General features: G+C 34.1%; 1 protein-coding gene and 1 pseudogene across 1 annotated transcript in view; one reads left to right on the top strand and one right to left on the bottom strand.

Annotated features, from left to right (window-relative positions):
* The window catches only part of ERBB4 (erb-b2 receptor tyrosine kinase 4), a 671,873-nt gene extending 651,868 nt beyond the window's left edge, over nt 1-20,005 (bottom strand). The window contains exon 1 of the mRNA XM_029224991.1: nt 19,832-20,005. Within this exon, the coding sequence (XP_029080824.1) occupies nt 19,832-20,005 (174 nt within the window). The remainder of the gene's footprint in view (nt 1-19,831) is intronic.
* A 24,264-nt stretch (nt 20,006-44,269) lies between these two features.
* On the top strand, nt 44,270-99,586 carry LOC114896548 (annotated as a pseudogene).
* The last annotated feature ends 44,593 nt before the right edge of the window (nt 99,587-144,179 follow it).

Below are 144,179 nucleotides of genomic sequence, written 5' to 3'. Positions count from 1 at the left end.
ATGTTATGTCTCTCCCTCTGTCTCTGTCTCTCTATCCATTCATCCATCTGCCAGCCCATTCACCCACCCACCCATCCATCCATTTATTCACCCATCCACCCACCCATTTATTTCAATATATGATATATAGAACTTGCCAGTCTGCTTCTCTTCCAGAAACTTTACCCACACTGAATACTCAATTCCTTTCAGTTATCTGAAATTGCCTAGCTTTCTTCTTGCCTTCAAGCTTTACACACTCTGTTACTTTTGCCTCAGAAGTTCATTACTCTATTCTTCACTTTCAGGTAAGCTGAAAGGGCAATCATATTGAGAAGAATTTCTTCTCCTTCTAGACCAGCATTGTCCAATGTATGTAATGTGAGTCAAAACTCCAAGCTGCATACGAAATTTAAAATTTTCTCCTACCTATATTTAAATAAGTAAAAAGAAACAGGTAAAATTAATTTTAATAATATATATGATTTTAATACAATATATAAAAATTATCTCTCAAATATGCAATTGATATAAAATTATTAATGAGATATTTTATATTATTTTTTAATAAGTCTTCAAAATTCTGTGCATATTTTTAAATTCTGGCATATCTGGATTTTGACCAACAGGCTTCTCTCTTTTGTAATAAAAAGATAAAAATAATTCTGAGTGGATATACGCCACACTTGAAAGGTATTTCTGAGGTGCATAAGGAATAAAGTGGTTGTTACATAGAGGGAGGGAAGACTACTTTTCCTGTGTTTCACAACTTGATGTTTCTTTTTTTTTTTCAATGCATCTCTTCTACTTCTTAAGTTAAAGAGACATTTCCATTTGAAAATAATAATTACATGATTTAAAGGGGAAACTTTGCAAAAGGTAAAGACTTATGGACTATTATAGATTCAGTGTCATTTGTGAATAAATTTTATATTTTTAAAGAGTACATGTTGCTCTCTCTGTACAACACAAAAAAGAGCTGGATAATTATGCTTAAAGGCAAGTCATGGTTCATTTTCCAGCACTGAGTGATTCTTAAGAATTGGTAAGGAATTAGCCAATCAAAAACAGTTAAAGAGTGATTTCCTTTGATCTAGAAATGCAATATATGGAGGACTATACTATCGCTTATTACACGGTCAGACTTGTGGATCTTTCCTAGCCCTATTTCATGCTTCCAAGACACTTCATTCACACCTCTATACAGTTAGTATCATATCACATTATAACAACTTGATTGATTTCTGTTTCCCTCCTTGCACTGTGAGCTCTCAAGTTCAAAGAACTGTTCATCTTGGTAACCCTACCACCTAACACAATGTCTGGAACATAACAGGATATATTGTTCAAAATCAACCTAATTTGGTGTATGTGTCCATGTGGTATGTTTTTACTAACTTTGAAAATAAGCAATACAATTTATCAGTACTGCTGTATACATGTTCAAGTAATAAAATAAATTATTGTACTTCACCATTCACCTGGATTTCCCTATTAGATGTTTGTTATTAAAATATAATACATGCATATAGAAACATGTATAGAGAATAACTGCTTAGCACTGTAGATTCATAATGATCTATGTTTGAGATAAGGTTAAAAATGAAAAATGTCCATTCTTTTAATAACCTGAGAAAACAGTAAAGAATAAAGAATATTCTTGACTTTGGTTGATTTTGTTTTTGTTTGATGTAAACTTTGATTTACATTTTCATCCCTGAAAGTGACAGAATCATATACTGGATGAAACATGTCCTCCGCCATGAGGGTTGAAATTTTACTTTATTAAACATGTTTTAAATTAGGGGTAAATATATATGTTCTTCCTCATTACTCTATGATATTCTTAAGGCTGGGAAACACATATAAAGTAAGACATACTTATAGTTTCATATTTTAGTAGTATAAAAATATCAAGTTACTAGTCTTAATCAAAGGGACAGACTGATTCCCAGAGCTTGTCTGACCATCAACCTGCAGAATTATGTAATCCTGCTTTGCTCAAGGAAAATAAAGATGCTGACACACAGTCTTTTCATCTTTCCTCTCCTCATCAGGCTCTTCTCCAGGAAGAAAAGATCCAAGATAACTTGATATGTGGGCAATTTGTTTTGTAGCTTCTGGAGTTTTCAAAGAAACAGAGAGAATTTACACATTCTCTAACACTTATTGCTGAAGACCAGTAGAGCTGACAGCGTCTTCAGGTTCTAATTGTCCACCGAGGTGCACAACTGAGACCTGTGTAGATCTATCTCCCTTGACACTGGTGGATGCTGTAGTGGATTGCTGGAGAAGAGTTTCCCCACCACTTCCCCTATGTCCAGGCAACAAAGAGCGCAACTCGGAGCTGCTGACAAAGACCTTAGAAGTTTGCAAACTTTAACTGCAGAGACCCTCTTTCCAAATAAAACCTTATTTAGAAAACTCTAACACATAAGACAGATAAAAGTAGAGTCACTCTGGGTAAAGAGCAGCATGACATAGCCTGCTGGATCATGATTGCCGTTATCTCCTCTCTGTCAAAAGCACCATGGAAAATCATGTGGGGGACCTCTATTGCCTGGCCTGCCTATCTTCACTTCCCTTCCCATGTTTTTCCCATTTTTCTTTCCCCTTTTCCTTCCCCCTTTTTCTTTTCCATTTCACCTCTTATTTTTTCTCTCAATTCTTTCTTCCATCTATCTGTCCTTTCATCTTTTCTCTAATGACAAAAATATAAAAAATGTGCTTATTGAACAAGAAAGTTGGAGACTTGAATTACAAAGAAACCTGAGCATTAACTATGTTTCTTGGTTATTTTGCTTTAAAAATATCAGAGAAAAATTAAATATGTCAAGGTTACTATGTTGAAAATTATCTATCAACAGTCCATACTCTAGAATTCTTTACAAAATAACATGGTAAATAAGAATTTACCAAATAATTTATGTGATTTCTTATTAGAATTATATATAGAGAGAATAGAATATATAAAGAGAATAGAAATGTATGAGGCATGCTAAATATAAATTTCATTTGGAGAACAACAGTTTTTGGTTAAAAATGTAACCAAATTTAAGCAAAATACTGATCATATCAGTATTCTATTTGCCAAAACCCAAAAGATTAAAGGGTCTAATTAAATGATTGCCTTGTTTTATTTAAGAATATACATAGAGTTTAAGAGAATGGTGAATCAATTTTTTTTAAAGGAAAGCTGGGTTTTTTTGGTTTGTTTAAACATTCTCATTTTATTCATTTAATTACTTACTTATTTATTTATTCTTTTGGCCATGCAGCACGGCATATGGGAACTTAGTTCCCCAACCAGGAATCCAACCTGTGCCCCCTGTAGTGGAAGCACAGTCTTAACCACTGGAAGTCCGGAATCAATATTTTTTTAATCTTAGTGAAAATACCAATTGAAAACATATGAATATTAACCTTTTTTATATTCCATGCCTGCGTACCAAAGATTGGTATGCAGTGCTAACTCAGTAAAGAGCTTGTTTAGGGATTCTTTTCTTTTCTTTCCTTTTCTTTTTGTGCTTTTTAATGTTCTGATATTTTAACTTTAAAGCAACTTTTGTTTGTCCACTAGAAAGATAATAAGTCAATGAAATATTTCTTGGAAATATTTTTTCTCTAAAATTTATTTTACTTTTTAAAACGTCATTAGAGATCTTAATCATTAAACATTTATGCAGTGCTCAATACATGACTGTTAATGTTCTTAACACTTTGCTTGTATTAACTCATTTAAAACTCATTACAACCCAAAAGATAGGTGCTATTAAATTTCATTTTTCAGATGAAGTTAGATATTTTGCCCAAGTTCAATGGGCCCATAAATGAGGCCTCAAACCATGCTGCTGACTCTGTAACTTAACCACAACACTATAACCACAACACTATAAGGCATATCTAATGTCACACACATTCTATATGATAACAAGATATTTAAAAAGCAGAAATCAAGTGGAACTGCACTTTGCTAGAAAATTTTGACTTCAAAGTTAGGTAAAGAATTATATTTTTGAAATTCTGTTATATGCCAGGAAGTATGGTAGATTCTCTACATTTTAGCACGGCATTTGTCGCCCCTGTGGATGTTGGCATTCTTATTGCAAGAAGAAACTGAGGATAAAAAAGGTTAAGGAATTTGTTCAAGATCAAATAAGTAGAATTTATCAGACACCAAAATCCTCTGTGTTCCAAAAAGATAATATTTCTCAAAATACCTTGGAACTAGAGTACTCCATTAGAAATTCCCTAAGAAATACAATTTAGATGACTTCTGGTAATGCCACTGGCCCCAAAATATCTCCTCCTCCTCCAGTAGAATCCAGTAAACTTAAAGTTCATGGGGAAAATCCAATATGAAAAAATTCACTCCCTTGTTGGAGCCTCGTTATAAATTAGTTTGCCAGATCATGCTCTCTCCAAGCTTAGAGACCATGTGCATTTGAGTCCAATGTTTCCCAAAGTGTGGTAAACAAGATAATTTCAGGTACACAGAGTCCATTAAATAGCACTGAATCACATTGTGTGAAAATTCTTCCTTCTTATTACATCAAAGAAAAAGTCCCAGTGTGGTGTCTCTGTATCTTTAACAAATCTCTAACTCTTGGCTATTGTCTTTTCCTAAAGGAGAGAAAAAGAAATCCTCAGGCTCTGAGCCTTTGTCAGTCATGTTTTTTCTTGCATTAATGTTTTATTATTTTACATTATTGTTGAAGATATTGGAGTTTCATTTTTAGTAGTAATATTTAACTTAATTTTAAAATATATTTATGTAGAAAAATGATTCAATGAAAAATTAAAAGAAAGTAAGTACAGTTTCAGGTGGGTAGGACAAAAATTATGAAGACATTTTAATATGACTAAAGCTGTAAAATACTGTCTTAATCTAATATTTTCATTTTACAAAAGAGAAATAGGAAACTCAGAGTTAAATAATTTGCACTGGATTACATCATTAGAGAGTTTAGAATCTAGGTTTTCTGTTTGTCCATTAACTGTTTGAAATAAGCACTGTGGCAGAAGTGAATCATGAATATATAAGTTTTAAGCAGGAAAGAATAAAGGCACAGCAAGAGCAAGAGTGACATGAGACTTACATGGAGGGTACCCAAAAGCAGCTCCGGGGGTAGATCTAGATGCTTTCTGAGTCATCATTCAACCAGGAAAACTGCTAGTCAAGAATGATCCATGAAATGTGAACCAACTCTAGTCAAGATGAAATCTATAGCTGAGATGGTAGCTAATAAGTTTTAACCCTCCCAAGACAAACCACCCAAGCCAAGCATCTTAGCATTTTAATAAAGGCTCTGAGAAGTGAAAAGCATTTAAAACCAAAGGAATGAAATTTTAGAGAAAGATAAGTAGTGTGTTCAGGGGCCATGCTAGTATTTTCTACACCATACTATAACACTCTTCAAGTCCCTGTTGGTTGGAACCTAAGTAAAAATAAATTATAAAGGAAAATCAGTAGACGATTTCGGATAAAGCTATGATTCTAGAATCACATCAGCAATGCACAAACACCTTGCGCTAAATCTATCACTGGAAGGTTAGAAATGTTACTATCTGCCTTTTGAGAAGTCAAAGTATAATTGAACAGCACAGAGTATCTTCTGGGGAAGTAGCATCACTCTCCAAGAAAATGGAAGATTCAAAAAAAAAAAAAAACCTACAACGTGTTTTCTACCAACTTCCTACCCAATGCACAAAACCCTGTCCCTCCTTTCCTGAACAATCTTGACTGAATATCCTCCACGGAAAAGGCAGAATTTTATGATGGAGACAGTGTTTTACAGTTGAATGGATGTGAGATTTGGAGACAGAGATCTGGATTCATGTCTTGGCTACATCCCTCTTTTTGCTGTGTTTGACTTTGATAGACTCTGTCCTTCTCTGCAAAATGTTGATAATAATGGCAATGTCATTGTATTAACATGAATATAAAGTAAGAAACACTCAGGGAAGGTAAGAGAATTACATAACATTCACTGGGTGCCTACAATATGCCAGGCTCTTTAAATTCATCTTCTCTTTTTTGCTGCTGTATGGTACCAATGGCCCAGTGCCTGGAATATACAAGGTGTTAAATTAAAAGTTCTGTCTATTTTCCCCATCTAACAAAGCAGCCCATTATATTGTTAGAATGCTCTAATTGTTAGCAAAATTTTTATTTTAAGCTAAAATCTGTCTCCTTTTAACTTCTGCCTAATTCTGTCTTCTGGAACAACTCAAAACTAAGCCACTCCCCTTTCTGTGAGAGCCCTTCAAATATCTGAAAACAATTACCATGTTTTTCTTTCATCCTTTCCTCACCAGGGTCAACACACCCACTTCTTTCAACTGTTACTTTTGAGGCATGGCTTTCTGGAAACATACTGTCCCAAATGCCTATTATAGACACGATCTAAACCAGTCAATTATATCCTTAAACTTAGGGCCTTTATCTGAACATAATAGTCCAAATGCAGTTTAAAAAAATGTTGTTGAATCTGTGCTGAGCAGCTTACTGACCAATGAATTAGATTATCCTTTTAGCAGTATTTATGCTAGCAGGATACGTATTTTTTTTTTCTCTCTCACATGTATACTGAGGGAGGGCACTAAAGCACATGACATGGTTAAACAATTAAATATCATAAAGACTAGATCTATTTTTGTTGGAGAACATATTGTGACAATTCGTTTCGAAGTTTCCTTTTCAGTTAGCCACAGATATAGTTATGAGTTCTATGATGAAAATGTAGAAGACATTAATGGGGCTTAATTATCTATAAAGGTAAACTTTGTTATGAGTTCTTAAGTGATTCTCTTCAGAATGTTCTGAGTTTAAGGTCTGTCAGCTACTGATGCATGACCTGAACAAGTCAGTTAACCTTTCTGTGTCTCAGTGCCCTCATCAGTAGAACGGAAGTGTCCTGCTATTTCACAGGGGCAGTGAGAACCACTCAATTCAAAAGACACATTGTGCATAAACACGAAGATACCAAGGCAAAAAGTGCCTTATAAATCTTGAATAGAGGAGTCAATGTTTTTTAAGGTGAAGCTCTCCCACTCAAAATATTAAAAATCTAAGCAATTTGGAAAGCACAGTGGAGTCCATTTAACACATGCTTTACTTATTAGTATATTCCTGTACTTCTGGCTTCCTCTCAGCTCACCAAAATCCACCCTGTCCCCAGACTTTTATTTATTGCTTACTCCTCTTTTCTTCTAAGCTTTTTAATATGGTCTATCCCTTTGTAAAGAACACAACTTCTTTCCTTGTACCGTATTCCTCTCTATTTGCATCACACGTTAGTTAACTTGTTCCCTCTGCTTCCTTAGGAAGGACATTTGATTGCTGACCCCATGAGTGCTCACACCTTCCCTACATCCTGCTTCATGGGGAATAATAAAGCAGATGCTGTTGCAACTGTCTCACTGAAACATAAGAACTGAGGACAAAATGCCCAACTAAGTCACACTCCATTGACATCTGATTGTCCTTTAACTGATAAGAAGGAAAATCAAAATGGGACTTTTCCAGAGCAGAGTTATCTGTGAATTTTGTCACCAGGAATGCTTTCAAATTAGTTCCTGAAATAAAAATGCAGCTTCCCATCTTGATTCTAAATGTGCTATAATTACATTCAACAAACACAAGGTTAAGCCAAGCACTTAACAACTAGGTTATTGTCCCCAAAGGCTTAAGTGCAACTAATCATTTGGTGAGCTTAACTTCTTATTTGCTGAACCTAATTGCAGAGTTTGAAATAAATGCAGCAGTCACCTAGTCTTTGCAAATGAAAGTTTTCTTGATAAATGCTTTACTAACACTTCCATTCTCTGGCTATTCTCCTAGCCGACATTTGACTGAGTCCTGACAGTGTACCTTAGTTGGGATGCAAAGCACATTTCCATTGAGAAAGTCTTCCTGAAAAACTGATAGAAATTCAAGAAAGCTGCCACCAGATATCTTTGGCAACAACAACTGGCTCTCCTTCCTTTGTCCCTGTTACATCCAGGACAATACATTTGCCTAAGTACCTAAATTTGAGATCTCAGGGTCTTTTTGTATACTTCTCACCCACAACCTCTATATTCAGTTAGTCATTAAGTCCTATTAAATCTATCTTCACAATGATTATTGAATGTATCTCATGCTTTCAACTGTCACAGCAACCAACTGGTTCCAGGCTCTCATCAACCTAATAATCAAAACTTCAGATATCGAAATAACTCCATACTGCCACAAGATTGAGTTCCCCAAATAATGCTTTCATGTTAATAACTGGTCTTGTCTTTTTTTCGGGCCTCTCACTGTTGTGGCCTCTCCCGTTGCGGAGCACAGGGTCCGGACGCACAGACTCAGAGGCCATGGCTCACGGGCCCAGCCGCTCCGCAGCATGTGGGATCTTCCCGGACCGGGGCACGAACCCATGTCCCCTGAATCGGCAGGCGGACTCTTAATCACTGCGCCACCAGGGAAGCCCCAACTGGCCTTGTCTTAAAGGCTCACCACAATTTGATCCTGTCTCCCTTTCCTACCTTAACATCCTACCACCTCCATATTTCTGTTGCATCTCAACTCCTTCCTCTGTGCACAAAATAATTCTTCTTTTTGTCTTTTTTAGCCTCCACATTTGTATACTGAATTAAAAAATGGAGGAAATTTTCCAAGTAAAAGTACATCTAGAATTCTTTCTCCATTTCCTCTATTCTTTTATAACTCTTTATAACTCTTATTATTTTTTCACAACTAACAAGTTTTATTTCCTCTACGAATTTTTTAAAAGACTCTATGTGCTATTTTCTGTCTGAAGTTTAGGTTTACAACAAAAATGAGCAGGAGACAGAGATTTCTTATATATCCCTTGCCTCCACACATGCATAACTTTCTCCACTATCAATATTACTCACAGAATGCTTTTTTTTCTTTTTTTTAAACCAAGGATGAACCTACAGCATCCCACATAATCTTCCAAAGTTCATAATTTACCTTAGGGTTGACTGTTGGTGTTTCATATTCCATGTGTTTGGACAAAGATATAATGACATAATTATAAAAGTATATAAAAGTATACAAAAGTACAATACTCATCATTATAGTATCATACAGAGTGTTTTCACTGTCCTCAAAATCCCCTGTGATCTGCCCATTCATCTCTCCCTACCTCTCCTGGTTGCACTAGCAACCACTGATTTATTTATTATCTCCACAGTTTTGCCTTTTTCAAAATGTCATGTAGTTGGAATCATATAGCCGTCTCACAGTCCCTGGATAGTTTGCTCTGTATTTTCAGTCTTTGTCCTCCTTGCTTTTCAGTCTTTGAGGATTCTGCTGACATATCCTCTAACTACTCAGAGATTGTTTCCTCAGCCATGCCCAGTCTACTAATAAGCCCATCAAAGGCAATCTTCAGTTCAGTCACATTGTTCTTTGTTTGTTTGTTTGTTGATCTCTAGCATCTCTTTTTGCTTCTTTCATTTTTTTTAATATTGATTTATTTTATTTATTTATTTTGGCCATGCCAGGTTTTAGTTGCGACCCGCAGGATCTTTAGTTGCAGCATGCGTACTCAGTTGCGGCATGCAAACTCTTAGTTGTAGTATACAAACTCTTAGTTGCAGCATGCACGTGGGATCTAGTTCCCTGACCAGGGATCAAACCCAGGCCCCCTGCATTGGGAACGCAGAGTCTTATCCACTGGACCACCAGGGAAGTCCCTGGTTCTTTCTTAATATTTCCATCTCTCTGCTTACTGTGACCATCTGTTCTTGTATTCTGTCTACTTTATCTACTAGAGCACATAGCGTATTAATCACAGTTGTTTTAAACTCCTGGTCTGATAATACTTGCCATGTCTGGTTCTGATGCTTGTTCTGCATCTTCAAAATGTGTTTTTTGCCTTTTGGTATGCTTTGGAATTTTTTCTTGACAGTCAGGCATGGTGTGTTAGATATATAAAAGGAGGTGGGGTAAGTAGGCCTTTAGTAATGTGGTGAGGAGACAGGAAGTGTTCTATAGTCCTATGATTAGATCTCAGTCTTTTAGTGAGCCTATGCCTCTCAACTGCCAACTCCACAAGTGTTTCTCAGTTTTTTATCTCCCCCTTTTGGTGGGACAGGATGGCTAGAGTGGGGTGGAGTTGGGTATTTCCCTTCCTGGGGTCAGTAACGCTCTGATAATAGGTAGCAGGTTAGGCTCTAGTTAACTAATTTCCCCTGAGGGCAGGCCTTTTAAGAAGCATGACCTGCATTTCAAAATAGTTCCTTTTCCCCTCTCTCTGCCAGAAGCCTAAGGGGATTTTTCTCCCACATTTACTGTGGAAATTCATTGAACTTCTGGAGGTAAATCCCACAGTATTATGGAGGCTCACTCTGGAGGTTGACCCTGAAGAGTTGTTGAATTTTCAGTCTCTTCAGCATTTTTATTTATTGTTAGGACAGAGTGGTGACTTCCAAGCTCCTTATATGTGGAACAGGAAACCAATTCTATGAATCTTTTTGTGACACCTGCCCCAAACACATCTAAATACATAATATTCAATCATCCATTATTTATCTTATTCATTTTTGTGTGTGTGCCAGGCAGGGTGCTAGGTGCCGGAAACATAAAGAAGGACAAAATGTAGTCCTTGATCTTATGGGGGCTAGAGTCCATTCTGGGAATGTCTGTGACATTTACTACCTGTACTACTTTTTCAGCATTTATAAGGTTTGGGCTAGGAACTGTTAACTTATAGTTCTATACTTCTTTGTAAAACACAGTACAACAACTTAGTAAGAATTGGCAGTCAATAAAGATGTGCTAAGTGAATATTTTTTATTATAAAATCTAAATAGTGAAGTAGATAAATTTGTCTCAAAACATTTTTGTAGGGCTTTCCTCATTCCATCAGCTACCTGCACCAAGTAAGACTGGGTCCGTTCAGGGTCCCCAACCACAGTGGCTCTCCCAAGGCCCATCTTCTGCCACAATCAATCTAGTTCTGAAATTTAAAACAAAACTTTTTTTTCTATAAAAATCTATTTCCCTTGTTTCAAGTTTTCTAAAAACCTGTTCTCTCTAAGTAACAGCTTTGGTAAATAGTGGGCAGTAGCAAGACAAGGTGCAAATGTCTGAACGCTGAGGTGAAAGAACTGGGTCAAAATTCTGGCTTAGCTGTGCGGTCCTGAAAAAGTCACTACATTTCATCACTTACAAAAGGAGAAAGGCCTTCCCTTGTGGCGCAGTGGTTGAGAGTCCGCCTGCCAATTCAGGGGACATGGGTTCGTGCCCCGGTCCAGGGAAGATCCCACATGTCCGCGGAGCGGCTGGGCCCGTGAGCCATGGCCGCTGAGCCAGCGCGTCCGGAGCCTGTGCTGCGCAATGGGAGAGGCCGCAACAGTGAGAGGCCCGCGTACCGCAAAAAAAAAAAAAAAAAAAGAATTGGAGAAAAATAAAGCTAATGAAAATGTACATAATTATGAATTTCTTTTAAAAAGGTTTTATTTGATTATATTCCAGTGTTTGGAAATTAGAATTAAAAGGTAGCCCACTGCCAAAACGCTCCTAGTTAGTTTTAAAAACTCACATAAATATCATTTGTTCTCTCTCTTTGAACCAAGGTCTTTGCTACTTATAAATAAAAAAGGTGAAGAAATAACCTTTATACACTCAATTCCCCTGAGCAAAGAGTATCTAAGAATCATAGAGTGAGATGGGTTTGTTATTTGCATTTTTCTCTAATTAAGGTTGAGACAAGCCTGTAAATTAATTATACTCACCATTTAAGCCAAATTTAAATACCACAACCTCCAAAAATATTTTAAAAACCTCTGTATTTGTTCAGCATCTTAATAAATTCATTTTTAATTTAAGTATATTTGCAACAAGGGCATTTTTTTTCCTGGAAAATGCATTACAATGTAGGGACTTTAAAAAAAATCTTTTATTAAGCAGTTTCATTTTGAATAATATTCTCTTAGAAACATTATATAGGGCTAGTATTTTACACTAATTTGACTCAGTCTTAGAAAATAATGGCTCATTAATATTTATATATATGTATGAATTGTCACTAATTTATATTTATAATATATATGCTTGTATATGTAACAATTATAAATTATACTGTTCTATCTCTTATTTCTATTTTCCCATACTCCTTCAAATATTCAGTTTCTACTAAATGTACATTTTTTAATAGATACTATGGAATTTATTTTGTTTTTAATATTTTTAAGATATAGAGAAAACTGTCAAATATATGTATTATTTAATATTTCACTTAAATGATTAAGAAAAAAGTTTCAAAAATATGCTTATATAACAGCCAAAGTGAGAATATAGACACATTTCATCTTCTGATTTTTCATGCAGAACTGCTGAAATGCATCAGGGTTTTGAATCAGTGTATATTTTCAGATTAAATAGTATTTAACCTCTGAGAAAAAAGATATATTTTTCCAGGCCAAGTGTAAATTGCACAGCTTTTTCAATTGCAATACAAGTTCTATGATTAGATTTAGTACAAAATCAAGTTTCAATTTAAGAGCCAGCTGTAAATATATGTGTATAAAATTGCATATGTAGTATGTTTAACAGTCCTAGAAATAGCTTTCAGAAACTATCAAAGATTTGAAAATTTCATTTAACCCAGAATGTCTGCTTTGGCCCAAAAAACATCTTAAAATACTATTCTCTCAACTTCATTTTTAGTATTCTCTATCTCACCCAGCTAAGATTTCATCAACTAAAGACAGCAAATATGTTATATTTTACCACAAATGTAGTTTTACACAAAATTCAAACAGAAAGAGAAATTAAGAAGTTATAACACCGTATCTTACTTCACTGCTTGTTTAGCTAACATGTATTTCTTGAAGGTGCAATTTCTTTGAACCTCATGATAGTTAGTTCTAAGTATTCTGAATGTTGTGCTTCATAGTTTTTTCTTGCCCTCTGTCCCAAGTAGGGACACAGAAAACAAAACAAAACAATATTTTGTTAAATGAGAAAATAGTTATAGGATACAAATACTTGATATAGGAATCTTACTTATTTGTCCACCATTTAATGGAGTTACAAATATCTCACTCATTTATCTTACAAAGCTATTCAGGAAAACTTAAATTCAGGCTTGTTCTGCCTTTCTATATAATCCAATTAAAATACGTGTACAATTGAAATAGATATGCTGATTTAGAAAATGTTGCCCTCATATTTTAGGTAAATGTGAATATAATACATGTGGACCCACCTTTACTATGCCATAGATGTTTCATTTAAATGGTGTTTTCCTCTTCAATTTTTAATGATTCTAGAATATCACTACTTTTCTCATCTTGATTCCAATCAATCTTTCCAACACAATCTCACACAAGTCATTCTATCTGGTACGTAATGATCTAAAAACAAACATGGATAGGCAGTGATAGCTACCACTTTTTCTTTTTTTTATAGCCACACCCTATAAAAAAGAATCTGTGCCCTCGGCAGTGAAAGCACGGAGTCCTAACCACTGGACCACCAGGGAATTCCCGATAGCTACTATTTAAGCAAACTATTCAATAAAGCATTTTCTAACCCAAAGGAATAAAGTATTTTGTAAGCTATCTATTTTAAGAATGAATTTTTCAGTGTAGGGTTTTGCTAAATCATACTGCACAGCAGAAAGTTTAGCGCAGGCAGAGTTCAATGTGAGTGCGTAGGATATTGAAACAACACAAAACAAATACAAACCTCCACCATACACTGTTGGATTTCATTTTAGTCATCTGCTTTGAACTGCCAGAGGAGAATAAAAGGTAGGTCCTGAAGCTAGAAGTGGGCTGAAATGTAAATATTTCAGGATTTTATATTGAGCATGACTAGTTGTTCATTCTTACTGGAAACAGCTATGAAATAGGCAAAAGCAGGGTTGCTTGTTGCAACCTGAAACTCATTATTGCCAAGCATCATCCTTGATTCACTGTAACAAAACCATGCTGATGAAGCCAAAGTCTTAGATTCCAGTGAGCCAGTCTGCATCTTGCAGTCTCTTATTTGCAGATTTATCTGCCTTTCTGCAAATATTTGTCCTTAGAAGAGTAACTATGCGTAAGTATGAAAATGAAGTAATGTATAATAGGTCCATTACCAGCACGGGGAAAATGATGCAAGTTTCATGTCCTATGGAGAGTGGTTGCAAAAGCAACATCCTCATACATGAAAAAAAAAAAATATATATATATATATACACACATATATATAATATATATAAAATAAAAGAGGATTATAAGTCCATAGTATTATAAAATATTATTAACTAAAAGACAAAGATAATATTTGAATTTAAGAATAGGACTTTTCTTTAGTAAAGAAAAAATGAACTATTTATATGATTTCTATAAAGGAATAACACGTTTTATTTTTCAAAAATAGAGTGTTAGATGGCACTGTTTCTCATATACTCAAAAAACTCCAAATATACAATAAAAGAAGACTTGTTTTTTTCAAAATTTGTTGCATTCCCATTGCAACATGTGTTATTCATTACCTGAGAGTAGATACTTTTAAAAGATTTTTGCTTTAAAACACTATACTTTCTGACTCTTTCAAAGTCATTGCCTTTTGCTACCAATAACAGAATATTAATGCTGCTCTTTGAAAAGATATCTTAATGTATCAATTTATTTTATCTATTTTTCAGTAATAAAAGACATGTTTAATCATTAAGATTTAAGGTTTCTAGACTGCAGCACACAGAAGTCCAATGAATTACTGGCATTGTAGTATTCCAGGTCAATGGATCAACTGTTAAATAAATGTATCTCTTCATCTCTTCTTAACATACACTTTTTCAAAAACAATTTGCAAACAACTAAATTCAAGCCACAGATTAAAAGTGATTACCTATTATAACGATGGTTGAAGATAGGTATTAACATTCCTTATATGTACTCTACATTGTACATCACACTGCTTTACACTTATTTGGCACTTAAAAATTATTTGCTTAAAGTGAATATATAAAACAGAGAAAATAAATTTAAAGTACAAAAGCTAGCAGGTCAGGCACCTTGTTAGAAGCTCTGAGTTACTGAATGCCAGCAGTAGCAATGAAGACCAATGGGATGACAAAGGAGAGAAACCCTCAAGAATTTTAATGAGGGTAAAAGGTACAATGGTTCATTCCCATTACTTGCTATATTTCATCTTGTTTTAGAGAGTTCACAAAGTGTAAGACAATAGTGCAAAATCTGTGATTTTTATGCCTTGCTGTTTTCTATTATAAGTCTTAACCTTGTGACGGTGATAAAGTACATAGTAAGTAAGTTTTAGGGCCTTTTTCTAGCCAACTATACAGTGTCTCAGGGGTCTAAATTTAAGTGCTATTAACTAGATTTTTTTTTTCCCAAAAAAGCAATATAAAAACTTGAGGTTACAACAAAGCTGGGTTAAAAGGTGTATACAGAGATAAGCATCAAGTTTGATATAATAAAACCATCTTGAAAGAAGGCATTTCAAAGTATTTTAATAACATATATCTAACAAAGATTAAGAAAGTATCTACAAAACATTACAGGGTTGTTGGGTTTTTTTGATTATATATAAGCACATCTTCAATCCAATTTCAAAGGCCCACTTCTGCTGTGTTCTTGAGATCGTGGGAGATATACTAGATAAGATATTTTAGTATCAGTGAAAGAAAACAAACCTATCTAGTTTAAGGAAAAAAAGGGAAATAACTTCAAGGCTACTATCAAGTTCCAAGAGTATCCTATTGACCCAATGGCTGTAATGCAACCAATCTTCAGAAGCAGACTGGAACCTGGAAATGAATGGCTTCCTCATTATTAATTTGGGGTGAACGATCTCTTTCTCTGGTCTCTATGTCATTTTCAGTGTGTTGGCTCCATTCTGCTGTTTTCACAGCTCTCTCTGACACTCAAACAATGAGGAAAAAACAGCTGTGTTCTGGTACCCAAGTGGTCAAGAAGCTAACTAATATACAAACTGAATGGTCTTAGTCAAAATTCCAAATCCTCATGGGAATCGATTTTGCTTGACCCAGACTGTGTCTTATGCCCACACATGTGACCTGTGGAGCTGTCACACTGAAATAACATGAGGAGGGTCCCACATATTTATCTAGGGAACATGCCACATATAAAACAGCGATTTATAATTAAGTATTATTAAATATTAAGAATAACACATTTGTCCATTAAACAAAGACAATGAAAACCTACTATATTTTAGGCACCATTCTAGACATTGACTATTCAGATAGTAAAAGAGGTAAATAGAGCATATGGTTAAACTGCTCTCGTGAATCACAGAAACTAGAGTGGTTTCTTACAAAGCGAACAACAAAAAAACACTATGACCTTGCTAGTAGAGACGAAAATAAGGATGGAAAATATTTTTAAAACAAAAACAATTTCTTAAAGACAGAAATAAATTCCAAAATGAAATGTAAAATCCCTATCTATGATGTCTTTCTAAACACCTTATAGATATGGGTCATTCTTAGAGGAAGGGAAATTGCACATCTCTATAAAAAGTGGCTCAATGAATTACAGTTCTATAAATATATGTGAGGGCTATGTAATCCATAGGATAAGTTAATGAAAGTTTACTATTCACTCATACAATTCAAAATTTATCATAAATGATAGCATAATGCAACATAACTAGATTTCCTTTATACGGGCTCTATTTATCGCAATGTGTCAATATCGAACAGATTATGTACTTTGGAAGGAAGCTACTAAAAACACAAATGAACCATAATGTAGTTATCAGAAGGAATTAAATTTTATATTAAACAGAGAGCTTTTAGCATATTCTAAGGTATAGTTAGAAATAATGGCTCATCCAGTGCAGTAGAAGGAAGATTTCAGCTAATAGTCCTAACTTTCAGGGACTCACCAAAAAACAGAGAATGGGAATCCAGAGAGTTCTGCCCTAAGACCACTTCTTGGACTAACACTTGTCAATCTCCCTTGACTATTTCATCTTATCCCCAAATGCTAATTTGTCATTTGGGTGCTGAGGTTTCCTAGATATTTATCTATATTATAAGGGTCTCTATCTCTCCAATTTAATATTTTATTCCATCCCCCAATTTATCTTCATACACACTATACTATAAGTTCCATGAGAGGAAGAACCCTGTTTGATTCATTTGAACGCATGTGTCCAGTATCTAAAGCAATAACACTAGGTACACATTTATTAACTCTGACTTAGGGCCTTCTTTCTAAGCCTTAACTTATATTACTCCCATTGGAATGCCCTCCCACCCACTCACTTTGTGAGCCTCTATTCATTTTCTCATGACTCAATCTAAGCATGTTTCTGATGAAATCTTTCCTGAATCCTTCAGAATTACCCATTCCTTTCTTTGCCCAGCACCCACACTTACCATTAACACAAGACCATGCTTTCATTCTGATTCTGGCTTCTTATTTCAGTCTTGGCAACTAAACAATTTTGTATGTGCATATATATGTATACATGCACACACACTCATACATGCAGTAATTATTTATTACACATCTGTAACCCTCTACAAGACTGCAAGATTGTTGAAACCAAGAACAATAGATTACTTGCTATTGTATCCTTGGGCTAAGACCATTTGCTGAGTAAATGAATACATGTCACTATTAGAAATGATTATTTTCCAAAGGAACAAAGTATACACTCTTATTAGTAAGTCAAAAATAAAAAGAAAACCTATTATAGTTATCATTAAACAAACATTAAAATTGAGATATGCGCATGAGTTAGTACAAAGTTTATATGAATTTTTAGAGATGCTTCTTAGGAGCCAATAATTACTTTTTTAAAGAAATAACTTATTTCTTGCTCCAAGTACAAATCTTGGCCCTCCTTATTTTATTCTTTCCCAAATCTGTTCATTCTATTAACTTATTTTTTTTTTTACTTCAGAATAGTTCCTAAAAATGTAGAATATCCAATGGTATAGACCATGATGCCCAAAGATTTATATGCTACTTTCATATTTCTAAGATTAAAATTGACTAAAGTCAATTTTTGATCATTCTGTTACCTTATAAGAGATTAAGAATGATGAAATAATAAAATATGTAATAAGACAATTTTATGTTATTTATTTTAAAGACTGTCATAGTACTCATGCTATTTTTTGTTAAGCCAGTGAAATCTAGAGCAAACAAAGCAAGGAAAGAATAAGAAGAAAAACTAACATCTTAGATTGCCTTTTAAAATTTTCTCATATTATTCTGTTCTAATAGACCATTTAACCCATTTCCTCTGTTTTAGAATTCAGCTCTTACTTTTCCTTTTCTACAACATCATTGAGTTTCTTGGCATTTCTAACTAAATCTACAAATCAGCTCATATACCATCAAGTTTTTATTTTGATTTTGAAGAATAAATTCTATCTGAAAATAATCAAGACATGTTAGAATCTTGCAAACAAATTTTAATAACTAATACTCAGATGCACTGCTATGAAGAGGTTGTTCTAGGATAGCTTGTATGTGTTCATTTCTTGAAACGGTAGTCCAAAATAGAAAAAAAAAAAAAGTGCTAAGTTCTTTTTAGGTCTTCTCACTCAAGGCTTCAGATAAATTTTTACTATCTGCTCTTGATAAACAAAGATGTCATAATTAAACACCATAGCTAATACAAGCTACATAACCTGTAGAATTAGAGTTCTATCAACCGAACAATACTATATGGAAACACCTTGATATGGAAATTCTCTATATCAATACTAGTATGATAGTCATTTTAAAAGCAGATATCATGTCTCATAGTGTTATTTAAGTTTTGAGGTGGTACATTTTCTGAGGTTGTTATCACTTCTAGACATTTTTATTACATTCAAAGTATTTCAAAAATGACTGTTTTTTACTTCTTATCTAAGTATGGAATGATTAAAAGTATCATAGTTCTCTAATTTACTATCTACTAAATAGTTTACTGTATCAGTATTCAAAACATTATTTACATCTTTATTTATATAAGACAGTGCTCCTGAGAAGTCTGTAAATAATATTGAAAATAAGATTGAATATATTCTAGGGATGCTATTATTTAAAATAATCTTATTAATTCTTTTATGAAGAATAAATTATTAGTTATACAAAACACTGCATCCTCATCTCACTTCGTCAAAGTCTCTTTGAAGTTCAGATTTTCCTATACCTGTTCCGGATGAAGCAAAACTTAAGAAACTGTAGGCATTAAGTACTAATAACAGGTTTAACAGAATAAGGATAAATGAGAGCCCCAAAAATGAGTCTGTAAAAGGACTCGTCTCTGGATAACTTCATATATGCACGTGTGCGTTTATATGCATGCATATGTCAACTTATATAAGTACTTGTGATTTCCTATGACTCAATAATTTGTTGGTTTTCAAAAACTGATGTCATTTTTCTTCTAAAGTTAACAGTATTACTCTCATTATGGTAATATGAAATAGTTTAAAATTTCCAAAGTGACAGAATGGGGCAGAAAAGGAGATTACTAGCTAAAGTTACCAATTCTTATCTGATTGGTCCTCTGATGCTCCTAGCCCACAGCCTAAAGTTTTCCTCTTGCCCTCCATTCAGAAAAAGACACACTTGCTAGAAGTCATGTCCTACACCCCGACAGAATCTTCTATCAATTTTAGGGCAACAGTAACTGTTCTAAACTAGGGTGTCAATCATGATGCCATTGGTACTCTTTTTCTTTTCCTGGGTGTGCCTTGGCATCTCTTCTCTTCTACATGTCTACAGTCATGAACACTGCCAGGCAGGGCAGACGAACATAACCATCAGGTACAAGAAGCTGGTCTGTCTTTTGCATTGTGACACCACTGTGCATTTACAAAGAAAGAAGAGAAAGAGACAGCTTTACCCTCAGAAAAGAGAGGTCCCGGTTGTGCTCGATGCTGGTTATCTCCAGGTTGCCCATGACTACCTCACAGTTCTCATAGTATTTGCGCAAGGCTCGGTACTGCTGTTCCAGGTCAGAGAGAGAGCTCAACTTATTCTCTGTTCCTGCGCACACTGCCAAGACAAGAAAAAACATGGGAAGTTATGTAAACTTTATATGACATGCACCATGACAATATTTCCCTCAACTCTCTTCCACAACAATCTACTCCAATTCCCTGAATTAAAATATTTTGAATGTTATTAAGACCCATAACCCAAACACTGATAAATATCTTCACTTTTATTTTTTCCAGCTTTACTGAATTATAATTGACATATAACATTATGTAAGTTTAAGGTGTACACATGCGGTATTGATACATTTATATATTGCAAAATGATTACCACCATAGCATTAGCGAACATCACCTGACTACCATTGTTGTGTGTGTGTGTGTGTGTGTGTGTGTGTGTGTGTGTGTGTGTGGTGAGAACATTTAAGATTTACTCTCCCAGCAACTTTCAAGTATATAATACAGTATTGTTAACTATAATCACCGTGCTACACCCAAACTTATTCATCTTTTAACTGGACGTTAGTACTTTTTGACAAAAATCTCCTCATTTCCTCACTCCCAAGTCCCTGGTAACCACCATTCTTCTCTTTGTTTCTATGAGTTCAGCTTCCTTAGATTCCACATATAAGTGACATCATACATTTACATTCATAAAATGTATGTACTAACCACAGAGAGTAAGAAAGCATGGGTTCCACAGAAACATATAGGAAGGAGATAAACTTAAAATAATCACATTTGCTGTGGGCATATAAAGCATGTAAATACATTTAATTTCACTCAAACAAGATTTTCTTTCAAATTTATAATTTACTCTATTTTCTACATATGGAAGTAAATCAAAATCAAAAGATGATAAAAGTAACAATTTTATTTAAAAAATATTTTTGTATTGCAAAGTAATCTGATCTTAGTAAATTTTCTACAGAATTAAAACTTATGCTTTAAGCCCTCAAAAATGTTACCTTTTAAAATAAAAATATTAAACAACTTAGACTGAAACATTTATAAAGATACACTACAAACAATATGTACTGAATTATAAACTTTTATCAATATCAACTGTGTCGTTGTGTATTCATTAGTGTTCTGAGGTAAAATAGACTGTTAATAAATGTTCTCAATCTGCCATCTTTGGGGGATGGATTTTGAATGTTTATATATAAGCTCATGAGTATACACACATCTGTGTTTTTTAGGTTGTGTGTGTATGTATCTTTCCTCTCCTCCAGAAGTCAGAGTTTTAGTTATTACTTCTCATGGTTTGCATAGCTACCTGAACAATTTAATGCACCAACTCTACCATTTAATGCACCAATTCTAATCTTCAATAGACTGAAAAAACTCTATTATGATAAATGTGTAAAGTTAAAAAATGAATTGTGAATGAACATCTTTGAGTACGTTACATGGTATACACCAAACTTAAGACAAGATACATGCAGTAAACACTGAAGACACTAGAAAAAGAGCTTAGTAATGATGTCAAATATACATTTGTGTGTCATCTCCACAGGAATGACAAAGAAGACATGAGGCTTGATGTGGTGCTCAAGGGGATAAGTTTCAATACAGAAAGGAAAAAAATCTAGATTGGTATATTCTACATAATTAGGGTCACCATAAAGCCTGTTTTTGCCTATTGACACATCAAAAATAACAAAAATCTGGATCTAAAAGTCTTGAAGAATAACATAGACCTCTAACCATAGTGGAATTTCATTATAAAAAACAAAATAAAACACAAATGTTTCTTGTCTGGATTTCTAAACCTCATCAAACAGTATATTTTCTAGAAATACTCTTTTATAAGTGGAATTGTATCCCTCTAAGAGATATACTGAAGTCCTAACCCCTGGCACCTGTGAATGTGACCTTGTTTGGAAATATGGTTTATGAAATTAAGGTAGGATGAGTATGTTAGAATAGGCTCTAACCCAATATATTCAATGTCCTTCTAAGAGGAAAACACCCTGTGAACATCAAGACACACAGGGGGAAGGCCATGTGACCACAGAGGCAAAGATGGGAGTGATGCAGCTGCAAAACAAGGGATGCCAGCAACTGATGGCCAACATCAGAAGCTAGGAAGAGGCAAAGGAAGATTCTACCATGAGTCTCAGAGGGAGCTTGACCTTACTGACACCCTGATAGTAGACTTCTAGCCTCCAGAACTGTGAAAGAAAAAATTATTATTGTTTTAAGCCATCTAGACTGTGGTACTTTGTTAAAGACGCCCTAGGATATACAATCTTCAGACTATTTCTACCTGAAATCTCACATTTAAAGAAACATTAAAAATCACTTCCATACTCCAGGGTTCCATTAGTTTATCACCTTGAAGTTACTCTCCCCATTCTCCCTTCTGAATGTCAGAGTCCTCATACACCATGCTGGAACTCATTTGTTGCCCTTGAGAATGTACTTTTTGTAGTGATAAGGATGGATACAAAGACTTCTAGAATCCTCAATATCCATTCTCTTCTTCCTTCACAGTAACAGACTGCACAGTTTTAGCTGGGCTTGTGGCCACCCCAAATAAAGATTACATTTCTCTGCTCCTCTTGGAGGTAAACTTTGCAGGGGACTAAGTTCTAACATGTTGTATGACACTTTCCCAGAACTTTATTTAAAACATGTTTGGAGCCTAACTTTGACTCCTTTCTTTCCCACACCTTCCTCCAATCTGCTGCCTGGAATGGAGATGCGATGGTTAAAACTTGAACCACCATCTTGGAGCATAAGAATGAGGCACACACTAGAGACTGGCTGAGAAATGAGCTAAAGGAACCAGAATTTTCAAACAAACCTGTTTGCATGTTTATTAATCATGTTTATTATCATTAACATCAAGATAATAGTGAAAAAAAAAGATAATAGTGAATTTTGGTCCTGGCTGCTAAAATATTATACGTAGGAAGGATTAAATTCAAATTAAGTTATATGCTTCTGACCTTAAGTAATTTTAACTATTCTGTCTTGTTGTTTAACTGAATTTATTCCGATCATAATAAAACTACCAAATCATTCTTGATCATCTGAAAATTTTACTGGTTCTGTGGAAGTTTCCCTTATTACTAAAACTAACAAACATTATGAAAAAAATAAACTTCTATTGATAAGTACAGTAATATTCAACATAAGCGGGAGAACAAGAAGCAATTGATTCCAGTATATGATCCTTCTCCATCAAGGTCAAAATCCCACTTTTTTTTTTCAATAAACTGTAGAGACTCTAAAAAACACTCCTGAGCCACAATCTTTATTTTTATTGCTCACAGCAGCTTTATAACTTGTAAAATGTCTTCTGAGAAAAGGTATAATTATATGGGTTTATGAAATATAGATTTCAATTATTTTAAATTCCAAGGAGGACAAGCTTATATTTTAATGCAACTACCGATGGGGGTAATTAAGCATCGATTAAGAAACTTGCTCACCATTTCTAAAATGTATATAATGCCACATTGCAATTTATGTATCGTTTATGTTGTACAAGTTTCTTTCAGTCGGAAATAAAACCCACACTTCAATATCACTATATAAAAATCAATATGTAAACATCTAAATGAAAAGATTTCTAAAATATTTAGTGTATTCTGACCTTTTCTATAAAAGCTTAAACAAATTTTGGGAGAAAATCTATCAATATAACTGTAATGCCTATGCATTTTTTCATGCTTCTCATTCTGCATATATGAAAAGAATATATAATAGTAAATTGTTATTATTAATTATTATTACAATAATCTGTTATATAGGAGACCTACAAAGGCTGTAAACTCTTTGAAGACAGATGCAATATATTAATCATTATTTTGTATCTGCTGAGCTGTATAGCATAGTACTTTGCAAGAAAGTTTTCTTTTTTTTTTACATGTATAAATATATTTTATTGCATGCATTTAGTTTCACATTTTGGGGGTAATTCAATTTTTATGTGGAAAGCTTAAAGGAAATTTGAACAAAGTGAATAATTTAACTTTCACCCATAGGTGACTGCCCATTTCACAGAGGACTTCTCACTGAATTCTGCAATTTCTCAGCTGATGGGACTCAGTGATGCTCTCTCAGTAAGTGGCCCATCTGTACTCATTTGCTGGTAGCCAAGGAGGGGGCGTGGTTTCCAGTCACGTGGTGAGGTGGCCTGCAGCTCCTAGAGGGCAGAGACCATGACTTTCTCTCTAAAGTCTGGTGCATAGTAGGTGCTCCATAAAGTGAATGGGTGTGACTGAGTTAACTGATTAGCCACGCCTCTGGAAGACACTGAGTGTTTGCAGGAACTGGCAAAGAATAGGGACTCCTGAGATCCCAGAGAGGGGTAAGAGGACCCCTGTCCGGGAGGTTCCACATTGCAGAACCTTTGAGCAAGTATCTGCATTTCCCACTGGTTCTGCGCACACAGGAACTTAGCTGAGTTGTTATGAATTAGGACTGACCCGGATTCTAATCTAGTCTCCACCTTTTGGTTAACCGTGTACCCAGGGACAGATGACTCTCCCTCTCTAACCCTTAGCTACTTCATCTTTCAAATGGGGTAACAATACTGCCCTCGAAGGGTAGTAAGAACCAAATGAGTTATTTAATAATGTTAATTGCCATAAAAACAATTATAACTTGTATTCAGAAAATAACCCTCAATTCAGAAAAGTACCCATGTTCAATAAATGATCAGCTGTATTTTTACATACCATATGAAAAGAGAAAATTGGAATAAGTATATTTAAAAATATCTTTTAGTAACAACAAAAAATCATACAGTAAACAAATTCTAAATAATCAGAATACTTTATTCTCCAAACATTCTGAATTTTGGAGTTTTTACTATACATGGTTCCAGTTAGGAAATATTTTTGTCTCAGTGAGACTTTCCTTTATATTTATGTTTGAGTCAATCTATCTATAACGAGTATAATACTCCTCATAACTTTCATCTTGAAAGACGGACTTGATTTTAAAAGAACTAGTTTTGATAGGTGCATAAAAATCATTTGTATTTCTCTTCATGAAGCCTTCACTGAATGCCTCGCAACTTCCATTTGTCAATCGATTGTACAATCAGGCAATGTATACAAGACAATGCTTAAACCATCAAGTTTCATTGATTTCACAAAGCTGTTTATCAGACAGAATTGAAAAACCTTCCTCACCAGCCAAAACAAGTTTAACAAAATTCAGCCCCCTTTGCCAACACTATTATAAAGTCCTTAAACTAAAAGCTTACAATAATCAAGCTTCAGAAATCCCGAATTTACATGTACTCCCTAGAGTTTTCATTTCAACAGTGACTCCAGGAGTAAAGCTATATGTGAGGCCTTAATAAAATCACCAATTATTCTATTTGGTATTGATTCCATCACAAATGCAGCTATAGTTGCAAACATGGGCTTTTTAGTCTTAAGATTTACATCCAACAGTGAGTGAACTACATGATCCTCATTCAGTAAAAAATTAAGACCATAATTAGGAGTTTGTAGCAATATAAAAAGGTTGGTTAACAAAATTATTCATTTATTCATGGGGCAAATATATTAGAAGCACAAAGAAGAAACATTAGCAATATCAATATTAATACTAAAAATCAATTATTGCCTCAACGCTTACGGCTGTAGAAACCAGCACTCCATTTGCTTACTCAAGATGAAAAGAGGGGAAAAAAATTAAATCAAAATATTGCCTGACTTTCGAATCAAATGCCTATGTGAGATATTAAGAAATGAATAATTATTTATTTAGCATCTACTGTTGACCTAGTATCATGAAAAAAATGTATATTGATTAAAATGCCCAAGGTCTTTTGTAAGGGCTCATGAAGTTGTACATGGCACCTAGTAAGGAAAGCAGCAAGCAGTGTATGTAAGTTATGTATATATTGTGTATGCACCATTCAGGGACTGTCTGCATAAAAAATATTTGGTAACCTGATAAAAGTTCTCCATTTTTTTTTATCTGATTTAACACTAAGTACTTTCTCTTTCAGAAATGTTACCATAATAAATATGCTTTAGTTTAATGTACATTGTTGGGCATTTAAAAATCATTAAAAAATATAAAATAAAGAGAATATCAGAAGTAGCATACATTTTCAGTGTCTATTGAGTGCTATTATAGTTACACAAAGAAGTTTTGCAGCTCTATGTTCAATATATATACTGAAATGGGGCCAAATTTGCTACTTCCTCTACTATAGCCATTTAATCCAAGCCATCAAGGCTATCTACCCTGGACTTTGAAAGCAGCCTCTTAACTAACTTCTTACTTTCCCTACTTGCCCCTGTTAATTCTTTGCACAGAGGCCAGAGTGATCTTTTTAAAAACATGAATCATTCACATCACTCCATCACTGAAAACAACCCTTGGCTTCTAATCACATTTCTTATAAAATCCAAACTTCTTACCATAGCCTGTAGAACGTATATTCAGGTCTTTGCTCAAATGTCACTCTTTCAGAAAAGCCTTCTCTGACAATCTTATCTAAAATAGATACCAGGTTCCCATTCATCATGCTCTGTCTTCTTTGCCTTCTTTATTTTTGTTTTACTGCTATCTGAAATTATACACTTGCTTGTTTACTTGTTTATTATATGTCTCTACATTAGAATGCAAGCTCCGTCGTCAGAGGCCCTTTCTCTGCTCAACACCTAAAGAGAAGACACATAGCAGACTCTCAGTCAATACCTGTTGAATAAATAAAATGGACCTTGGAGAAATAATTAAGCCAGTATCAAATGCTGGTCCTTCTATTTTTAAGAGCTGAATGAACTTGAGCAAGTCACTTTGTTACTTGGAGTTATGTGGAATGAGCACTGGGCAAGGGCAGTGAAGGTCAGGATGCCATTGCTCCAACATTTCCTAGCTGTGTAAATTGGGACAATTATCTTCTTCTCATTGGGTCCAATTTTCTCTTTTATGTTTCCTTCCAGCTCGAAAATTCTGTGATTGAATTTATTTCTAAAATACTTATTTAAAACCTACTCTACACTGTTGGGAATGTAAATTGGTACAGCCACTATGGAGAACAGTATGGAGGTTCCTTAAGAAACTAAAAACAGAGCTAACATATGAACTAGCAATCCCAGTCCTGGGCATATAGCCAGAGAAAAACATGGTCTGAAAGGATACAGGCACCCCAGTGTCCATTGCAGTGCTGTTTTCAATAGTCAAGACATGGAAGTAACCTAAATGTCCATTGACAGAATGACTGGATAAAGAAGATGTGGTACATATATACAATGGAATATTACTGAACCATTAAAAATGAAATAATGCCATTTGCAGTAACATGGATGGACCTGGAGATTATCATACTAAATGAAGTCAGACAGAGAAAGACAAATATCATATGACATCACTTATATGTGGAATCTAAGGAAAAAAATGATGCAAATGAACTTATTTACAAAACAGAAACAGACTCACAGACTTAGAAAACAAACATAGTTATCGGGGGGAAGGGTGGGGGACGAGGGATAGATTGGGGTTTGGGACTGACATGTACACATCGCTATATTTAAAATAGATAAACAACAAGGACCTACTGTATAGCACAGGGAACGCTGCTCAATATTCTATAATAACCTAAATGGGAAGAGAATTTGAAAAACAATAGATACATGTATATGTATAACTGAATCATTTTGCTGTACACCTGAAGCTAACACAACATTGCTAATCAACTGTGCTCCAATATAAAATAAAATTTTTTAAAATGATAAAAAATAAAATAAAATAAAACCTACTCTACACTAAGTAATGAGTTGCATTCAGTGGGTGCTTTCAAGGAGGTCACACTGTGGCAACATCATATAAAGTTATAAAGTTAAACACTTATCAAATTATCCAGCAATCCCATTTATAAGTACATCCCTAGATAAATGAAAATTATGTTCACATAAAAATGTGTACATGAGAGTTTAACAGAGCTCCACTCAAATTCACCAAAAATTGGAAACAACACAAATGTCCTTCAATGACTGAATGCTAACAAACTATGGTATATCTATTTCATGAATATCTAGTCAGCAATAAAAGTGGACAGATGGTTGCTATAGCAACATGGAAAATTCCCAAAGGCATTATGCTGACTGAAAGAAGCAGGCTCAAAAGGCTACATACTATACGATTCCATTGGTATGACATTTTGGAGAAAGACAAAACTACAAAGGATGGAGAACAAATCAGTGGTTGCCAGAAGATGGGTATCTGAGAGAGAGGGTTTGACTGAAAGATCATGAGGGGAATTTAGGAGATGGCAGAATTCTTCTGCATACTGACTGTGGTGGTGATTACATAGTATACATGGGTTAAAACTCAGAGAAATGTACACCAAAAAAAGTCAGTTTTACTGTATGTAAAATAAAACACACACACACTCAGGTTGGCTTGTATGTTTAACAGTTAAAAATGCCCCTTTATATAAATCATAAAACATTCTTAATATATTTGTTCTTAGGCATTTTATACTTGTCATCTTTGAATAATTTTAGTTACATTTTTGAACTGCTTATATTATTACATATTTTTAAAACTCTTGATAACTCTGGTATTTTTTTTCCCCCTCAAAACTTGGCTACATTGCTAAATCCTTGTAATTTCTAATTAGTTTTCTTCATTGAGGTTCTTGATTTATCTAGTCTTCAATCATGTTATTTTATTTTGTTTTTTTGGCTGGTACTACTTAGACTTTCTAGATAATTTTTTTCAATTAATAAGCATAGTTGTCAATTCTATCTCTGTTCTGATCTTTACAGAAATGTTTTCCTTGGCTCGGCATATATTTTGTTATGTTATATGTTCCAGGGTCTGGCTTTACCAGGTTTTTATTTTAGATTCGAATGTTGAGTGTTGCTATTTTTTGCTATCAATTAATGCTAATTAAATGTGCACTAATTTTGAAATTATTAATGAGTTCCAAATACTGAACCATTCTTATATTCCTGGAATGAACCACACTTAGTAATCATGCATTATAACATTAATATACTTCTAGATTTATTGTTTTTATTTGTACTGTTATTTTAATATTAAAAAATATCTATCAATGATTTAGAAATATTTGTACCAGATGTCATCACACACAAAGTGATAAATAATGGAAGTGGGTTTATATTTTATAAAATTTGCACTCTATATAATTAACTCTAAAAGTAGTAAAGAAAAAATTCCTACATCAAGTAGGAAATTTGGTTTATAATTTACATTACATAAAACTGTAGATAAAATATTTTCAATCTAAAAATCAGTATCTTTTTTAAAAAAATAAGTGACCCTATAGTATATTCTCTGAATCTTTATCTTCTACCACTCTTTTATTGACTCCCAAAGTGACAAAACAGGAATCTGCTGAAATCAACTAAATCACTTTCTAAAGGATTCTTGAGCCAAATGAAAAGGGCATTTGGCATCATAGGCCTTCACTAATAGAGTTGTAGCTAGGGAAGACATAGGCATTCTATAATACAGGCTGATGAAAGGCAAGTCCATAGACTATATATACTGCTATATGCTGCTCCATCTAAAATTTAATTGAGCTGTATTTTACCTCTGTTGTTTACTTACAACAGTCCCTAAATGCCCTCAAAGATGCTTAAACGCTAAATTATATTGCAAAGGGAAAAAAGCTCATCATTGTAGACTACCAAAAAATGATAGATGTAAATATCGCACATGATTATCTCCTGTTCATCAATGATATGTTTTGTGAGTGGTCTATTCTAATCTAGTCTTCCCAATATAATAGGTTATACTTGTATTGTTTATTTAGTATTTCAAAGATAAGCTTAGTAAAATTAAAATAATTAAAAATTATTTTAAATGCATTATATGGGTCATCAAAAACTGACTTGTAACTGCTTGAATATAAATTTTAGTTCCTGTTCTTTATTGTTTTTCTGCCTTTACATATTTTATATTTTCTTAAATTACATCTCAAAAAATTCCTATGTTGAAAGCTGAAAAACATAATAGAAAGAATTTACAGATTTAGAAATTACATTTCTGTCATCTATTCTTAGATGAAATAATATTCCCCTTACCACTATCTTGTCATAATTCCCTCCCTGCCCTTTTTGTCATTCTTCACACCCTCTTCCCTTTCCCCACACAAAGAGTCCTTCTTATTTACTTTGTAGTATTTCCTTTTCTGTGGAAGTGCTAGGTCCTTAAGTTTAATGTAGGTACTGGACTTGACAAGCAATTAAAGCAAACAATTTCCACTCATCAAGACTTGCCAAATTAGTCATCTGCCATCTGCCCCATCATCTGGTTCTCCTTGAGGTCTTGCTGTGTATCTGGATGCACTCGCTCAGATTAAGAGGGACAGTGCCAACCTCCAACCTGGTAAAATGCCAGTGGGAGCTAAGTACGTAAACATTAGCGACCATCTTTCTTCCCTAGATTATCATGCTTTCAACCACCACTTTGCATGTAATAAAGACCAGTCTGTTTGTAATGGCTTATCACTGTGAGACATTTACCATTCACTGTAATTAAAGTGGCAGTCTGTGGGATTTTTTTTCCACTTAGAAGTATTTTAAAAAAGATGGACATCACTTGTGAGAAACAATTTCCTGGGAGGGCTGTAACAGTAGTAAATGATATTACTAATATACCCAGTAGCAACTACACTTGAAGAAACACCACACCTTACAAATATTTTATTCAGTCAGCCTGGTTTCTGCATATCTCTGCCTAGGTCCTCATTCACTTGTCAAAGAGGGCAAAGAGTAATTGTTCTGACACAGACAAGATAGACATATTTTTGATAACTAAAATATATTCCTTTTAAGCCTGATGACTTAATTACTCTATGACTGAACATGTGGGTTTTTAATTTTTTTCTTTCATTTTATTTATTTAAGGTATTTGTTACCATAGTTTTGAGATATTACCAAGACATTACACTACTAATATTACTAGCAACTTCCCTACTCATTCCATGATCTCATGGGTTAGTTAACAGGGCATCAGATACTACATAGACAGTCATTTAATTTGGAATGTTTTCCCATGAAAGTTTCACTAATCTTTGGATTTAAAGATCTGATATCCTTTGAGATCCTATTTTCATTTCCTTTGGATATTTACCCCAAAGTAGGATTGCTGGATCACACGGTAGTTCTATTTTTAAGTTTTTGAGAAATTTCCATATTGTTTTCTGAAACAGAGAGTCTTGGTTACCAGGGTCTCAGGGGTGAGAGAAATGGGGAGATGTTGATAAAATGATACAAATCTCCAGTTATAAAATGAATAAATTCTGGGGGTCTAATGTACAGCATGATGATTATAAGTAACAATACTCTATTACATACTTGACAGTTCTTAACAGAATAGACCTTCAATGTTCTCACCACCAGAAAGAAATTATAATCATGTGATGTGACGGTGGTGCTAGCTAACATTATAGTGGTAATCACTTTGCAGTATATAAGTGTATAAAAGTCACACATTGTACACCTTAAATTTATCCAATATTATATGCCATTATATCTCAATAGAGTTGGAAAAATAAAAGTTTTTAAAAAGATCTGATATCCTATTTGGAGGCTTTATTATAATGAAGCAGCAGTTAAAATCTTTAATAAGAAATTGAATGTAAAAGTTCAACTTTCTAATGGAATATGCATCATTCAATATAACATCTAAAAACCAAGGTGATGTTTAACAACTTTTTTATTATTAAAGGACATGACTTTAGAAACGTCTTTTACATTTAAGAGAAATACTTAAAAATACATATAAGGGGGCTTCCCTGGTGGCGCAGTGGTTAAGAATCCACCTGCCAACGCAGATTTGAGCCCTGGTCCGGGAAGATCCCACATGCTGCGGAGCAACTAAGCCCGTGTGCCACAACTACTGAGCCTGCACTCTAGAGCCCGCCTGCCACAACTACTGAAGCTTGTGCACTTAGAGCCTGTGCTCCGCAACAAGAGAAGCCACTGCAATGAGAAGCCCGCGCACCACAACAGAGTAGCCCCCGCTCACCGCAACTAGAGAAAGCCCGCGCACAGCAACGAAGACCCAACACAGCCAAAAATTAAATAAATAAATTTATTTAAAAAATATATATATATATATATATAAGGATACAATATTTACTACATAGTGGTAACATATTTGAACTTTTCCTTGTTATGGTTTTGTCAAAAGTTTTAGGTAATGATAACGAAGGAATAAATGCCAAAATGTGTTACAAGTTCCTTAGTTTACTTTACCTAAGACAATTCAGTAATACAGGTATCAAAAACAACACATTCAACGCTAAGCCATAGGAGTTCTATAGCATCAGGTTCAATTTTAAAAGTAAAGAATAATCTATGATTTCCTTTGATAATATAAAATAGGCTGGTAACAAGAAAAAAAAGACTTGAATTAAAGGTTTAAAATCATTTAATACTTGCATTGTCATTTTAGTTCAATGTGAATTTTTGAGAGCCTGTGCAAATAAACATAATTTCTCTATATTATAAAAATAAAAGTATTTATATTCGTATCTGGCAAGGTTCATATGTACAAAAAAATTATCTAGAAGATAAATTAAAAATTTAAACTAAATTACTGTTTACTTAGAGATACAGGTGGAATGGGAATAAATACTACTATTTTTAATCCTAACACAGCACAGCACAAATTTGATAAATTTTTAAAATTTGAAGAATGCCTTTTCTGAACATGATTCATTTTTAATTCCTGACACAAAAATAATATGTATTTTAGGGTAAGTTTTAGAAACAAGTATCTTTTATTACAGACTTCAGATTTCTATTGACACTTTCTGCCAGGATAAAATAGAATAGATTCTCTGTTACATTCTTTGCAAATGTTCAGTTTTCAAATATATTTGCCACCTGACTAGACCTTGTAAGGAAAACAATGCAAATCAAATAATAACTATAGAATTTGATTTTAAAATGCATTACTTTTTTGAGGGACAGTCTCATGTAATTGTATAATTTTTATTGTTATGATTTCAAAAAGATAAAATAAAATCCCTCAATAAAATCAATTATTTTTCAAAGATACTTTTTAAGAATATATGGGAGTATGTATATGCTTATGTGTATAAACATATTCATTGGGAAGGAAATAAAATATGGTAAAAATGTTTTCTCTCTGACTAGAAGATTCCCAGATGACACCTATTTTCCTTTTTTGTTTACCTGTAATTTCTAAATTTATAAATTCTATAAAGCATTTTTGTATGTAGAAGGTGAATTTTATTTCAGGAAGGATATATACATATTTAATTTTTAAAAAGATAAGATATTTACTCTATGCTTTGCCATTGTTTTTATGGGAATGTGTATACTAATTCCAGTTACTATTAACACTTTTGATAATCTTGGAATTTTATAAAACATTAGCATTTTATATAAAAACATTATCTTGATTTTAATATAAACTCTTGAGAAATTGTATTTTAAATCATCTGAAAGAAAAGTAGAAAAAAATATTATTCTAAAGATAGAATATAAGAGTTACCTGGAAAAACTAAAAATAGAGCTACCATGTGATCCAGCAATCCCACTCCTGGGCATATATCCAGAGAAAACCATAATTTGAAAAGATACATGCACCCCAATGTTCATTGCAGCACTGTTTACAACAGCCAGCACATGGAAGCAACCTGTGTCCATCGACAGAGGAATGGATAAAGAAGATGTGGTACATATATACAATAGAATATTATTCAGCCATAAAAAAGAATGAAATAATGCCATTTGCATCAGCATGGATGGACCTAGAGATTCTCATACTGAGTGAAGTAAGTCAGACAGAGAAAGACAAATATCATATTGCTTATATGTAGGATCTAAAAAAAGGCTACAAATGAACTTATCTACAAAACTGAAATAGAGTTACAGATGTAGAAAATAAACTTATGGTTATCAAGGGTAAGGCGGGGGGGAGGGATAAATTGGAAGATTCGGATTGACTCATACACAGTACTATATATAAAATAGATAACTAATAAGGACCTACTGTATAGCACAGGAAACTCTACTTAATACTCTGTAATGGCCTATATGGGAAAAAAATCTAAAAAAGAGTGGATATATGTATATGTATAACAGATTCACTTTGCTGTACACCTGAAACTAATACAACATTTTTAATCAATTATATCCCAATAAAAATTTTTAAAAAAAGAAAGAAATCAAACTTATGATTGCCAAGGGGGAAGGGAGGGGAGGAGGGATAAATTGGGAGATTGGGATTGACATAGACACACTACTATATATAAAATAGGTAACTAATAAGAACCTACTGTATAGCACAGGGAACTCTACTCATTACTGTGTAATGACCTATACGGGAAAAGAATCTAAAAAAGAGTCAATATATGTATGTGTATAACTGATTCACTTTGATGTACAGCAGAAACTAACGTAACATTGTAAATCAACTTTACGCGAATAAAAATTAATTTAAAAAAAAGAATTACCTAGTGATCTATAAAGGAAAGTCCAATGGTAAACCAATTTTCCATCTGAGTTGAATAGGAAATATGATTGTGTGTGTGTGTGTGTATGAGTGTGCATGTGTATGTATGTGTATATAGCTATATCTACATGTGTCTTTATGTACATTATATATATATATATATACACACACATATATATTCATTCTAGTTTCTACATATGCTCTAGGCTTTCTAGTTCATACAATTTGATATTATACATAATTTTGTAATATTGCTTCTGATAATTTATCTCTTCTAATATTATTTTTAAAGTATATTACTATGAAATTATTAATATGAAATACATTATTATTACTATTAATAGTCTGTTCCATCTGCATATTAGTAGTACCAGAAATTATTTAAAGTGCTTTATATAACATTATCATTTACTCCACATACAATCACATTAAATATCTATTATTATCATCGTCATAATCATCATCTCTTTTTTTACAGAAGAGGAAACTAAGACCCAGAAAGTTAAATAATATACCCAGAAAATTAACTAGTGGGAGAGCTAGGAGTCAAAATCAGTTCCAATTTCATAAGTAGTTATCATTCAGAAACATATTACTAGTTAGTTGATGTCTACAAATACTTGTTTCAAATTATTTGTATTTAGCATTAGTACAAACAAAAATGTACAATAAATAAGCTGAAATGTTTATATGCTGAGGACACATTATCTTCTATAAATTTAGAATGACAGTTATACTATTACTAGTTATGCATTATACTAGAAGTCCATGGTAGGTGCTATAGGTGATAGCCTACATGCACTTACTTGAAAGTCTACTCTAACACTTTTACTTTTAATACCAAATCTTTTATTTTCTTTTAACTAGAAAGGGTTAGAAGGCTTATCCACTTCCACCCTCTAACTTCCTTCAACTCCATCTACTTATCTTAATAAATGGTTCTCCTTTCACCCAGTTACTGGGGTAAAAATCTAGTCAGCTGACCCCTTTCTTGTCTTAAACCACTAAGGAAGTCACACACACACACACACACACACACACACACACACACACAAACACACACATCTTCAGGTCAGCTCTACCTGCAGAATGTCTGTGGGCTCCACTTGACACTCTATCAGCCCCACCTGACTGACTGTCCCTACTTCATGAAAGGCGGTCTCTATCTGAATATTGCAATAGGCTCTCATTTGATGCCCCTGCCTTTCTCCTTGTCTCCTTAGATCTAGTTTATTGTATATCATATATAAAAGATTTTTATATTTTTAACCCTTAAATCAGATCATTTATCTCCTGTGTTCAAATATCTCCAATGGTTTCTCATGTCAATCAGAATAAAGGTCCTTATCCTGACCTACAAGGCCCTGATGTAATTTGAACCCCTGCCATTTTTCTGATATTGTCTTTCATGATGTTTCACTTCCTCACTAAGATCTGACCAGGACTATCTTACTTGTCTTTGAACATTTCTATAAAATGTTCTAAATAGTTATTATCAATTTATTAATTTATCCTGTGGTGCAGCAACAGACCGGCATTGGTCTACATATGGCACTTTGAGTAGCACTGTTCTAAATCATTACACTTCATATCACTTATCACCACCCGCCATGTTATATCTTTATCTAGAATGTAAGCTCTGTGAGGGCAAGGGCTGTATTTTGTTCACTGCTATATTTATAGCATTTACAAGTGTCTGACCCATAGTAGGCACCCAATAAATATTTAATGATTGGATGAATGGATGAATGGATAAGTGGTTGTTGAAGTGTTAAAATTTGTCCCAAATTCCCAGCTTACATGTAACCTACATGTTATTTTTAATGACCAGAATGTAAGAACCACAAAGATCTTTAGAGATCATCAAGCCCAGTTTATACATATAGATGAGAAAACAGACTGATAAGTCAAAGTGCTCAACAGAGATCAAACAGCTAATCAGGAGCAGAAATAGAATAGGACTCTCCATTCACAGGCTATATGCAAATGGCACAGTGCCTCATGTTACATAGAAGCCTTCATGAAACTGTCTAGCTTTATGGAAAGGATTCCCAAGCATAATGCTCTGTGGCCAGTAAGAAAACTATAGCATGAAACTTGGCATGGGTACTTAAGAACATTTGGCTAAACAGTCGATTATATAATTGGACAGTAGATCCTGAGAAATATCTTATTTTTTTTTTCAAGTTCTGGTTAAATGGAGTTAAATGTAGCTACTTAAAAAGAAAATCTGCTTTTTTAAGAGTTTGGTTCTCCTGTTTCTCCAATGGCCCAAGGGCGTAGCCCATATGTGCTTCCTAGTGTGTCCCCACTAGGGGGCCCCGTTCCTGCTGCCTTTCTCATAAAGGAGGTCTGATGGAAGCCTGCAGTTTCATGTAGCTTCACATCATCCTGGCATCTTGATATTATTGCTTGAGTTAGCTCTGGCCAATATCTCCAGCTTTCAGCCTAAAAATTTAGCTGAGGTAAAGAAATAATTATTCATTCTAGTGCCAGTTATATTTTTAGACTGGGCTCCTTAATGACCATTAATGCACACCATGTCTGTTAGTTATCCTGAACAGTCACGGGCTGGGAACTGCTTTGCTCTTTTTTATTCAATTCTCTGCCTTCTGTTGCTCCCTGTTTTCAACCTCAACATTAAATAAATAGCCAACACACGAGTGCCAAAAATTGTTGACAAGAGAACTCTAGAAGCATATGGTACTAAGTACAAAAAAACAATTCTTAGCTAAGTAATGATTCTTCGTTTGAAAATATGCACTATTCCTTCTTCTTTTTGAAAAGTCAGCACACTTGAGGGCCAAGTGTCGCCTGGGGACTTTAACTTGCATAAAGCACTGTGTTGGCTCTGAAGTAGTGAAATTCCACAGCAATGCCAGCAACACTTAAACTTCTCAAGGACCCCTACGTTATTTATCTCTGAACAGCTAGGGGGCTTTTTGCAGAGAGGTCCCTAACTACTGCAGGCATTCACTCTATTTAATGTTTTTAAATTAACAACACACAAACACCAATTCTGTGTGTGCAGTGAAGTCTGTGAACTTCCCCAGATTTGCTTTCTGAATAGTTTTGGAATTGCAGCTGCAGAATAGTGCCAGACTTCCCTTCTCCACCCCAACTCTCCCTCAAAACCCGAGGATCCCTAGTCAAGAGGACATTGGTTAAAATAGGATAAAACTAATACAGGTACATGATAAAGGGAAGGGATATCTAGGAAAAAAAATTAGTCGGTACAGAAAAGCCCTGTTTGTTGTTGTTTGCACACTTTTAAAACAATAATTATAATTATGAAATAATTGGATTTCTCCATAATACAATATGTGGAATTAGAAAACCTAGAGTCATTTAAGAGTTAGAGATAAGATGATCTCTAAGGTCACTGCCAGTTCTAAAATTCTATGTTCAAAATCATCTAGAGAGCCTCTAAATAGCACTCAGCCGTGGGACGTCAAATGAGAATTATTATTCCTAAAGCACACAGGATAAAACTCAAAGAATGCAGTTCAGAGATTAAAATAAATGAAGAATCCACAAACTACTCTCTAACTTCCAAAGTACAGAACTCTAAAAATCTCTCTTTAAACATCGGAGAAAGAAAGAAAAGAAGCATCTTCTCAAGCAGAATTAAATAAATTGGGGATTATGTACCGAAAATCTCCTTCAGGATATAAGACTTCTCAGAAGAAAAATCACATCCACTAAAATAAAATCCTGTTACTTTGAAAAATGTTGTAAAGTTTGCTCTCATCTTCTGCTTGGAGCTCACTAGTAACCCTCAATTGGAGAAACTGCAGTGACACAAAGTTTCTTCACATTTGCAGTGGTGAGGAGGTGGCATCCTTAATCATCTCAGGCTAATTGTCTTTATTCTTGTTTATTGAATTACATTGTTTTTTGCAGACTCAGTGTCAGAATTTGCTTTTATTAATGAAGAATACATATTATTAAACTCATTTAAAGGTTCTAGTCTATTACTCTGTGCATCACCAGGGGGCAGCACAATTCCCAAAGAACATTCCTTTGACTTAAAGAAAAGTTACAGTGGCATAATTGGTCCCAAACTCTGTCGCAGCTTTAGGCATACACAGCTTTATTCCAATTTTTTCCCTGCAATGAATGTAGACTAAAACTAGCTGGATTCAGGGAATTATACCTACAAAGAGGAATACACATATGAGCCTCCAGCGCACCTAGTATAACCCAAAAGGGGAGGAAGTATCAATAGAGGTGTGTGTATTTGTGTATCATCTTTGTGAGGTACAAGAACAATCAAGTTATTATCATTTTCAGAATTCCCTCACAGTTTGAAAATAAATGTGAGAGAAAAACATATGAAATGGTATCATTTTCTCTTGATAACAGGAGAAGGAATCATAAGAAATATAATCTACTATGTACTTTGCAAAGTCCTGGAGATGAAGGAGGGCTGGACAGGTGAAGAAAAGAGGAGACATCAAAGATAAAGAAAACATGCTTGCTTTTTTAACAGAATTTATAGATCAAACACACCACAAATTGATAAATAACAATTAACCTATTATATTTTACCTTTACTTTTGATTTGCCAAATTCATGCAAATGATACATGGAAAGGGTAATTTATCTTTTCACACCTTACCTGTTGGTAAAACCTCTAACAGCTGCTTGAAGTATCATCTTCACATACCTTCACACAGAACTTTCAAACCATCAGGATCATTATAGGAATTCTTTTTCTTGTAAAAATATTTATTGTTTTTATGGATTCATAAAATGAAATGGGTCATAAAAAGTTAAAAGGTGCTGTAAATTTTACGAGACAATAAACAACTTATAAAAGCCAATAATATTCGAAGACAACAAAGTCTACAAGAGGAGGAAAAACGTTTTGCTAACTTACAGGAAAATAGAAACAGCAGCGCAGTAGTATATACCATTGAAGATGTTTCACGTGTCCTATTCTTAATGGTCAGAGATACCAAGATGTTCTTATATTTAAAGAAATAAAACATGTACACACACACACACACACACACACACACCCTTCCATTATCCCTGCTTCATCATTAAACAATAAAATGTCTATTTTCTTTTACCCCCAAAAGGAATTCATTCATTCATTCATTTTTTTTTTCATTCAGTAAGAATTTATTTTTTTAGCACTTATTAGGCCCCTGCCCTTAAGATTTCACTATTGTGTTGAGGAGACAGACATGGCAACAAATTATTCCAATACAATTTAACAGCTGTTCCAGTATAACATGAAGTACCATGGAAATAGGAACATCAAAGGCGTACACAATAAACTCTTGCATGGCAGAGACTGTGTTTATCTTGTTCAGCCATGTTTCCTTTGGTAGCTAAAGAAATACTATCCAAGCAGAAAGCAACTAATATGTGTTCATGTATAAAATACCCAAATTTGCCCATAATCAGAGGTGAGGATGGAACTTGCAAAACTAGTGAATTAGTTTCCTAGTGCTACCGTAATAAAGTACCTCAAATTGAGTGGCTTAGAAAAACAGAAACTGATCGTCTCAGGTCTGAAAGCTAGAATTTCAAAATCAAGGGGTCGGCAGGGCTAGACCCTATGAAAGATTCTATGAAAGGATTCTTCCTTGATTCTTTCCGCTTCCTGCCCCAGGCATTCCTTGGCTTGTGGCAGCATGACTCTACTTTCCACCTCCATCTTCACATGATCTTTCTGTGTCGCTGTCTTTACATGACTGTATTTTTATAAGGACACTACTCATATTGGCTTAGTTGTCTATTTGTCCAATAGGACCTCATTTTAACTTATTACATTTGCAATGACCTACTTTCAAATAAGGTCACATTCAGAGGTATTAGGAATTAGGACTTTAATATATCTCTTTAGGGGGACACAATTCTACCCATGACAACTAGTAACAGTAATTTTCTCCTCTTCCACACTTTCACTTTTTCTTCCTCAATCCTCCTTTGTCTACCTTTTTCCTCTAAGAAGAGCTCATTTTGAGACTCTACTGAAGAACACAGACTCCCCTCACACCTCTCACCTCCTGAGAGTACCCATTATTTTGCTAGATTCATTCTGCTCGTGCTTGGCTTGGCTGTGCTAAACTCATACAAATTACCATCATTTACAAGAGCTGCTTACATTCATGCATAATTATCACGCAGTAGAATAACAATTATGCATATCATTAAATTCATGTGAGATAACCTTCAATGTAAGTTTTATTTGATTATGGCACTAAACTCTGTTCATGCATGCTTGGCCTTCATAGCAGGTTGTTCAGGAAGAATGGTTGTCTTTGCCACTTAAAAATAATGGCAGTAATATTGACCATAACCCTAACTTTCTCCAACTGAAATATCAGTTCCATAAGTTGGTACCCACCCTGTGGAAGGTTAGCACAACCAAGTCTGGATTAAATAAAATAAACAGTTCATCTATCACATATGAAAGAAAATGAAATATTGTATTCAACATTTTTAAGCTTTCTAATTTGCATCTGTTTTCCAGAATGACAAGGTACATGGTTTCAGAGTATAAAGCATAGTTTCCTCTATAAAAGGGAGTTAATATACTCTAGAGTTTCTATGATGATTAACTAAAATAATCCACATAGTTGGCATAAATAGTGTTTAGCACATCCTAGGGCTCAGATAATTGGTAGCTGTCATTAATCAGGTTTACAGAATATATTGCTTTCTCCTGCCCTCATCTGTTTACTATCCTTGTTTTCTTATTTCTCTCTGGACTTTCCTTGCAGTCTTCCTTGCAAGTGACTCTTCCTTCATCTGCCATTTAAATAGTTTCCTGTGGAACTTAGACCCTCTTCTCTTATTCTATATTCTCTCTATTCTCTCCCTGAACAATCTCATCTATGCCTGTGGCCTTCATTATTATCCATATACTAGTGGTGCCCATATTTCTATCTTTAGCCCACATCACTCTTTTGAGCTTTTACCCATACATCTAACTGCCTCATGCACACTTCCATTCAAACGTCTAAAGACACTTCAAAACCAAAATGTCCCAAACTAAAAGTGTCATTTTGTCAAAATGAGCTTCTCTCCTTCTTATGATTCCTCATTCGGTGAATGACCACTAATAGCCCTTTGCTACTCTAGGCTGAATGCTGAGTTATTTTCCCCTCAGCATTCTCCCTGCCTCACAGCACATGTGTTAACAAGTCACTGTGATTCCATATCTAAAATAGCTTTTCTTGTCCTCATTCCTCTGCAGCCCGAATAGTACTACCCCAGACTATACCCCTGTCATCTATTGTCCAGATTGTGCTACGGCATCCATCTAAACAGAATTCATCCAAAGCATTTTGCATACTGCCATAAAACTTCTTTTAAAAACATGATTAAAAACAAAAACATAAATCTTATCATGCAGCACCTTGTACTTAAAATCTGTCAATAGTTTCCCTGAGCTTTGATGATGAAAGACTTTAAAGGCCATGCATCATCTAGCCTCTCTACCTGTCCAGCCTTACAACTCAGCATCACCTACCCCCAAATCCTACCAACTCTTCACTCCTGCCATCCTGAATTTCTCCCAGTTTCTCTCACCTTCAGGCCTTTACACTCTTCTCACTGCAGGGGCACTATTATTTCCAACCTTTCTTCACTAAACTAACTTCTTACTCAATCTTCAAGTCTCAGTTAATGATCAAATCATTTTAAAAAAGCAAATCCATTGTTATAGTTCCTGACTTCCACTGAGCACGCTAAATGCCACATTATAATTAGCTGCACAGAAAAATGTTTTGAAGAACAACGATATATTTTAAACTCAGTAGAATGAATGAGCTCCACTGTCCACATTCCACATGAATTATATATGTATGTGTATGTGTGTATATAAATATCTTTTCAAAGTCAGAGTTACCTGGCAAGTTGGAGTTTGTAGAAGAAAGTACCAGGTGTGAAAAAAGCACATATTGATTTGAAAAAGGAGATGCATGATGACATGTTTCAACACATAACACCACTTTGTGAAAACAGGCATAGGCCTATTTTTTAGTCTGCACCATAGTAAGAACTACAGAAAACAGCTATCTCTTCAACAGATAAATATTTTAGGGAGCTGTCCCTAGTAACTAAGTTTCCATCTAACATCTGGTAGCTTCTTAATTATCATTTCTCCCAAACCACGAATAATTTAAATTATTTTTTCTCTACCCCTGGAATATCTTAACTGTATAAATATGCTCTATGTGACAATTTCATTCCTACCAGTGATAATAAATACGTAGATTATTACCAAGTTTATTTTTCTTAAAAGTAAGCATTAAAAGGGAGATTTCAACATTCTAACACTGATATTAAGAAACTCATCTTCTTTTCTTTAGCTTTTTGGGCCCCCAAAATCTTAGAACAAATGTAGTATTTGTAGTCTCTAACCTTCCTGCACGTGATCCTGCGGGTTTTTATGGTCACGCACTTTGCTCTCCAGGAGAGTGAAGAAAGCACAGTTCAGCCAACCACATTCCACACTTCCCACTTCCAGATTCCTGACTCCCCTTGTCTTGGTAAATTAGGCTATTGGCAGTTGTGGATTGCACTTTTGTTCTCAACTCCTCCCTCCTGACACCCAGCTGTCTCCTGTCCCTTCCTGGGGGTCAGGGTGGGGGGCGATTCATGCCCCTTTGTTAAGTGACTTTGCACTGTCTCTCACTGTATATAGGTAGAGTGCACTTCCCCACCCAACTAAAACTGGGTTTGGCCTTGTGACAGAATCTGGCCAACAGAATATGTGCAGAAGAAAGAGTGTGCTAATTCTAAGCCCGCGCATTAAGAGGCACTGCATGTTCCGTGGCCCCATATTTTACTTCTATCATCCTTATGGGAAGAACAGCTCTCAAGGTGGACGAGAGACACTTGGGGAAAATGTACAACTTGAAGGCAGGCTCCGACTAGATCAGCTAATCCACAGACATATGATTGGGAATGAAAGTTTTGTTATTTTAAGCCACTAAGTTTTGAGATTGTTTGTTATGCAGCATTACTGTGGAAAATATTAACTGAGTAGGCTACTGAAATTATTAAAGTTCATTTACCTCTTTTCTAAAAATAAATCTCGGCAAAAGTTTATTTTTTTTCTTTCTTCGGTTCTCTGTACATTAAGCCCATATTAGATTTCCAGAGTTAAAACCCCCTCTGCCAAAAGTTGGAGGCACCTGCTTCCCAAAATAAGAGAAAAATAGAGGCTGCCAGTAGGACAAAGGCCTCCTACAAGCTTGCTGAACAGAAACCCCAGAAACATCCTTCAGTGGCTACTTACTGACCTTCAATAAAATCCATGTTCTTTGATAGGCATAGAATCTATGAAGAAGTAGGACACAATTTCTGATTTAGAGTACCGTAAATCCTATGAAAAGGAAAATACAATGTGCTATGGCCAACAGCATGCTATATTTTTATTCCTTTTAAATTCAACTATCATAATTTATGCACATATTCATATTAAATTATATCACACAGAGCTCCCATCTCCTTTGTACTAATACCATATATTTTTGTGGTACATTTCAGTTCATAAAGCATTATCATTCCCATTGCTGTATATGAAACCTTGCAGTTTTCCTAAAGGTAGGATAAACAGATATTAATCTATAAACATTTTACTGATAAAGAAAATAAAAGTCAAAATACTTTTTAAGTGGTAACAGTAGGTAACATTTGTTGAGTTCTTAGAGGTGTCCAGCTCTTTGCTGAGCACCTTATAGAAATTATTCTATTTAATCATTACAACCCAAAGTAGAAAAGTACTATTATTATTCCCAATTTTCAGATGAGGAAACTGAGCTCAAGTAACTTGCATAGATCACATTACCAGTAAGTGTTGCAGGCAAGTTTTGTGTCATTCATATATTCACATACATTTATGCGATAAATATTTAATAAGTCCTTATAATATGACAAGTAGTGAAATCCAAAGCCCAGACTTTTACAACCAAACTGTGCTACCGGTAAAGGAAGCTGAGACTTTTTTGTAACCTCCAAAGTGGTTCTCAAAACCAGTACATAAAAGTATCACCTCAAATGTGTATTGAAAAGACAATGATTCATTGGATCTTGAAGAAATCTGGGGATTTGTGTATTTAGTAGCCTCTAAGTTATTCGGATGGATGCAGTCGACTGAGACCACAGTGGCTCCCAAATGTATATTCCCTAAAAGCACTGGGAAGTAAAAAAATAAAGACAATGTAGTTAATTTTTCATAGAGCCATTTTTTTAATTTTGCAAAAGAAAATATGAGTGATCTTATATTAGTCACACAATATAGAGGTAGAGAGATTGGTCAAAGAAATCCCTAAAACTGGGAATTTTTGATTTGAGGTTTCTGTCTGCTGTAGATTTCACCTACAAGTACTGATTGTGTGTGTGTGTGGGGGGGTGTCTCTTGGAATACAATTTACTTCAAATATAAAAATGGGGGCTTCCCTGGTGGTGCAGTGGTTGAGAATCTGCCTGCTAATGCAGGGGACACGGGTTCGAGCCCTGGTCTGGGAAGATCCCACATGCCGTGGAGCAACTAGGCCCGTGAGCCACAACTACTGAGCCTGTGTGTCTGGAGCTTGTGCTCCGCAACAAGAGAGGCCACGCCAGTGAGAGGCCCGCGCACCGCGATGAAGGGTGGCCCCCGCTTGCCACAACTAGAGAAAGCCCTTGCACAGAAACAAAGACCCAACACAGCCAAAAATAAAAATTACAAAAGAAGCGTCAACATTAAAAAAAAAAAAAAGTACATGCATAGAGTTCTGTATATATTACTCACATAAGCCTATGTATTAATAGTCTATCAGTTTAAAAGCCTATAAGTTAAAATAGCATAAGGGAGCTAGTTACAGCTGAGTGGCACTTAGTGTGGATTTACCCACTGCAAACCATCCTTGATATGCTGCCTGTTTCTTCCTGGTAAATGGCAGTGAAGGTCAGTGAATCTAATTTGACAATAATGAGGCTATTCTGCAACGTGTTGTAATATTGTTCCCCTACTGCTTTTTTTTTTTTTTTTTTTAAGGTACCAGCCAATCAAAAAGGCTGTTCAACGACACTAGGGAAACCCCAGGAGAGATGGGGAGAGTCAAAGAACAGTACTCTCTTATTTTTCTTTTCCAATAATGGAGATGGCAGAGGTTATGAACATGTTCAGTATGCATTAAAACAAAACACATCCTGATAGGAATGTTTTAATTAATAGCAATTATCTTCTGCAGCATTGTGATTCAAGCCAGGTCTCTGAGCATGAAGGAGAAACTTGACACTTGTGCTTCTTTGTGGACAGAGGGATTTTAAGCAAAGTTAATGGAAACTCAGCAGACGAATGGTGCTGCAGTTCAAATGTACTGTAAAATTACTGAAATGATTTCAATGTCACATGACTTCACTGCATTGCATTTATGATTATTACCCCTCGCTATGCTTTATTTTGTTAGATAACCTAAAGATTGTCTTTTAAAAAATCATATTGTTCACAGAATTATTATGCAACAAATAATAATCATTATTATTTCTATAATAATTTATATATATTTTATACATATCCAAAATATCCTATATGTAGTTTTTCTATATAACAATTTTATAATAACAGCAAATAATAATTATTATTATAGAGAAGATACAAAAGCTGGAATGTTGACACAGGGTGATGACCTACCAATAGCTATATGCCATCCCAATGTCTTTATAAATATTATTCTATATCTTAAGCTTTTATTTCTTGAAGGATAATTCTGGAACCTGATACATGAAAATCACATTGAATAGATGTTTAAAATATATGTTCTTCGTCCCCACCCCAGACATTCTAAGTCACCATCTCCTGGGAAGGGACCCATAAATCTGTGTTTTAACAAGCTCTCCAGATAATTCTCACACACATTAAAACTTGAGTAACACTGTCCTACACCAGAGGTTTTTAAACTGTCGGCCACAGAATTCAGGGCTCCATGAACTTGTGGTGGGAAAGAAAAAATGCTTCTTAATTTTTTCTGAACTCTAACTGAAATTTAACATTTCCTACAATTACAGATGTAGTCAACAAATCACAGTATTGAATAGTTTAAAGTGTCTGTCAGTTGTCATCAATAAAAGTCAGAGATATTGCCCTATTATATTGCAGTTGTTATAGATTTCTCAAAATACTATTGACATTACTACTTTGAAATTATATTAGTTATTAGACTCACTGCTAGAGCTCTTAATTTAATGAATTATGAAATGAGTATATATATACATATTACTATATCAGTAAAATTTTAAATACTATTTTGATAACCAGTTCAATATAACTGGTATGCTTTGTAATCCTATATATTTTATGTGATGTATTTAAAATCATTTTTCTGAACAGAGTGCCCAGGCTTCATAAGACTAGCACAAGTGTCCATGATACACACAAAGTCAAGAAGCTCGGTCCTAGCTCTCCTCGGCCTCGTATTTATGCAGAGGGAGGAGGAAAGTGTGAAGAGAGCTAAATGTAAGCTGTTGCTCTGGCCCAAACAAACCCTCCCTGGCATTTCCTCTTAACGGACATAGATGTGGGAGCATAAAGGAAGGTGTCTCATAAATTCCAATGTGTTTAAGAGTGGGGGAAAAAAAAGCAAAAGAAAGCAGGAACGCCTGTCAGTCATGAATGGCTTATTGGCTGAGTTCACCAGCAGGGGAGCTGAATTTGATCAGTTCTGCCATGATTAGCGTCACTACAGTCAAGTGTAAATTCTGTATAAATAGAAGTGGTGGATAGGAAAATAATTCAGTCCATCCCTCTAAATTGTCTCAGTCAGCACAGACATCAAGAACTGTCAGCAAGAGGAAGGGAATGCACACATGCCCAACCAAGCCTATTATTGTATTCAGTATTCAAATAGTTCAAACTACAGAATATTATTTTCAACATAAGACCAAAGAAAAATCAATGTTGATTGTACAGCTTATCTAATTGTGAAAACAGCATTTGTTTATTTTTCATTGTCTCCTTGGTAAAGTAAGCAAATAAGTTTTTTTGTATTTTATCACTTTTCACTAGTAGGATAATTTTGTCTAAAAATATGCCTCTCTTCTAATTCCTTAGCTTAATGAATGATACCTCCTTCCAATCAATTGTCCAAGACAAAGACTTGAAGGAATCCTTTCCTTCCTTCACCAAGTGGACCACTATCTCCCTAATATCTCTGAAACTAATCCACTTTTGTTAGGCCCATTGTTACTAGGTTATTAGTTCAGACGATCTTTTTTTTTTTTTTTTTTGGTATGCGGGGCCTCTCACGGTTGTGGCCTCTCCCCTTGCGGAGCACAGGCTCTGGACGCGCAGGCTCAGCGGCCATGGCTCACGGGCCCAGCCGCTCTGCGGCATGTGGAATCTTCCCGGACTGGGGCACGAACCCGTGTCCCCTGCATCGGCAGGCGGACTCTCAACCACTGCGCCACCAGGGAAGCCCCAGACCATCATTATTTTAACTACAATTACAGTCGACTCCTAACTGATCTCCTTGGCTTTAACCCTTCTTGTTGCTAATCTTTCCTTCATATGTTCACCAGAATAATAGTGTTAAAATGCAAGTCTTGATGTCATTTCCCTGCAAAAACACACCATGAAATCTCACTGATCTCAGGGAACATGTCATACTTCTTATCATGGCACATCAGGTCCTTCATGATCTGGTCCCAGGCTTACATTTGTAGTCTTAATACTCACCCTTGATACTACTGTCTTGGAACATCAGTGTAGGAGAAAACAACAGACCAGGACTATATCACTGTTTGCTCATTTGATATAAATGATGCTCCTAATGATGACGTTGCATGATCAATGAATCTTGGTGAATTGTTGTCAATATAGTATTTTTGAAGAGGCAGGAAGGAAGAATGCACCTTTCTAACATGATTAGACCCAATATTGTCATTTAAGAGTATCAATTATCCAGAAAATTAAGTATTATCTGGTGACTTTTATATAGATGAGATCTGTTTGCAAACATGCACATAGAGAAACACTTTTCAAAGAGCAGGCAGTTGGGGGATGTTAGCTCTATCTCAAATGTCTCTGCGTCTTTGCACAAATCATTTTTCACTGGGCCTTGAGTTTCTCATATGTGAAATACATGGAGGAAATGCATATCTATCTTTAAAATTCAAAGTCCATGTGGTAGTTTAAACAATATATCCACAAGTTATTTAACATTTCTGCCTTTAAGAGGTATAGCTCGATTTCCGTCCATTTAAATGTGGGTTGGACTTAGTGACTCATTTTAAATGAACAGAATATGGTAGAAACGATGATATGTTACCTCTGTGGTTAGAATGTAAAAGGTTTGAGGCATCAGGCTCCCATTTTGGATGCTCTTGCACTCTCTGTCTCTCTCTCATGCTTTCTTTTTTCTCAGGTAGCCTATGGAGATGTCCAAATAATGAGAAAAATATATCTCCAGCCAACAGCTGACAAGAAACTGATGCCTGTGAACAGTGTGAGTGAGCTTGGAGGTGACCACAGCCCCAGCCAAGAGCTTGACTGCCACCTCCGCAGAGACACTGAGTTAGACTGACGGCTACACCACTCTCCTAATCTCTCAATCTGTGAGATAACACGTGTTTGCTTTTTTAAAGTGCTAAATCTTGGGGTAACTTTTTACGCAAAATAGATAACTCACACAGATCTGAATCCCATATATTATGTAATTCTATAACATTATCTTTCAAGTACTTCCTTATTCTTGAGCCTTACACTCTTCTCAATATCTAAAATGGCAAACTAATTGCTACCGTAGATTTACTTCTTAACTAAAATCACTGAGGTTAGAAAACACATGTATATTTGCACAACGTAGATTTACACATGCATTACTTATACTCTTTAAAGGATTAGAGTTAATATATTTTCAATGAAAAGGAACTCATCTAAATGCCAGCCGAGTTGCATAATGTGGACCCCATGCTGTGGGATTTGCTGCTTTCCCAAGTTGTGTATGACAGGCTAGTTACAATTACATCAATAAATTGTTTTCTATCATCCTCACTGGTGCTTTAATGAAAGGTTGCACAATTAAAGAAAAGATCACTGCATAAGGAAGGCAGGGCAACCAGGTTAAACAAGTAGATGGAATTAAAATCATTTTACTAGCACTATTTTCCAATCCAGTAATTGCTGGAACTACTCTGAAATGCTGTGTACATCCATATTCAATATGGAACATACTCAGAGCCAAATTTCCAAACTTATCATTAAAAATGGAAAAGAGGTCTTCCCTGGTGGTCCAGTGGTTAGGATGCCGTGATTCTACTGCAGGAGACACGGGTTCGATTCCTAGTCCGGGAACTAAGATCCCACAGACCGTGCCCATCAATCAATCAATCAAGAAACAGTTAGCTAATACAATTTCAATTATTCTATCAAACTGGCAAACTGAAAATTTACTAAATAATGGAAAGGCATTATTTTTAGGGTTACTCTATGTCCAAAGCTTTAACTCAGATTCTTTCCTTTAACACAGGCTTCCAATAACAAATCCATGTTAGGTCCAACTGCATTGTCTTTATAGTTCTCCATTTCTCCTCTTTTCATTATTCATCCTTTTATCTAGCTGAACCTCTACTCTTGATTTTAGCACCTCCCTTTCCTCAGCAGGGTGGATAATTCTTATACACTTTGGGTTCAACTTATTCAAATGAGCCAAGGACCAGTTAGTGTCACGCCAAGCATAATGAGCACTGGGCTGGTAGCTTAAGGCTCATGTGCATACTTTCACAAACCTGTGTGATAGCTATAAGCCCAGGGAGGGGCACACTGGGGAAGATGGAGGTGGCCAACTCTTATTCAAAATTAATAATAATCAAAAAAATTGATTTATAATCAAGTGGCCCATAATTGTGCCCCCTTTTTATTCCCTAGTAAAGAAGTGATACTTTTTACCCACATGAGTCCCCTATAGTCAAATGAAACATTTTTTTTAAATCTGTATTTATCACACACAAAAAGTATTATAAATGTATACGGATGTGAACAAAAACCTGAAAGATAAAGTAATTTTTCTGTGCCACTTTAGCGTTAAAGTTCACAATTTTGTTACATTATAATCATGGTGTGGTTACACGTTGGCATTCTGTATCTTCCTCTTAAGGGAAAAGAGATGTGCATCAAATCCCAAATTCTACTGGAAATTCATGGGTCTAGGCCTAAGGATTTTTCTTTCTTCAGAGAATTAGAGAGACTTTTCATGGATTTTCTTAATCAAAAGTTGCTCAAGGGCTTCCCTGGTGGCGCAGTGGTTGAGAGTCTGCCTGCCGATTCAGGGAACACGGGTTCGTGCCCCGGTCCGGGAAGATCCCACATGCCGCGGAGCGGCTGGGCCCATGAGCCATGGCCACTGAGCCTGCGCGTCCGGAGCCTGTGCTCCACAACGGGAGAGGCCACAACAGTGAGAGGCCCGCGTACCGCAAAAAAAAAAAAAAAAAGTTACTCAAGTATTTTCTACTGAAGCCTAAGACCTTCTGACATCCTGCTGACCTCTTTTTAACTGATACCTCGACCTTTATGAGACATCACCACAAACTTAGCTCTAACTTGGATTCGGTTAGGGAGGAAGAAGCACTTGATTTCAAAAGCAATTGCCACTAGATGTATATTTGAAAATACAAACTCAAAAGACAGGTAACAACATTCCAAAGAGGCACTGAAAATGCTTACAAAGCCGAGAGTGAAATAAAATTGAAAAGAGGAAAAACAGGCATTACAGAAAAGTAATATTTAATGTCCTATAATTATTCATATATATGTCACATCCAGAAGATTGTAACACCAGAGTTTTAGCATTAAGAGATTGAATACTGCTTAAAATAAAAACCAAAATAATAACTAAAAACGTCTTTAATCTTCATCTGCTATATAATCAAGATCACATTGAAATATATCTTTAGAATCTCCTTCATTCACCTACCTTTATATTTATTATTCACTGAGTATAAAAGGATAGTTTTGATGATATTTTATTTAATACTTCCCCATGAAAAATCTTTAACTAAAATAATTAACTTTACTGGAAATTACTACCACACTTATCTGCCTGAATTTTCAGTTATCTTTGCTTCTAAATAGGAGTAGCCACCTTGTGAAATACCATCAGGATAATTCCTCTATAACCATAATGCCTCCTTTTCTCCCACAGTTTGATGTAAATATGAATGATAAAAGAATTAAAACTAGGAAAATGTTCTGCCAAATTCTAAACTATTTTTTATGAGGAGTTGTATCTGTAATTGAGCATTTCTACCTCTATGGTTTCATATTGGTGAAAATCTACAGTTCTTAGAGGATCACCTTCTTAATCTTTTTGTTTTATCTACTGATAAAGGAAAAACATACACATCTTTAGATAAGAAGGAAAAACCTTATACATTTAAAGTAAATTTTGAATGAAAAAACAAAAGAAGTGCTTATTTTTAATCCAGCCATAGTGCTCTATGGCCATTTATATGGCCATAAATGATTTAGAAATGCATAACAGATGAATAAAATCACCACTAAACCTTAACACTGAATAAGCAGTGCAATCTAGTGGTAAAAATATTCCATTATGAATTAGACCTAGTTCTCACAGTAACTAATATATGACTTAAGATTTTCTCATTAGTTTATGCTTCCATTTTCCATCATTGCATAAATAACAATACTAAATGTTGGTGAAAATACAGAGCTACTAGTTTTGTTTGTGGGAATGTGATATGGTACAATCAGTTTGGAAGATAAAAGTCTAGCGATTTCATATAAAATTCAAACATTACATCTACTCTATGACCCAACAATTCTACTCCTAGGTATCTACCAAGAAAATGAAAACCTATGTTCATAAAAAGACTATAAAGTATACTTATAGCAGTTTACTCATAATAACACAGCTTTTCATCAAAAGGAAAAATCAATAAATGAAATATAGTGTATTCATATAATAGAATACTACTCTGCAATGAAAAAGAGCAATTAATTCATACATGCAGCAACATGAATAATTTTTAAAAACATTATCCTGAACAGAAGCCTTACACAAGAGAATATAGTGTATTATTTGAATTCAAATGAAATTCTAGAAGATGCAAAACTAATTTGTGGTGGAAGGAAATAAGGACAGTGCTTATCTCTGGAGGTAGGAGGTGGGATACACCGGAAAGGGTCACGAGGGAATGTTTCAGAGTAATGGTAATGTTTGTATCTTGAAAGAGGTTTGCATTTCACAGCTGTATGTATCTGATAAAATACAATGAGTGTATACTTAAGATTCATACAATTCATTGCATATAAATTTTACTGAAAAATTTAAAAATAATGTAAACAAATACTACGCTACATTAAAAGTATATACTCTAATGTGTTTAGATAGAGGTGTCTTGATTTCTGCAATTCATTTTGAAATGTAATGGACAGAAACATGATAACACAAGTATACTAAAATGTTAATGCTAAAATCTAGGTTGGGGCTATATTTCAAACTTGCTCTGTTTGATAATGTTCATAATAAAATGTTAGGAAAAATAGCAATGTCACTTCTCTTCTAATCATATAACGCATTAAGGAAATGATACTTTTTTAAACTACAGTTAAAACATTTTTATGGTAACAACAACACAATAACTCTCTTTGGTATTTCCCTTGGTTTCTCCAAATATGTGTTTCCTTGCCATAGCATTTGAGGGCAGGGATGCCAAAACTTTTTACTGACATCAGCATTCTTCTGTAAACAATTTGCAAAATAGGCTATAATTCAGTTTATCTCCTTCTGTTGGAATCTCAGAACAAGAATCTCTTATCTTCGAGAAAGAACTAAAACCATTTTTATGGAATGTTTTCTGCTTTATTTCCTCTTTTCCTACAAATTTAACATCAGCATGCTGAGAAATAAATTTAGGCTTCATATATACTAGTATATGCTGTACGTATACTAATATTTCATGTTAATTCTCTTTCTCTCTTAGTTACTCCACCACCCCATAACTATGTTTTCCAGTTTATATGACAATCAAAGAAAAAAGGATAAATGATATAAAGGCACTGTTCATTAAAAAAGAGAAAAGCTAAACAAGACATCGTTTTCCACTAATTTACTTGGTAATTGCTACAAAGCCTAGAGTCTTTTGCTGGTGTTTCTAAAGATGTCTGGAATTCAACTCGATCTACTACATGGATAAGATACTGAATATTATTTTTAAAAATCTTAAAACAAGCGATGAAAATTTTCACTCAGAATTTTTCTGATCAGACTACAATAAACTGATGATGGCCCAACGAATAATAGTTTCAACTGAGTTATATGGGCTAATATAATTTGATATGGTTCATTAAAAAAATCCACAGAATCAGCATCTTGCCTATTTTTTCACTGGATTTCTACCATTAAAAGACAGTCATAAAAAGATATATTGTGCTTATAGAACATGAGGCTCTCCAGCTTAGTATTAATGCCATATTTTTAGGAAAAATATTTTGTATATGATAAACTGAACAATTTTTATACCAAATAGACTAACATTAGACATGCACCAAGGGTAAAAGCTGGATGTACATAGAGATGCACTGCCCAATACAGCAGACACTAGCCACATGTAACTGCTGAGTATTTGGCACATGGTTTGTCTGACTTGATATGCATTGTTAAGTGTAAAATACACACTGAATTTTGAAGCCATAATATGTAAAACAAACAAAAAATCCCATTAATTACTTTGTATATTGAAGTGATACTATTTGGGGTATATTAATTAAATAAAGTAGGTTATTGAATTATTTTCACCTCTGTATTATTTTTTTTAATATGCCTACTGTAAAATTTGAAATTATTTGTGACTAAGATTTCTCATGAAAATGCTGATGTAGAGGTGTGGCACTTGGCAGAAATAATTTTATATTTAAGTATGACTAGGCAATATCTTGATATTGAAATAGTGTACAAGGAAAAAAAGAGGGGAGAGAAATAAGATGTGATGCAACATGAGTCACTGAAGCACCAAAAATATTGTCCTGGACCCATATTTATCAATATTTAATTTTATATGTAGCTTTGAGCCTTGTTTCCTAATTCTTAGAAAATAAGAGTTTTTCTCTTAGAGGAAAACCAGTCAAAATCAATCAATCCTATCTATTACCTTATTTAAAGCTTTTATCCGTCCATCAGAGGGGTCTGATACAATTATTCTTCCTGTTTTTGTTTTTTAGTTAAATAATTCTTCCATTATCCTGACCAATTGGAGGAATGATTATAACGGTTTTATGTCTATTGCTGATCTCTTCTAATTACTTTAAAGAAGAATAAAACTTACAGATTTTAACTTCAATTTTATTTTATTTTTAAATTTAATTTTATTTATTTTTTTATACAGCAGGTTCTTATTAATTATTTATTTTATACATATTGTTGTGTATATGTCAATCCTAATCACCTAATTCATCCCACCACCACCTCCCAGGCACTTTCCCACCCGTGCTGTCCATACGTTTGTTCTCTACATCTGTGTCTCTATTTCTGCCTTGCAGACTAGTTCATCGGTACTATTTTCCTAGATTTCACATATATGCATTAATATACGACATTTGTTTTTCTCTTTCTGACTTATTTCACTCTGTATGACAGTCTCTAGGTCCATCCACGTCTCTACAAATGACCCAATTTCATTCCTTTCCATGGCTGAGTAATATTCCATTGTATATATGTAGCACATCTTCTTTATCCATTCGTCTCTCGATGGGCATTCAGGTTGCTTCCATGACGTGGCTATTGTAAATAGTGCTGCAATGAACATTGGGGTGTATGTGTCATTTTGAATTATAGTTTTCTCTGTGTATATGCCCAGTAGTGGGATTGCTGGGTCATATGGTAATTCTATTTTTACTTTTTTAAGGAACCTCCATACTGTTCTATAGTGGCTGTATCAATTTACATTCCCACCAACAGGGCAAGAAGGTTCCCTTTTCTCCACACCCTCTCCAGCATTTGTTGTTTGTAGATTTTCTGATGATGCCCATTCTGACTGGTGTGAGGTGATACCTCATTGTAGTTTTGATTTGCATTTCTCTAATAATTAGTGATGCTGAGCAGCTTTTAACATGCTTCTTGGCCATCTGTATGTCTTCTTTGGAGAAATATCTATTTAGGTCTTCTGCCCATTTTTTGATTGCATTGTTTGTTTTTTAATATTGAGCTGCATGAGCTGTTTATATATTTTGGAGATTAATCCTTTGTCCTTTGATTCATTTGCAAATATTTTCCCCCATTCTAAGGGTTGTCTTTTCATCTTATTTATGGTTTCCTTTGCTGTGCAAAAGCTTTTAAGTTTCATTAGGTCTCATTTGTTTATTTTTAGCTTTATTTCCATTTTTCTAGGAGGTGGGTCAAAAGAGATCTTGCTGTGATTTATGTCAAAGGGTGTTCTTCCTATGTTTTCCTCTAAGAGTTTTATAGTGTCCAGTCTTATATTTAGGTCTTTAATCCATTTTGAGTTTATGTTTGTGTATGGTGTTTGGGAGTGTTCTAGTGTCATTCTTTTATGTGTATCTGTCCATTTTTCCCAGCACCACATATTGAAGAGACGATCTTTTCTCCATTGACTATCCTTGCCTCCTTTGTCATAGTTTAGTTGACCATAAGTCTGTGGGTTTACCTCTGGGATTTCTATTCCAGCCATTGACCCATTGATCTATATTGATCTATATTTCTGTTTTTGTGCAAGTACCATATTGTCTTGATTACTGTAGCTTTGTAGTATAGTCTGAAGTCAGGGAGTCTGATTCCTCCAGCTCCGTTTTTTTCCCTCAAGATTGCTTTGGCTCTTCAGGGTCTTCTGTGTCTGCATACAAATTTGAAGATTTTTTGTTCTAGTTCTGTGAAAAATGCCATTGGTAGTTTGATACGGATTGCATTGAATTTGTAGATTGCTTTGAGTAGTATACTCATTTTCACAATGTTGATTCTTCTGATCCAAGAACATGGTATATCTCTCCATCTGTTTGTGTCATCTTTGATTTCTTTCATCGCTGTCTTATAGTTTTCTGAGTACAGGTCTTTAACCTCATTAGGTAGGTTTATTCCTAGGTATTTTATTCTTTTTGTTGCAGTAGTGAATGGGATTGTTTCCTTCATTTCTCCTTCTGATCTTTTGTTGTTAGTGTATAGAAATGCAAGAGATTGCTGTGCATCAATTTTGTATCCTGCAACTTTACCAAATTCATTGATTAGCTCTAGTAGTTTTCTGGTAGCATCTTTAGGATTCTCTATGTATAGTATCATGTCATCTGCAAAGAGTGACAGCTTTACTTCTTTTCCAGTTTGGATTCCTTTTATTTCTTTTTCTTCTCTGATTGCCATGGCTAGGATTTACAAAGCTATGTTGAATAACAGTGGTGAGAGTCGACATCCTTGTCTTGGTCCTGACCTGAGAGGAAATGCTTTCAGTATTCACCACTGAGAATGATGTTTGCTGTGAGTTTGTCATATATGGCCTTTATTATGTTGAGGTAGGTTCTCTTTATGCCCACTTTCTGGAGACTTTTTATCATTAATGCATGTTGAATTTTGTCAGAAGTTTTTTCTGCATCTATTGAGATGATCATATGGTTTTTATTCTTCAATTTGTTAATATGGTATATCACATTGATTGATTTGTGTATATTGAAAAATCCTTGCATCCCTGGGATAAATCCCACTTGATCATGGTGTATGATGCTTTTAATGTGTTGTTGGATTCTGTTTGCTAGTATTTTGTTGAGGATTTTTTCATCTATATTCATCAGTGATATTGGTCTGTAAGTTTCTTTTCTTGTAGTATCTTTGTTTGCTTTTGGTATCAGGGTGATGGTGGCCTTGTAGAATGAGTTGGGGACTGTTCCTTCCTCTGCAATTTTTTGTAAGAGTTTGAGAAGGATGGGTGTTACCTCTCCTCTAAATATTTGATAAAATTCACCTGTGAAGACATCTGGTCTTGGACTTTTGTTTGTTGGAAGATTTTCAATTTCAATTTCATTACTTGTGATAGGTCTGTTCATATTTTCTATTTCTTCCTGGTTCAGTCTTGGAAGGTCATACCTTTCTAAGAATTTATCCATTTCTTCCATTTTATTGGCATAGAGTTGCTTCTGGTAGTCTCTTAGGATGTTTTGTATTGCTGCAGTGTCTGTTGTAACTTCTCCTTTTTCATTTCTAATTTTATTGACTTGAGTCCTCTCCCTCTTTTTCTTCAGGAGTCTGGCTAATAGTTTATCAATTTTGTTTATCTTCTCAAAGAACCAGCTTCTAATTTTACTTATCTTTGCTATCGTTTTCTTTGTTTCTATTTCATTTATTTCCACTCTGATGTTTATTATTTCTTTCCTTCTATTAATTTTGGGTTTTGCTTATTCTTTTCTCTAGTTCCTTTAGGTGTAAGGTTAGATTGGTTGAGATTGTTGTTTCTTGAAGTAGGATTGTATTGCTATAGACTTCCCTCTTAGAACTGGTTTTGCTGCATCCCCTAGGTTGAGGATTGTCGTGTTTTCATTGTCATTTGTCTCTAGGTATCTTTTGATTTCCTCTTTGATTTCTTCAGTGATCTCTTGGTTATTTAGTAACAAATTGTTTAGCCTCCATGTGTTTGTGTTTTTTCGTATTTCTCCCCTGTAGTTAACTTCTAACCTCATAACGTTGTGGTCAGAAAAGATACTAGATATGATTTCAATTGTCTTAAACTTACCAAGGTTTGATTTGTGACCCAAAATGTGATCTATCCTGGAGAATGTTCTGTGCGCACTTGAGAAGAAAGTGTAATCTGCTACTTTCAGATAGAATGTCCTATAAATATCAGTTAAATCTGTCTGGTCTATTGTGTCATTTATAGCTTGTCTTTCCTTATTAATTTTCTGTCTGGATGATCTGTCCATTGGTGTAAGTGAGATGTTAAAGTCCCCCACTATTATTGTGTTACTGTGGATTTCCTCTTTTATAGTTGTTAACCTTTGCTTTGTTATTGAGGTGTGCCTATGTTGGGTACATATATATTTATAATTGTTATATATTCTTCTTGGATTGATCCCTTGCTCATTATGTAGTGTCCTTCCTTGTCTCTTGTAACATTCTTTATTTTAAAGTCTATTTTATCTGATAGGACTATTGCTACTCCAGCTTTCTTTTGATTTCCATTTGCATGGAATATCTTTTTCCACCCCTCACTTTCAGTCTGTATGTGTCCCTAGGTCTGAGGTATGTCTCTTGTAGACAGCATATAAATGGGTCTTGTTTTTGTATCCATTTAGCGAGCCTCTGTCTTTTGGTCAGAGCACTTAATCCATTCACATTTAAGGTAATTATCAACATGTATATTCCTATTACCATTTTCTCAATTGTTTTGGGTTTGTTTTTGTAGGTCCTTTTCTCCTCTTGTGTTTTCCACTTAGAGAATTTCCTTTAGCATTTGTTGTAGAGCTGGTTTGGTGGTGCTGAATTCTCTTAGCTTTTGCTTGTCTGTAAAGCTTTTGATTTCTCCATCGAGTCTGAATGAGATCCTTGCTGGGTAGAGTAATCTTGGTTGTAGCTTCTTCTCTTTCATCACTTTAAGTATATCATGCCTCTCCCTTCTGGCTTGTAGAGTTTGTGCTGAGAAATCAGCTGTTAACCTTATGGGAGTTCCCTTGTATGTCATTTGTCATTTTTCCCTTGTTGCTTTCAATAATTTTTCTTTGTCTTTAGTTTTTGTCAATTTGATTACTATGTGTCTTGGTATGTTTCTCCTTAGGTTTATCCTGCCTGGGACTCTCTGTGCTTCCTGGACATGGGTGGCTATTTCCTTTCCCATGTTAAGGAAGTTTTCACCTATAATCTCTTCAAATATTTTCTCGTGTCCTTTCTCCCTCTCTTCTCCTTCTGGGACCCCTACAATGCAAATGTTGTTGCGTTTAATGTTGAACCAGAGGTCTCTTAGGCTGTCTTCATTTCTTTTCATTCTTTTTTCTTTATTCTGTTCAATGGCAGTGAATTCCACCATTCTGTCTTCCAGGTCACTTATCCGTTCTGATTCAGTTATTCTGCTATTGATTCCTTCTAGTGTATTTTTCATTTCAGTTATTGTATTGTTCATCTCTGTTTGTTTGTTCTTTAATTCTTCTAGGTGTTCTTTAATTCTTTTAGGTCTTTGTTAAACATTTCTTGCATCTTCTCGATCTTTGCCTCCATTCTTTTTCTGAGGTGTTGGATCATCTTCACTATCATTATTCTGAATTCTTTTGCTGGAAGGGTGCCTATCTCCACTTCATTTAGTTGTTTTTCTGAGGTTTTATCTTGTTCCTTCATCTGGTACATAGCCTTCTGCCTTTTCATTTTGTCTATCTTTGTATTAATGTGGTTTTCTTTCCACAGGCTGCAGAATTGTAGTTCTTGCTTCTGCTGTCTGCCCTCTGGTGGATGAGGCTATGTAAGGAGCTTGTGCAAGCTTCCTGATAGGACGGGCTGGTGGTGGGTAGAGCTGGGTGTTGCTCTGGTGGGCAGAGCTCAGTAAAACTTTAATCTGCTTGTCTGCTGATGGGTGGGGCTGGGTCCCCTCCCTGTTGGTTGTTTGGCCTGAGGCAACCTAGCCCTGGAGCCGACCCGGCTCTTTAGTGGAGCTAATGGTGGACTCTGGGAGGATTCGTGCCAAGGAGTATTTCCCAGAACTTCTGCTGCCCATGCCCTTGTCCCCATGGTATTCCACAGCCACCACCAGCTCTGCAGGAGACACTAGCAGGTAGGTCTGGTTCAGTCTCCTATGGGGTCATGGCTCCCTCCCTTGGGTCCTGATGCACACTACTTTGTGTGTGCCCTCCAAGAGTGGAATCTCTGTTTCCCCCGTCCTGTTGAAATCCTGCAGTCAAATCCCACTAGCCTTCAAATTCTGATTCTCTGGGAATTCCTCCTCCCGTTGCCTGACCCCCAGGTTAGGAAGCCTGATGTGGGGCTCAGGACCTTCACTCCAGTGGGTAGACTTCAGTGGTATAAGTGTTCTCCAGTTTGTGAATCACCCACCCAGCAGTTATGGAATTGATTTTATTGTGATTGCACCCCTCCTACCATCTCACTATCACTGAAAGCCAAATACAATCCCAACCAACACACAGGGACGAATTAAATCCTCAATTATTTTGACCCAATTTTTGTTGATAACACTTTAATTTCTGCTTCAAGTATGAACGATGTTTGCAAAATCAGAATTATTTTACAACAATATATATATTTTTTTAACATAAATCTATTATTTCCGTGCTTGTCTACATAGTTCTTATTTATACTTTGGGAAGTTGCTCTCTGATAAGATCACTCTCTCACCTTCTTAGCTTCAGAATCTGTTCAGTGGAGCGCACAATTTAATTTGGTTCAATATTGACTGAGCCACTCTGTTAGGCACTAAATTAACCATGTTAAAGAACATAGTCTCAGTCTCTGCCCTTTGGCATCTTATAGATCAAATCAGATCATTCACTCCTTGATATTAAGCTCAAAGCTATGTTATAAGGAATTTTACTTTAGCATTCTGAAAATTCTTGAGGACATTCTTCTTATCACTACAGAAGTAGATGAGAGTATATCAAACTAATGTGTTTGGAAATGTGGCTGGTTGACTGTTGGTAAAAAGAATACAATGATATTCTATTTGTTTGATACTTTACATTTGCAAAACACTTCCACAAAGATTGTCTCATTTTTCTTTGAAATATCCACTGTTGGAACAACTTGGTGAAAATCAAATCTCTAAGATTAATTCTCCCTAAGCAGCAGCCACTTAGTGTGTTTCGTTTTCTATAAATGAAATTCTCCATTCTCAAAATCCTGAGGAATGCACTGGAATCATTTTAGGCTTGACTCTTTCAAGAATAAAGGAAAAATATTCTTTCTTTTCATAGATTTAAATAAGTTTAGTATGTAGTATGTCATATGAAATGCACATCAATTTGTTTTTATTAGGATTGTTCTTCTGGCACTGCATCTCTTTTTCCTCAATGATTCTTACGCATGCACTAGGCAGTGTTGGACATGCATGCATGCATTCACCCTTTAAACAGACAGTTTCTAATGGAAGGCACCATGCTAAGAACTGTGGGAGAGAAAGACATGTCATAATTTCAGATTCTTTATGGTCTTAAAATATGGTAGGAAAAATTAGGTGTGTAGGCAAATTAGGATACAAGTACCATATGGAGGGACAATAAATTCAATACCAGAAGGAAAGCAGAGAAACTAACTTCTACTGGGCTTATCAGAGAAGGTTTATACTACAATCATGTGAGCCAGGTTTGAAAGGATGGCTAGAATTTCAAGAAACAGAGTGAAGAAGATATTACCTTCCAGTAAAAGAAAACTGCAAAGCATAAAAATGATAAAGTGAACCCATTCTGTTAATGAGGCATACAGCCAAAGTAGCAAATTTTTGTGAAGAATGGTAGAGTTGAGGCTAGAATTACTGTAAGGCAACTCAAACGTCAAACTAGATTTTGTATTTTAGTCAAATGGAAGTAACTAAAGGTTTTAGATATCAAATTCAGTCATATTCGTGAAAAAAAAAATATATATATAATTGCATCTATTATAAGATAGGTAAAAGATTGAAAACTTGGTAATACTCACATGATAAAGATGTGAGGGAACAGGTACACTTATTAAGGCTTAGAGAATATGTAATTCACTACACCTATTTTGAAGGGAAATTGATCAGTAACTATAAGATTTTAAATTCGTATATCCTTTTACTCAACATTTCCAATTTTTGGAATTTATTCTATAGAAGTACTGACATGGATATATAATGTTATATGCAAAAAAAATTATTTTGACAAAGATGTAATTAGCAAAAAGAAGGGAAATCTTGCCTACCCATCAATAGATAATTCAACTAATAAATCCAATTAATAAATTTTGGTACATCCATAAAATAATATTAAGATACTTTAAAAATAGGTCTTAATTAGTAATACACAAGGTCAAGGTATATTATTATATGGAAAAGGCCAGTTGAAGAATTGTATGTGTAGTACGGACCCACTTGTCAAAAATGTAAAAAGAAACACAAAATACTTCTCTCTATACATGTAAAAGTATATATATATATGCATATTTATTTCCTTAAAAGACACTTAAGCTCTTATTATATGTCAAATATGGTTCTGTATGCTAGTGAAACTACAGAAAACAAAACAGACCAATCCCTGTTCATACAATTTGTATTCTAGACAAGAAAGCAAATAAACTAGATAATTACAATTTAGAACCAATCATGATGACAGAGACTAAGATAGGAAGAAAATGAGTAATATGTTAAATAAGGTGTACAGATAGGTTACTCTGAAAAAGTAACATTTAACAGAGACTAGAATGAAGTAAACCTGGAGCTAGGAGAATATCTTTGGGTAGATTATCCCAAACTCAGCCAACAGCAGTGGCAAAGGCTCTGAGTCACTATCCAGGAACAAAGAGAAGGTTAGTGTGAAGGGACTGTAAACCAGGGCAAAGGTGGTAGAAAATCACAGTCCCTTAGTCCCAAAAATGTATACCGATTGTGGCTATAGTTGCCTAAAACAATAGAAAATATCGTGTATGTAACAATGGTTGCTGTGTAACGGAGGCTTCCATTGAATGCACATACACAGAAGTATCTTGCTTTATTGTCATGAAATGAATCTATAAACCACTTGACCTCTAGTAGAGTTGATTTTTTTGACTGACATGAAGGCAAATCATAAGCAGAGTTTCAGAGTTTTCCTGGTCTGGTTGAAAGGAGGTGGGAGGTGGCCGAGAGAGAAAACAATGCCCTTTGCACATAGACAAGCCCGTTTGAAATCTCTTCCAGATACCCAAAGAGATAAAAGAAAAGGACTACAAAGTATTGAGCCAGTACAGTGAAGGTTAAATACGAGCTCCTACTGCCATGATTTATCCACTGAAACAGCTGGGAAACTTCCGAAGTAGTTCATATATCACAGGAGTAGAGGCAGTGAGTCTGATTGTATAAACACACCTCAGGGCTGCTACTGTTCCCATTAACTGTCTGTCTCAGTAAAGGTCTGCCATTAGACAGATTCCTGCTGTAGCTGAACTAACAGAAAACTGCAGGTACAGATAAAAATTAGAGGGAGACATGTGTGTCAAGAACACTCACGAGAAATTTTTCAGAGGAAAGGAGGAAGAGGAGTTATATGATTTGACTACTTTAAAACTTGACACTTTTGGATTTTCACACTGTCTACTCAATATTTTGCTGTTTAATGAAGTAGCCATGTCTTTAGTCAATTATGGAAGATGTTTGTTGTTAAGTGTATACAGTCTCTAATTTCTATAATATATCTGATCAGTGTTTTGAGAACTTTTCTCAAATTCTCTTACAAACAATAGTCATGAGGACTAACACATACAAATTAAGATAGATAGATAGATGATTGATAGATAGATAGATAGATAGATAGATAGATAGATATAAATATTTTAGAACAGGGTCAAACTTCCAAGGACCAACTGTATATGAAACAGGGCACATTTCTGCTAGTTATAGTTGAAAACTTCCCTAATATGGGACAGGAAAGAGTCAATCAAGTCCAGGAAGTGCAGAGTCCCATACAGGATAAATCCAAGGAGAAACATGCCAAGACCCATATTAATCAAACTAACAAAAATTACATACAAAGAAAAAATATTAAAAGCAACAAGGGAAAAGCAACAAATAACATACAAGGGAATCCCCATAAGGTTAACAGCTGATCTTTCAGCAGAAACTCTTTGCAAAGGGACTATTCTATCTTCTAAAGCAATGTTTTCCCCTGAGTCCTTTCCAAATACTCTCCTGAATATACTTTTCTTCACAAGCAGCACCAGTTGGGAAGTGTCCTCAGGGATTAGGCATCCCATTCCCAGGGGAAAAAAAGGTAAAGATGCCTGTGTGTCATAGGAATAAGGATATTAATATATAATTTCTGCTTAATTGAATTATGCTACTTGCTTAATAACTTTAAATCAAAGTTATTCAGTAAGAACATCTTTTTTTCATTTATTTTATACTTTACATTTTTAGTATCTATATATCTACAGTTCTTCCATTAACATTTTCTTTCAAAAACATATATATGATAATGTAAAATATATGTGCTCGTATATTTCATATATATACAATAAAGTATTAAAAGAACTTATTTCATGGGGATTACAATCTTTTTTGTTGTTGTTCTAGGTTACCAAAATATCACAGTAAAATCATTAAAAAAAATAAAAAGGATGACTTGAATAAGACTTTTTTTATCACACTTTTAGTTAAATATCTTTTGTTTTCAAATACAGATTTTGATTTCCTAAAAAGCTCATCATATGAATAAAAATATACTGTTTGATACCTATAATAAGCTTTCTCATAAATCCATATTATCATCTACTTATTTCTCTTCCTGGATAGAAGGCAATGTGTGTTTATTTTGTTTTTCTTTAATACTTAAGTTACTCACTCTCATGGATAAGCTTAACTGACAGCCCAGATGTTTTACAGAATTCAGCCTCCTTGCACTTTCTACAACAAGATATTGTTAACCACCAATTTCTTTCCCATTTTGTCTGTTTCTGATATCCATTCTATATTTGTTAGGAGGGGGCACCTAATTCTCTGGCCCTGTTTTTCCACATGGAGGGCTCTGGGCAACAGTTACATTGTTGTCCCCTACCTAGCAAGGGTGGGATAATTTATTGATGAGGAGTTTGGAAGGAAAAAAGTAAGAAAACTCAGCTCGGCCTCTTCTTCTGTTTTTCTGGAAAGGGCCTTTCTTCAGCATTTTAAGTTTTTCCACGCAGTATTTGAATTTTAATTCTGAAAGAAGAGGCCTGATCTTTTGATGGAGAAATAAGACTAATTCTGGGGTAAAGTGTTAGGAAGCCATTTTGTTCACACATTAAATCTAGTAATAATTTTTATCTTTATCCTGAGTACATGTTTCAGTTGCTTCCAAACTTGGGTGGGAAAAAGGAATAAACAGGGCCTCCAAATTTCCATCTCCTATTTAAATAATTTTAAAGTTCTCCTGTTGACTAAGGATAAATTACAAAATCCTTAGCATGGCATTCAAAGACCTTCATAATTTGGTACAAATATACCTTTTTCTAGGTTCATCTCTTGCCATTCCACTCAAATCATCCAAAATTACAGTTAAATCAAATCTGTCTAAAATTTCTAAAAACAAGTTCTCTCTCTCCCTCTCTCTTTTTTTTTTTTTTTTTTGGCTGTATGACTGCATTTGCTGTTTCTGTACCAGCAATGTTAGTCCCTTTTTCTCTGGACGACTCTTACTCTTTCTTCAAGATCCAGTGTAAATATCACCATATTGTGCATAGAGCCTTCCCCTTATGTCACAGACAGAATTATTCACTTTCTCGATTTCAATCCTAGAAACGATGTTCTTTCATGTTTATGTTAAGTTATCACCAGCAGTTAGGATAGTGCTTGGCAGATAAGTAGGCAATAAATGTCGAATGAATGAAGTTCACTTTATTCCACTGATGAGATGCAACACCTTAAATTTAATGAAGATATTCATAAGTATCATGGGTAATATGACTAATAGTTCATTTGTAAAAATCACATAACGTGCTCAAATTTTCATATTTGTATTGTCAGTCTACTTGCAACCACCATGTAAAAACTGTAGGCTTTTTTGGTAAGATGAAAATTTTATAGTAGGAACCGCTAATAAAACATTAATTACAATATCCATAAGAAATCCCTATGATGTTTTCATGAAAAAAAATTATAATATCTTTTTTCCCAACTTTCTTTCTTTCAAATTTCCTACTGGTTCTGCCTATCACACTGTATCTCTGCTAAGAACTATGGATCAAACTAAAATAATTAAATCAAAAGTTGCAATCCTGAATCAAGATTCACTTAGCAAGTTTAATACAAGGATAATGATTTTGAAATAATCTGAGCTTTCACAGTGTATGGCAGGTTTCTTTGTATTTACCCAATGCTATTTGAATGCCAAATTTAGGTAATGAATCATATCAAGATATATCAGCCATCCTCTACTCCCATTTACCTTAATATAAGATGATGTCAAAGTTTCACTTTGATTTTTAAAAATTGTTTACAAAGCTTATCAATCATCTGGACTTCACAATACACCAGCTGTTCATTTATTCACTCTTTTATTCATTCCAAGTGTGCCATACACTGTGCTAGGTACTAGAGATACAGTGGTAAGCAAATCAAGTACTCTCAGACTTACAATCTAGAAGGATGGATATATATTACTCACCCTAAAGAATGCTTGTCTCATAAGAAAATTATTCTATGAATATGTTTAACAACAACAACATATAAAAAATACCAACTTTGCTCCATAAATTCAAAAGAGAGGGTCCTTAAGGATAAAATGCTTAAGCTAAGATCTAAAGAATGAAAAAAATTTAAAAAGGCAGAGCATTCATGTACTGGGACAGAGGTTGTACATGGAAGAGTGTTCCAAACAGAAGAAATAGTATGCAAACACTCTGTCTTGAAAAGAGAATGACAGAATCCGGAAGAAGGATAAAAGGACTAAAGATGATAGATAAAGCTTGGAAACATGGGGGTTGGGGTGTGTTACTGTAACATCCAGGTGCTTATAGACTATGTAAGGATTTGGTCTTACCTTAAAAACAATGGTAAGCCATTGAAGGTTTTGAAGCAGTGGTAGGGAATGTGATAAAATAATATGCGCATTTTGAAAAGACCGCTCTAACTCATATTGGAGGAGGATTTGGGTTTGGTGGAAAACTAGTTAAGAGGTAAGTATTCCAGTCAAGAGATCACATTAGTAAGATGATAATGTTCTAAGGTGAGAGCCACAGAAAAGGAAGGATGTGGAGGGACTCATAAGATCCACAGAATGCAAAATGGACAAGACTAGGTGATAGGTTGAATATTAGGGGCATCAGAGTGGGACATGTCAATCAAAACTACTAGGTTTCTGGTTTCAGTGACCTTTATAATTTACTTCCCTCTCTTAAAATGTGTATGTATAAGAGGTAGGTATTAACTGTCATATGATCCAGCAGTTCTACTTCTGGGTATATATCCAAAGGAAACAAAATTACTATCTGCACCACCATGTTCATAGTAGCATTATTTACAATAGCCAAGACATAGAAACAACCTAAGGGTCTATCAATGGATGAATGAATTTAAAAAATGTGGAATATATACAATGGAATATTATTGAGCCATAAAAAAGAACGAAATCTTGCCATTTGTGACAACATGGATGGACATCGCAGGTATTATAATTTAAGAAAATAAATCAGACAGAAAAAGACAAATATTGTACGATTTTACTTATATGTGTTATCTTAAAAAAAAAAACAAAACTCATTGAAACAGAACAGATTGGTGGTTGCCAGAGAAGGGGAATGGGAGGTGAGGAAAATGGCTGAAGGTGGTCAAAGGTACAAAATTCCAATTAGAAGATAAATAAACTCTAGTGATGTACAGTATGGTGACTGTAGTTAACAATAATGTATTGTATATTTGAAAGTTGCAAAGAGATTAACCTTAAAAGTTTTCATCACAAGAAAAAAATTGTAACTGTGCGGTGATGGAGGTTAATTAAACTTATTGCCCTTATAATTTCACAACATATATGTATATCTAATCATGTTTTACATCTTACACTAATATACTGTTATACCTCAGTTGTATCGCAGTAAAACTGGAGAAAATAAAAGAGGTAGATACTGAAAAGCCTGAACTCAAATATTCCTGCATTATGTGAATGAAAACAAAATGTATGTCATGAAATTCATCTTAGTGATAGTTTAACACTCTAGTATGGTAAAATGACTACTGAACTTTAACCTTTCACTATGGTCACTATTTATGTATAGTTATTGATAATCAAAGCTTTGAAGGTAAAAGCAGGTGTTTTACGTTGTTTTTTGTTGGAACCCGTCTTCCCTTCTTCAAAACAAGTCAATAATTTTAAAGAAACCTATAAGCAATTCTTTCAATTAGGACACATTATACTCTAGATAATGGTATTGTAAACTAAACCTGATTTTTCCATAGAAACCCTAATATAAGAGAGAATTAGGTTTCTGAACCAAGATTTGACTCTCACCTTTTTGTAGAAATGATCAGAAATATCACAATTCATCAAATATAAAAGTAATAATGCATCCTTTTTAGTATAGTATTTCTTAAATTACATTCAGACTAATGAAAAGTTAACTAAAATCATATTATATTTGGTAAGGCCTAGAATCATTAGTCTATAATATATAAAGTTCTGACATCATTTGAAACAAATAAATCTAAAAATAGGAAAATCTTAGAGTTGTGAAATGCAGAAAACCTGCTTTACCATTGCTGAGGAAATTTCGGAGGAGTTATAGGGCTACTTGACTTTTTGAAGAGTAATTTTTTTGTTATTTTATTTTCTCATTTAAAAAATCCCTGTGGCATATACAATGCAATACAACAAACATTAAGAGCTCTTTTTTGTTTTGTTTTGTTTTTTACACAACGTGCTAAGCATTGAGGGTGGTCCAAAAAACAAAGCAAAAGAGTAAAGAGTAGGCTATAGTTCTTATGTATAAGAACATTATATTCTAAAATTAGTAAAAGAGAAAAAAATAAGGACAGACTAAAAGGACAGGGTAGACAAATTCTAGGAGAAAGGAGTAACAAAGAAGTATATTAACATAGAAGTGGAAAAGATTACCATGGGTTGATGGGATTGGGAATTAGGGATCAAGTTGCTGGCCCTTGGGCTGCATTTGTGCCTAGATTCATTTCCTCAAAAGTGAATGATGACATGTTAATTCACAAGCTGCCATTTACAAGTGCTAGTATGGATGTAAGTGTGAATTATTTCAAGTCAAGTTGCCATAAATCAAAGATGATAGATATTTGAGCTAGAAAACTCCTCTCCATGGAAAATGCACCAATTACAAACAAACATTCTAATGAAATATTTCATTAGGTTGATCCAGTTGCATTACAGAGAGTGGTCTCCTAAATCTACACACATTTCTTAAAATATTTATTTTTTATGAGATTGAGAAAACTCTTCTTAAAGTGATGTTAATGTCATAAATGTGATGAGAAAGCAAATTACAGGTAATAAGAAATAAATCTCAGTGAATGGCACCTAGAAAATGGGCCCATTGGGGAAATTATTTTATGTATATTCTTATAAAAAATTATATCTGAAGAATTGTAATATAAAGCCATGCAGCTCCCTTTGAGAGGGAATGGTGGTCATAATTGCCAGGGCACACCGAAAGAACTGGTCTTACTGAGCAAAAATTTCCTGTTAGGTACTGAAATGTAACTTCTCCCTGTGATATAATGGACCAATAATTGAAACATATAATATATCCTCACGGACTACACTGCTGTTTTATTTATTCTTGCCCAACTGTGAAGATAAACTCCACTAAATACATGTGATATCCTGTCAATTCAAGATAAGCATATTTTTCCTTGGACAGATGGCTGGTGAATGAAACACCTGGATCACCTCAGGGCCGCAAAATTATAATCATAGTGGATACATGATCTCAGAAACAAGTCCACTTAGACTGAAAACATTCTCCTCAAGAATTTGCAGGGGCAATAGTCACTCTCCCTTTTCAGCTCAGATGTAAGCTACCATCTCATTTGCTTTTAAAACCATTATATTCCACGTGACAGTTTATATTCATAGATCATCCCATCACAGATTTCCGACTCTCTGCTAAAACACTATTAACCAGTAACAAAACATTATGCTGTATATATTTTCACTGGGACATTCTTAAAACACAGGATGAACTCCTATCCTCCTATCCTAGAATGTTTTCTCTAACTTCACCAATTCTTTAACTCACAATGGGCACAATTCTGATTTATCATTTTCTAACAGCACATTATTCATTTAGAAATGTGTATTTCTAATTACAACATCTTCTGCCTCATTTGAAAATTCAACTGAATATTTTCTAAGATTTTTTTGTACATACTCCTAGGGGCATTTACTGTATGTTTGCTGGCAAGTTTTTATGGCCATCAGAATAATCATCCCCACTATAGCTGCACTCCCTATAATAACTTCATTATACTACCTACTAATGTGTATTAAGTGTGTTAACTTTATGATATATATTGTCATAGGTGCTTCACATATAATAAATCATTTAATTCTCACAATAGCCCTATGAAAGCAGTACTGTTATTTCAATTCTACAGATTACACTGAGATCCAGAGTAGTTAACAAACTTGCCCAAAGTCATGCAGCCACAAGGTACTAGAGTCAGAATTGGAATCCAGGGAATTTTTCTCCAGATCATCTGTTTTTGACCATACTTCTAGACTGCTCCCTGATAACATGACATGATTTATGATAAAGTTTAAAACTTGGTTTTATATAAATTTGCCTTTCTGTTTTTCAAATGTTTAGCTCTGTCCACATCACATAGCTGCCACATATATATTCTTTTCTGTCAGGCTGGTGATAGATATTAAATATGACATATATTATATATATATATATATTTCTGAGAGGTTAATACATGATACACAAAACTAAATAATATACAGTATTATGCAAAATGCAGACCTCTTTATCAGTTACTCTTGAAAATCTGTAAATAATTTATTTTACTGAAATCATACTGACTCTGAATAATAACATGTACTGTTACTACTAATAATACACACATGGTTACCACCCAGAATTTCAACTTATACTACACAGTTCTACCTTCATTCAGCAGAAGTTTGCTTTTGTTCCAACATGCAGCAGTTATGTTTCATGACTGACAATGATCTCATAATGAAAAACAAGTCACAATTAATAAAAATCAAAACTAATACCTGCTAGATTAATTTAATGATTTAATGAGCTAGGAGAGAGTTTTATGAAAAGACCTATAAAAGCAAGAGACTCAATTTCCAATTAGAATCACCATCCATGAGTCTTAAGCCTCCTCAGGGTAAGGAGAGACCTATTCAGCTCTTCTTCACATTTCCCTCTACCTGTAAAGGGGCATTTACTTTCACACAAAATCATAGTTAATGCATCTGGTTCCTCTACAAGTTGGGTTACAAATATTTTTTATCAGATAACTAATATGCTGTGAGAAACACTATCAGTACAAGATCAGCGATTATTTATGTGGTATCCTTACCATATTTTAATGTCTGGCCTATAATTATAGATTGATGTTGAATATTAAATTCACTTAATAACTAAAACAGTCCTTAAATGAACAGATATATCATAATAATGATAATGGTTAATATTCCCCAAATACTCACTACATGCTAGGAATATTCTAAATCCCTAATACTTATTATCTCATTTAATTCACATAATAGCACCATGAAATGAACACTATTATTGTTCCCATTTTAATGATGAGGAAGTAAGTACAGAGAAGTTAAATAACTTGTCCAAAGTCATACACTAATTGCTGGGGTCGATATCTGAACGCAAGCGATGTCACTCCAAAGCTTTCATCCTTGACCACTTTTCTAGACTGCTTTTTGATTGATTCTATTTATAAAAGTTTAGTTTATTTCCAATTCTGCACTATTACAAATAACGTTATAATGAGCATGCTGGTACCCACACTTTTTTGAACTTGTCCTATCATTTTCTTTGGACAAACTTCGTAAAGGTTTAAATGCTGGAAGAAAGAGCATGCACATTCATCTTTGTCAGGCTTGTAGGTAAAAAGTGCTGCTTTCTACTGCTGTTTTAATTTGTATTTTGTATTAGAGAGGTTGGGCATATTTTATTTAAGTGGTGTGCTAGAGCTCGCTTTCACAGGTTTTGAGTTTCTCTTCCCAACTCCACCTTAAATGACATCAAGGTGGTAGCTTGATATTGATCATGGATAAAAGTGTTTACACCTTGGAAATCAGCATGTGATAGAAACCAGGTTTGTTTGCTTTGGTTTGGTTTTGGAGAGCCTCTTAAAAGCCCACCTCCGTGTATACCTCTGTGTATAATAGCCATTTGTGTTCTTATTTTGAATAGACTATTCATAATCTTTGTCTAGGTAAAAGCCTGCTGTGTTTGTTCATTTCTTGTTGACTTGGAAAATGAATGTTCCTACCTAGTAAATTATTAAAAGGGGAAAAAGTTTTGTTATTAACAGTGATGACCATTATTTGAAAGCTTGGCCACACAACTTAGCCATTTGTTCAAAAATGATACAGACAAATTGTAAAGTAAAAAACAATATCAGTTTCAATTTAGAATCTGCTACAGAGTTCAAATAGATTATTAGACATATGTTAAAATGATAGTTTAGGCTTGACTAAAATTGTTTTATAACAAAAGCATGTGCACAATATATGCCTTTTAGAAGTACTATAGTATAGAAGGTGGTAAGGAAACCCTAAAGTTCTGCTATAGCATAGACACCTGAGTTTGTAATAAGAAAAAAGAAGTAAAACATTTGACTCAATTTATTTTTTAGTTCTTCCTTTAAACACACTCATATTCAAGATATGAAAGGCAAAGGATTATAATTTTATTGTCATAACACTTGAAACTCCACTAGGATTATGACTTAATGCTAATGTTGCAATATTAGAAATAGTGGATTGAGTTACTGACAGTCTGGATAACTTGCTATGTAACTTTTAACTAGCAGGTAACATCATAGTTATTAGTTTTATAACTAGAATAATATTCTTGAAGATGTATATATCTAGCAAAAACTAGTTTGGTTATAAAATCAAAGATGAGATATGACTAAATTAGGTGACATAAACCATATTGGATTTGGTAGTTCTATTTTTAGTTTGTTAAGGAACCTCCATACTGTTCTCCACAGTGGCTGTATCAATTTACATTTCCACCAACAGTGTAAGAGCGTTCCCTTTTCTCCACACCCTCTCCAGCATTTATTGTTTGTAGATTTTCTGATGATGGCCATTCTGACTGGTGTGAGGTGATACCTCATTGTAGTTTTGATTTGCATTTCTCCAATAATTAGTGATGTTGAGCATCCTTTCATGTGCTTCTTGGCCATCTGTATGTCTTCTATGGAGAAATGTCTATTTAGGTCTTCTGCCCATTTTGGGATTGGGTTGTTTGTTTTCTTGATATTGAGCTGCATGAGCTGTCTGTATATTTTGGAGATTAATCCCTTGTCAGTTGCTTTGCATATGACCCAGCAATCCCACTCAGAGAAAATCCAAGAAAACAATATACCCGGAAAAAAACATAATTCAAAAAGATACATGCACCCCAATGTTAATTGCAGCACTATTTACAATAGCCAGGACATGGAAGCAACCTAAATGTCCATCAACAGCAGAATGGATAAAGAAGATGTGGTACATATATACAATGGGATATAACTCAGCCATAAAAAGGAACAAAATTGTGCCAATGGCAGAGACGTGGATGGACCTAGAGACTGTCATACAGAGTGAAGTAAGTCAGAAAGAGAAAAACAAATATCATATGATATTGCTTATATGTGGGATCTAGAAAAATTATATAGATGAACTTATCTGCAAAGCAGAAATACAGACACAGATGTAGAGAAAAAACATATGGATACCAAGGGGGAAAGAGGGGGTGGCATGAACTGGGAGATTGGGATTGACATATATACACTACTATATATAACATAGGTAACTAATGAGAACCTACTGTATAGCACAGTGAACTCTACTCAATGCTCTGTGGTGACCTATGGGAAGAAAATCCAATAAAAAAGGGGATATATGTATACATATAGCTGATTCACTTTGCTGTACAGCAGAAACTAACACAACATTGTAAAGCAACTATACTCCAATAAAAATTAAAAAAAAATATTGGATTTGAACTTCACTCTTCAACAAAACCTATCTTAAATTTGTAAAGGAATTTAATTGCTGTCATCACTTTTAATATGTAAATATTTTCTATTCAAATGCATTGAAATACTGTACTATGGAGAAAAAAATTTGTTAGATTTTTAGTTAATTTATAAAAATAGACTATACAAGATTTTAAAATTCTATTATATAAGAATAAAAGAGCATTCTTTCAGGACACAGAAATTAAAATTCTTTTGACAGGAAAATCCCCAATGCCAAGTGACCATAAAATTCATTTATGCATAATTTTACTATTACTGGTCAAGAACAATCAAAAAATAAGCTACTCTTCTATTTTTCCAAAGATATTTTTACAGATTAACCATAGGAGAAAGGTCCATTCTTTTTCATTTTGGATTTATGATTTAAGAACCTGACACTTTTGAAAAATGCCTTATTACTGCTTTCGGCATGCTCTGTTTCTATTCTGTTTCCAAAATCATTAAATCATATTTATGAAGTGACCATATGCATCATTAGCAATTTTGATAACTGCTTTTCTCCTGCCTTACGTCATTAGTGGACTGAACATTTTAAAATGAAATAAAACATTTTATGCATCACAGAGTGAGAAATGGACTGGATCAAGGAGCATGGTTCTTGGTGTACTCTGCTATTGCCTGGGTCTAATTCCCATTTCCAGAACTTTGTTTAACTTTTGATCCTTTCCTGAAATGACCTGGTCCTCTTTTCCCTATCAAATCTTAACTTCACCACTTTCTAAAACCCAGTTGAAAATCCTATCTTTTTGACTACTTCAACCATCATCAATTACCACTTTCGTACCCCTGACTTCAGACACTCAGAGCTATATCATATACTATAATACTTACTCATATAAGGTTTTGAATTGATTGATCTTGTTTTAGTTATATTAATGTCATTTCAATAACAAAGTGGGGATTCCAGTAGGCAAGGATTATGCCTTATATATCTTTCTGAATTCCTTACTCCTGAACACCTCCCTGAATCTTCAAGCTCAAACACTTAACATCTATTCTGTCACAGTTTGAAGCACCCAGTAAATGCTCACTAACAGCTTAAGAGATTGAGTACAAATGAACCAGGTGTTTTTGTTTATTTCTTTTGTTTGTTTTTAATCTGTGTGTTTTACCAATCACTCAACCTCACTGAAGTGATTTTTTTTTTTTTTTTTTGGCCACTCCACGAGGCTTGAGGGATCTTAGTTCAGCAGCCAGGGATTGAACTTGGGCCCTCACAGTGAAAGTGCTGAGTCCTAACCACTGGGCGGCCAGGGAATTCCCATGCAGTGAATTTTTTTCTTACAATTTTATATAGTTTTGAAAGTAACATTAAAATTGTAGCATTGTAATTTTAAAAAGGGATATTCAAAACCCAGAATATTTTCACAAATGTCTCCTTAATTCAATAACAGGCTCACTAATCAGTTTCATTTGCCTTCCTTAAAGATAAGTTAGATTAACTTCACCAACAAAGAAGTGTTTTTTTTTTTTTTTTCTTAGCATCAAGTCTCCTGGCTTCACACGTGAGGATTTACAAGGACCAATCTAGGACAACCTTCACCCAAGGTATGCATTGTTTGTTCACAACACACACACATACGTATGTGAATACCCACACCTATCAGATCACAGTTACCTGTTCTTCAAGAATGTGTTTGGTAGGCCTCAGACAAAAAATAGCCTCAACCACTTGAAATCACTTGATGACTACAATCTTAACTGAGGTTTTCAATTTTTGGGCTACTTGGAAATCATATTCCATTAAAATATAAATACCCCTCAAAGAGATGATTTTTTTTTTTTTTAACTTGCTAACATGTAAGTACTTCAGACCTTTCTCAGCGCAGAATAACTCATAATGGCCACGGTCAGGAGGGAGGGCTGCTTTGGAAAAAAAGACATTAAGTAGGATTCACAGTCTAAATTGCTGGGGAAATCAGACTAATCTGGCTCCTGAGTGGATGGAGGAAAAACAAGCAGGGACAGAATTGAGGAGAAATTTGGTTAAAAGTGGATATAAGAGAAACTGAAAATCAGGTAAACTGTTTCTCAGCTATAGAATAGGTGCCGAGGACAGAGAGGGGAAGAAAGAAGTTAAATTATAAGCATATTCTGGGAGAGTTTTATTTCTCTTTGTGAGTATAAAGACATATTTCAATATTTTATGACTATGTTTCATTGTTCTAAACATGCAAATAAATACATAAAAATTTCTTAGGCAGTTGTCTAATGAATGTTTTAAAGAGTAAAGTTAATTATCTTACAACTTAAAGTAATTGGTGTCTGATCAAAACAGCTATGTTAGCATTGCATTCAACTGTTTGCTTGAAAAAAATTCATTCCTTTTAATTGTCTGTCACCTAACTGAACCCAAGGCATTTTGAAACAAAATATGTTTGTATCCTTCATATAGATTTAAAAATTAAAATGAGATTAAATGAGAAACATAGGACTGGGAAGTGCCTCCTGAGGTCATTTAGCCCATTTCTGCCTCTGGCAAGCTTCACCTAAATCATTTCAAACATATGGCTCACTACCTTGTGCCATCCTCGTTAAGCAACCTAGCTCTTGGCTGCTCGCATTAACAATGTGTGTTCCTACAAACTGGCTTAATCATTCTGCCTGGTTTAGTTACTCAAGAGTGTCAGATAATCCGTCTAACTCAGTAAAATATCCCTCAGTCAAATCAGTCAAACTGCATATATGTTTATCTGACTTAGCTCATTTTTTTTATTTATTTCACTGGTAAAGACAATTAAAACACTCAAACAAGTGTAGGTGTGAAGAGATAACCTATAAATCAGGTTCTTCCTTAATCTCACTAAATTGCTCCTGAACTGATTTTAATCAAATTTTACTATATTCCTTTTCCTAATGGTCTTAAATGTGTCCTTCTTCCCTGCTCTTTCTTTAGGCAAAGTAAACCGAAGAGTCAAAGAATAATAAGCCAACAAAAATTTATGAGAAAATCCAAGGAGAGATTTGGTCTATTTTTTTTTTTTCTAAATCAACACATATTCAAAAGAACAATACTGAATGATGGAGGTATGCAGCTAAATAACACATGTCAAAATGTTTGCTACTTCTTTACATCTTAGTGGTTCTTTCAAGAAATAAGAATTTCATACTTGTCTTTGCCTTTTCACATCTTGTGAAAGCAATGAAAAAAAGTTTTAAATTTGTCTATTTTTTAAATAGCATATCTCCCTTAAAATATAATTTAAACATGTAAGATTTGCATTATTCTCTCTTCTTTCGAGTAAGATCAGATTTTAGATATTACTCAGAGCCTGAAACCTTAAGATCATAAAATACTTGGAGTTTACTTGACCCAAATGTTTATAAGGGAAGCAGAGGAACATCGTTTAAAATTACACCATCTAGATAAATGCAGAATCACTATAGTACTGTTTTAAAACTGTATAAAACATTTGATTATTATTGATAATATTGAAGCTGGTTTCTAAAATATTGAATTACAATAACCAGCATATGAGATGGTCATTTCTCCAATTAAAGATTCCAACCAGAAAAAAAAATTGTTCTTTCTTTGTATTGCCAATAAATATCCCACAATATGGAATCATTGAAGTAGCTTAGGTTCAAAAATATCAAAATAAATAAATTTGACAACCTGAATATCAGTCTTACACCTGTTAATTTTTTTTAAAACAGGATGTTAAAATATTCAATACTCAATCTGTTACTATTTTGTTAAATTAATGCCATGCAATTCCAAAGGAGAAGGGACATTTAAGTGACTCCAACTTGTGATAATACCATGAGTTTCAGGGCTGTAGCCAGTATTGTAAAATAGAACAAATAATAATGCAAAGGCAGATACAAACTATTCTCAGAGGCATGAGTGATCTTCGAGGTGAAATATTAGAAATGATGTTACATATACAAATAATGTGACTGAGAGCTCCTAATGTTCTGATATATGGCAATATGTTCTCACACTCATTAAAGTCTAATTTTAGCTCATTGACAGTTAACAACCTCACAAAATAAGACATTGCATTTCAATCTTATAATATTCTTTAGTGATATACCCTTGCGATATCTCACAGACACTACAAAGAAAAATCTTCAAATCTGACTTTACCATGTTCCCCCACAGTTCTAGAAGTCCCTATCTTGGTGAAAAGAGCCACAATAAAAGCAGTTTGTCAGGTCAGAGATGAGCAGCCATGCATCACGTCAAACCCCAATCCTGTCAATACTTCTTTGCAAATATCTCTCTGCTGTCTTGCATGTTCTCTCTCTCTCTCTCTCTCTCTCTCTCTCTCTCTCTCTCTCTCTCCCTCTCTCTCTCACTTTCCACCCCTCCTCACTGTTTCAACTCTAGTCTAAACTATTACATTAGCCTGCACTATAACACCCTCTTGAATGATCAGCATGAACATTTCGCCTTCTACCTTTCTTTCTTCTCTTCTTTGAAGCCAGAATGCTTTCTGTAACTTGAAAAGCTAATGGTGTCACTCTCCTACATAAACTTTTCCAAAGGCTTCTCATTGTTTTAGTGAACAGGACCTTTATCACAAAGACAATTTACCTTCTGCCTACCTCTTCAGTTTCATCTAGTGCCACTTTTCCCCGTGTTGAATAGGTTTGAATCATATTTTGTCTAGCTGCCTCTTTTACCTACAAGTGTTTTGTTCTGTTTTACTTAGATCCTTCAGATCTCAGCTTAAGCGTTATTCTTTTAGGTAACCTTCCCTCATGACTTCTCTGACTAGGTGAATGTTATCTGATACAGTCTCCCATACGCTCATACTTGCAATGTGTTCATTGTCTTCCCTGTTACAACATAAGCTACATGAGGATAGAGATTCAATGCCTGTCACTGTTCCTCACATATGGGTTGTTATTTAATGCATGTTGAGTATTGAGAGCTGAAGATATATAAACAGATTATTTTCCATATATGTTGCTCAATTCATGATATTGTGGCTATTCTCTGATTATTTTTTCCCTCCCCCTTTAACCTGATTATTTTATTTGAAATTACTAGTGACTTCTAATTCACAATTCCTAGAATCAATTGAGTAATGATTGTTCTCTTTTATTCCCCAGTATATCCAGATCTCTACTCCTGTCATGGCTTTTGCTAATCCTCCACACTCTTAACTATTCCTAGTGTCATTTTATTTCAAGATTTCTGTCAATCTCTTTTCTTCATTATTGCAAATAAAAATTGTAAAATTCTCCAAACCCCCTGCCTATCTTCAAGCTATTATCTTTTTTCTTTCCATTCTTGAAATACTTGCAAGTTTACTTCTCAAGAGTGGCATATCAGGCTCAATAATAAGAACCTTCAATGTTCCAATTTATAAACAAGTTTATATTCCATGAAGTGCCTAGTGTAGGGCACTAAATATGTTATAGACACATGATATATATACTACAAAATATTAAGAAAAATAAGTGTGTTTTACTGTAATCCAGTTGGAAGAAAACAGTTTCTTCTCTCATTGTAAGTCTTTCACCCTGAATATCCAAGTATTTTCTATTACGGTGCAAAAGTTCACATTGATTTGTTTACAATATCCCTAAGTGATTAGATCAGATGCAATTTCTAACCCTCATACTATACCTGCTACACTAAAATTTGACATTGTCAGGTTAAAAATATTACTTGATAAGAACCAAAAGATGTAAACCAATTATATTGTAAGATCATCTTTATTGCTAGTAAAACTATTTTAGTTATAATATTATTCATCATATTGGAATATGTCTTTGTAAGACTAATGAAAGCATTCATTTTTGGGAGTAAAGTCTATACAGACACAAATAATAAAATATTCAGAGGAATAACTACTTCCTAAGTGGGAATTCTTGAATGTTATTCTTTTTCAGCCATTTATAGCTATGTATTGTAAAAAGTCTTATTTATTGAACTAGAAAGATTTTAAAATTTCAAATATATGATTATCTTTATTATCCAGAGCCAAAATGGAGATTCATTTAAATGGTGTAACTTACTTGTATAGGTTCTACCCTTTAAAAGCCTGGGGCCTATGGTACTTAAGGGTATTTAAGTCAAGTTAAATTTTGAAGATTATTCACACAGCCATCTGTTCCTTCACAATGTATGTTGCAAACCATAGGGTCAATGTTAACCAATTAAAATTTAGACACTTAAACCTGTAAAAAGAAACTCATGAACCAATTTCATATCTTAATGATAAAAAAATTTTATCTTAAGTAAAAATATTTTGGATAATTAAAGTATATCATATTTTTATCAATATAATCTAATTCATAGTTGAATAATGTTTCAGAAATTAAGAAACCAAACCTGGTTACATTCATTCTGAACGCATTTTCAGAATTCTATTAAAAAATATATGCAGGCTCAGTAATGTATAAAATATCCAAACACATCTGAATTAGGTTTATTTGGCTAACTACAAGTTTCCTTACATTTCACTGCCCTTCCTTAAGGATCAGAACATTGATCAGTATAGGACTAAATGCATTTTTTAAAAATTAAGTTAAAATGTACCACTGTATAATTACCAATTTACCAGTAACTATATAATTTCACTAGTAAATGTAGCTCCAGTTAACAAAGGTCTAAGGAAGTGATTCTCAAACTTTAGACTACAAAAGAATCATGCAGAAGACTTATTATAATACAGATTGCTGAGTCTTACCCCCATTTTCTGATTCTGTAGGTCTGTTCAATAATTTGCATTTCTAACTTATTCTCCTAAATGATGCTTTATCCATTGAGAACCACTGGTTTAAGGAATCATCCTATTTTTCTGCACTGCAAATGAGTTTTGACTATATTTTTTTTAAATTAAAAGCATACTGAGAAACAGAAAAATTTACAACCTACTTGTAGGTATATGTATTCTTTTTCATTTCCTTCGTGCCATAATTCTAAGTCCCCCTAATATTCAGTCTTTAAAATCAAGACAGACTAGCTGTGTGAGGCATTATTCTAAATTGAAATAGAACTTTGTTAATCCTTCAAATTAATTTGTGCATTAAGGGCAATAATTCCTGGATTTCATAATTATTTATTTCAATTCTCTTTCCTCTAAATATTGTAATCATACTACTATTGCATATATGTGGAGATTATATTTCAGTCTGTATTTATTTTATGTTGCTTTCCATATATGTTTTTCCATTTTAACATTTTTTTTTCAGAATTACTTGATGAAATCTGTTGGACAAATGGTGAAAGATATAGGAAAAGAGAACAAATAGGAAAAAAATAGAACAATAATACTTTTGGTCTTAAGCCTTTTCTTATCTTTCATGGTCTTATCATAGACAGAGGCCACATCTTTTAGAGAAGGATTCATACTGGGATACTCAGGAGGTCTCTCAGGAACCATATACTATACTCGTTAGTAGACTGGTTTTATTTGTATTTCCAGCTAGTCTACCTGATATCGGAAAATTTTTCACAGTTATGCTGTAGACAGATCAATAGCATGATTTGATATCCATGGGGAGGAGGGGGACACCCTCTGATAGTTTCTATTTTTAAACAACTAAATTTGTTTTGTATTCCCTAAACCATATTGATCCATGAAACAAATGATAGTCTTACTAAAGCTCCCTTTTGTAAACTCTGTCACAGAGGAAACCTTGAAAAATTACAATTAATGGCAGGGAAAATGTTGGAAATCTATCTTACCATGTAACTTTACTGCCAGCTCCTGCTATGTACAAAATAAAGCAAGACCCACATGTTTTTCTCCCTGGGTTTGGATATGGCTGGACTGATGCAGTGGCAATGAAGATGGCTTATATTTATACCTCCAGGGTGCTTTAACACCCTCCCAACTAATCTGTCATCTTGTCCATTATGAGTATGAGCTGTAACGGCTCAACTGGCATTGTCACCATTTTTCCATTTCAGCAGAAATTTTAAAAGGTGGTTGTCACTACATAGGCTCAAGTGATGCCGTCTGCTTTCCCATTTGGGGAAATGCAAATAAAAATGGTGGGGGAGATGTCTGGTATTTAATTAGAGGTGGACTATCTGTTTCCCCAAACTTCTCTATCTTGACACCTGCTGGGTCATACACAGAATACTAACAAGAGTCATAAAATGGTTCAGGAGCTCTGGTGAGAGAAATACTAAAATCAGGTTGGCCTTTGGGCATAACAAATGCACATTTCCTTATCACATTAAACCACATAGAAAAGTTTTCATTCATGTGAAATGCATTGACCTCTTAGAACACTACAATTGTAGTTCTTAAGGAAGCATTTTTATTACATATTAGTGAATCTAGATTTCTAGGCATATATATTTCTGAAACTATATAATAAAATTCATGTTTAAAATGGAATTTAATAATTGTCATAAATATTAAATGTCTTACTTTTACCTACCAATAAAATCTCTTACCTATGGATATGGATATGTGTAATTCTTTGTCTATAATACTAAAAGATATGTAATGACTATTACAACTTCAAGGGGCCCACAATGTTTATAGTGGGCCCTTTAGACTTTGTTGAGTGTGTAGTTTATCCAACTACTAGAGATATTTTTTCCTTACAATTCTAGATCTATACCACTGTTTTGACTATGGCACAAATGTAATGCACATTTCAATAAAACAGTACAGCTGGGAATTAACAGGCTAATAAAAAGGACTTTAAAGGTGCATTAAATTAGAATTTAAGATGTCTCCTGCATCTGCAGCACAAATGCTAATAAAATATAAATCTGTTATTAACTTTTTATAGTCATGCAAAGCAATAAAAGCTAAAAAATGTTGAAGATTTATCAGCACATATCTATAAGATGAACAGAATATAACACAGAATTGCTAAATTCTGAACAATTTAAAAGAACAAAGTTAAATTATGAAACATATGTGTTAGGAAGAGGAAAAAAATTTAGGGAAGAGGTGAAGAGAAATAATGTATATATATATACACTTTGTTTCCTTTCAAAACTAATGTTTTATTTTGGCCTACAAGGCAGCCCGAGATTTATCTTTAATGAACACAAAAGCCAAGAAACTATTTTCTGTCCTTTAAATGACTGTAGCATTAAACTAGGATATTCTGTTCCAGGGACAATACATGTGTCACATGTCACTGTTTGCAACAATATACCATTTGTGTCAAATATGTGCTGACAATACAACCTGGCTTTCTCATTAGGATCATACAACCTGTTAGCTGTTGCTTAATAATACATTAACCTATTGAGAATGTTCATTGTTTAAGTCATAATTGCACAGATCTAATTGTTACATGTGGCTGGGAAATTAAAATGATGATCCTCTGAGACAGCTCTGTTCAAAATTAATGTAATAATTAAAGAAAAAAAAATTTTAATTATATTCTTGCTGGCATATCTGAAGGCTTTTAATGCCTTCATAGTCAGATTTTAAAAGAAAAGTGATGCTTCTCAAAAAGAATTATCAAAATGGTGTACTTCCATCTATTTAGCTATATGGAAAAGAAAATGTTTAGGGTTTTAGGGGTATAAAGACTCTAAATTATTAATATGAAAAAATAAACAAAAACTTTATATTTCACTTACAGAAGCCATATTTATGAAAATGCATTAAAAATTTAATACAGAAAGTTCAGAGATTGCCCACACACTATTTTGAGAAGCTGAAATATTGCAGCATGTTACATTGCAGTAAAATCCTAATAAATTTTTAAAATTTTATATAGTGTAAGAAAATGACTGCATAAAATTCACCGTTAACTGTAACAAGTATTATTTCATTGTAGGTATTACCAGAGTCCTCACTTGTCGGAATATATTATAAATTTGGTAATATAACTTTGTTTTTTCCCATCCCTTAAAAATACCAGTTTGTCGGTATTTTAAAGGATTTTGAATACCAATAGTTATCACTTGTAAGTTGTCTTGGACAGCTGACCATTGCTAAAGGTGCCACATTCTAAGAAAAACAAAAAAAAATTCTCAGATTCAGAAAAAAACCTTGAAAAATATTTACTTCTTAGCCTGCTATTAATAGTTTGCCACATAACAAATCAGTAGAAATCCTACTTTTCTTACAAATCTTTAAATAAGGCTATTTTTAATATTAAATTAATTAAATGAAACATGGCTTTTAAAAAGATACTTTGGTTCTCATAAAATAATTTTAGGCTTCCTAATTTAGCAAAAATTAGAAGTGGTTATAGTAGATAACAGAAATTCTCTAAGGCATAATTTTTGATATGATACAAGCATAATTCATAAGTTCCTTATTGTTTTCATGAACATTATCTTTCTAAAATAAAAATAAACAAATGCATGCTTAACATTCTCCATATCTCACCTGTAAAAATCATATTTAAAAAGTATATTTCAGGGCTTCCCTGGTGGCGCAGTGGTTGAGAGTCTGCCTGCCGATGCAGGGAACACGGGTTCGTGCCCCGGATCGGTAAGATCCCTCATGCCGCAGAGCGGCTGGGCCCGTGAGCCATGGCTGCTGAGCCTGCGCGTCCGGAGCCTGTGCTCCGCAACGGGAGAGGTCCCAACAGTGAGAGGCCCGCGTACCGCAAAAAAAAAAAAAAAAAAAAAAAAGTGTATTTCAAGAGCTCATTTCAGAAATGTTTACATCCCATCTTGTAAGTAACCCAGGAAACAAGCTGACCAGAACTAAGGAATTGAATATGCCTGATTCCCTCTAGTCACAGTCTTCATTGTTTTATGCCACAACTGAGAAGTAAGGGTAGGGCAAGAAAATGGAAAGTTTTTTTTTTTTTAAATTGTAAGATAATCAATCATGCATAACCAGAAATATGCATTCAAAAATAAAATTATTTTGATAGAAGTCAACTTTTAAAAGGTGAGACTAATATAAGCAATTTTAATACAATAGTTTGTAATAATTTGGCCTGAAAAATTTAAATGATGCAATACAATTTTACATTGCATGTAAGGAAAGAAGCAGAAATCTCATAAAAGCACTAATCCTTAGGTAATAGTACTTGTTTACTGATCTGCCAAATTTTACATCAATTCAAGTGACTCCTTTGACCATATCTTAAATGAAATAGTGTGGTTTCTAACTTCAAGTTCTTACAAGTGCCCAAATTAATAATCATAATAGCTAAGTTAAGGGCTGAATATGTGCAAAGTATTTTATTTAGTGTTTTCTGTATAGAAATGCACAATCCCTCACCCCAGTTCCTTAGAGCCAGATATGTTTAGGATTTAGGTAATCCAAGTGCATGTACCATTTTATGTCATGCCCCATCTGGGTTGAGCAGCACCCCATATTTAACGAATTTAATAATTCACAGTAAAATATGAAAAGCCACAATGAGTGGGATCAATAAAGGCTAAAAATTGTCTCAAGTCAGTTTAGGTAAGGTTTTCTGCTAAATTAATTTTGGACCCAACTTAAAAAAAGAAAAAAAACTGTTAGTTTTAAAGCTTTACGGATTTCAGAATTTTGAATAAATGATCGTGAACCTTGGTCATCTCACACGCCTATGAGAAAAGTAACCACACACCTATGAGAAAAGTAATGTCATTACTATTTTATATACAAGGAAACTGAGGTTTAACACTGATAAATATCTCACCCAAAATTGTATAGCTAGATTCCACATATATGTGTTAGTATATGGTATTTGTTTTTCTTTTTCTGACTTAGGGGGTGGGATAGGGATTGTGGGAGGGAGATGCAAGAGGGAGGAGATATGGGGATGTATGTATATGTATAGCTGATTCACTTTGTTATACAGCAGAAACTAACACACCATTGTAAAGCAATTATACTCCAATAAAGATGTTAAAAAAAATTGTATGGCTAGTACCATAAACACAGAGCATTGATTTCAACCTAAGTTTTCTGTCTATAGGGCCTAGAAGTACTTAGGGAAATTGCCCATAATAAATCTGACAATTTCACAGGTGCCACTGCGTCTTTATTCCAGATTTTGTATTGCTTTGTTTGTTTAAAACTATTTCTCTTTATAAAAAGCTGTTAGAAATTTATGTTTACTGAAGTCTCTGAAACTATACAGTTACGTAGTGTTTTCTAATGGTCTATAGAAAAGTGAGCACACTCTAAAATTCATATTCAGTTCTTTAAATTATAACTTGAAAATTTTTATTAAACTTTCAACTATAATAAGAGAATTTTAAGTGAGAAAATATATATTTGATGGATAAACTTTTTAATTTTTATTTTCACCTATTTAAGACAGGTGTTCTCAAGACTCAAACTATGAAGTTGCTTAATGGTTAAGACATTTGGTAAGAAGACTCTTATGATAGTTCAGCAAATAGACCCAAATCATAATAATATATGTTCTAACTTATAGAAGGAATACTCATAAAAGAATGCTTAATTTATAGAAAAAAATCCCTTATTAAAAGGAAAAATTCCCATTTTACCACTGTGACTGATTGAAGATAGTACAATTACCTTTTCGAAAATGTTCTGTTTTTTTAATAGGTAAGTTATTTTACTGTGTCAAAATATACATAACATAAAACTTAGCATTTTAACCATTTTTTTTGGTGTACAGTTAAGTGGCGTTAAGCACATTTACATTGTTGTGAAATTGTCACCACCATCCATCTCCAGAAGTTTTTCAACTTCCCAAACTGACACTATGTATCAATTAAACAACTCCCCATTCTTCCTGCCCCTCAGCCCCCTGCAACTACCATTCTATTTTCTGCCTCTGAATTTGACTATTCTAGGGACCTCATATAAGCAAATAATGTAATATTTGTCATTTTGTGACTGGCTTACTTCACTCAGCATAATGTCTTCAAGATTCATCTATGTTTTAGCATGTGTCAGAATTTGATTCCTTTTTAAGACTGAATAATATTCCATTGAATCCATATACCACATTTTGTTTATGCATTCATCCATCAATGTTCTTCTGGCAATTGTGAATAACGTTGCTATGAACATTAATGTAAAATTATCTGTTCAAATCCCTGATTTCAACTTCTTTGGGTATATACCCAGAAGTGGAATTGATAGATCACACAGTAATTCTATGTTTAATTTTTTGAGGAATCACCATACTGTTTTTCACAATGGCTAAAAACATTTTACATTCCTACCAGAAATTCACAAGAGTTCCAATTTCCCCACATTCTCACCAGCATGTGTTAGAAAAAAAATTTTTTTGTATAATTTTACCTTACCCAGTGACCCCAAACTACTTACAGCTATTAACTCATTACTAATCACAAATAAGTATTTTAATTTTCTGTTTATTTTTCTACACATTGTTCTATTATTTTTTAACCTCTAGTATATTGCACAGTATATATTACATTAAAATTTGAATGAATGAATGAACCTTATTAGAGATTTAATATATATACTGACAGGCCTATGTAAGTTACCCAAATCCAAGAACATAATTATTTAATGAGATTTGACATGGGTACATAACAAACTTTGGATTCTCTCGTGCTTATAAGCCTTGTTCTTAGGGTCACAGAGGAGAGACCACCTAAATCAAAGTTATTCAGACTACAGAGCTTTCTTAAGCTACCTGCCAGTATATGCAGATAAGTTCTAAGACCATAAAGCATTATAGAGAGCCTGGCCTACCTTTTAAAACAAGCTTTATCTGAGTTATCAGATATACTTCAGACTTGTAGGGTTCCTCAAGGCTGCTCATGAAAGTGCCAACCAGAAACTTCCAATTTTTAAATTATTAGGGATGAGCAATTAGCACTAACCAACTCAGATTTTCTTATACCAAAAAAATATGGAATATTTACTGATCTTCTGGTCCAAGGGACTCTAGGGACAGCAAAAAAACTGGTCAGAATTCACAGAATGCCAGTCTGAGCTATGTCCCTAGCATAGTCAGTCCAGTGAAATAAGAAAAAATATTAGTTGACATCAGGACAGAGTCAAATAGTAATTCATGTAGTTAAACTATTTGCAGACATGTTAAGGTAATAGATGACTGGAACTGAAGAATTTTTAACAAAACAAAAAGTTTATTAAAGATGCTCAGTTATCTGGACTTCCCTTGTTTAAAATTCTTCAGAAGGTCATGGTAGCTAATAATTATAGAACATTAATTTCACCACAGACACTGATGATGGTCTCAGTTTAACAAAGCCTCCTTTCTTCTACACTACACAAAATAGAAAAGATCTATTTAATTTCATACCACCTTGGGGAGATTAACCTGCACAGATACACTCAGTGGCAAATGAACCAATCTCTTTAAGGGACATAAGGGAAAAGGAATATGTAGACAAATAGAAAAAGTCATATATGTAAACTGCTAAAGTCTTCCCTAGTATTTGGTTCTAAATGTATCTTTAGAAAACTGTTTCATCTTTTTCACCTGAAAATTTTTATCTGAAGGTTTCTGTGAAATTTTTCAGAAAGTTAACATGGAAAAACTTTTAAGACTATTGGTTATTTTCATTTATAGTATGAATAAGTTTCAATACCACTTAATATGAAAGTTGTATTAATTAAAGTTTGTAGTAGTACCTACATTGTAGAGTTATTGTGAGGTTTAGATAAGCCAATATTTGTAGAGAGTTTGGAACATTGTCTGGCTTAAAAGTGTTTGCCTAATAAATATAATAATAGCGCTAATCAGACCACTGGCTATCAACTTTGCAATACTTGTAGGTCAAAAAGAATTTGTTGTTAGAAGCAAACAAATTCAAAATTAATTTTGAATTACTGATATGCTCTTCCAAAAAGAGAATAGTGCATTTCTTCTGCAGGAAGATCCAAAAAGAAATATGTTCACTTGAGCAACTGAGGGGTGCTAACTAATTATTATCATATGACTAATTAATTAGCATCGCACAAACCTATGATTCATGTTAAATATGGTCTGTTCCAGAGTGATTTTATAAACCTGGACCAAGGAATCAATCAGTCAGTAGGATAGTATTTGTTTCTGAGTTTGAAAGTAGCACTTGTCAAATACATTTCCAGGAAGAATTTGCAAAAATGTCAACTCCTTTGAATTCAAGCTGGAAGGAAAACTAACAAAAATTCAGATGCTTATACATACGTTTCTCTTTTCTCAGAATTCATCAATTAGATATTGAGGAAGTTCATTTAAAATTTAATTATCCAAGTTTCCCTTCTTTTATAACTTACCCTTATGATTAATTACCCCATACTTGTTGATTATTTTCTCTCTTTCCTATGAACATATTAGCATGAAACCATAACGATGTTAAATTACCTTTAAAAACACATAAAAATCAGTGGAGCTTGCTGTTTTCCTCTTTACATGAAATCTGCTCTAAATATATTACAATATTTTAACACATTTTAGGAGTGTTTATTTTAGCCCCAATTCTAACACAGCTTGGGCTGACTGAACATGTTAAGTAGAGCCTGTGCCTCTCTGTATGGCATTCTGGATTGTTGTAATAAGGTGTACCCAGGTTGGATTTTTTTCATTATTGATTTAATCAATAAATATTTTCAGAAATGATGAGAAACATGTAACACTTTTAACTGGCTAAAATTGGCTTTTTATTCCTAATATTTTTATAATAGTATTGCTTCATTCTGAAGATAACTATGTCAAAATATTTCCTTCATTAAAAAAGTAAATCGGAGTTTCTGAAGCACGTTCTATATTTTAAAATTCATCTAAAGGGAATGACACTGACGCTATGCTAGAACAGCCTACAGTACCCCCCAATATTTTGGCTTGCTGTCCAGAAAGCAATGGTTTATTTGAGTGTCTGCCTCTTTTGTGAAACTCTCATGTGTACCGTATGTTAACAATCATATAACCTTATTACACATTCCTATTATCTTTTTGTTCTGTTGGCACTTATCATGTGTGAGTATGTTTGCATATGTGCGTTTATGTGTGTGTATGAGAGAAAGAAAGTGTAGGATAGAGAAGAGAAAGATCATAGGGGAAAGACTCAACCTTATTCATCCTATTTTCTAGACAATGATAGCAACACTCAAGAAATGTTTGTCAAATGAATATTAATTTGGTTCCAAAGTTAGAATTGTACTATAAATTGCCTTTGAAATGTGGTAAACTCATTTAAACAAATACTTCATTATACCTCTCTTCATTTAAATGAGCATGTAATTTTATTTAAAATGGTGGTGTTTTATCAATGATATTAATTTTCTTTGGTTTATCAAAAGTTCACATGTATCATTTCTACATTCATCCATTCATTGAGTCAATAAATATGTATTCAGGACCTGCTATATACTATGCTATATACTAAACACATATTAGGCACTGAGGATATATTTTGATACTGAAATATTTAAATATATGAATCAAGTTCATCTTAACAATACCATATAAATCAATGTAATAAGGTAATAGTAATAAGGCTAATTTCACTATAGGCTAGATCTATATCAGAAATATGATTCTTAAACATGGAGCAGGCATATTTTTTAAAACAAGATGAATGATCAGTTAAGTAAAATATCAGTTAAAATTATTGGTTTTATGTAGACTAATTTCTGGTAAACTCTTTTTATGTATACCAGCTAATTATACTAATAATATTAATAACAATAAAACACTAATTTTATATCAATTATTCACAGAAATTCATTTTATTTCATTATATAAATTATCTATATAAATAATTTTATATAAATTATTAATTGAGCATCTACCAATGTGCCAGACACAGAGGATACAAAAGTGAACAAGCAAGTCAGAAATCCCTGATCTTAAGAAGCTTACATCTAGGGAGATAGGTGAAAATAAAAGATAAATCCACACATTATATAGTATGATATAGTAATATATACTAAGGAGGAAAAATGAGAGAAGAGGAATATGGGTTGAAATTTTAAATAGGGTGGCATAGGGAAGGCCTCACTGGGAGAGTAGCATTTGAGTAAAAACCTAAAGCAAGAGGCAAATTATTCTTGCAGGTGTGAGAGAGAAGCAGAATCCACACCAAGGGAGCAGCAAGTAAAGACCTTCAGGCAGAAACAAGGTTGGTTCGTTCAAAAATCAGTGATTAGGCTGCTACAGCTAGAGGTGAGTGAAGGAGGAGGAAAGGCAATAAGAGAACTCAAAAACATAATGGAGTGTGGGTGTCATAGGAACTTGGAGACCTCTGCAAAGATTTTGACTTTGTGTATGAGATGGAAGGCACTGGGAAAGTTTTGAAAAGAGGAATGACATGATCTAAACAACTTTTAACAAACCACTCTGTTACTTTGGAAAATATGAAAACATTGTGCACATTTTGACATCACAGACCACATTGGTACCCATGAAAACAACACTCTAGTAATTAAAATCCGTCCTGAAATCTCAGAGCCTAAACACGTTATTAATTCAATCTAGTCTCCATCCACTTCATATCTGTTTGGAAGAAGGTAATAAATCACTAATGAACCAGCTGGATATTTCTGAACTTTATATGTCACTCAGGTCACAGAAAGATATCTTTATCTTAATCTCCAATCCTGCCTACTATCAGGAAATGGAAAAACTAGTTTGGGGAAAGTAAGAAATTCTTTCTAAATAAATGACCAGTGACATTCAAAAGGCCAGTCACATTATTGAAAGATTATTCGTTTTATTATTCATCCTTTTGGATAGTTAAATATTATCTGATTTATCAAAAGTTAGCCAAACATAAATCTCTAAAATGATAATGATTATCAACAGAAAACGTCAAGTTTTAATGTTTTAAAACTTGCATAAATTAAGCAATCTATAAAATCTATTCAGATCTATTTTTTTTCTATTTTTACAAAATAAGTTAATAACTGATTTTACAAACAATGATATCTCATCTTTGGAGTATTTTGCCTTCTAATTACTAAGGATTCTATTACTGGTAAAGTAAATTATTTTTTCACATTAATAATTAGAAATTGTCCTCCAAATGAAGCAAAAGACTCTCATTTTTTCTTTCTAATTTTTTTTTTTTTTTACAAAATGTTAACTGTTTTGTTTCTAAACCAAATATATGATTTTTCCATTTGGCTGTGCTTGGATAAAGAAATGTGAATCAAAGTCTCCCTTGACTATAAGTATCTATGATTGGCTTCCAGAGATAACATCAGCAACCAATGGTTACACAATTCTAAAACTTTCTATCTCTCCCAGAATATCATTTATTTGTAAAATTTTACACAAATCAGGTCTCCATATTTGTATTTCTACCTTTATTTCTAGCCAAAGCAGAAAAAAACTATAGGTTTTTGAAATTTCTTTCTCAGTCAACAACAGGAAATCACTTTATAATGCAAATATAAATTATTTTAAGCAAGTTCTAATTTTAAATTATCATTTTTTATCTTGTTAGTTAAAACTGTGCCATTTACCTTCTGAATTCAAAAAAATCCTCAAATCTTGAAATTTAAACCAATGCCTGCAAACTAACTCCATTCAGTTATCAAATACCATAGTTTTTATTTGTCATAAGCCTCATTATATGTCAGTAATAACAAATGGCATTGTCTTCTCTTATTTAAAAAAAACAATTTGATAGCAACATGAATCAAAAAGTTAGAATAGACATTTATTCATAAGACACCGATAACCACTTTTTAAAATCAAAATATGTGGTTAGAATTTTTTTGAAACTGAGTTGGTTATATAACATTTTAATCTGATGTCAAATGCCATTGTTAAAGAGTTTCATGAATACTACTGCTAAAGCCCAAAAGAAAGACTGTTCTAATTTCTTCAAGACTCCTAATGTATGGGAGAGAATTTCCTCTTGTGAGTTCCTACCATACCCATGATAATTTTATTCATATTTTTATAATCAGTGGTTCTGACTTCTCATAAGTTTGTTGGTTACAGCACTGAACTAATGATTTGTAAATTCATTTAGTTTTCATATGGTCCTGTTTCCACAGACCTATTTTATGGTAACAGGCTGTCAATGTAACCCTGGCCAGTTATCGCACAGCTATCGTATATACCACTGCAACCCCAGCACCTAGCACAGGATCTGACACAAGCCAGGGAGAGGGGTAATTGGCGGTAGTCAAATAATGCTTAAGAGAGGGATACCACTAAAGTCAAAGTGTCTGGGTTCACATCCTAGGATTTCCCTTCTGACTCTGTGTCCTTAAGCAAATTACTTAGATACAGTTATAAAATGGTTTTATGTTTGTAATTATTGCATGGGATTAAATGAGGCACTACATGTATTTGGCAGTGAATATTTTATGTTATACATTAAATATTAAAAAGGAAACAAATAACTGAGGATGGCTTATACCTAATGCCACATACTTTCACCCACATGCATTATGAACTATCTCTATGTTCTGTTCTTAAAAGTTCTTTTATTACAGTTTTAAGGAATCATAAGTAGCATGATCATGCATACTATGGTTTGCAATTCACCATGCTTTTTTTTCTGACAAGTACTGAAAAAAACTCTTTAATAAGATTTTCATAAGTACAATTAAGTACAGTGATATTTATAAATGCCTCTTCTGCAAGAGTTTCTAAAATGGAATTGGGTATAAACTTATTCTAGAAAAGTAATCTCTTCAAATTCTTTCATTCTCTTCCTATTAAAATGATCAGTGATGGTATAATAAAACTTTTGTCAAGAATAAAAGATTGCCATAAAAAATCCTTGTGATAAGAGCTAGAATAAGAGAAATGTAGCCGATTCAGTCACATTAAAGAGATAAAAGACAGTGGAGTCAATCTGAACAATGATAGTAGATCATGATTTATATTAAAAAGACTTTTTCAATTAATGGAATAATCTGTTTTCCAGTGAACAATGCTATGTACTTGAAACAGTAGCATCTGTTCTCATATGATAATATATGAAGGAAGGGAAGTTAATTTGTCTTTAACCATGTGCTATAAAACATATTAGTTATGAACTCAAAGAATCATGAAACATTATTTCAACTGAAGTGGAATCAGATCTAAGTTTGTTAATGTTATTCATGCTATATTAAATATAAGATAACAAGAACAAGTTTAAGACCTGAAACATTTTTTAGGGATTCTTTGGGATAAGACTGTTATATATAATGTCATAAACAAATTACATAGTTATAAAACAGCATAGACTTTGTAATACGACAGATTGAGTCTTGCAATTTATTACTTTTCTGATCTGGACAAGTTACTTGAACTTTTTACATCTAATCTCATCTATAAAATGAATAGAATTTTACCTGCTTAAAGGAGACAGAATTTTATCTAACAGAGGAGGTCATCTACTCAAAGAGTATAGACTAGAACCTAACTTTGTATCATATAAGGAAGTGTGAGTTCCTTTCTTTCATCCTGCCATTCTTTTCTAGAATGTATATGACTTTATGAATAGTTTTACCTTTTTTTGAAATTTAAACAATTAGGTGAAAGATTAAATCAGACTGTACTAATCAAAAGCATACACTTCTTTAAAATTGAGTTGCAGAGGTTAATATATATTATTGTAAACAATATTGCAAAAAAGTAGCTACTTGATGAAAGGATTTATTTATTTATTTATTTTTGGCTGCGGTGGGTCTCCGTTGTTGCACGCAGGCTTTGTCTAGTTGTGGCAAGTGGGGGCTACTCTTCGTTGCAGTGCACAGGCTTCTCATTGCGGTGGCTTCTCTTATGGAGCACGGGCTCTAGGCGCGCGGGTTTCAATAGTTGTGGCACATGCGCTCAGTAGTTGTGGTTTGTGGGCTCTAGAGCTCAGGCTTAGTAGTTGTGGCACACGGGCTTAGTTGCTCCATGGCATGTGGGATCTTCCCGGACCAGGGTTCGAACCCGTGTCCCCTGCATTGGCAGGCGGATTCTTAACCACTGTGCCACCAGGGAAGTCCTGAAAGGATTTAAATATTTGCTTATTTTATGCTATATGATCTCTTCTCTTACGGTCTATATCCCCCTTATTTAAAGAATATTTACAAAGCTTGAAAACAGAAAAAAGAACTGGTTAAAGATGAGTCTCTTGTACAGGCCAGGCATGTTTCTGACTTAGCATCTCCGTCCACTGTTCCCTCTGCCCGGATTGTGCTTCCCTCTTTTATCTACAAGGCTAATTCCTTCTCTTTCTCTAGGCTTTCATTCAAAAGTCACTTTTTCAGTGAAGCCTTCCACGTAACACCTTATTTAAAATTCCAGGATACTCTCTCATTGGTTTTTCTCCTTGGTACATACTACTATAACATATTATATAATATGCTTAATTATCTTGGAGAAAGACTTCATAGAAGAAAAGAGACCTGGAAAAGGAGAGACAAATTTTGAAATATATAAAAATGGCTAAGGCAAGAGCTTATACTGAAATAGGATACAATTGAGATTTAGAAGAAGAGGAAAGGAATAATGATGATAAGGAAGACACTTCATTAGTCTTGAAATGCAACATGAGAAACATGGATTTCATATGGAGATCTTGAGAGTGTTATTGGATGGATGGAGGCAGTGAGAATTCAAAACACTAAGGTGAGCTTTACTGCTTACTGAGTTTATCAGGGAAGGAGATAGACATCTTGAACAGAAACTGCCAAAATATGCCAGTAACAGTTGCATCACTCTGAACAATACTATAACACTTCTGGCATTACATGCTGATAACTGCTTATCTAAAGGGAAAAAATATATATATATATGTATTTTTCTGTATCATAATTTCTTAATTAGATGAACAATAAGTAACTAAATATATAGTTTAAGGAACTTTATTCATTTTCATTCTTTTATACTTTAAGGAAACTATGGAAGTAGAGTTTCAAAATAATTTTTAACTCAGAAAAACGCTCTCCTGATATATTTTATTGGATTAAATTTAAATCCACATGTATATCAGAACATACAATAAGCATTTTAGATGTTTCCATTTTCTTAACTTTAATAGCATCTGTGCTATACTGGAGACTTTCTGACCCCATAATTTCTTTACATGAAGATTCATAATCCTTTCTATGAAAATAAAATTGTTGTCACAGACACTTGAAATGTTCAACTTAGATGAATTCTCTGTATTTTCTGCATATGAAAATTTTCCTTATTTAATAACAATACAGACTGTATGTTGAGATATTAAACATAACCATTTTTAAATGCATATTACATATTTCATCTTAGTGTGCATATGCTATTTCTTTGATATCAAAAGAAACTGTTACAAAGTCATTATGAAAATGGCTACTCTACATATATTTTCCCAAAATGTATTATAACTTTTATTTTTCCTGCTATCTTAGAGAAAAGAGTGTTTTATGATATTTCCCCAATATTCTGTAGCAAGTACTTTTTTCCCATTTACTTTTAGGAATGCAGTAGAAACTAAAGGTTCAGAGAGTACAGCTGTTATTATAACAACTTGTTGAAACTCTGACTTTCTCACTTATTATTGGTGCTATGGACCAAATTGGCCTCTCCCTCCCCAGTAGTCATATGCTGAAGCCCTAACCCCTCAATGTGACTGCATTTGGACACAGGCCTATAAGGAGTATAAGGAAGTAACAGATTAAATGAGGTCATTAGGGTGGGGCCCTGATCCCTTAGAATTAGATCCCTTAGAATAGTGATTCTATAAAAAAAAAACACCAGAGAGAGAGCCCTTCCTCTCTCTCTCTCCACCATGTGAGGAGAGAACAATAAGAAAGACTACAAGAAGCCAGGAAGAGAACTTTCACCAGAAAGCAACCATACTGGCATATTTATCTTGCACTTTCAGCATCCAGAGGTTGCTTCATTGCAACCTCTCAATCTATTTATCATTTTGTACTGGACATCTTCTTTCCTAATGAATAATGAAATATTGAGTATGATTCTAAATGAAATCAATATAGCCCATATTAAAATTAAAAGTTGGTTTTCAACATAACTTTTTTTTAATAACAAGAGTTTGTCCTACTAAATGCACACTGTTTTCTTTTAGAGATACTAAATGGTGGTAAGGGAATTTTAATGATCAATAAGTTTGCTGTTTCCCACCCAATATTCCAGACTGAAGAGAAGACATTTCTCCCCTCAGCAAACCAAGCAAACAGCCTATTTGCCATGCCTCTTACCTGAATGACCCAAATTGTTTTCCAGCATCAGATTGTGAGTACAGAGATAGAATAGGAAGGAAGGTAAGCGTAGAAAAAGTAATTGCCTCAGAAAGCTCATTTAGACTGTGGCTATAAGGACATAATCGACATTCTTTGAAGGCCTTACACCTATTCTCATTCACTTTTTTACTCCACCTTCTTTATGTCACTCTAGGACATCATCAGTTACTGCTTGTACTAACTGTAGCTTCTATGAGTATCTCCTCCTCTAATCTTTACCAAACTTCCATTCATCCCTCAAATATCCATTTAAGCACTACTTCTGGTAGAAGTCTTCCCTGGAGAGGACAAACACACACACACCATACAAACATACTCAAAGGCAGGTGCTCATGACAATTTCTTACCTAGCACCTTGCACTGCTGAATACTTAATATTCTCAGTTGCAATTAATATCAGCCTTCTCTGAAAGACCATGACTGTATCTTCCTGATCACTCTGTCCTTAGTGATTAGCTAAGAGCCAGGCATATAGTTGACACTTTATAACACAGTATTCATGATTCCCTCATTGAATGAATTAATAAAACATACTTGTGGAGGAGAATGGGGGTACAAAGAGTAATAGTTCCACATTCTATGCATGAGGGCTTAGTGGTGAACTGTTGTCTCAGAAATGAGTAGAAATTCAACAGGAACTCTAACGAGTTGTACGATCATAAGAGAGCAGTTTTAAAAGTCAATTTTATGTGTTTACAGGAACAGATGAAAGATACTGGAATAGTGCAAAGCCCTCTCATATTATCCCAAAGCACTGACATGGGACCTGCAAATTTGAAAATGTTTATATCTTTCTAGCAACTGATATGAGTAAAAGCCTAGAGTAATTGTGTGAAAAATACAAATATAAATGCATTCATTCAATTTCTCAAGTAAATATAAGTTTGCTGAGCAAATGGCAAGATTTCCTTTAAAGCAGGATGATAGGAGGGGAAGGGCAGGGAGGGACAGATTGGGAGTTTGGGATTGACATGTACATACTGCTATATTTAAAATGAATAACCAACAAGGACCTACCATATAGCACAGGGAATTCTGCTCAATATTACATAACAACCTAAATGGGAAAATAATTTGAAAAAGAATAGATACATGTATATGTATAACTAAATCACTTTGCTGTACACGTGAAACTATCACAATATTGTTAATCAATTATACTCCAATATAAAATAAAAAGTTAAAAAAAAAAACCAGGATGATAGGGATAATCACTAGCCTCCAACTTGCTTGATACTGTAACTTCATAACCATATTTAGTAAAATCTACAGGCTGTTTAATTGCTTTCCATTTTAAGTATTAACTGTTTTCCTCAGAACTTCAAATAAGGTCTCCAGACCAGAAGGCCATGGGAGTGGCCTATCTAAAAAGAATTCAGTTTTTTGAGAGTTTTTTCATGAATCAGTGTTGAATTCTGTCAAATGCTTTTCCTGCATCTATTGAGATTATCGTATAATTTTTATCCTTTATTTTATTAACGTGGTATATCGTATTGATTGATTTGTAGATGTTGAAGCATCCTTGTATCCCTGGAATAAATTTCACTTGGTCATGGTGAATGATCCTTTTAATGTATTGTTGAATTATTTTTGCTAATATTTTGTTGAGGATTTTAGCATCTATGTTCACCAGGGATATTAGCCTATAATTTTCTTGTCACGTACTTGTCTGGATTTGGATCAAGGAAATGCTGGCCTTGCTAAATGAGTTTGGAAATGTTCCCTCCTCTTCTATTTCTGAAAGAGTTTGAGAAAGACTGCTATGGATAGAAACTCATGCAGGATTTCTATGTCATAGTCTGGAAGTAGATTTCTTCTTGTATTATGTTGAGGTACATTCCTTCTAGACCCAGTCTGTCACTGCCCTCCATTGATACCAGACAGTCTGGGTCTGCCACAAGTGTGATTCCCAGCTCTGGGACACAACTGTGCACTTTGGGAATAGGGGGCCCTGGGGAAGCCTCCAAACTCGGTGTTGGCAACCAACACTGCGGCAAGGCAGACACAATCCTGTGTTTAGGTTCCAGCTTAAAGATTCTAAAAATATATCCTTGCCTCTAGGGTATGACTAAGCCTCCTAGCTGGAGGTCAATGCTCTATATTGTGAACTTTCAGTGGACCCTGAAGGATGACTGGGCTGCCCTGAAACTCCATGGGAAATGTGATGACATCATGCAGCTCTCTTGGACAAGCTGAGCCTGGAGACCTCCTTCTACAGCAGGTGGCAAAACTCCATCTTTTGCCAGGCAATTTCCCTGTATTTGGATGAAGAAGAAGTCATACAGAAGCAGAGAGGAGGCTCTGCCTGGGGAACAGGGCCCCCCATCTGACTCAGCTCCCATTCTAGGGAGCTAGTTTGGCAGGGGCTGTACCAAATGCACAAAAAGAAAGAAAGTAACATAACCTCATGTTTGATGAAGAAAAACAATGGGCAATTTCCATATGGCCATAACTCTCCTTCACAGGTAAGTATTATCTTGAAGGCCTGGGCTGCCCTCATGGGATCTACTAAGAAATCTTTGGGGGTGACACTACCATTGTGACGTTTTAAGTCACTTGTCTCTGCTTGTAGAGAAACCCATTGCACTGCTGTGATTGTCCTCTGATATGGGTTCGACTGTTGAAGACACTTCCCACCTAAAAGGAGGTAGCTGTGACATCTTTCTGTGAGAAGAGAACACAGGAGGTTATTCCAGACCTGGCTGGCCAAGAGGAGCACATTAATCATTCACTGGGCTAGTCTTAGGAACTTCAATGTTATTTCTACTACATCTTGCTAAAAATGTTAACTTTATAGAAAATTATTTTCTGTATTTGGTATGTGACAAAGGGTTGGTTTTGAGTCTTGGCTCTAAGCAGGTCTTTTTATTCTTCTTAAACATTTCTGCACTGTCAGAAAAAAAAAAAGTGTAGAACATACCTCTCTATACCAAACTGAGTATAGAGTGAATACTTCAACATAATAAAACCCATATGACAAGCCTGCAGTTAATATCATTTTCAATGGTGAAAAGCTGGAAGCTTTTCCTCCAAGATAAGGAAAAAGAAAGGATGTACATTCTTGCCACTTTTATTCAACATAGTACTGGAATTATGAGCCAGAGCAATTAGGCAACACAAAGAAACAAAAGAAATCTAAATTAGAAAGGAAGAATTAAAACTGTTTCTACTTGCAGATGACATAATACTGCATGTAGAGAAAACACTAAAGACTCCACAAAAAAAATAAAAGAGTAGAACTAATCAACAAATTCAGTAAAGTTGAAGGAGACAAGATCAATATATAAAAATCAGTTGTATTTCTATACACCAATAATAAATTATCAGAAAGAGAAATTAAGAAAACAATCCCATTTATAATTACAGCAAAAAGAATAAAATACCTAGGAATAAATTTAACCAAGGTGGTGAAAAACCTGTTTACTGAAAACTGTAAGACATTGATGAAGAAATCGAAAAAGACTCAAATTAATGTAAAGATATTGCACGCTCATGGATTAGAATTAATATTGTTAAAACGTCCACACTACCCAAAACAATCTACAGATTCAAACATAGATGAGGATAACAATCCCAATCAAAATTCCAATGGCATTTTTCACAGAAATAGAACAAACAATTCTAAAATTTACATGGAACCACAAAAGACCCCGAATAGCAAACATAATCTTGAGAAAGAAGAACAAAGCTAGAGGCATCATACTCTCTAATTTCAAACTACAATACAAAGCTATAGTAATCAAAGCAATATGGTATTGGTATAAAAACAGGTACATAGATCAATGTAATAGACTAGAGAAACCAGAAATAAGCCCACACATAAACTGTCAATAAATTTATGACAAAGGCACCAAGAATATAAAATGGGGAAAAGATAATCTCTTCAATAAATAGTATTGGAAAAACTGAAAATCCACATGCAAAAGAATGAAACTAGACCCCTATCTTTCACCACACACAAGAAACAACTCAAAATGGATTAAAGATTTGAATGTAAGACCTCAAACCATAAAATTCCTAGAAGAAAGCATAGAGGGTAAGTTCCTTGACATTAGTCTTAGCAATTAGTTTTTGATTTGACACCAAAAGCAAAGACAACAAAAAATAAACAAGTAAGACTATATCAAACTAAAAAACTTCTGCATAACAAAGAAAACAAACAACAAAATAAAGAGACTACTGAATGGGAGAAAAATATCAGCAAACATGTAAGTGATAAGGGGTTAATATCCAAAATATATAAAGAATTAATGCAGTTCAACAGAAAAACAAAATAAAAACAGACAATCCAATTAAAAAATGGGCAAATGATCTGAATAGGCATTTTTTTTTTCCAAAAAAGACATATGAATGGCCAACAGGTACATGAAAATGTGCCCAATATCACTAATCACCAGGAAAACACAAATCAAAACCACAATGAGGGCTTCCCTGGTGGTGCAGTGGTTGAGAGTCCACCTGCCAATGCAGGGGACACAGGTTCGTGCCCCGGTCCGGGAAGATCCCACATGCCATGGAGCGGCTGGGCCCGTGAGCCATGGCCGCTGATCCTGTGCGTCCGGAGCCTGTGCTCCGCAACAGGAGAGGCCACAGCAGTGAGAGGCCCTTGTACCACAAAAAAAAAAAAAAAAAAAGACACAATGAGATATCACCTCACTGAAACCTGTAACACGTGTTGGTGAAGATGAGAAAAGGGAACCCTTGTACACTGTTGGTGAGAATGTAAATTGGTTCAGCCTGTCTGGAAAATAATATGGAGATTCTTCAAAATATTAAAAATAGAACTACCATACGATCCAGCAATTCCACTTCTGGCTATATATCGTAAAGAAATGAAAACAAGTTATCTGCACTCCCATGTTCACTGAAGCATTATTCACAATTGCCAAGATATGGGAGCCACCTATGTGTCCATCAATGCATGAATAGGTAAAGAAGATAGGTAGAGTCAGCAGCCATCTTGGTTATCAGATTGGCTGTCACAGTATCATAGCGCTTGTGTTCAAATGACCCTCATTTACTTAATAACAGCACCAAAATGCTAGACTAGTGATCCTGGTAATTCGAATATTATCAAAAAGAAGTTGTAAAGTGCTCCCTTTAAGTGAAAAGGTGACATAATAAGGAAACAGAAATCGTATGACATGGTTGCTAAGACCTACGGAGCTTCCTACCCAAAAACTCTGAATGAAGCTTATAGTTTCTCTTCTGATGAGGGTGGCCGTGGGGCTAACAGGGTCTTGGTGCTCTGGCCAGGTGTCAGGTCTGAGCCCTTGAGGTGGGAGAGCCGAGTTCAGGACATTGGTTCACCAGAGACCTCCCAGTTCCATGTATATCTAATGGCGAAAGATCTCCCAGAGATCTCCGTCTCAATGCCAAGACCCGGCTCCACTCAACAACCAGCAAGCTCCAGTGCTGGACACCCTATGCCAAATGACTAGCAAGACAGGAACACAACCACACCCATTAGCAGAGAGGCTGCCTAAAATCATAATAAGGTCACAGAAACCCCCAAACACACCAGCAGATGAGGTCCTGCCAACCAGAAAGACAAGATCGAGCCTCATCCAACAGAATACAGGTACCAGTCCCCTCCACCAGTAAGCCTACACAACCCACTGAACCAACCTTAGCCACTGAAGGCAGAAACCAAAAACAACGGGAACTACGAACATGCATCCTGCAAAACGGAGACCCAAAACACAGTAAGTTAAGCAAAATGAGAAGACAGAGAAATACACAGCAGATGAAGGAGCAAGGTAAAACCCCACCAGATCAAACAAATAAGAGGAAATAGGCAGTCTATCTGAAAAAGAATTCAGGGTAATGATAGTAAAGATAATCCAAAATCTTGGAAATAGAATAGAGAAAATACAAGAAACGTTTAACAGGGACCTAGGAGAACAAAAGAGCAAACAAACAATGAAGAACACAATAAATGAAATTAAAAATTCTCAGGAAGGAATCAATAGCAGAATAACTGAGGCAGAAGAACATATAAGTGACCTGGAAGATAAAAGAGTGGAAATAACTAACACAGAGCAGAATAAAGAAAAAAGAATGAAAAGAATTGAGGACAGTCTCAGAGACCTCTGGGACAACATTAAATGCACCAACATTCGAATTATAGGGGTCCCAGAAGAAGAAGAGAAAAAGAAAGGGACTGACAAAATATTTGAAGAGATTATAGTTGAAAACTTCCCTAATATGGGAAAGGAAATAGTCAAGTCCAGGAGGCACAGAGAGTCCCATACAGGATAAATCCAAGGAGAAACATGCCAAGAGGCATATTAATCAAACTAACAACAATTAAATACAAAGAAAAAAATATTGAAAGCAGCAAGGGAAAAACAACAAATAACATACAAGGGAATCCCCATAAGGTTAACAGCTGATCTTTCAGCAGAAACTCTGCAAGCCAGAAGGGAGTGGCAGGACATATTTAAAGTGATGAAAGGAAAAAACCTACAAGCAAGATTACTCTACTCAGCAATGAACTCATTCAGATTCGACAGAGAAATTAAAACCTTTACAGACAAGCAAAAGCTGAGAGAATTCAGCACCACCAAATCATCTCTACAACAAATGCTAAAGGAACTTCTCTAGGCAGGAAACACAAGAGAAGGAAAAGACCTACAATAACAAACCCAAAACAATTAAGAAAATGGTAATAGGGACATACATATCGATAACTACCTTATATGTAAATGGATTAAATGCTCCAACCAAAAGACAGATACTGGCTGAATGCATACAAAAAAGAGACCCATATATATGCTGTCTACAAGAGACCCACTTCAGACCTAAGGACACATACAGACAGAAAGTAAGGGGATGCAAAATGATATTCCATGCAAATGGAAATCAAAAGAAAGCTGGAGTAACAATTCTTATATCAGACAAAACAGACTTTAAAATAAAGACTATACAAGAGACAAAGAAGGACACTACCTAATGATCAAGGGATCAATCCAAGAAAAAGATATACAATTGTAAATATTTATGCACTCAACATAGGAGCACCTCAAAACATAAGGCAAATTCTAACAGCCATAAAAGGGTAAATCGACAGTAACACAATCATAGTAGGATACTTTAACACCCCACTTTCACCAATGGACAGATAATCCAAAATGAACATAAATAAGGAAACACAAGCTTTAAATGACAAATTGAACAAGATGGACTTGATATTTATAGGACATTCCATCCAAAAACAACAGAATACACTTTCTTCTCAAGAGTTCATGTAACATTCTCCAGGATAGATCATATCTTGGGTCACAAATCAAGCCTTGGTAAATTTAAGAAAATTGAAATCATATCAAGTATCTTTTCCAATGACAATGCTATGAGATTAGATATCAATTATAGGAAAAAATCTGTAAAAAATACAAACATATGGAGGCTAAACAATACACTATTAAATAACCAAGAGATCACTGAAGAAAACAAGGAGGAAATCAAAAAACACCTGGGAACAAATGACAATTAAAATATGATGACCCAAAACCTATGGGATGTAGCAAAAGCATTTCTAAGAGGGAATTTTACAGCAATACAATCCTATGTCAAGAAACAAAAAACATCTCAAATAAACAACCTTACCTTACACCTAAAGCAATTAGAGAAAGAAGAACAGAAAAAGCCAAAGCTAGCAGAAGGAAAGAAATCATAAAGATCAGATCAGAAATAAATGATAAAGAAATGAAGGAAACAATAGCAAACATCAATAAAACTAAAAACTGGTTCTTTAAGAAGATAAACATAATTGATAAACCATTAGCAAGACTCATCAGGAAAAAATGGGAGAAGACTTAAATCAACAGAATTAGAAATGAAAAAGGAGAAGTAACAACTGACACTACAGAAATACAAAGGATAATGAGAGATTACTACAAGAAACTATATGCCAATAAAATGGACATCCTGGAAGAAATGGACAAATTCTTAGAAAAGCACAACCTTCCGAGACTGAACCAGGAAGAAATAGAAAATGTGAACACACCAACCACAAGCACTGAAATTGAGACTGTGATTAAAAATCTTCAAAGAGACAAATGCCCAGGACCAGATGGCTTCACAGGCGAATCCTATCAAACATTTAGAGAAGAGCTAACACCCATCCTCAAACTCTTCCAAAATATAGCAGAGGGAGGAACACTCCCAAACTCATTCTATGAGGCCATCATTACCCCGATACCAAAACCAGACAAAGATGTCACAAAGAAAGAAAACTACAGGCCACTGTCACTGATGAATACAGATGCAAAAATTCTCAACAAAATACTAGCAAACAGAATCCAACAGCACATTAAAAGGATCATACACCATGATCAAGTGAGGTTTACCCCAGGAATGCAAGGATTCTTCAATATATGCAAATCTATCAATGTGATAAACCATATTAAGAAATTGAAGGAGAAAAACCATACGATCATCTCGATAGATGCAGAAAAAGCTTTTGACAAAATTCAACACCGATTTATGATAAAAACCCTCCAGAATGTAGGCACAGAGGGAACTTACCTCAACATAATAAAGGCCATATATGACAAACCCACAGCCAACATCATTCTCAATGGTGAAAACTTGAAACCATTTCCTCCAAGAACAGGAAGAAGACAAGGTTGCCCACTCTCACCACTATTACTGAACATAGTTTTGGAAGTTTTAGCCACAGTCAACAGGGAAGAAAAATAAACAAAAGGAATCCAAATCAGAAAAGAAGAAGTAAAGCTGTCACTGTTTGCGGATGACATGATACTATACATAGAGAATCCTAAAGATGCTACCAGAAAACTACTAGAGCTAATCAATGAATTTGGTAAAGTAGCAGGATACAAAATTAATGCACAGAAATCTCTGGCATTCCTATACACTAATGATGAAAAATCTGAAAGAGAAATTAAGGAAACACTCCCATTTACCATTGCAACAAAAAGAATAAAATACCTAGGAATAAACCTACATAAGGTGACAAAAGACCTGTATGCAGAAACTATAAGACACTGATTAAAGAAATTAAAGGTGATACAAACAAATGGAGAGATATACTATGTTCTTGGATTGGAAAAATCAACATTGTGAAAATGACCATACTACCCAAAGCAATCTACAGATTCAGTGCAATCCCTATCAAACTATCAATGGCACTTTTCACAGAACTAGAACAAAAAATTTCACAATTTGTATGGAAACACAAAAGACCCCAAATAGCCAAAGCAATCTTGAGAAAAAAAAAGAAGTTGGAGGAATCAGTCTTCTGGACTTGACTCTACTATGAAGCTACAGTAATCAAGACAGTATGGTACTGGCACAAAAACAGAAATATAGATCAATGCAACAGGATACAAAGCCCAGAGATAAACCCACTCACCTATGGTCACCTTATTTTTGATAAAGGAGGCAAGAAAATACAATGGAGAAAAGACAGCTTCTTCAAAAAGTGGTGCTGGGAAAACTGGACAGCTACATGTAAAAGAATGAAATTAGAACACTCCCTAACACCATACAAAAAAATAAACTCAAAATAGATTAAAGACCTAAATGTAAGACCAGAAACTATAAAACTCTTAGAAGAAAACATAGGCAGAATACTTTATGACATAGATCACAGCAAGATCCTTTTTGACCTACCCCCTAGAGAAATGGAAATAAAAAAAAAATAAACAAATGGAACCTAATGAAACTTAAAAGCTTTTGCACAGCAAAGGAAACCATTAAGAAGATGAAAAGAGAACCCTCAGATTGGGAGAAAATATTTACCAATGAACCAACTGACAAAGGATTAATCTCCAAAATTTACAAGCAGCTTATGCAGCTCAATATCAAAAAAAAACCAACCCAATCCAAAAATGGGCAGAAGACCTAAATAGACATGTATCCAAAGAAGATATAGATTGCCAACAAACACATAAAAGGAGGTTCAACATCATTATTCATTAAAGAAATGCAAACCTCACACCAGTCAGAATGGCCATCATCAAAAAATCTACAAACAATAAATTCTGGAGAGGGTATGGAGAAAAGGGAACCCTCTTGCACTGTTGGTGGGAATGTAAATTGATACAGCCACTATGGAGAACAGTATGGAGGTTCCTTAAAAAACTAAAAATAGAACCCAGCAATCCCACTACAGGGCATATACACTGATAAAACCATAATTCAAAGAGTCATGTACAACAATGTACATTGCAGCTCTATTTACAATAGCCAGGACATGCAAACAACCTAAGTGTCCATCGACAGATAAATGGATAAAGAAGATGTGGCACATATATACAATGGAATATTACTCAGCATAAAAAAGAAACGAAATTGAGTTATTTGTAGTGAGGTGGATGGACATAGAGGCTGTCATACAGAGTGAAGTAAGTCAGAAAGAGAAAAACAAATACTGTATTTGTACAAATACCACATATATATGGAATCTATGAAAAAGAAATGGTTCTGAAGAACCTAGGGGCAGACAGGAATAAACACACAGACATAGAGAATGGACTTGAGGACACGGGAAGGGGGAAGGGTAACCTGGGACGAAGTGAGAGAGTGGCATGGACATACATACACTACCAAATGTAAAATAGCTAGTGGGAAGTAGCCGCATAATACAGGGAGATCAGCTTGGTTCTTTGTGACCACCTAGAGGAGTGGGATAGGGAGGGTGGGAGGGAGATGCAAGAGGGAGGAGATATGGGGATATATGTATACATATAGCTGATTCACTTCGTTATACAGCAGAAACTAACACACCATTGTAAAGCAATTGTACTCCAATAAAGATGCTATTTTAAAAAAAAGAAGATATAGTGTATATTCAAAATGATATATTATTCATCCACAAGAAAGAAATCCTGATTTGTGACAACACATATGGACCTTGAGAGCACTATGCTAAGTGAAATCAGAGAGAGAAAATCAAGTACCGCATGATATTAATTATGTGTGGAATTTTAAAATGTCAAAATCTTAGAAGCAAAAATATAAAAGTATTTGGCCAGGGACTGGGAGTTGGGAGAAACAGGTTGGTAAAAGGGCCCCAACTATCAGTGGTAAGATGAATAAGGTCAGAGGATCTAGTGTAAAACACGGTGAGTAGAGTTGATAGGATGACATTGTGTAACAAAATCGATAAGAGAGTAGAACTTTAATGTTTTTGCACACACACACACAATAAATGCGTGAAGTGATGGATGTGTTAATTAGCTAGATGGGAGAAATCTTTTCACAATGTATACATATATTAAATCACCATGATGTAGACTTTAAATATTTTATGATTTTATATGTCAATTAAACCTCAATAACACTGATTTTTTTGAGATTTAAAAAAACTGAACGTTATGGAGTAATCTAAATTCATTAGTCAAGGCTTCTGTTTTCATATTAGTTGGTGCAATATTGTCAGTAAATCAGTAAAATAAAAATTTAAATCATATAGAGGCTTTGTTCAATTAATATCTGAGATAAACCAAAAATGATGTTCTCACCATTTTTAATCTCAGAAGTAATGTCTTTAAAATGAACATAGTTGAATCTGGAGATAAAATATTTTTGTTGAAATACGCAGAGCTGAGGTCATCCTCAGTTTAAAGTACAGAGTTATGTATAAATAAACTATTTTATGCTCTCAATATCTCCATTAGGCATTTTTAAATGGATAAACATGTAACATCTAAAAGAAATAGCTGATAATATGTCAACAGTGTTGCTTTAATTTGAAGAAGAAAGCCTCTTTCTTCCTAGAAGCTCTGCTGTGTCACCTCTGAGTTGATTGACTCATCTTTAAACTCATAGTTTTGTTCTTTTGAATGCATCAGAATTTCCTTAAATGATCTTTATGCTGTCATATCTTAGGTGTGAGGTTATGATAAAAAATTCAGAGAATTCATATTTCTTTCGGAGTTTGTAGGTTAACCTATTTGTTATACAAAAGGTAATACGAAAGTTGATACTGTGGATTTTCTTCAAATCAAAGAGCTGATGTAAAGAGTGAGCTATGGCTAGTACTGAGGTGTTCTGATCTAAGTACAATTTTTCAGTCACACTGGCCTTTTCATTCTTAACCCTTACAATTAGATACATGATAAATTTTAACTAGTACTAACAGATAATAGGTTATAAATTAAATATTCCAATTAACAGATAATTTTTGTAAGTTACAGGTAACAATATTTTTAAGGCTTTAGAATAGTTTTGTCAATAGATCTTTCTATGACAATGGAAATGTTTTATATATATGGTGCCCCATATAGTAACCAAAATCCACCTGTAACTATTGAGTTCTTGAACTATGTCTACTGTAACTAAGAAACTGAATTTTTTAATTTATTTAATTTTACGTAACTGAAACAAAGAATTACATATGGCTAATGGCTACTGTATCAGACAGCAAAATTTTAGAATATAGGAACACTGACTAAATTATCTTGAATAGTCACTGTACTTTATGGACATCATTATAAGATTGCTGATTGATATTTACAGTAATAAGATATTTAGAAACACAGCCTTTATGTTTCTGTAGAAACATATAACATATGTTCACATGCTCATATCTCTATGACTGTATAGAGATCTACTCAACTATATACACCAGACTTCTAATGCAAATAATGGTCCTGCATTTGAATAAAGGGATACTAAGAGCATTTGTTAATTGAATTTGCTGTCATATTTGTTTCAGGAATGTTGTTTATAGCATTACCTTTATAAAAATCCATGGAACAAAATTTTCATTGTTCTTGATGCCAGGAAAAGCCAGGAAGTAAATAACTTATCATACATCTCTCCTTTTTTATCTGGCTTCCAGGAAGCTGAATCTAAATTTGTGTAGGAACCGATAACAAATTTCTAGATAATAAATTTACCACTGACTTTATTTTTTTGCAGTACGCGGGCTTCTCACTTTTGTGGCCTCTCTCGTTGCGGAGCACAGGCTCTGGACATGCAGGCTCGGCAGCCATGGCTCACGGGTCCAGCCGCTCCGCGGCATGTGGGATCTTCCTGGACTGGGGCACGAACCCGTGTCCCCCGCATCGGCAGGCGGACTCTCAACCACTGCACCACCAGGGAAGCCCTTACCACTGACTTTGAACTGAATTTTCCTATTTTTATTTTTACCTGTCTTAGTTTTATCTATTTATTCCTCTTTTTACGAATCTTACTATACTTCATAAAAGAAGGTATACAAATAGCCATAAGTACATAGGAAGTTCTAAATTTCATTAATAATTATGAAAATACATTTTTAAATCACAATGAGATATCACGACACATCTACAAGAATGGTGAATACTAAATAAACATGAAAGAAAGAAAGAGAGGGACAGAGAGGGAGGGAAGGAAGGAAGGAAGGAAGGAAGGGGGAGGGAGGGAAGGAAAGGAAGGAAAGCAAGGAAAGGAAGGAAGGAAGGAAAGAAGGAAGGAAAACTTGGCGATATCAAGGGTCAGCCAGAATGTAAAAACAAGAACAACTGAAATTCCCATACACTGCTGGTAGAAGTATACATTTGTATAAAGCTGAAAATATGCATACCTGTGACTCAATAATTCTACTGTGATACACAATATCAACAGAAATGCAACACGTGTGCACCAAAAAGCATGTACCAAATGTTCACTGCTCTACTATTTTTAACAGCCACCATGTTGAACATAAACCACTTCATGTTCAACAATGGTAGAATTGATAAATAAATTATTTATTGTATATTCATAGAAATGATGCTACAAAGCAAGGAACATTATTTAATTACTTCTATCAAAAACATACTGTTGAGTGAGGGAATCCAGAAACAAAAGAATCCATACTTTATGAATCCATTCATATAAAGTTCAATCAGGCAAAATTTACCTTTGGTGTTAAAGTCAGGTTATGGTTACTTTTGGGGAAGAGAGAGATTTTTAGGGTGCTTGCATGTTTTTTTACCTGATTTGGGACGTGATTAGACAGTGTACCTCATTTATGGAAATTCATAAAGATATACACTTAACATTTGAGCAATTTTCTGTCTGTATGTGATACATAAAATAATCTAGTTTACCTTAAAAATTCTATTACTTAACACGTATTTATGTGTCATAGTCCACATACTCTTAGAAGACAGTCAATAAATAAATATATACATTGAAATAATTAGTGAGAAGTGGTAGACTGAAAAGCCTAAGGAAATTATTTTATCAAGGGCTAAAATTGCCATTTTTCATCATGTAAACTTGTGGTGTGTATGGTGCACAGTTTAGATATCATATTGTTTAAAGTGAGTTATGATTTCTTAATATTTCTAACACAAGTCATATATATTGTATTATAGTATGGAATAAAAATAAGAACATGAAAAGTAATAATTTCAGAAATTCAGTTCACGAAAGGTTAGTTTTTATGTTTTTATAGTAGTATTCTACCTTGAAGGTTAAAAGGGAAAGTCAGTCTTAGAAATATTACTTATCTTCAAGCTATGAAGTCACTAACAAGGACAAAACTATGTTTAAAAAATCCTGTGACAGAAATACTCATTAGCAATTTGATATGGGTATAGTTTGCATATATTATAATTACCTAGTATTTATAAATGCTATATTAATTTTTACTTTTCTTTTGGCTATATGCCTGCTTTTCTTAGATTGATTTATTAATGTCCAAGGTTGCTGTGCAGTTTTATCCTCTTAGCAATAATAGATGCAATATATCACAAAAACAAATTTTTAAGAGAACATCATTAGAGTGATATAGCACTAGTAATAAACCCCTTCACACTTGGATGAACTTAAATCAGTTTCTCTTTATTGATTTTTGGTCATAACATAATTTTAAAGTTCAACTCAGTTAATAAAAAAAGATTTGCCCTAGTGTTATGGGCAAAATACTTGTGTTGTAAGTTCCCACTTCATTTGTGGAAGACCGGTATAGTCGTATCATACATACAGCTTGGTTAGATATAGCAATGAGAAGATTATTTTATGATAATCTTTATGTGTAATATGTTTTCCTCCCTCTTTTATTGATATTAATCCTTCAACTCATCCTTATCATGATAGGATCCAATGACTACAAAGTGAACGTTTATTTCCTATTGCCTTCGATTTGTATATATTTGTGAGGGTGTGTGTGTGTGTGTGAAAGATGTAAAAATGCAGTATTTAACAAATGTGAAGATAGTAAATCTGTTTAAATGATTCATTTTATCATGAGAATATTTTAATTATTTTTACTAATAATGTGATAATATTCCTTAGAACGCTATATGTTATTTCTTTACATAGGATTGCCAGTCCTATATAGAGAGTAGACTGGTTTTCAATCTTGTAATTCATTCATTAAACTAGTTTCAAAAATCAGTTAATCTAACCTGTTTTTAACACTATGAATCACAGACTTTATGAAGTGTCTATTCCACCAGGAGAATTAGTATCTTCATCCAGAATGAAGTAATCAATTGTAAGTAAAAAGGTAAAAAAAAAAAAAAAAAAAAGGTTGCATATGAACTCAAATAAGGATGTTAAAATTTTCTTTATTGCTATTCTTCTTGTAAACTGTATATACCATAATGGTTCTCATTTTTCCCCACTGCAACATAACAAATTACATATACTATATGACTCCCTGGATTCATTCAGATACGGTCCACAGTATTTATAAAATGCTCAGTTATCTACCAATCCTTCCTGACCTTTAGTTTTTTTGCACAAGGAAACCAATCAGAATGCAAGAGAGCAAAAGTTCACACTTTCATAACCTTATATCCATTCCATATTTTTTAAAAAGTAAATTATTCACAAATAATTAAACTAAACTGCTTTAGTTTAAACATGTCATATAATATTTTTCACATGTATGTGTTAAGACTGTAAATAAAAACAGTTGGTCCATAACACACTGAGCACACACTAAAGAGAAAGGCAGCATCAGACAATTAGCAATCAATGGCTTAAGGAAAATTAAAGGATAATGTTGTTATTAGCTTGAATGATAGAGTATAATTTTCATTGACCCTTGATTCTGACAGCAAGAAAGGCAATAGACACTTGCTCTATTCTGTAGCAGCCTAAAAAAGATAAGCTCTGTATTTTAATGTATCTAGAGATAAAGGAGTCCTCTATGGAGGTGACCAGAGCCAAAATCCAAAATACATATACATCTCCAACATCTCTCTGTCACCACTCATCAAAGCTCCTGACATCTTTGCGAATTCAAATGTTATCTAACCTTTAAAAGTCAGTTTAAAGGTGTTCACTCATTCAGCAAATATTTATTGAGCTAGGCATCCTGTATTAGAAATATAAAGGAAAAAATAAGACACAAAACTCCTTCCTCAGTAAAAAGGGCAGACAATCTAATTTGAAGCAGACATGGGAATAATTTGTTAGTATAGTAAAAACATGTCTACAGAGTGTGGTCAGGGTGAGGTTAAGCAACATCAAGAACTGTTAGAGGTAGTTTAACAGAGCCATTAAAACAGAAGCTTTAGGGCTTCCCAGGTGGCGCAGTGATTGAGAGTCCGTCTGCCGATACAGGGGACACGGGTTCGTGCCCTGGTCCGGGAAGATCTCACATGCCGCGGAGCGGCTGGGCCCGTGAGCCATGGCTGCTGAGCCTGCGCGTCCAGAGCCTGTGCTCCACAACAGGGGAGGTCACAACAGTGAGAGGCCCGCGTCCAGCAAAAAAAAAAAAAAAGCATAAGCTTCAGAATCATAAAGAACTAGGTTCAGATTCAATTGAAGACACTTGCCACGTTGCTAAGGTTGGATAATTTTCTTAACATACTTAAGCTTTCATATCTTAATCTATAAAATGACACTACTACAGTTTTTGTTAAGATGGGATGAAATAATACGTGCAAAGCACCTAGGTCCTAGGACATAATAAATGCTCAATAAAGCACAGATTTCATCTGCTGCACTTTCATCTGAAGATAGTATTTTGAGCCAGTGTGCATCATGACCACAAAAAAGATTAATGTCTACTTGTAAATAAACTAAGAAAAATTTTAAAAACTATTTGCTGAATGTCTAATACTATCTGCTTGCCTCTATGACATCACACAACATGCTTATTAACAAAATTAACATAACAGAAATGAAATAGTTGTTTGCTGCAATCTCAAAGAAATGCATTGCTGATGAGACCTGCATTAGAAATATTGGCATAAAACCTTTTCTAAAATGGCACATAAATACGGGACCTACTTTGAGTTTCATTTGGTAAGAAGTTCAGTTCTTTGTGGCTTTAACTAATAACATCTGAAGTACAAATTAAATTTTTTTCTATAGGGAGACTTATCCAGAAAATTACAGGCAATTTAATCCTTCCATAATATATGAGAAAGAGAATTTTTTTTCCCCAAAACACTAACTCTATTCTTCTAACAGTAAAACATTATCCTGGCTACAGCATTCATCCTTTTGTCTATTTGTTTGTTTGCTTGTTTATTTTAAGGACCCCAAGATGGTAAGCCAATAAGAAAACAGAGGGCAAAGTCAGGTCATGTTCTCATGAGATTTAAGTCTGTGAGAGAACATCTAGAATTAATAACGTGTGAACCTGGAGCTAGTCAACCAGCTAATTGCCTTCAACAGTGTTCATCATTAATCCAGATATTGCCATTCTATTTTAGTTAAATATGGAATTTCACATTGGCAAGAGAGCGGCTACAGTACTGCTCATATCTCACTAAAGGTTGACTGCCTTCTTCCACCATATGCCAATGGTGCATGCTGGCATATGTTTATATTGTGGTATATATGCTGGTAATCTAGGTTCACGTACCTCGATGAAAGATCTACACAAATTTACACTTAATATGTAGAATGAGATACTCTAAATTCTGAAATATAGTCATGTTCACTATTTTTAAAATCTCAACACTTTTTTTTAAGTTCAGCGTATTTCCTAGAACTTTCATTCTGCAATGTTGTATGCCACTTTTTTAACCACTCAAAGGTAATCATCTAAAACAAACACACACATGTACTCCCTGTGGAGTGCAGGAAACACACAGTATGATTCCTACTAAAATCCGCTCCTTTTTGTGGAGTGGATTTTATAAGAATTTAATTATTTATACTAGCCTCGCCTGCAGCATTCTTCTACCACTTACTGACCCTCCCTAGAAGCTTTAAAGACCCAATGGGCAACTATATCATATATCTCCCTTGTTCTGATCATTCATCCCTGAAATTAATGCATCCTTCACTCCTTTACCTTCTAAAGAGTGGTATGAATTTTGTGTGTAGCCAAACTAACCATATGACACACCCTTAGCAACAAAATAGAAGTCTGTACAAACTCTCCAGTTTTGTCAATGAAAACAGCCTTTTATTATAAAGTGACAGTTTTATAACTTCAAAAATGGGCTTTCATTTTTATACCATACTTAATTCAGGAATAGAATATATATATATTTTTTATCAACCTGACAAAAAAAAATGAGAATTTTTCATCAGCATTGTCAGAGGTAAAGGAACCTTCCATGGTGAAAGAAGTAGAAAACGAATGCAGTACCTTAAGGATGAAGAAAATAGTAATTTTGGATAGTCACTTTTGTAGCATTTCAAAGATCAAGAATCTTGCTTATCAAAACAGAATGTAGTCATCACAATGTAAAGTCCTTAGGCAATGAGAACTGCAGCAAAATATTTTTCTCCTTTTATAGCTGGATCAGTGTTCTTTGTGTGTGTGTGTGTGTGTGTGTATATATATATATATATATATATATATATATACACACACACACACACATTGAGTCCCTTTCACCTACTATTTTTCATATTTGCTACAAATTCTTCAATGGAAATTCTTCACAGGAGATTGAAAGACCTCAATTAAATCCAAACACATAAATACACTATCTAGTGGATACAGACATACATACACAAAAAACCTTTTTATTCACCATTCCGAATAACAGCATTGCTTTGCCTTAGTTATAAAACCAGAGATTTGCCTTTGCCTAGCCTAAGAGTTAATTTAGAGATATTTTAACAGAGGATAATGAATAGGGACATACTGTTTCCTAGACTCTTTACTCCTGAAATAATACATACTAAGTGCCATCTGAGTACCCTAGTATATCTCTAGCTCTCATCTTGTTGGAGATGACAACAAAGAATGTGCTGACGATGATCAACTCCTTTTGCTAAAAGATCTTTGCAAGTATTTTTCCCTCTGTCTAGAAGGTGCATGCCTCCCCATCAAATCCAATTAATGTTTTCTTATTCTTCAGTTTTTAGTCAAATAGTAACTTTTGGGGAGAAGTCTTCCTGACCTCCTTTATCAGGTTAGATCCCCCAATTATATATTCTATGTACCTCTACACTTATCCTATTGTTATTTGTGTTTTTGATCAGTTAATATCTCAATCCCCTTACTATGCTGTAAGCTGCATGAAGACAAAAATCCTATTTATTTTTGCCAATTTTGTGTCTCTGGCTTCTAGCAAAGGATGTGATACTAAAAATTATTCCATGTATTTCTTTTGAAAAAATATTAATGATTCAATTCCAGACTTTCTGTTATCTGAACCAGTTTATAGTAGACTTCACACTACCTCTCTGCTTGTTAATAACTGAAGAAACAATTGTATCTCATGCTCTGATTGAACCATGGATCAGGAAACAGGAGCCATATTTGAGTGGCAGTCTCTAGTTTGCAAATATATACAACTGTACATAAAAACTGCTTGGAGTTGATGGGGTCAGGGGCCATAGATCTCTAACAGCAATTCAGATGTTAGCTGCTGGAATCAATACAAAAGAGCATATGTTCCTGAGACTCAGGAAATTACTAAGCATTAAATGAATATATAACTTCAGTTAATATGCAAGGCATTCCTTTTGTAATAAGGATATGTTTGGTGAAAATTTACCCAGAGAGAGAGAGAGAAGAAATTAGTCACTTTATGTGGCCACAGTCAGGTTTCCAGATACAGACCTCTCAATGAGCTTCAGAAAAATGCAAATTCTTTCCTCCAATAGCTTCATTTATGACAGACACACAGACACACATACTCTATCACTTAACATTCACATTTTAAGGTGCTTTCCCAGCTTCGACGAATATTTGTTAAAGAGGTAAAAACAATCTATAGCTGTCACAACACAAAAAGAACCTGTTAAAAATATTCCTGTAATAATTAATTTGAAAAATCTTATTATTAAGTTTTATCATAAAATTCATTGATTCCTTAGTTTTCCTCTTCTATAGGAGAGACTTTTATGGCCACTATTCTTCAGCAGTCTGTGACCCTCCTCCAGCATAATCATTTAATCATACCCCACCAATGCTTGATCTATTACCTCTAAAAACTGGTTATCTATCTCTTAATATCTGTAAAGATATTTAATATCTGTAAAGAATATTATATGGTGTACAAATTTTGAAAGTAAGGACAGCTTTTTTAACTCTTTGTTCACAGTATCCATATCCACAGTGTCTGGAACAGTTAGGCTTTAGATAAATATTTGTTAGTAAATTAAATAAACAAACAATTATGATAATAGCTCTTAAAAAAGCAATTCCCATATAAAATCAATGTATGTTTAGTGCTTAAGTAGATTGTTTTGTGGGATTATCCTGTGTGCTGTGGTTTCACTATCTGTGTAATCTAGCAGTTCTGAATGACTGTACTATGACCTTTTGTTGCTATTAACCTTAATTCCTTATTATCAGAGACATTGACAACCAGGAATGGGAGGTATGAGTTAGTGGTCAAAATCACCAGGGAACATTTTCAACATTTCTGAATAATTGCTTTCTATCTATTCTGCTTCTATAAATTTCCCATTCACATTTTTAAAAATTATACAGTATGCAAATTTTAATAAAAAATTAATTAATTGACATGAATTGTAAAAAAAATTAGGAAATCAACTCATTCCAATCTGGTTTTAGCTCTAACACTCCTCTTGCTCAATTCATCAATGATTTCCTTATTGTCAAACCTAGGCGAAATAAGAGTAGCATCGACATATGTACACCACCGAATGTAAAATAGATAGCTAGTGAGAGATCAGCTCGGTGCTCTGCGATGACCTAGAGGGGTGGGATAGGGAGGCTGGGAGGGAGGCTCAAGAGGGAGGGGATATGGGGACATATGCATGCATATGGCTGATTCACTTTGGTGTACAACAGAGACTAACAGTATTGTGAAGCAATTATACTCCAATAAAGATCTATTAAGAAAAAAAAATCTAGTGGATATTTTTCAGCTCTTATCATACTTAACATTTGCTTAGCAGCATTTAACACAGTCAAACACACTCTTCTTCCTGATACACTATAGTCTCCTGGTTTTCATGACACCATATTATCTTGGCTTTTTCTTATCCTCACATTTCCACTTTTCCCCTTCAGGTTCCAGTTTAAATGTCACTTCTAAGTCTTGCCTGACCCTCCTAACCTCTTTTGCATTTTGCTTTTTAGTAAAACCCTGCAGTTTACCTTCTCAGCTGTGACTAACATTTTCCAACCCTGCATATTTTCTTGGGTGGTTATGTGTTTGATGTCGTCTAACCAACTCCCACTAGACAATTTTCAGCAAAGGAGATACTATGTCTACATTATTTAGAAGGGTATCTTTTAAAACAATTTTAGGTTCACAAAAATTTGAGCAGGCAGTTCAGAGATTTCCCGTCCACCTCCTCTCCCTATTCATGGACAGCCTCCCCCACAATCACCATCCCCCTCAGAGTGGCACATTTGTTACAACTGATGAACTTACACTTACTCATCAGTATCACCCAAAGTACACAATTTATATTAGGGTTCACTCTTCGTACTATATATTCCTCTGATACGTTTCTTATCACCTCCTGCTCTCAGTGCCTAAACCCTGTCCCCAATTTAAATAACTCTTAAAGGGCTAGGATCGCAATTATTGGGACACACGCTAAACACATACACACACAAGAAAAATAAATATACATATATACACATATATATATACATATTCATTGTTTATCTGAAAATCAAATTTAAACTAGGCATACTTTATTTGTTTGTTAAATCTGGAAACCCTATAAGGGGCTAATCCCATTTACTAGTAAGCTACAAAATATTTTCCTAAAATAGTGAAAGTTTGCTTTGTTACTAATCAGTCCTAATTTCTATAATATTTTTGTTGCTGTTTAGGTATTTTTTTTCTTAATAAGTATAGTTCACAGCCCTATAATTACCCTGCATGAGCCTTTATCTTAGCAATACCCTGATATTAAATTTATCTAATATGTATTTGTCTTTCTAACTACACACATATTCCTTGAAGATACTCACTTCTTGTCCTCCTAAACCATAAGTCTATTGCTCTCCAGCATGTTCAACCATGCACAGATTCAAAGTATATACAGGCTCTAATTAGACATGTGTTCTTCAATGATCAGTTCCTAAAGATATTGAAGGAATGACGCAGAATGTAATTTGGAAGCCAGTATAACTCTATGTTTGTAATGGCATAATTATCTCAAGTTTGTCTCTATGTTACATTTTTCCTAGATTTCCCCTTAAAAGTAACACAGTACTTTAATTTTCTGATATTATTTATTGACTTTCTTCTTAGTAAATTATTTTTTAAATAACTATCATATTGGTAAGTCACTATTATTTGATGTCCAATCTTTTAGCATCCAGTGTAACATCATTACACTTTTATTTCTTCCATTGAACCATTAGTGTTTGAACTTACTCAAATTAAAGCCAGGAAAATGAATCCTGAACACTTCTAATGAAACTTTTTCATTAATTACTTTCCAGTCAAGCCAGTGATCAACAGCCCAATGTTAGGTTAGCGGTAACATTAAGACATATAAAATAAGCTGTCAAATTTCTGTGTTAAATTCATACAGAAGTATTCACAATCCTGTAAAATATGTATTTCTATGGACATAAGCATTATTTGCCATGTGCTATCAAAACTGTTTAGTAGGAGAATCAATAATGTTTATTCTATACAATTAAATACATTAATGCTATAATTTTTTTGTTATTTAAATTATAATTTACACCAAATTTAAAAAGTCAATTGAAACATCACATCCAATCCTTCTCCTTTCTCAAACTATATGAACTTCACTGTTTAAAGATGTGTAAAGTTGAAGTTAAATGGCTCAAGTCAAGCCAAGTCAGTATACCATGACTTCATATATGCTATCCTACAGTTATCAAATAAAGGGATTTTCATTTGAATCATGAGTTTGACACCTAGAAATAACTTGGGTGGGATCAACAGAGCTATGTTATCTGGGGTGGGAGGTGGAGATAATAAAGCCAAGGTTGCTGTATAAATAAAAATGAATCCTAATTAACCTCTGCTGCCAGCTGAGCAAAAACGGGAAAAAAGAGGCCAGATGTATTACTCTTCTGCTTACCTATTTACCCTTCACTAAGAAAAAAAGTGGGGGCTATTAAATACCTCTGTCGTAACACTATCCTGACGACAGCTCTAAGCTAAGCAGTGAACACCCCTGCCTTCCGCCGCCTGCTGAATGCAAGAAGAAAGTACCATGGGAAGCAGCAACATGCGGCTTAAAAAAGCACAAAGAAAGGAAAAAGTTATGCATTTAGTGTTACTATACTATTTTAATGAAAGTTTGGATAAGATGCAAAACATGGGGTAACAAAATGATGTAACTGAAAGTTTACTGGAAGAACAAGGCTTTTGGTACTTGAATGATATTTTGAATTTGCATTTTAAATTTTAAGAATTTGAGTTATTATGCCCTTGTTCTTTGTAATGTTGAAAAGAATTCTAATTAGCATACTAACGAATGCCGATCAAAATCCAAATTTTTTGTGAATCATCTTTACAAAATTAAATCTAGGGCTTCCCTAGTGGTTGAGAGTCCATCTGCCGATGCAGGGGACACGGGTTCGGGCCCCGGTCCGGGAAGATCCCACACGCCGCGGAGCTGCTGGGCCTGTGAGCCATGGCCGCTGAGCCTGCGCGTCCAGAGCCTGTGCTCCGCAACGGGAGAGGCCACAACAATGAGGGGCCTGCGTACCGAAAAAAATAAAAATAAATAAAAAATTAAAAATTAAAAAAATTAAATTCTAAATTTATTATATGCCAATCCATTTAGATTTTAGGTCTTTTTTAGAAGTCATGTGAAAACTTTTCTGCCCTTTTTCCTCATAGCATTTTAACACATTTTACTATGTAAAAACTTTCATCTTCAAACAATTTGTACAGTTTTCATATTTGGACAAATTATGATAGTTCCATTATTAACTTCATCTAATATATCAAGTAACAAATTTAAATAACAGAAGTAATTCTGTTACTAGATATTTTAAGAATGCGTTAACTCTGTGAGGCTATAAAGCTAAGTACATGATAAATTTAAAAAATAAAAATACTTTCTTAGCATTTGGAGAGGTAATTTCCTCATGCTAACAATTACATGCGGTTGAAATAGATCATTTGGCTAGAACGTGAATAGATTTATTCTGTCATCACTATGCACGATCTGATGAAATACGGAATATTGCCCTGTCAGCCAAAAATAAGTTTGAACAATCTCATTGTGACAAGAAAAGCAAACAGAAATCACTGTAATATTTTATCACATGACATGGAAAATATCTATCTTATATAAGCAGTTAGGACTTACGTAAAACAATGTATTTAAGTATAGCTCCATAAAGGAGTCTAAATTAATTAATCCACATACAATTCACAGTAATGGGAACTTTATATTCAATGTAAAGGATACTTTTTCTCTCTCTATTCCTCTCTCTCAATCCCTCCTATTTCTTTCTTTTTAGCTTCGAACTAATATTCCCAAGGTTATGTGGTCCTTATGGTAGGCAGAATTCTAAGATGGCCCCCAAGAATTCTGCCCCATGATGTAATCCCTTGAACATGCATGAGTCATTTGAATATGATATAATTTCCCTCTCATAATTATATTATTCTTGCTACTTTTAGTCGGTTGATTTTGAGTTAATCAAAAGGGAGATTATCCCGGGTGGGACAGACCTAATCAGGCAAGCCCTTTAAAGTCAGAGCACTTCAAAGCAGCAAACATATTCTTCTGCTGACCCAGAACAAAGCAAACAACCATGTTATGAACTGCAGGTGGAAGAAGCTACATGGTGAGGTCCTGAGACTGGCCTGTAGGTTCTGAGAGCAACACTAGGCTGACAGCCCTAAGAAAATGGGGAGACTGGTCCTGCAGCTACAAGGACCTGAATTCTTACAACAACCTTAATGAACTTGGGAGAGGGCCTCGATCTCCAAGTAAGAAGTCAGCACTGGCTGATATCCTGATTTCAGCCTTGTGAGGCTCTGAGCAGAGAGCTCAGCCATGTTGTACCTGTACTTCTAACCCACAGGAATTGACATGATAAATGTATGCTGTTTTGAGCCATTAAGTTGGTGGTAATTTGTTATCCAGCAATAGAAAAACTAATACAGTCCCAAAGCTTTATCTGAGTGTAGGAAATTTTGTTCTCTGTTGAAAAAAAATAATTATGTAGTTTTAGAAAATTTACTAATTTTAACCTATTCTACCCATTGAAAAAGATAATCACTGATAAACTCATTGCTTAAAATGCAATAAGCATAGGCATTCATCTAAAAACAGTGACATACAATTTTGGAAGAGGACAACAAAACAGTGTACATATATGTGAAGGATTTACAAATGTCAAACCTGCACTTAGATGATTTGAGCATTATAAAGTGGTAAGGCCTCCTTCTCAGAAAACTCATCTGTATATGCACATTTAGTTATGATGTATGCTAGAGTACAATATAATAGAAGAGAGGAGATAATTTATAATTAAAATCACATATTTCCGATAGACTAATGAGCCTTCAAGATCTTCAGTGGATACTTTAATTCACACATTCATTCAGCAAGAACATTTTTATGGGGCTATTTTATTCATAGTGCTGACCAGAATTATAATACTGGAGGGAGAAAGAAGCAGAAAACAGAATTCTCATTCTTCAGAGCCTATCACATATGTGAGCTAGTAGATGAAGAGAATATAAACAAAGACCCCAATAAACCCCACCTAGGTGCTACAGTTCAGTGGCAAGTAAGTGGGGGATGGGAGTCTGTTTGTATAGCACTAGACATCTTTTAAGTAGCTCATTTTTCTGTAAAGTTTAGAATCGTCTAGACAATAAATGTCAACTAATTACCTTAACTAAGTCAAAATTTATCTACTTGTGAGGTATGCTGGTAAGTTTGTAATGCCTGCTTTAAAAGACAAGAAGCTCTAGAATTGAACAATATTGACAAAATGCCCAACTAGGAAATGGTAGAATGAGACCTGTGTGTTTGTTTGGAATTGGGATATCAGTATGAATTCATGGCAAGGTGCAGAAAGAGAGAAAGAGAGAATGTATAAGTATGTATGACACAAAGGCAAATAATGTATAGGGTTGCAATTATGCAACACATAGTCTAATATGAAAAGCATAATGAGGAAAACATCACTAAAAATAATATAGGAATGATAAAGTTAAGAGAGAGGGGAGCAGAAAATTTTATAGAAACATATGATTAGAACAACTAACCCAGAAAAAGGTGAAAGAGGGGCTCAGGAATCTCTTCAAATAAAAAATGATGCCTTAGTGGAATCTGGATGGATTAAATTTGGGGTTGAGAAAAGGTTGGGGATAGTATGCTTGTGACAGGCAAGGTACCCTAGGTAGAAGGAACCATGTATGCAAAAGCATATCATTAAAGGAAACCATGTTCCACTTGGGACACTGCAGAATGTGTGTGGAGAGTGTATGGAGTAAAGTGAACAGCAAAGAGAGGGGCCAAGCTTAATATTTGGATTTCACAGTGAGGGCAAAGGAGGTCATGAGAATACGGTAGTAAGGGTTTATCACAGTCTTCATTTTAGAGAGCCTACTCTGGCTGTCTCTGTCTTAGAAAGAATTATTACTGAAAGCAAAGATGTTTAGAATTGTTATAATTATCCAGGTGATAAATAATGACAGTCTAAGAAATAATAAGTGGTTCTGGAAGGAAAAGGACAGGAGAGGCCTGTTACATGTATAAAGTAAATTCATGGGGTTTAGTGTTTGATTTCATGTGGGCGTTAAAAAAAAAAAGTTGAAAATAACTACCATGTGCCTGGCTCAAGCCATTGGTTAGATAGTAGTTCCCTTAAAATGTTACAGAATGTAGAGAAAGAACTAAAGATTACAGAAAGAGGAAGGTGATGGTGTTTGGCTAAAGCTCAAACAAAATGGGATAGAAATGCACAGAATTAACAGATATCAAAATATGGGTTGCAACTTAAAAAGTCTGTGTGTAGATAGGCTACAAAAATAATACTTTACCCAAAATAAAATATACTATTTCTACTATCTCACTTAATTGATTTCCAATAAATATCATGTTCTAAGATAAGCAAAATTTAAATTCAAAGTCCAGTTTAATGCCTTTCAGAGGCAATTGAGGTAAAATATCTTTTTGTTTAAATTGCCAAGCATATTGTTGAACATCATCACCCAGATCATCAAGGACATACCATTTTCAGAATAATTACTGTCTTTAAGTAATTAAAAACCATAAAACATGTAACACAAAAATGCATGTAGGTTTCAAACAAACTCTCTTAGTTGAATGTTGTACATATGGTTTTCTGAACACATTTTGCGAATCTTGTGTCTATATAATATGAATTATACATACTCATTCAGGTTATTTTAAATCTATCTACTTATGTATCTAAAACTAGGAATTCCCTGGTGGTCCAGTGGTTAGGACTCAGCACTTTCACTGCCGAGAGCCCGGGTTCAATCCCTGGTCGGGGAACTAAAATCCTGCAAGCTGCATGACAGAGCCAAGAAAAAAGAACAATAAAATAAAATGAGGAATCATTACATAAAAATTTGTCATTAACGATGAGCATCGGGGCTCCCCTGGTGGCGCAGTGGTTGAGTGTCCGCCTGCCAATGCAGGGGACACGGGTTCGTGCCCCGGTCCGGGAAGATCCCACATGCTGCGGAGCGGCTGGGCCCGTGAGCCATGGCCGCTGAGCCTGCGCGTCCGGAGCCTGTGCTCCGCAACGGGAGAGGCCACAGCAGTGAGAGGCCCTCGTACCGCAAAAAAAAAAGAAAAAGATGAGCATCATAATGACTCTGGGGTCTCAAAAAGCCTGTGAATAGTGACATTCCAGAAATCACAGGGGAATCATGCACTTACTGTGGAATCTTTACATTATGCATAAAATTGATACCATTACATAAACTAATGACTGGGCTTTAATTCACTTATACCTAAAAAATTCACAAAAGACTGTCAATTTTACCCAAATTTAAGAAATTGATTTATTTTTCTTCATCTACTTTGGAAACACAATTAGTATGTGGACATCAGCAATACTAGGAAAGTTTACCAAGACACCTAATTTCAACGATTTGATCTTAGAAAACTAATTTCCATTTGCTATTTCTGCAATTTTTTTCATCTAGTTTTACAGAAAACCAGAGATAGCTGAGCATTAGATTATAGACAGGTTTTGAAGAAATGATTTCACACTAAGAGTCAAGAAAAACATTCAGACATTCCAAACAGACAAAACCTTAGGGTGTCCCACAGAAAAAAAGAAGTTTTAAAACATTTTATCTTTGCTCTTCAACCCGTTTTAAATTATTTGTCTGGGCGCCTGATGGGCTTATACCTAGAGAGGCCTGGAACTTAAAAAAGAGGAGGATATTTTCCTTCCATCTTTCATTATTTCAGATTGAAATGTCAAAGTGCCTCGATATCATACGTAAGTGCCAGAAGCAGCATTAAAAATTTGGCTCTTGTTAAATGCCTTCAAAGAAACCTCGTTTTCATCAGGAAATGGCAATTACATGGATAATATGGCCTGCCAAGGTTTATTCTAGAGAAGGGAAATGTTCCATAGTGTGGATATTTTCCTTACATTTATTCACACTTCATACATATTAGTTCTCATAGAAACATATGATAAAAATTAAATAGACACAATCCAGTACAACACATGCTGCTGTTTATTTTCCTTATATTTTTACTCCTCCTGTACCAATACAACTAACTGTGGCATGCATTTATTTATTTATTTGGACAAAATCTTGCAGTCAACTAAGATACGAAATAATTTGTTTCATTTTTCTATTTACTTTTCTTTATTTAAAAATTTAGTTCATTCTTCAATCTCCTTTTTGAGAGAATTTTAAGCAAGGATTTTAATAATTTTAATGTTATATCACATATCTATGAGCCAGACTGTTACATTGGCAGCAGTATTAAAATTTTATTTTGTTTTCTAGTCTTCCCATAATTCCTGTGAAATGTAATGGCTTAAAGAACCAAACTGTAATATTTCAGTCTTGTGAAAAGTGCTAAGTACAATCACTCCCAAAAATCTCTATAAGAAGAGTAATGAAAAAAAAACTGAACTTGGGGTCTGGATTTCGAGGGTTTTATCAGTTCAAGCACTTATTAATTAATGGTCTTTATTAAATCACTTAAACACTTTAAGATTTAATTTCTTCACGCGTAAATAGAAATACTACACAAATGCCCTACATTTCTGACAAGGTTATATGAGGATTACATGTTACAATTTATATCAAAGTGCTTTGTATGGAATAAATCACCATCCAAAATATTATCAAGATGGTTATTTCCACTCAGGGTCCTGAAGCTACTTCTGAAGGCAGTTTTCATCATGTTCATCTTAACTAGTGAGCTATCATAAATGTCTCTTCCTATCCCTCTGCTGCTGGTTATTTTCAAGTTATCTGTCAGAGCTAAACCCCATTCAAAGTATTTCCTTTCTTGGGAGGCTTGTTTTTACCCATAACCTCAGGTTTTCTCTCCACTTGAAAACACAATTCAACTTTAACAGGAGGTCTTTATAATGATAATGTGGTACACTCCTTCAAACATAAAGTGGTATGAAATAGAAAATTATGCTATTATATAAATACAAAAAACAAGTGAAAGACAGAATGTTTTTATCTGCCAGAACTCTAATCCTAAAGGGACTGAATAACAAGCTTTTCAGAGGAGGAAAATCAAGTTAAATGGAACATACTGTTAAACATTAAGAGGCAAAGTATTGGGTTGGCCAAAAAGTTCATTCAGGTTTACTTTTTGGCCAATCCAAATAATACAAAAAGAAGTAAAATGGGGAAGCAGCAAGATCATCTAACTGGATATTCTAAAATCCAGATTTTAGATAAAAATGTATATCTTGTGACCATGATCAGATAGTTCAATTTTTCTAAATTGCTTATTATGAAATCTTGAATTGATGTTTTTGGCAAATTAAACAAGTCTTATTTGATCTTCTATGAAGGTAAGGTAAGAATAAACTAGAACAGGTCATGAATGTTTGTTTTACACTATAACCTAACCATTAAGAAAATTAGCAATGGGAATTTGAATGCTTTCCTGAAATCATATACAAAAATATAATTTTATTTCCAGAAAATTATTAGCAATTAAATTTAGTTCCAGATAATTAATAAATTTATTCAAACACTAGGGGACAGAATCCTTGGGATTTCATAATGTTATCAAAGAGTAGAAATATTTTTGAGGAAAATCTAAAAATGTATATGTTCACCATTTATGACAAATACACAGATTACTGTAACATTTTTGGAGAAGTAGATTCTAAGTTTGGCGGGGGAATTCACCTATCTAAACTACAATGTGCCTAACAAGATATCATCCCACCTTTGCACAACCATCTTCAATGATAGGAAATTTACCACTTCTCAAGGGAGGTCATTTTATTTTCAGTCAGATGTCATTAAGCCCTTCCTATTAGTTGAAAAAATCTTGTTTCTCCACAACTTCCACCCTTGCTGCCCTTTAAATTTTCAGAGAAATTTCTCTTCCCTCTTGCATATGACAGGCTTTATATTTCGAAGATATCTTCTTCTTCCTGGATTTTTATCTCTCAAAGCTAAATATTTCATGTTTTAAAAATTAGCCTTCTTATGACTTGGTATCAGGAGCCTGTACCATCCCAGACACTTATCTTTGAAAAAATTCCAGTGTCAAAATGTCTTTTAAAAGCAGTAGCCAGAGGTCAGTAGAACATGTCAAGAACATAAGATCTGAAACTGTAAAAACTCTATAAGAAAAAAAAAAACTCTTAACTTCGGGCTTGGCCATGATTTCTTGGATATGACAACAAAAGCATAGGCAACAAAAGCAAAAATCAACAACTGAGACTACATCAAACTAAAAACTTCTTTGCAACAAAAGAAACAATCAACAAAACCTACAGAATAGGAGAAACCTACAGAATAGGAGAAAATATTTGTAAACCATATATTTGATAAGGGGTTAATATCCAAAATTATAGGGAACTAACAACAACAAAAAACCAAGCAACCCAATTTAAAAATTAGCAAAGGAACTGAGTAGACATTTCTACAAAGAAGACATAGACATGGTCGACAGGTAAACGAAAAGATATTCAACACCACTAATCATCAGGGAAATGCAAGTCCAAATCCACAATGAAATATCACCTCACACTTGTTAGTATGGCTATTATCAAAATAACAAAAAATAACAAGGGTTCTCAACAAGGATGTGGAGAAAAGGGAACCATATACACTACTGGTGGAAACATAAATCGGTACAGGCACTATGGAAAATGGTATTGATATTCCTCAGTAAAAAAAAAATAGAACTACCATTATGATCCAGCAATCTACTCTGGGTATATACCCAAAGGAATTGAAATCAGGATATCATAGAGATAACTGCATCCCCTTGTTCACTGCAGACATGGAAGCGACCTAAGTGACTGTTGATGGATGAATGAATAAAGAAAATGTGGTATATACATAAAATAAAAAATTATTCAGGCTTAAAAAAGAAGGTAATCTTGCTATTTGAGACAATATGAATGAACATGGAGGACAATTTGCTAAGTGAACTAAGTAAGACACAGAAGAACAAATACTACATGATATGACATATGAGGAATATAAAATAGTCAAAGTCAAAAAACAGTCTAGTGGGAGGGAGAAACAAGGAGATATTATTCAAAGGGTGCAAAATTTCAGTTACACAAGATGAAAAAGTCCTAGAGATCTACTGTACAGTATAGCCTCTAGCTAACAATACTGTATTATACACTTAAAAATGTTATAAGAGGACAGATATTATATAAAGTATTCTTATCAAAAATAATAATAAAATTAAGGAAAAATAATAAATATCAAGGAAATTTTGGAGATGATGGATATGTTTATGGCATATATAATCTATACTGTATATATAATCTATGCTATCTATCTATATATAATCTATGCTTATCTCAAAACTTACCAAATTGTAAATATAAAATGTGTACATCTTTTTGTATGTCAATCATATATCAATAAAGTGATTTAAAAAAATGAGTTGACCAGTCCAGAGCAGCTTTGAATGATCACATTTTTAAACACTAAATTTTTCAAATCTTTATATTACACTGGTGAATTTTATCATAGTGCAACTTTGTAAAGTGCCAGCCTTTCACTGTGTATACCCACCAAATATAAGACAGGTTTCATACCTGTCTGCATCTTTTCACTGAATTATATATAAACAGATAATTACATCACAAAAATGATCTTAAATTGTATAGGTATGTATATGAACAGTTCCAAGATTTCACTAACTTACCTAAATTTTATTAAGAAACATTTAACACAGGTAATATCCACATTGTCTAATTTTATCTGGTTATTAGTATTAGCTATTATCTTAGAAACTGATATCTTAAAAACTTTCTATCCACAGAGAAATGTGGCAAATTTCAGTATAAATTCTATTGTTTTTTCCACCATTTGCTTTGGTGTGGGATGTTTCCTTTTGTTAATTTTCTCACTACGGTATTTTCAATATTTACAACCATACCTTTTAGGTATTGGAGATATTGTGTAAAATAAGTCAGTAAAATAATTGCATTGCATTGGTGAATCTACCTGTTATTTCTAGTTTTCATGTAAATCTTCACAAAGAAAATGATTATAGGGCCTGGAGCAAGCCATTTTATCATGTTTTAATTTAATATGTATATGTGTTCGCATGTTTTTTGTGTGAATAGACTAAACACACTAGTAAAAATAAAATAATCTAAAGATATTGTATAAACAATAAAAGGTTAAAATTTGATCAATACAAATGAGTCTAATAGAAATAGAAATCATAATTTTGTGAACAGATAGAAAAGTTGTTTGAATATGACTATCAAGCTATAAACAGTTTCATGCCAAGAAATTTTATATGCTATAGATTAAAATATAAATTACCATTGTATTGATTTTAAACTTCTAAAGCAAACAAACTTTGATCTAAATTTAATGATAAGACTAATTAATTGATTGAGTAATTAATGTTTTAGCCCCCAAATTAAAATTGTGCATACCTTATTTGGATTAGATTTGAAGTAGACACTTATTTTCCCATTACATTAAATAAAACATTCATTTTGTTAAAGAATAGAAAGCATTGATAAATACAGTATCTACAACATTTTATTGACCTGACCAAATAGTTATGGCCCATTTGTAATTTTAAAATATTTTAATAACTTTTTATAAAATTTTATTTAGTATATGTACATGAAAATAAAGATACTATCTTTTATTAAAATAAATACAAAGTTACTTAATCCCTATAAAAGAAACTTTGGAGGCATCGCAAAGATATTAATACATGATCTCGCACCTCATCTCAAGATGATAATTTCCCCATAAATCAGTCAAGACAATTAGCCCATAAATGTGTTCTTATTAGTAGAAATTTCCAGTGGAAAGGACAGATTCATTTAAGCAGGGTAAATTAAATGAACATGTATTTATAAGTTTTATAAATTTAAAATAATAGATAATCCCCATTCAGTTATATAGTGTTACTATAATTTGTTAAAAAAAGTGAGTGGTTTATACTTGAACTCTCAAATTCTTACTAAAGGCGGCACAGCAAGTTGTAAATTTTAACAGAAGCTGGTGTTGCATGTTTTTTTTTTCTTTTTATCATTTAAATTGTGGCACTACAATTTAGAAGCTTTGCAGCTTGTTACTCCAAGACAAATCTCACCTAAGAGGATATGGCAGCCTTCCACACTGCGGTCTGATTGCATTAGATTGAATACGGCTAAAGAAAGAAATATTTTGACAGGGGAGATTGCACTTGAACACATCAAAGTGTCAGTTCAGATATGTGGCATCTGAAAAGCACCCTCCCCTTTTCCCCGTTGCATGAAATTCGCCACCTCTCATTGTCTCTTCCAGATGGTGTGCTGAGTTCTCTTCAGCTTTATTCCTAGAGAGCTCGAGTCAATATCAATCTGTTATGCCATTTTCTTGTAATACTAATGTGGCTTATTTATCAATGCCAATTAATCAATGGCACAGAACGGGCTCTTCGTTAGCAGCTAATGTAGTTTCTTTTTTTAATATTCAAAAAAAAATTAAAAGAGCAGTGACCAGATTGGCAAGTCATACATCTGGCAGACTGTGGCCACTTAGGAGGCATTCAACTGATGTAAAGGTGAAAGTGTTTATTTCAAAAAAAAAAGAGATTAAGAACCATATATGGATGTTATGATTTCTAGCAGGGGAGAAAGGGTAATTCTGTGAGATAAGAGGAAATTTAATTTTTTGGCATAGCAAACTCATGTCTGTCTTAATGACCTTTAAACACCATGTAAGGGAGAAAAAAACCTATCACATTTGTGAATGTTTATGTTTATTTTAGTCTTAGTGGCATCAATGTTAATATAAAAAAGATCTATGAAAGGAACCAAATCTACCACAGTTACACTTTATAACTAGGCAATTGTTTTAGAGTAAATATGGTACAGAATAGGACTTGCCTGGTAAAGTAACAAATCTTGATATTGGCAACAAATACTCATATACTCATAAATAAGTACAATGTTTCAAATTTTATTTTAAAAATGAAAATAAAGTGATGTTTAAATGCAAGTTGAAAGTCTGAGATAGATTAAATTGTACCCATCAGGATCAATTCATAGGATGAGCCAGAGGTATTCAGGTCTCTTCAAGTCTCACCACAATGAATATATTTCTAAGATTATTATTTTTCTGTTATAGAATATTTTAGTTTGCAGGCATCTGAGATTACTGTAATAGTCAATCTATGAATTTTAGTTCTGGTGAGTTAGTAGTAGTCATAATAAAATCACTTACCTCTGGGCTCTGGAATTAAGCAACAATACTATAGATATCAAATGATGCCACTACATATGGAGTGAAATAACAGCTGTAGAACCGGACACTCCAGATACAAGCAAGAAGAAGAAGAAAAAGAAAAAAAAGCCCAGGACTAGTCATTAGTAATTGGGATTCAATAAGCAATTTAAAACATGGACTTAATGATCTCTGCTTCCTTCAAGTAGCTTCTTTATCGACCCCATTACAGTTAGCAAAAGCCATCTATGTATAATGAAAGGTGTGCTTTGAAAACATCAGAATGGAACATAATTCAAGTTAATTTAGTGTAAGCATTCTAAAATCAGTATTTTGCACTATCTGCTTAATTTGTATCATGTATTCAATCTACAGGGGAGGTGCTAACAATGTAAAAAGCTTATGGTTCTAACAAAATGATAAAATAAATGTAGATGGGCACAAGGAGAATAGTATAATTCATAAATAAGCAGCACATTAATAAAAATAATTTTTCATTATACATTAGAAGTTTATGAGGTAGGTGGAAGAAAAGAATTAAATTACAAAACACCTGTTTTTTTCAATGTACATCAACATCACAAATCCATGTTTTTTTCACTAGTTCCAAAGCAACACAGAAGAGGTCTCCAACAAAAGCCTGTGGGTTTTACCCTAGAATCTGACCTAGAATGAATCCAGAGGTTAAGTCTGAAGCATTCTGACAAGACATACAACTGTGATCTTGCCTTTGAAAACTCCACAAGGCAGAATTTGAGATGAAAATGTACTAAAAGATAACAAGTAGGGAAGAGGGCATTGAGAAAATAATTTCTGCTTAATTTCTGCTTTACAGCACCCACACTCATCCTCACCTGTTTTCACTTTCAAGCTCTGAAAAAGGAGAAGACTAGGAGAAAAGGTGTTCCCCTGACAATCTTATATTTCACCCTAATGTCTTTTATTTAACCACGGTAATTTCCCTTTCTCACATTGTATCACTTCATTCAGGCTTTACCACTTCTCTTACCTTGAGCCAAAGTCACAGAAAATATCTTTTCAAACTTTACCTCTTTTACAATGTAGTTCAAATTTTAACTATTCCAAAACCTTCTCTGAAAATATCAATGACCTCTCTCCAGTTGGCTTCCTACACCTATAGCACTGTTTATTGTTACTGCTTAATCATTTGCACGCTTGTGTTCTAACATGAGTGCTTCAAACATCTGTGCTTTCTCTCCTCTATATTGTCATAATCAATATGTTCTAGTTAACATTAATTACTTAATATGCATTAGCCACTCACTTTTACAAGTGGTTTACATACTTTTTCCTCATTTAATCCTCACAACAACCCAGTACAGTTAGATTGCTATTAGCTCACTTTTACAGATGTTAAGGGACTTACTCAAGGTTATATATTGAGTGCTGGAGCCAGGAATTGAACTGAGGTCATTTGATTCCAGAGCCATCATGAAGTCTTACTACACCGCAAAAAAAGTCCCACCAAAACTGGTATCTTTTGCATGTTTAAAATGGCCTACACAGTACAAAGACAAACTAGGAGCTCAGTTAAGTTGTCTGGAATTCAATTCAAAATATTTGTCAAGAAACTAGAGTTTATTAAACTAGAATAGTTTACTCTCCCTGTCAGCTACACAGAGTTGATAATTCAAGGGCTTAAGCTACAGTAATAAAAACTCTTTATTAAGGAAAGTTCATAACATGGCACTAAGGAAATTGTTGACTTCATTATGCTCAACTTTCATACAACTTGTACTTTTGTACCTGTGACGTTAACACCCCTCACCACTTTCATACTCCAAAACTATACTTTCTTACATCAGCTGGCAAACCAGCATTTGGAACTCTCACATGAAGTTGCTGCCTGCCTGTCAACTGTACAGTTTGGGGAGTTAAGAAATACTTACTACATAGCAATGATTCAATTATTTGAATATTATTATTTCCTATTTCATCAAAATAGAAAACCTAATACAAGTGATAAGACTTGTAAATCTAAAGTTTACATAGGGAAACAAAGATGAAAATTATTAGAGTGGCTGAAAGCAGCAATTATAGCCTCAACCAAATAGTCACAATACTTAAGCTTAACGTAGAAGGGACAAAAGTAAATTGAAAGAAAATGAATAAATTCTTGAAAACATCAAAGTATTATCTAAAACTTAAATGTAATCAGGAATTTTAAATTTTAAAACTTAAATGTAATCAGGTACTTATTCGACTTTGAGGAATCAGGTAAAGTTTTTATGCAACTACTAAATTCAGCTTTTATGCCTGGGTACAAGAAAAACTATCGCTGTGCAGGAAATGACTGATTTGTGTTGACTACTGTTGGTATAGAATTTGTCAAGTGACCTAATTTCTCTGAAACTCAGTTTCTTCTTACTCTATTTCCCTTTCTTACTGCCTGGTAAGAGTAATGTAAGGATAAAAAGTAAAAGACATAAATTATTAAGCATTCTGTATATGCATATTTGTGTATGCTATTATTAAATGCATTAAAATGGCTTCAATTGTTCATTGAGCATTGCCACACTTGTCATATGTAAAACATCCACTGACACTTCAGAAGTCTATAAGTTATTTCAGTGAAAGTGTGATTTTAAAAAGGGTTACCTTACTATCTTTTAAAAGAATATTTTCTTCTTATTAAATGGATACATGCTTATTATAGAAAATTTGAAAAAGTCTGCAAACAAGTTTTAAAAGTAAATATCATTTATAAATCCTTCCACTCATACTATGCCAGTGTATTACCTTTTGGGTGTGTTTTTGGTGTGAATGTGTATGTGCCAAAAACTTCTTAAAATATTGATTGCATTGAACATATAAATTGGTATCTTGCATATTCTCTTATCATTATATCATTAATACTTCCTTTTTGCTTTTTAATAGTTTTGAAAAATATTTTTAATAATTGCATAGAAGTTATCCAACCATAATGGAAAATTAGCAATCAAAAATCATAAGTAGTTTTTCTTGACAATTTGATCCCAGTATTACTGAAATATGGTTTGGAATATTTCACTGACAATATCAATAGTAATAAAGTCCATATCTGGTATAATTTCTTATAACTTACTATGTATGACAACAGCAACAATTTAAACAAATCTTGCCTGAGCCTTAAAAATCTCTTTCAGGTAACCATATACCTGGTAGTATTATTTCCATTTCTTTTCTTGTGATTTTTATATTAGATTTAATCCTGCTGTAAAAGGAAAAATTATACTGTGGAAACACAAGTAAGTTTCTTATTATGCAAAAATATCCTGAGGATGGCATGAAGACTGACTTCGATAGTTGTGTCCAAGGATTTAAGAAAACCACCACTATGGAAAGACAAATCTGTATGGTGATGTCAACCTTATAATCAGGCCCTTACCTTGTACCCTCACCTCAACCTTATAAAACCAGCTTGTCAAGAAAAAAGAAACAGCTCAGAAAGCCTTCTCCTCTTCTTCTTGCACTCTGTGAGATACTTTTACTCCCTCTGGACTACTTAGAAAAGGGAGAGGGGAGAAAAATTCAAAGGAAGATAATATATTAAATGTTTTCTATGGCTGAGCTAAATGTTGTTTGGTTGTGCCTTTCATAGGATATAGGAATCCTGAGTCAACAGGTTTTGCATCTGTCAGTGTTCTTTTGCAAACCTCAGGAGAGCCTTTAAGATTAGATAAATGACGCTCTATCAGAACTGGCTTGGATATACACTGTCTCTGAGAGCTCTGTAAATGTAGATTAACTGACCTCTCCGGGTCCTTCTCTGAATCCCATGGTCTGAATATGGAAATGACAGTTGACATGTATCTGCAATACACTCAAAGAAGTTTAACATAAAAGGACTAATTTATGCTAATAAGACAATTTTAGCAAAGAAGAGAACCACAAACTGCTTTGTTTTAAAAGCTCAAATTAACTGGATTATTTCATTTTAAGCAGCTTGAAATAAATGTGCACGAGGTGAAAATGTTCATTGAGTGTACTATTCCTCCTTAGGAAAGAAATAACGAGGATGTTATCTACATTTTAATAACAGAAATCAATATTGCATTCCATTCACTTATTCAACAAATATGTATTGAATACAATTAAATGAAAGACACAGTTGAGTTTATAGGAGATGAAAAGATGAACGAGATATAATGATAGAATCACTGCCTTCGAGTAGCTTCAAGTTAGTGTGAGAATATAGATAAAATACAAGATAGAGATGTCATAAGGGATGTAGCTAGAAAGTTATTGGTGTGCAGAGGATGAGAAATAATTGACATCTCTGGAATCAGAAAGGGAATCACTTTCTTTTGAAGAAAGTGATATTTGAGCTAGGGTCTTGAATGGAATTAGAAATGTGAAGATGGGAGAAAAGAATTCAAGAAGAGAAAAAAATAAGAAGAAAAACAAGGAAATCTTTAGTATAAATGTAAACAGCAGCACAGTTTCCTTACTTTCTATGAGACGATTTCTGCAGGTGCTCAGTAAATTCTCACAGGATTTACCACCTAAACTTAAGCCTCAGTTTCCTCAACAACAACAAAAAAACCTATAGGATTTGATGATTTACAAAGTTTCTTCTGGCTCAAAACCCTGAAAATCTAATAAGTCATTTAAAAATCAAGGTGAAGGGGAGGGATAAATTGTAAGTTTGGGAATGACACATACATACTACTGTATTTAAAATAGATAACCAACAAGGACCTATTGTATAGCACAGGGAACTCTGCTCAATATTTTGTAATAACCTAAATGGGAAAAGACTTTGAAAAATAATAGATATATGTATATGTATAACTGAATCACAATGCTGTACACCAGAAACTAACACAACATTGTTAATCAACTATACCCCAATATAAAATAAATTTTAAAAAATCACTTTGATTAAATTGCATAGCAAGTATTTATTTAAATAATTTTAGATACCAATAAATTCCTAGAAATCAAATTATTCATAGTTTGTGTAAAGACAAAATAAAGAGATAATTATTGTGCCATTATTATCCATTTAAACTCTAAACAGCTATGATGCCTTGGAATTGCACCTGTATGCCATAGTTGTTACTTCTAATGGGATGCTGCTTGTATTTCCTTTGTCAAAAAAATTAGTGTTTTATGATTAAACTATTAACATTTCAAATATTTTTTTAATGTTTTTCCCCCATTCCAGGGGTTAAGAGGTTTATGGTTGAAAGTTTCTAATTAATGTTGTCATTATTTCTAGAATATTTTCATTTAAAGAAATAGAAATTCAGGTGGTAAAATTATATTCTCCTCTTATTTTCCTTAACTCTATGAAGGTCAAACTGAGTTTCAAAAATGTCATAAAGAAAATATAATAGTGAGGTATTATCTCACACAGGTCAGAATGGCCATCAACAAAAAATCTACAAATGCTAAATGCTGGAGAGGGTGTGGAAAAAAGGGAACACTCATGCACTGTTGGTGGGAATGTAAATTGATACAGCCACTATAGAAAACAGCATCGAGGTTCCTTAAAAAGCTAAAAATAGAATCACCATATGACCCAGCAATCCCACTACTGGGCATACACCCAGAGAAAACCATAATTCGAAAAGACACATGCACCCCAATGTTCATTGCAGCACTATTTACAATAGCCAGGACATGGAAGCAACCTAAATGTCCATCAACAGAGGAATGGATAAAGAAGTTTTGGTACATATATACAATGGAATATTACTCAGCCATAAAAAGGAATGAAATTGGGTCATTTGTAGAGACGTGGATGGACATAAAGATTGTCATACAGAATGAAGTAAGTCAGAAAGAGAAAAAACAAATATCATATATTAACACATATGTGTGGAATCTAGAAAAATGGTATAGATGATCTTATTTGCAAAGCAGAAATAGAAACACAGACGTAGAGAACAAATGTATGGACACCAAGCAGGAAGGGGTGTGCTGGGAGGAATTGGGAGATTGGGATTGACACATATACACTATTGATACTATGTATAAAATAGACAACTAATGAGAACATACTGTATAGCACAGGGAATTCTACTCAATGCACTGTGGTGACCTAAAAGGAAATCCAAAAAAGATGGGATATATGCATATGTATAGCTGATTCATTTTGCTGTACAGTAGAAACTAACACAACTTTGTAAGGCAACTATACTCCAATAAAATTAATTTAAAAAAAACAACTTATAGACAGCCACAAATTTACATTTTAATAAACAGACTGGAAATTTCAAAAAAGAAAAAAGAAAACATAATAGGGAAAACAGATACACAGAAAACTATACTAATAATGTGTAATTGTAAGAAATAAAGTTAACTAATAAATATAATGTACCCTAGATTTAAGGCCAAGAACAATAGCTGTATTTCTTTATCTGACCCAATACTGGGCACCTACTCTGAAAATTATGGGGATACTATAACAAATAAAGACAACATTAAAAATCAATATCAGGTAATGATAAATGAGAGAGAACTAACTTGTACTGAGGGGGTGACATTTAAGCTGAGACCTAAATAATAAGAAAGATCCAGCCTTGGGATGATCAGGAGTGAAAGTGTCCTAGACAGAGAGTATAGCTAGTATTAGTGGGCTGAGACAGGTGGAATCAAGGAGAATCTCAGGTTTTCAGCCCAGGCACTAGATAAAGCGTGGTGATATTTGTTGAGATGGGAAGAACTCAGGAATGACCAGATTTGGGAGGAATGTTCATAGCTTTAATTATATTAGCTCCATTAGGAAACAATAAAAATATCCACCAACTGGTCAACAATAAAAAGAAACAATCTAGTAATATAACAAGGCATTAAGTGGGTAAACCTCAAAAACAATATCCTAAACTTTAAGAAAAGCCAGACACAAAAACCACACCAAGTTATTGTATAAATCCATTTATGTGAAATTTCCAGAATAGGCAAATCTATAGAGACAGAAGGCAGATAAGTGGCTGCCTGGGGCTGGATGTAGGGCAGACTGATTGTGATAGGGCATAAACAAAATTTTAGAGTGAAGGAAATGTTCCAAGACAAGATTATGGTAATGGTAGCATAACTCTACAAGTTTATTAAAATTTATTTTATTTAATGTATAGTTAAAAGGGGTGTATTTCATCATATGTAAATTATACATCAATAAAGCTGTAAATAATACAGGGCTCCCCCACTTAAAGAAAATATAATGTAAGGATTTCTTCAAATAGAAAACCCGCCAAATGCAATTACATTTATTTCATATTATTAGAATTGGTCAAAAAATTTGGATGTGCCTACTTGCAGGGGCCTTGGATATAAGTTCTAAGATCTCCTTGTCTAGAAAGCAATTAAAAATAAAGCATCATAAATTAGTCTGTTTTCTCAAGTAACATTTAATCATAGCACTTTAAAAATTAATGGTGTACTAAAGAAAATTCTTTACAGTGGTTATCACTGGAGTTTGAGATTTAAGTAATGTTGAAGGTGTTAACTTTGAAATTTTTACTTTTCTGCATGACTTGAATTTTGTTTTTTACTTTTGTGATTAAAAATACATAAAATACATATAATACTTAAAACATTTTAAAGTATAAATCAACAATTCAATAAAAATTATTTTAGTTTCTACTTTATGATAAAAATCAAGGAATTGATTGGATAAACTTTGAACCAATGCCCAGTTTTTGAATTATGTACAACCATTTAAAAGCCCCTGTACTACAGCTTTATAAGCAACTATAGGACTTTTTGTTAATTTGGGCTTTACTAAGCACAACTGTTTTTGTCCTCTAGAAAGAGTATGTAATTGGTTTGTGACACAGCTATAATAAATGGTGAGATTTTATATTGTCAATTATAAACCTTGATCTCATCACATTGTTATAGTGGTTATAACATATATGATCCCTGATTGTGATATAATTAAACATATGTTATCTACTGATGCCTCAATGTCAGAAGCTTTTCCCAAGTCTAGACTACAATGTTGGGGTTACAGTCCAATCCTCTACTTCTCTACCATATACCTCAGGTCACTGCAAATTCAATTGTCCACTTAAAGAGAAAATTTAAGATGTGAGGGAAATAAGTAAGGTCTATCTAGAAAGGTTATAGGTGCTCAGCACAGTCATTAAACTTGGTCTACTACTAAGAGAATTATCAAAATGCCAACTATTCCAGGTTTAGATACACTGGCTCCTTCTTAGTATGCATCTTTAGGTAACTGAGTCCCTTCTTGCCGACCTATAGGGGTTGTGATCTCTGCTGCAACCTATTAATTACTTTTATAGTTTCTCCAGAATCTTTTACATATATCTGTCTTTTCTTTTGAAGTTAGATGAACTACTCACATAATTCGAGAGTGGGGTATTCTATTTCATAGTCTAATACCTGATTTCTACAATGTGATTATACAATAACTAATTAGATGAGGTGCTATTTTTACAGAGACTAAACCAGCAAATGACTCATTCAGTCTGTTAACACTCATTGACATAGCTTACTGTTTACAAAGAAACATAGTAATTAAAATCCATTGCAATCTTGATAACCATAAGAATATCAGTGTACTGTCATCTTATTCTTAGAAAAGCAAGTTAAATACAAACCTATCACACGTTACTAAGGAAATTCTGTAAAATAGGTTATATATACATATATGTATACACCCATACACATACATGTATATGTGTGTATATTTATATAATAATGGAAACTGGAAAGAACTTAAGTACTGGAAAAACTCCTTAAAATTGAATTTATATTTTGAAAGACATTCTGACCATAAAAAGTGAAACATCATTCATGACATAGAGAAGAGAGGTTGGGACGTACATTTAGCTAGAGAGGGAAAGCAGGCAGTTTTTGTTTCTCTTTTTTAGCTTCCTGTCATTTTAGGTTGAGAAGAGTAAGACAACAACAAAATTGATGACACTGCTAGGGAGAAAACTTAACTAAAGCACAACAGAAGCTTAGGTGAAACAAGAATGTTTTAATCAAGAGAAAGTTACTGATTGCAGATTTTTTGATGATGACCATTCCGACTGGTGTGAGGTGATACCTCATTGTAGTTTCGATTTGCATTTCTCTAATAATTAGTGATGTTGAGCATCTTTTCATGTGTTTTTTGGCCATCTAGATGTCTTGTTTGAAGAAATGCCAGTTTAGGTCTTCTGCCCATTTTTTGATTGGGTTGCTTGTTTTTTTTTTTTTTGATATTGAGCTGCACGAGCTGTTTGTATATTTTGTAGATTAATCCCTTGTCAGTGCTTTTACAAACAATAAATGCTGGAGAGGGTGTGGAGAAAAGGGAAACCTCTTACATTATTGGTGGGAATGTAAATTGATACAGCCACTACAGAGAACAGTATGGAGGTTCCTTAAAAAACTGAAAAATAGAACTACCATATGACCCAGCAATCCCACAACTGGGCATATACCCAAAGAAAACCATAATTCAAAAAGATATATATGCACTCCAGCGTCCATTGCCGCACTATTTACAATAGCCAGGGCATGGAATCAACCTAAATATCCATCAGCAGAGGAATGGATAAAGAAGATGTGGTACATATATACAATGGAATATTACTCAGCCATAAAAAGGAACGAAATTGTGCCATTTGCAGAGACGTGGATGGACCGTCATACAGAGTGAAGTAAGTCAGAAAGAGAAAAACAAATATCAAATATTAACGCATATATGTGGAATCTAGAAAAACGGTACAGATGATCTTATTTGCAAAGCAGAAATAAAGACACAGACGTAGAGAACAAATGTGTGGATACCAAGGAGGAAAGAGGGGATGGGACAGATTGGGAGATTGGGATTGACATATATACACTACTATGTATAAAATAGATAATGAGAGCCAACTGTATAACACAGGGAACTCTACTCAATGCTCTGTGGTGACCTAAACGGGAAAGAAATCCAAAAAAGAGGGGATATATGTGTACATAGAGCTGATTCACCTGGGCATGGAACAACAGAAATTTCACAACTCACAGCTTTCTCTATATTTGTAAAATTCAAGAATCTCAGAACCCATTTATGGTTTAACCCACAAACTAAGAGATTACGCATTTCATTGTGTTTGTGAACAAATACAGGACAACTGCATATGAAAGGATATCAGTTTGCTATGATATATATATTTTTTTATTTACAGAAAATTAGATACAGATTTATGCGTATGTATATAGCAAAGAAATCTGACAATTTCAAAAAGCTTACATGCAATTAACTGGCAATCAAAATCAGTTGTATAACCTAAAGGTCCATGTTATGTATACTCACCTATTACTGTGTATATGTAGTTCAAGATAAATATGCATATTACTATCTGTTAAATCATCGCACCTAATCTTTGTTCAATAATTACAAACAATAAACTACTTAATTGGTAGGGATTTAATTCTTTCAATGTCACATAATTTTTTTAAGAAAAATATTTGGGATTCTTTCCTGCCTTCTTAAACATAATGTATTGAACACAATTTAACTTCTTGATAACTGAAGGCAATCATAAAGAACAGGAATAATTATATCCTGCAGTAACACAATGATAATCCTTTGAGTTTCTGAAGATATGGAGTCATTTTTCCCACACAGTGATTCTAAAATATTAGTTTTTTTCAATTCCTACATTTGTTATGGGTTTTCTATTTCATCATTTGCTGCCAGTTGATATTTCTCAGCAACCTACAAAAAGTAATCTTTTACATGTCTATTAATTTACTCTTCCAACTGGGTATAGAGTTGAAACCTTACATAATTGTGGAAAATGTGTAAATTAGCTCTAAGGGAACTGTTGGAACTGTAGAGAGCTTGACATTTCCCTCAGTGACTTTCTGATATCAACTTTGGCCACTCAGAAACCTACTTATTTGCTTCCTTATTTATATTCTGTTTTAGGTGTTTGAGATCGCCAGATATTTAAATACCAGCCCATTGGGTAGCAAAATTATATATTGAATTTGGCACACCATGATTAGTTTCAGGAAATCTTAAACAAATGTAAAATGATACAATCTGAAATGATAATATTCAAATAACATCCAATCTAAATTCATGCATTCATTTATTCTTAGTTATTAAACAAGCAATATCTGAATGAATGAAGTCAATAATCTTCTCTTTATGCTCTAGCCAAAGCAAACACAAGCAGCCCTGTTGTTTTTGTCTGTTTTTATTCAAAAGACTAATAAGCTTATGGTGTTAAAAAAAAAAACCCAAAAAACTATCAGTTCAGAGAGGTATAAAGTAAAAGAGGAAAAGCCCTGTCTCCTTGCTTTCTTATTTCCACTTCTCAAAATTAAATATTATTAACACAAATTTATTTTTTAAAAGATCTTGATAATCAAATAGTTCTATAACTTTTAGAGATTTTGAAGAAGTTTTAAAACTATGGCCTACAAGCATGGACTTAGTTTATTTATTAAATATAGCTTAAGACTGGAGTTTGTTTATTAAATATAGCTTACGACTGGCAATAGCAGCTCAGCTTCAAATTGGTGGGTAGACAGTTTTTCCAAATTTTCTAAGTTCAAGTATTGTTATTCTGTAGAGGATATGTGTGACTCAATTTTAAATTTCTTTACATTGTGAATTCCAATAAGGAACTCAATTTATTTTAAGGAAGAATTACATATATACAGTTTGCTGTTTCATTTCCAAAAGTGCTTTCAGCAGAAGGTTACTAAAAACTAGCATACCTGCCTATGAAGCTAAAAGCATTCAATATTTATTTACTTGTTTGTTCATTTATTCATTTGATAAATATATACTGTGTATTTAATTTGCACCAGGCAGTATTCTAGACACTTAAAAAAAACAGCTAGAAACAGAATTTAAAAAAAAA

This window comes from Monodon monoceros, unplaced genomic scaffold (genome assembly GCF_005190385.1).
Source record: "Monodon monoceros isolate NGI ecotype Baffin Bay Population unplaced genomic scaffold, NGI_Narwhal_1 Super_Scaffold_16, whole genome shotgun sequence".
In the NCBI taxonomy this organism is placed as follows: domain Eukaryota; kingdom Metazoa; phylum Chordata; class Mammalia; order Artiodactyla; family Monodontidae; genus Monodon; species Monodon monoceros.
Note: the sequence above shows the minus strand (reverse complement) of the source record. Positions and strands in the feature narration are given on the sequence as shown.